This window comes from Micromys minutus, assembly GCF_963924665.1.
Source record: "Micromys minutus genome assembly, chromosome: 11".
NCBI lineage: Eukaryota > Metazoa > Chordata > Mammalia > Rodentia > Muridae > Micromys > Micromys minutus.
The window spans coordinates 52,491,187-52,613,082 of NC_137980.1; the positions used below are offsets into that span (position 1 = coordinate 52,491,187).

The window sequence follows — 121,896 nt, forward strand, 5'->3', positions numbered from 1 at the left end:
AGAACCTGCTCTGTGCCAAGCCCCAGGATAACTAAGCCCCAGCCCTCCCCTCTCTGGAAGAAACAATTATATAGTCGGTGTAATGTTTTGGGGGGATGTTGGGGGAGTTGAGTCAAATGGTTCTCAGGTTTCGGGTACATGTCCTTCAAAGATTCATTTGTTAAAGGCTTGGTCCCTGAGGTGTCACTACTGGAAGTGATAAAATCTTTAAGAGGTGGTCTTAGTGGGAGATTTGAAGTCACTGGGGCCATGAGGACATACATTTAGAGAACTCCAGCTTTCTCCTCTCTTTGTATCCTGCTGAGATAGGTGAGTGGCCACCCACATGCCACACATTCCTGTTGTGGTGGGGACTATATTGCCACAGCCCCAAACAATGGGGCCAATTTATCACCATTTAAACCTATAAAACTGTGAGCCAAAACAAATCTTTCTTTCTTGTAGGTTGACTTATCCAAGGCATTTGTTACAGTCACAGAAAGCTGACTGTCACACACTGTCAAAGTTTTTCTCTAGAAAATTCCAACGGTTTAAGTCTCAGGGATGAAGCTTACCAGCTATGAGGCGTATTCCCCCTGAGCCTCAATTCCATATCTGTGTAATGAAGGTGGCCCATGACCATTATGAAGAGTCATCAAGACTCGGTTGTTTGGGATTTGTTTGGCACAGTGATCCACACACAGTGAACTCCCATGACACTGTAATGTTCTCACTGTGTGTATAGTCAACTGAAGTTCAGGCCATCAGTCCTCCCTGTCAGTCCTCCCTGTCAGTCCTCCCTGGAAGAGGAACATACACTTAGACACCAACAACTATCGGTCTTCAAGTGACTACAGACCTTTAACATTCTGGGTTCCAGAGCCCCATGCCTGCTGCCTTGGACCGCCACAGGACCCTCAGCATCCATGGCTGTGAAGCTTCTGGTATTGATTGTAAGGCATGTCTGAGGGGACAGTCAGTATCCGCTCTAGCCTGCCTCTCTTCCTACTGGCCCTCTGCACTGATTTTCTCTGGCTTGAGGTGAATGATTAAAAGTGTGCACCTCACTTGATTTATGGGGTTCTGAGGATGGAGCCCAGGGCTAGGTTCTCACTTTACCAACTGACATCCAAAGAGGGCATCCAGATCACTCCACATGTATCAGTGAGGGTGCTGTAGAGGAACAAAACTTACAGAATGAATATATATAAACATGTAACAATAAACATATGTGTTCTACATGTATTCATATTCATTCTATATATTACATATATTCAAGTAGCATGTTACACATTATGGTCCAGTTAGTCTGACAATGGTTGTCTACCAACAGAAGGTCCAAGAATCTAGTGGTTGTTTAGTTCCTGAGACTGGATGTCTCAGCCTTCAGTATACACCAGAATTCCAAAGAAGTCGGCTCTAACGCAGGGAAGGAATGGGCTTGCCAGCAAGAGCAAAGGCAGGCAGGGGAAGAGAGTGCTTCCGTCTCCATTTCTTTTATATTTGTTGCCAGCAGAAGGTGGAACCCACATTAAAGGTGGATCTTCCCACCTCAAAAAATCTGGATTAAAAGTGTGTCTGCCTACTTCAGATGATTTCATTAAGAGCCAAAACAAACAAACAAACAAACAAAATCCCTCTCTGGTGTACGAGGCACCTTGGGTTTTAGTTAATTCCAGATGTAGCAAAGTTGACAATCAAGAATAGCCATCATAGGCTGGAGAGATGGCTCAGCGGTTAAGAGCACCGGCTGCTCTTCCAGAGGTCCTGAGTTCAAATCCCAGCAACCACATGGTGGCTCACAACCATCTGTAATAGGATCTGATGCCCTCTTCTGGTGTGTCTGAGGACAGCTACAGTGTACTTATATATAATAAAAAAAATAAATCTTTAAAAAAATTTTCACTGGATATTCTCTGTATTTATATTTCAAATGTTTTCCCTTTTCCTCCAACTTCCCTCCCTCTTCCCCCTCCACTTGTCTCCATGAAGGTGCTCCCTCTCCCAACCACCCTCTCCATCTCAGCGCCTTCGAATTCCCCCTGGGATAACACACCTTCACTGCATTTTATATATTATATATAACATTATATAATATAATATATAAAATAAATATAATACATAACATCATACCATAAATAAAGAAATCCTTTAAAAAGAAGAGTTATCACTCTGGCCACCATCTTACATGACCTGGAGGAGCAGGTACTCCTTGGCTGATGAGCTCATGTCTCTTCCCTGGCCTTCCAGGAGTCCAGGCAAACGCTAAGGGAAACAGATGGCTGCTGATCCTGAGAGCACTCATCCTCCAGGAACCTGGTGGGGATTAAAGGATGGAGATTAAACAGCAAGGAAAACCTGAGGGAGGGATGTGATCAATCCCTTCCTATAGGGACTCATCCGTGCTCTGGTTGGAACTCAAGAGTTCTACTTGAAAGCTAAATCATCATCATCATCATCATCATCATCATACACACACACACACACACACACACATATATATTAGACTCACAGATATATTGACATTTGGCAGTTTCTCAGAACCCCACAACTGCTAAACTAGATACCAAAACCAGGAGTCGATAAGAATCATCTATTTTTTTAAATTTTAGTCTGAGAAAAAAAGGTTCTAGAATTACTGCTAAAGAACTGGGCACGCAGCTCAGTCACAAAATACAGGAGGCCCTGAAATCCTTAGCACCATATTTAAGAAAAAAAAAAAAAATCTGGACATAGGGAGGCTCACGTAGGACTCTCACTTCCCATTGGTGCTATAGGCTGGGAGGGGAAGGGTGGGCCTGGCAGAAGAGAACAGAGACATCCAGTTCCTGTTAAAAGTCACACAGCAAATCAGGAACTTGGCCAGATCAAGGCCCCACACCAATGCTGTTGATACTTCTTCAGTTCCAATTTCACACAACCTGTGTTTTCCGCCTGAAAAACAAAACAACCATAATTTTTTTTAAAAAATTAATTCTACAGCAACTGACATTATTTTGGAAGGAGGAGGTTTCCTGCACAACACACTTCAGAAGCTCTCTGGCGTAAACTAACCCAAAGAGCAACAATTAGTTCTAAATTCAGGCGAGGTTTATGGAATGTGAACCAATTGGGTAATCAGGGGGGGCGGTGCCATGAAGTGGTAATTAATTTGTTTTTTTTTTTCCTTAAAATGTTTTACTTAATTAAGGGAGGCTTTGATTTATATACCCCCATCCCCTGGGGATGGCTGGTGAGGTGGGGCAACTTGACAGCCTCTCACCAGGACATTCAGGGGATTCTTTCACCGCACTCCTATCCGCTCTTGCAGCACAGGTTGTGACAGACCCAAAGTTATGGGGTCATAAATACTGAGGGGTGGGGGTGGGGAGGAGCTGGAATCGCACACTTAATGGGAAATGTTCTCATAATCAAAAGAATATTTCAAGCTGTGACAATGCAGGGCCAAGAGAGGGAGGCGGGGCGCTTTTTCTTCAAAGAACAGGGGTTGGCTGAAGTCAGCCAACCCTTGAAAGGCTGGCTCTGGGTTTGCAGATGGGAATGGGGCTGTAGGACCTCTGGGTCTTGGCCTGGCTCTGTCACAACTCTCTTTGAACTGAAAGCAGCTTGTTCTTATACACGCGCGCACTCACACACACACACACACTCACTCACACATGTACGTGCAAACATACACACACGAGGGTACTCACTCACACATATACACACACACACTCCTACATACACACACACACACACACACACACACACACTCACACACACTTGGGATGCAAATGCAACTCAGGCTTTTGTGCACAGAATGCTGAGCTACAGTCCCAGCCCCAACAATATTTTTGAGCACCTACTATGTTCCAGGTACTGTGCTGGGAGTTTAATGGTGAGCAACACAGGTTTGTTCCCAGCTTTAGGGACCTTAAGAGTCTAGTGAGAAATGCCTGTTGCTAAAATGCCTTCTCTAGGGAGATTTTAAAAACTATGGGCTCTTCTCCAAAGGTCCCAAGGACAAACTGAACTATGATCCCACCAAAGATCACCCTGGGGGAGCCAATGAAATTGTGAGCCTTACTTGCAGAGCACTGAGCAAGGCGCTATGTGTAGGAGCACAGGTGACTTTAGAGTAGCCACTCTGGGAGGTCAGCACACAGTAAGTGATGTGTTTTATAAAACCAAGGATATGTTTTATAGAGCACGGGATGGTGTGGTGGGAGGGAGTACCTCAGTGGGCCCATACTGAGACATCCCTCCCCCCACCCCCAGGTACCAGCCATACAGGTTTGTATAGAATAGTTTATTTGGGGGAATGGGAAGGGAGTTAAGAGTGGGTAGAGGCAGGGAGGGAGGGAGAAAGAGGGGGAGAGGAGAGGGAGGGGAGAGGGAGGGGGAAGGAGAAGGGAGAGGGGAGGGGAAGAGGGAGGGGAGAGGGAGAGGGAAAGGGAGGGGAGGGAGGAAGTGAGTGAAGGGGATCAGAGAGTCAGAGAGACCAAACAGTCCCTTTCATAGAAAGCCAGGCCTACCCCGCTGTTGCTAGGTAACTGTTGGGTGGAGCATAGAAGGAATGCCAACAGTAAGGATGGAAATCCCTACCCCCCACCCCATCCTTGCCCTCCAAGTCCTTAAGCCCTTCCCTGAAAACCTTGTGCTTTTAGAGCGAATTGTATTCACTTGGTTTCTATGGGTGAGTAGTATGCCCCACCCTCTCCTCTGGGGAAGGTGAACCATCTACAGGCCCAGTTGTGATAATCTCTTTGAGCAGGTCCAGCAGAACACCTCGGGATGGTGGAAGTTACGTCAGAAGATAGTCCTATTCACCATACTCTAAAGAGGTGAAAACCTTACTATCTAAGGCCCCTTTCCTAGACATGAATACACAGGATTGAGCAAGGGGAGTAAGTGCTTGCTCTTCCAAAGGACCAGAGGAGCTTTGTCTCCAGCACCCACAATCCGGCTGCTCACAGCTGATTGTAACTTCTGACCTTCACAAGCACCTGCACACATATGCCCCACCCCCACACAAATACACATAGTTAAAAAAAATAAACCCAAAGTGTTGGTGCATGCCCTTAATCCCAGCATTCAAGAGGCAAAGACAGTAGTCAGATCTCCGTGAGTTCAATAGTAGATCGGTCGACATAGGAAGTTCAAGGTGAGCTATGAGTAAAAGATGAGACCCTACCTGTCCCATTTAAAGGGGGGGGGTGAAAATAAATAAATAAATAAATAAATACGTGGGTGGATAATAACACCCTCTCCATTTCCTAAACTGCATTCACCAGTCATTGTTTCCTGAGCCAGAATAGATGAGACCTGGGTGGATAAGACACACACCCCCCAGCCCCTGTCACACTGCAGAGATCAGGGTGGATAAGACACACACCCCCAGCCCCTGTCACACTGCAGAGATCAGACTCAGAAGAACACAGAGTTGCAGCCAAAGGTGGGAATGAGGCTGGAGGTGTGAGGACAGAACTGATCACTTGACCAAAGCCAGAAAATTCATTGGTTAATCAATAACCAATTAGCAATTTTTTAAAAAATGGCAGTGTCTTAATTTAAGGTGATAAGTAAGTCATAAAATGATAGAGACTGGCAGAGACTGGCAGGTCATTGCTTCTGCCCATTGCTGTTGTGCAGAATAAAGACTTAGTGACTATGTTGGATTCTAGAAAATGCCTGAGCCATAAAGGAACACTGGGCTTTCGGAAGACACAGGACATTGGTTTCGGGTTCTGGAAGGCAGAGCTAGCTGGCGGACTGGGGGTTAGAGAGGTAATACAGTTTCTCTGTACCGCCCTGGCTGTCCAGGAACTCAAAGATCCGACTGTCTCTGCCATCCAATTACTAAGATTAGAGGTGTGAGCCTCCACCACTCAGCCGGGAGCTGGTCTGTGCTAAAGCCCTCAAGAGCTAGACAAGCAGTCTACGAACTGAGGTGAACCCTCCAGTCCCAAGGGTTTCCAATTAATACACGCATTTTTATGTGTGAGGGAATGGTGGCTTGGGGAGGTCAGTGATGTTTCCTGGGGGTTCTGTGACATGAAACAAAAGACTCAAGAACTCAAGCTGTTACTGACTACAAATTTAGCACATAACATCTCTTCCCACCTCCTGAGAGGACAGAAGGCCCCAAACACCTACAGGTAAATGGCTCCCAGCTCTGGCAGAACTCCGTATTTTTTATTAACCCCACCCCCACTCCATCTCAGCTGAAGGACAGCGGCAGTTGACAGCTGGGTGAGGTGATGATAAGACAAGGGTTGGCCACTCTAACTGTGCCTGGTCAACGCTAACCAAATTGGCCCCTAATCAAATTAGATTTCTTATTTCTGGTCATTAAAAAAAAAAAAAAAGCACCAAGAGATCAATAAAAATAAGAGCAGAGACATTCAGAGATGTGTCGCCATTCTAGAAAAATAAAGGGAGTTTCTGCCAACACAGCTGGGGCCCCTCGAAGGGCAGGGGCGTGAGCAAATGGGGGCCCTCGCTTTGTTTCCCAAATAGCCAGGGCTGAAGACAGGGGAAACCAGAAATGTACCAGATGGCTCTGTGGAGCCCAGTTGTCACCCAGGCCATCAAGTGTATGAAGTGATCACTAAGTATCTCTCGACAGAATATTTGAAGATTGGGTGTTTTTGTGGGCTGGTAAGAAACTTGAAGGAAATACTGGAATCTTTTACCAATCATTGGCCACCCACCTACGAGGTCTCTTTGTAGTTTCTTCTCTTTGAGTAGATTTAAATTAGATTGGAAATTGGGCATAGTAATACAATGCCCTTCCCAGAGACTATCCCACCAGCCCTCTAGGCAACAAGCGTTCCCGGATCTGACATATGGACAAGTGTCCACTTCTAACATTGGATGAAACCCACTGGGAAACAATAAGTGAAGAGAAATTCCAGGTAGAGCATGGGTCAGATGTCAGCTTCTCTGCTGACTTCCAGGTGAGCACCAGCAGCTTGGGTGGGGTTGGTGGGTGATCTCCTCCAGACCACAGGAGGATCCTCCAGAATGGGTTGACAGGGACAGGCATATGGCACCTGATGGGTTAGTCGCCTGGTACCCAGTCTCTGCCACTCAGAGAACTTGGAGATGGGGTGGCCGTGTTTCTTAGGTGGCCTGCCCCTTGATTGTCTGTCCACACCCCTCTAGGTTTCCCAGTGTTTGCCCTCTGTCTCAGTCAGACCCCTTTCCACCCTGTGGCCTTAGCTAGTACCTACACTCCAAGTCCTCCTGGGATGTTCTTCACCATTCTAGTCCCACCAGCTCTGATGGGTTCCGCAGGACAAACATATGACTGCCCATCACAGATGCCTAGGATGGACACCCCAAAACTCCACTCCACAGTCAAAAGTCCAGCCTGTCTAACGACACTCAGTAGACTATTCAACAGTCAGTTCAGAACCGGGCTTTGAGGTTTGATGGCCCAAGTTTGAAATCTGGTTCATAGCTGTGTGATTTGGGGCAAAACATTAACTCTTACTGCCTTGATGTTTTCATCTGCAAAGTGGGGCTATTCCATAGCTAATTGATTCTATGAAGCATAGTTTTTTACACTCCGAGATTGGCTTCTTATGGTAGGTGGTATGCCATATATATTTTTTTAATTGTGTCATTTGTTTATTGGGAGGTTTCGTCTCAGAATGGGTCTATGGAGATCAGAGGATAACCTGGAGAGTTTGCTCACTCCTTTAGTATGGGACCCAGGGATCAAACTCACACCCTCAGCATTTGACAGCAAGTGCCTTTACTTTGCCCACTGGGTTACCTCATTGGCTCTTGCACACCATATATTTAATCGGTAACTTTTCTTTTCTTGTCAGTGATAAAAACAATGATGCTTATTTGTTCTTGGCAAAGTTGGTAAAATATGGCAACAGTATCTATAAGACTCAAGAGCTAAAGCTAGGGCTGGCCCTCCATCCACATCCCTGCTGTGCATGTTGATCCTAGTGTGGTCGCTGCCTGCCATCCTTCCCTAATTCACTGACAGAGGTATGAAAATCCTACCCAATCCCACTGGGCAATAATGCTGGTCTCTCTGAAAGGCGCTCCACTTGCTGGGAGAGTCCTTCATTTGGGAATCCTTGTGTCTGCTCAAAAGAGGAAAAGACACAATACTTTCTGCTCCTCCCCTAATCTGGGGACCGCCAACTCCAGAAATTTATCTCTCCACCACTGACTGGGGTCTTGTTTCAGGGGCTGAAGGTCTGCTGATCTGGTCCAGCTGACCTTTAAGTCCTGAAGTATCCCTCTCTCCCATTTTGGTGACTACTTTTCTTCCGAGTTTTGGGGAGAAGGTGCTGGAATGGAACCCAAGATTTTGTGCGTATTAGACCACTGTGCCACAACCCCAGATCTAGTGATAATTACTTGTTTTGAGGCAGGATCTTGCTAAGTTATTCACGCTGGCCTTAAATTTACTCTCTAGCCCAGACAGGTCTTTAACTCACCATCTTCCTGCCTCAGCCTCCTGAGTGGTGGGATCCAGGCCTGCACTGCCAGGCAAACTTGAGGCAAGGCTTTTATTGCAACCCGAAGGCCTTCCATTGAAACAGTGACTCCGGTTGAGTGGTGGTGGTACATGCCCTTAGTTCCGAAGCTCCAGAGGCAGATGGATCTCTGTGAGTTCAAGGCTAGCCTGGTTTACAAAGCTAGTTCCAGGACAGCCAGGTTTACACTGAGAAACCTTGTCTCTAAGAAAAGTGGGGGGGGGGGGGGGGCATGAATTGGATCCGGCCAGGAAACTTGTAAAGGTTGAGCAGGTTCAGAGCGGGCTACCCAGGCACCCACTGAGATGGTAGGTGGCTCCCTGCTCCCTACCAGATTCCTGTCCTGGAGCACGTGCCACACCTCCCACATAGGAAATGTGACCTGTGGTCTGGTAGCCCAGAACAGAATTCTAAATGCTAATGAGGTATCTAGAGGCCCTAAGGGCTTAGCCAGTAAACTTCCCTTCCCAGACACTCCTCCCTGCAAAAGGCATTTAATCTCTGGTCCACCCTGAGGAATGGTATGCGCCATTTTCCACGATGAACAGTTTGGAACCAAGGACTGTCTCTTTCATCAAGAACCACCATGGGGAGCATAGAGAACTTTACCTACAAAACTATGCTGCCTAAGCCTCCCCCAGAAGACCCCTCTATACCCCCAGACAACCACCAAGCTACTGACTTGGACTTCCACCAGTGAGCTAAGAGGACTTTTGCTGATGATCTAAGCCAGACTCCCCCACCCCCACGCCTCAGGCTCATTCTCAGCCCGCAGGCACCTCTGTTCTCTGTTCCTCCCTGACCTCCAGCAGCATCTGGATGTCCAGGAGTCTGAAAACCCTGGGACCCAGACTCCTTGTCACAGGCCCATGAACTCTGTACTGGTTGGTTTTGTGTCAACTTGACAGAGAAAGAGCCTCAGTTGAGGAAATGCCTCCATGAGATCCAGCTGTAAAGCATTTTCTCAACTAGTGATCAAGGGGGGAGGGCTCAGCCCATCGTGGGTGGTGCCATCCCTGGGCTGGTAGACCTGGGTTCTATAAGAAAGCAGGCTGAGAAAGCCAGGAGGAGCAAACCAGTGAGTACCATCCCTCCATGGTCTCTGTATCAGCTCCTGCTTCCTGACCTGCTTGAGTTCCAGTCCTGACTTCCTTCAGTGATGAACAGCAATGTGGAAGTGTAAGCTGAATAAACCCTTTCCTCCCCAACTTGCTTCTTGGTCATGATGTTTGTGCAGGAATAGAAACCCTGACTAAGACATATACTTTCCAGTGGCAACTGGACACCCGGGACCTTGGGAACCCCAGCCGTGGGGGGTGGGGAGCCTCCACCTCCCCCACACAGGGATTACAAACATGTGCTACCACACCCAGTTGATTTGGTGTTGAGGATCAAACGTTGGTTATGGGAGCTAGGGGTGAGAAAGAGTGAGGGGTGAGGCTTTCGAGTCTTTGTTGCTGTTTGTACAGAGCTGGGATAGGACGGACAACATGGTCTGTCACTCAGCTATTTCTCCAGCTCCTTGGATTTGATCATAGAAACCTAAAGTTATATAACTCATCTGAGGGAGGGAAAAAAACATCGGTGGCAGAGCGGAGGACGGTGAGTGAGCTCCGAGGATGCATGGCTGTGGTGGCTGTTTCAGAACAAGGTGGGGCTTGTGTCCAGCTCTGAGGTTAATGACAGTCATAAAGCCCACTCAAGCATCTTACAGGCTGATACTTTGTGTCACTTAGTGGTATTCTGCATCCTGACCCAGGGATTTTCAGAAGACAAGACTACATTAGTACAAAAACCATTGTTTCATAAACCTTAAAACATGCGGGTCCTGACAAGAATAGCTCATCCCATTAATGAACTGACCCTAGACTGAACTCAGGTGTGAGGGGGGAGCAGTCAGAAGCCTAGAGCTCTGAGAACTTCCTCCAGGTGGAACTTCTTCTGATTAGTGGGCAAATAAATAAAAATTACCCTAAGCAGGCTGGAGAGATAGCTCTGACTGCTCTTCTGGAGGTCCTGAATTCAAATCTCAGCAACCACATGGTGGCTCACAACCATTTGTAATGGATTCTGATGTCCTCTTCTGGTGTGTCTGAAGACAGCTACAGTGTACTCACATGCATGAAATAAGTAGATCTTTTTTAAAAAAATGACCCTAGACAAAGAAGATCTCCACCTGGATGCCATGACCCAAGGGCAAGTGGACACAGCCAGTCCACTGCACAGATGTCATTAAGAGGACACAGAGACAGACGGCCAGAGTTTCCCTTCCTTCCCTCTTCCTTGCACATGTGAGTCAGACTCAATAGGAGAAAAGGCCAATACCCCAGAGCAGCATGAATACCAACAGGTGTTGACTAACCTCATCAAGAACCCCCTTCGCAGCAACCCCGACCTGAAATTGCTTGGGTCACCAGGCACTGTGATTGACCAGCATCAGACTCTGCTCCTCTGTCTACCACCACCCATGAGTGCCTTGCAGGTAGGTACACTACATTCAGCCTTCTCGTCTGTCAGATTGTCACCCTCGAACCCAGTGCCACCAGTAGGCAGCCTGGAAAAGCTTGTCACACCTTTAAACTAAACTTCCTCCATCTTCATTGTTGCTGGTGGCTACTGGGGGCCAGACATCTGACACTATTCTCCTTCAGTCATTTGACACATGATCAACAACCCTGGGAGAGGGCTGGGGAGATGGCCCAGTGGTTAAGAGCACCGGCTTCCCTTCCAGAGGTCCTGAGTTCACTTCCCAGCACCCACATGGTGGCTCACAACCGTCTGTGATAAGATCCAGTGCCCTCTTCTGGTGTGTCTGAAGACAGCCACAGTGTACTCACACACATAAAATAAATAAAATCTCAAAAACAAACAAAACCCTGGGAGAACCAGAGAGCAGAAGAAACTTGTTCAAAGATTCAAGGCTCTGGAACTGGAGATATGGTTTGGTGGGTAAAATGGTTGCTTGATCATCGTGGTGTTGTTTTTGTTGTTACTATTTTGTTTTGTTTTTGTTTTTTTAGTTTCTAAGATGGGTGTTTCTCTGTGTGGCTGTGGCTACCCTGAAACTTGCTCTGTAGACCAAATTGGTTTCAAACTCATAGATCTGCCTGTCTCTGCCCCCCAAGAGCTAAGGTTGAAAGTGTGCACCATCATCCGTGCCTGGAAACTACACAAGCAATGAGTCCAATTCCCAGAACCCATTTTAAAAAGTGTCACGCACTTGTTTTGTTGTTGCCTGGATCTTGTTTGCTTCCTTGCCTGTTGTAAATTTATTTATGTATTATTATATTTTATTTTGATTTTTTAAAATTTTTCTTTAAATTTAATGAGTTTACATTAAAAAATTAAGTAGTCACTTTACGTCTAAGGAATATAAACCATTTTTAAAAGTACAGAGTGGAAGTATTTTTAATTGCATTTGTACCTCTTTTGGCTACGGTTCCGAACAATTCATCCCCTTGTGTCTTACCGCAATGTGTGACTACATTTCACAGCGCCTGTGACAACCATCGAATTAACTCTTTTTTTTATTAGATATTCTCTGTATTTACATTTCAGATGTTATCCCCTTTCCCCCAATCCCATCCCCCCACCCCCTCCCATTGTCTCCATAAACATGCTCCCTCTCTCAACCACCCTCTCCACCTCAGCGCCTTGGCATTCACCTACTCTGGGAAAACATGCCTTCTCTGGACCAAAGGCCTCTCCTCCCACTGATGCCAGACAATGCTGTCATCTGCTACATATGCACCTGGGGCCATGGGTCTCTCCCTACAAACTCATTAGTTGGTGTTTTAGTCTCTGGGAGCTATGGTGGGTTTGGTTAGTTGATAATTTTGTTCTTCCCACGGGGTTGTACCTTTATCTCCTTCAGTCCTTTCTCTAGCTCCTTCACTGGGGTCCTTGTGTTCAGTCCGATGCTGCAATATCAAATTAACTCTTAATTGTCTACGCTGTCAACATCGCCTCAGAGGAAATTGGTATGCCTTCTATGGGAGCTCCACAGTATACCTCAGCATCACACAAGACTACCACCAATCACCCATCCACACAGGAATCTTCTATTTTTGTTGGAAATAAGTCCACATAAGAATTTAAGGGAGTCAGAGAGATGGCTCAGTGGTTAAGAACACTGACTGCTCTTCCAGAGGTGTCCTGAGTTCAAATCCCAGCAACCACAACCATCTGTAATGAGATCTGATGCCCTCTTCTGGTGTGTCTGAAGACAACTACAGTATACTTATGTATAATAAGTATTTTTTAAAAAGAATTTAATATTTTCACCAGTCAGAATGGCTAAGATCAAAAACTCAGGTGACAGCAGATGCTGGAGAGGATGTGGAGAGAGAGGAGCATTGCTCCATTGTTGGTGGGATTGCAGGTTGGTACAACCACTCTGGAAATCAGTCTGGTGGTTCCTCAGAAAATTGGACATAGTACTACCTGAGGACCCAGCTATACCACTCTTGGACATATACCCAAAGACACTCCAATATATAACAAGGACACATGTTCTACCATGTTCATAGCAGCCTTATTTATAATAGTCAGAAGCTGGAAAGAACCCAGATGTCCTTCAACAGAGGAATGGATACAGAAATTGTGGTATATTTACCCAACGGAGTACTACTCAGCTGTTAAAAACAATGGCTTCATGAAATTCCTAGGCGAATAGATGAAACTAGAAGCTATCATCCTGAGTGAGGTAACTAAGTCACAAAAGAATACACATGGTATGCACTCACTGATAAGTGGATACTAGCCCCAAAAGCTCAGAATACCAGAGAAGCCATCCACAGACTTTATGAAGCCCAAAAAGAAGGAGGGCCAGAATGTGGAGGCTTCAGTCCTTTTTAGAAGGGAGAACAAAACACTCATGGGAGATAATACAGGACAAATAGAGGAGCAGGGATTGAAGAAAAGATCAGAGACTGTCTCACCTGGGGATCCACCCCATATGCAGCTACCAAACTCAAGCACTATTGCTGATGCCATGAAGTGCTTATTGGCAGGAGCCAGATATGGATGCCCCTGCAGGGACTATGGGACTAGGGGGAAGGGGATAACATTTGAAATTTAAATACAGAGAATATCCAATTTAAAAAGAATTTAATATCTAAGGCTGGAGAGATGGCTCAGTGGTTAAGAGCACTGGTTGTTCTTCCAGAGGTTCTGAGTTCAATTCCCAGCAACCACATGGTGGCTCATAACCATCTGTAATGGGATCCAATGCCCTCTTCAGGTGTGTGTGAAGATAGCGCCAGTGTACTCATATACATGTAAATAAATAAATCTTTTTAAAAAATCCTTAAAAAAAGAATTTAATATCTAAAAGGTGAAATGTTCCTTGTATTAATGTTAACAAGACCTTTATTTTTTCATTACTAAGAAACAATTTAATAGTTTTAAGTAAATGCTGTTCAGATTCTAGGGAGCTAAGACATCCTCCTGAGGTCAAGTTTGCAGATAGTTAACAAAAGTAAGTACTTCTCAAAATATCCTCCCTCTCATCCCCAAATTTTGTACCATTTCTTACAAAACTTTGGTCAAGAGTAGAAATATATCCAGGCAGATGTATATGCCATACGATAGCAAGAACAGTAAAGCCCAACTAATGACCGTAGGTTTTAAAAATGGAAGGCAATTAAGATGTACTCAGAGTTACATTAGGAAAAGCTTTCACTGGATAATACTGAAACAGTCACAACGTTTAAGAAAATACTGATATCAGAGTACAAATGGCTACAATGTTAAAACAGATAAAAGCTACCTTATAAGAGCCTCTTTAAAAAAAAAAAAAGAACATAGCACATGAGTCAGGATGGTTTTTCCTGTTCTACTCATGAAGTTTAGTCTTTGTATTTATAAGGTTGGTTATGTTGACATCTGTAGAGCATCTCACATCTGGTGAGGCCTCATCCCAACTTCACAGGTGGCTCTTCCCCAGGAACCTCTGGATCCTGGTCACATCTTTGTCACTGTACAATTTCAAAGTTATGCAATATTGCCCCAATGTGCTGGCGCATGCATACGTAGCCGGTGCACGGCGCCATCCCCACAACAGAAACCAGCATCGAACCAAACACGGCCCGCTCCCAGGGCTTCAGCTTGTAGAGCGCAGAGAACCAGGACATCTGCTTCCACTCGTGTGCAAGCGCTGTGCCCACCATGTGCCTCCCGAGATGTAGCAGCATCAGGTGGGCCCTAGGCCCACTCACTATTTTAAAATTTTTTAACCTTTATTTTTATTTTATGTGTTCAGGTGTTTTGTCTGCATATGTATCTGTGTACCAACAGAGTTCAGGGCCTGAGGAGGCCAGAGGAGAGCATTGGATCCCCTGGGACTGGAGCAGCAGGTATCTGTGAACCACTGTGTGGGAGCTGGGAATTGAACTCGGGAAGAGCAGTCAGTGATCCTAACTGCTGATCCATCTCTCCAGCCTTCTATTGTTTTGTTTGTTTTTTGTTTTATTTTGTTTTGGCTTGGTTTTGGGATTTTTTTGGATAGGTGTTTATTTGGTTTGGTTTTTAAAGACAGGGTCTCTCTACATAGCCCTAGCTACCCTAGAACTCATCACATCCAGCAAACCTATGGTATTGTCTAAATATCAATGTTTTGTTTGTGTATGTGTATGTGCGTTTTGTGTGTGTGTGTGTGTGTGTGTGTGTGTGTCAGTGTGAATGAATGCTGGGGTGGAATACCCAGAAAAAGCAGAGAGGGTATTGGATCCCTTGGATCTGGAATCTCAGCTGTGAACTGTTTGATGTGGGTCTTGGAAACTAAACAGCATCTTCTGGAAGAGCAGGCAGCAAGTGCTGACTGTAGAACCATCACCTGGCAGTGAATTTGTAATCCCAGTTCTTGGACAGCCAAGAGGAAAAGATCCCTGGGGCTCTCTGGCCAGCCAGCCTGACCATATTAATCAACAAGTTATGGGCCAGTGAGAGACCCAGTCTCCAAAAGCAAGGTGAATAGAGTATTATCGAGTTTGAGACCACCAGGGAGAGATAACCAGACTCAATTCAGATTATAATTAGTCAAATTCATTAAAACTGCTAGTAGGGCCACAGTCTCTAGCCCAAATCAGAGACTCACTATGCAGAAGCAGACTCAGGAAGAGACTGTAAAGGGCAAAAGCTCCAAGAGCTGTTCTGTCTGCCAAGATTACAGGGTCAGGGTGACCTCAAAATGCTCCTTGAATGACTGCATAAGCAAATTACAGAAGCTGAAAAGCAGCTAGTCACATTATACATTATAACAGCCACAGCTGTACAATCCTGGGCAGGGGTCAAGAAGTTGAAGTTGCTGGGTGCTTATCTGCAGGGACTTCAGTCAGAGACAAACTGTTGGGTACCAAGACGAATGAAAAGTGCAAAATGGATTTGGTTTTGTTTTCCAAAACAGGGTGTTTCTGAGTAGCCCCTTCTGTCCTGGAACTAGCTCTGTAAACCATGCTGGCTTCAAACTTATAGAGATCTGCCTGCCTCTGCCTCCCAAGCACTGGGATTAAAGGTGTGTGCCACCAATGCCCAGCAAAAGTCGTTGGCCATTACAAGGCTGGTTGGTGAGCCTGGCAATTTCTTCAGGATCGAACTCCAGCTGCCTGGTGTCTGCCTGCCTAGAGGACTGGTCTGCAGCTGCTGATTCGGTGCTTGCTACAGGACTAAACTGCTACAAAGATCAAGCTTGCAAGATGACGTCTTTATGCAGAAAGGCAGGTACAAGATAAAACGGGGCTTGTCAGTGGACGAGAAGGAAGGGTGGGCAGGAACAAAGTTTTAGAAAGAGAGCAGAGCAGAGGAGCTGGAAACAACATGAGGCAGATGTAGATATTCTTCCCTATGCATCTCTGCATAGATACAGGTTGTTATGAATATTTTATAAGTATGGGTGTGTACAGGATGAGCTGTGCTGTCTGGACGGGCAAAACATCATATCAATTGGATTGAAGTTTATTGTGTGGTGTTTGCCTTCATGTGGCGACTTAATTGAGTTCAAGAGAAGGTGCAGTGGCCGGACGCACCAAGCCCACATGGAATTGGGATGTGTTTGCCTGGTGTGGTAACAATCCACCAAGGGAACTATGAGTGGGAGCATCGTGGTGAGGTGCCACCCTGAAATGGCTTGCGGGCCACCTTGGTCAGAGAGTACTTGGGGGTCAACATGGAGCCGCTGAGATAATTTAACCAAAGTTCCAGATGGCCCAATGGAGCCGGAACTATCAGGGAGTGATGGCCCAGGTCAGAGAGAATCTGGGACCCACATGAAAACGGTCACATGATTTTTTAAATATTTACCCCCCCCACACACACACAAAGAAGTGTTGCTAAACAGATCTATTTCCCTATATCCTAAGAACTTTTCTCTTCCACTGCCTCTGCTGGGTAGAGGGCTAACAGAGAGGTTAAACCCTTAGTAAAGGGTTGAAGTCAGAGCCCACACTGCCTCTCACAGCCTTGGAAAATAAGAAGATTCAGGGTTCTTTATGGTTTTGGCCAGGCCAGTGACGCTGCCTGCTTCTGAGGCTTGGGGTCTGGCTATGGAAATGCAATTGGGAAGGTGACATGGCATTAGTCCTCTCTCTGCTCCTTCCTCAGCCTGCTAACTGCAGGCCAGAGCTCCAGCAACAGGGCTGCCCAGAACTTCCCACTTAATTAAAAAATAAAATCAAGGAAAGACAACTTTTTATTACACTTCCTTAATAGTGGAAAATAGTTTCAGGCATAAAAAAAAGCATTCAGCTGGCTACTTCCCAGGCATCAAAAATTAACAGCCACTACATTTTATTCTGAGGAATTAATGGAAATTTTTACACGGTGGCGTAAAATGCAGGGGACAAAATGAAGGACATGATTCTTCAGTGCAGAGCTCGGCCCCTGGCTTATGGCTAGCTTTGGCTGGCTTTGGCTGGGTTTGGCTGGGTTTGGCTGGGTTTGGCTGGGTTTGGCTGGGTTTGGCTGGGTTTGGCTGGCTTTGGCTGGGTTTGGCTGGGTTTGGCTGGGTTTGGCTATCTGCCCCGAGCCGGCCTCTAGACTCCCAGGTGGGATGGGATCTGGAGGAAAGATCTGGGAGAGGATTGTGAGCAGCTTTGGGATGAGGGGGAGCACAGCGTTGGCCCCTCGAGCTAGCATCTTCCTTACACATCTTTTCTCTGGGGTAATAGCTGATAGTGGTGGCTTCTGGGTCCAGACCCCTGAGACCAGCTCCTGGTTCTGCAAATTGGAACAAGAAATCTAGCTGCTCCCAGGACCCTAATATCAAACTTGGTCATTGTCCTCAGTTGTGAATGCAAACAAGAACCTTAACTGAGTGGGCTTGCCCTTAGACAGCAGTTCAGACCCATGTCACCCTCACCTTAAGTATGTCATCTCCCGGACCTCCATTCCTACCTCTGTAAGGGACAGCTGCACAGCCCTCTAGGGTGACTTATTTAAAGCAGAGGTCAGTATGTCCTGTTTAGTTTTTCTGGCTCTGAGGCCTCTGGGTGTACTCCAGAATGCACACACCTAAGCCCCTCTCCCCCCAACCCCCTTCATTAGACTGGAGAGATGGCTCAGCAGTCTGCTCCTCCAGAGGTCCCAAGTGAGTTTGATTGCCAGCAACCACGTGGTGGCTCACGGCCGGCTATCCTGGGATTTGATGCCCTCTTCTGGCAGGTGTATATGCAGATGGAACACTTCTGTAAAAGGAAGAAAGAAAAGAAAAAGGAAGGAAGGGAGGGAGGGAGGGAGAGAGGAGAGAGAAACAAAGAAACAAAGAGAAAGAGACTTCATTCTCAGCTCAGTGATGAGCCATGGATACTGTACCCCGAATCCTCTGTGGGCCAAGGGAAGGTTAGAGACAGTTTATCACCCCAGCCAGCCATCAGAGCCCACTTTGAAGTCAATGCTACCACCCTCTCTGGAAATGGGACCTGCAGGGACAAGAGACTTTGTAACATACAAGTACCGGGGAGGGCCCTGCCAACTCCAATATTACATTTCTGTCTACGCTTTTTTCCTAAAATATGCTTTTGAACCTAAATTTTAGAAGTTTAATTCTATTTCTATCTTTTATTTATTTATTATTATTTGGAGGGGAGGCTGCAACTGTCATAGCACTCGTGGTGTCACTTTCTCCTGCCTCCTTTAAGTGGATTCGGACAGAGAATCAGATGCCCGTGTTTGTACACATAGCCACAGTGCCCTCTCTCCAGCTCCAGATTCTTACTTTTCAAGTATGGATAATTTTAACTATGTGACAATGAACTTGTCCGAGGGCCTATGCTGGAGCCCCATTCTCCCAGGACTTCATTCCACGTACAGCTTCAATGTCCCCTTGCTCCTCCCCTCCGAGGCCTCTGTCCGCTCAGACAGCCGTGGCGGATCCTTGCCAGACTGCTCCTGCTATTTTTGCAGCCCAGTCTTTCCCCAGACCACTGAGTCTGCAGCTTCTAAATTGCTCCCTGATGCCTTGTCTCTCACTGGACCTGACATCAACCATAGCTATTCCTGCCCCTGGCTGCCTCCAGCAGCCCAGAGGTCTATGGATCAGTGCCCCGCCCCTTCCACTCCTACCCCCTCCCCGCGCTTCTCTCACCTTGCTCAGGTCTGCCCCCTGCTGTCCAAGTCTGTCCTTTCCACCTTAATTCAGCCGTATGGAAGCCCTACTGGCCTGGTGCTCAGTATGTTGCAGAGGCTTCCTCCCAAGTGCTGAGATGGCTCCTGAGGAAGACACCTGACATTGTCCTTCACATACACAAGAGCAACCACATGAACACGCGCAAACACACACACACACACACACACACACAACGCATCCACACAAAGGTAATGAGGACCTAATTTGTGCTAGGGACTTACTGCTAAGTTTCCACAGCCCTCCTGATGTCCCCTCATGCCTTGTCCCAGCACGTGGCCCCCATCAATCTCCTCCAGGGTCTCACAACACCTTCCTGCTGGTCACTCACATCTTCCTGTCCAGGAACACAGGGTAGAGGCCAGGCAACTGCCTAAGAATCCCCACATGGCTCGATGCCCCCTGCCTTTCTAGACATCCCTATCTCTCTAAGTGGTCCCTCTGAAGACCCTCTCCTCTTGTAAAGGAATGAATAGTAAATGGTTCCCTCTCAGACGAGCTATGAACCCTCATGGTCTCTTGCTGCTTTATGCTGATGGAGCCAGGAAAGGTCATGCAGCGGTGTGTGGCTCTGCCTTTTGTTAGCCTAGCAGGCTGTGCCTGGCCACAATTTAACTGTGCTCTTTAGGATTGGGATAAGATGCATGCTCCTGGCCTCAGTCACCATTTCTGGGGCATCGTGACACTTCATACTGCTGGTAGCTATGAGAGGGAGGAGGAGAGGGAGAGGAAGGAAGAAGGAGAGAGAGAAAGGGAGGAAGGGGGAGGGAAGAAAGGGGAAAGGGGAAGAGGAGGGGAGGGGGAGAAGAGGGGAGGGGAAGAGGAGGGGAGGGAAAGGAGGGGAGGGGAGGGAAAGGAGGGGAGGGGAGGGAGGGGAAAAAAGCAGGGGGAGAGGGAGAAAGGAATGTTCATCATCTGACCAAAAATCTGGAAGTGAAAGACCAGGATAAAGCCTGACCCCCCTAACAGGTAAAGTAGAAGACCCCTAGCAGGTAGAGTAGAGCCAAAATGTAGGCTAGCCAGTTCTGCAATACTATCCTTCTATTCTAGGAACTGGCTGACCATAAAGAATTTATGGCCTTAAGGTCAGGGTGACTCTGTTTCAGAAACTGACTGACCATAAAAACATGAAAGTTAAATAACACATTATAAACAATCTTGAGAAACCGGATGTTTCCCTCGAGATTCTTCACTAGTAATTTTGGTATTCTCCAACGACATACTCCCCCTCCCCCAGGTTGTGGTTTGTTTTCCTTACAAACCCCTTCTCTCAGCCACTTGTGGTCAGACTGCTCTACCCCTTCATGGGATATGAGTCTCGACCCTAGTGCACTGGTTCATTAAAAAACCTCATGTAATTGCAGCAAGGACGGCCTCTCGTGAGTTCTTGGGGGGTCATGTTATCCCGAGACTTGACTGAGAGTCTCCCCTCTACAGGGGTCTTTCTTTCTTTCTTTTTTTTTTAATGTCTAAAATTTTTATTGTCCCCAAATTGTACTTGTGATCAGGGTCTTGTTTCTGGAGCTAGGAAACTGAGGTCTCATTCGTCAGCCTGCTGTACGGTTCCCTTCTCAGACACATAGATGCCATCCAAAAACTTTCTGATATCCTTGTTTTTAACTGTTGTGGCTTGCTGAATCAGAGCCACTAAATTTGAAACAAGTTCAATATCATTTCCTTCAAGAATTAATTCATCCTTCTGGGCTTGAGAGACCAAACAAGCAACACCTGTCCTCATCTGAACCCTGTGGATGTTTTTTCACCCAAGAAATTTCAGATTTCACCCAAAGACCCATTCTCCCGAATAACGACGTTGATGGGGAAGTGAGCATACACAGACCTCATCTTGTAACGGATGTCCAGTGTTACACCCTTGATCGTGTTCTGAACATGACTGCAGATGGTTCTGACAGTGGCCAGCTCCTTTCTGTTGCCCCACCATTTGTCAACACGGAGCCTCTTCTTTTTCTTCCCAAGAAGACTCAGCTATACATTGATGTGATTGAAGTCCCTCCGCAGAGTTCCCCTGGGGCCCTTCACAATGACTGTGCGCCCCTTCAGAGTGATTTCAACATTATCTGGAATGTCGACCGTTTGATTGCTGAGAATGGTCTTCATTCTCGAAGTAGATGGGGGCAAAAAGCACGGGGGTCTTTCATTAGCAGCCCTGGTGGCTGACAGTGGAGGAAGTCTTGAACCCTAAAAAAGAGGCATACATCTGTAACCCTAGCACTCAGGGAGGCAGAGGCAGGCAAATCTCTGGGAGGACAGTTTGTTTACATAGTAAGCTCAAGGCCAGGACTACAGAGTGAGATCCTGTTTCCTAAAACAAAACAACCTCACCCCAATAAAAAGAATCAGGACACATCTGATTGTGCATAATTATACCCCAGTCCCTAAAGTAGTACCTAGCACACAGTAGGTACTCAGGAAACACAGCAGAAGGAAGGATGAGGGGCAAGGAAGGAGAAAGAAAGAAAAACTTTTGAGTGGCTCTTCCAGAACTGCAGGAAGTAACCCGGGTTCCATTCAGCAGAGCTGGAGAAGATGCATGGGGGAGGGGCAGGGGAGGCTGCTCATTTCAGTCCTTCCATCAAGTGACGTCAGAATTCAATTCCATCCTGAGCGGGTTTCTCTTCTCATTTTCATCCCCTACCATCTTTTAACACTCTCTGTTGAATTTTGTGTTTGGAAAGGCTGATTGAATTGTGGCTCCAGGGACTTGCGACAGTCACTTTAGATACTTAAAAGTTCCAATCATGCTGCCACCACCCAGCCTCCCACCACCTGAATGTTAGAGAAGCCATCTCTTATGAGAGCTGATTATGTCTTTACAGCCCGGAACATCAAATTCTGAAATGGGGGGCTGTAAAAATCAGAATTCGCCATGACTAACACAAGTCATAGAAAAGGCACCAAAATGCCTATTTGATGAGAAACAGGCTGCTGGAGATTGTAGCTGATATCATTGGAGTCCTGGGTGGGTCCAAGGCTAGGGAGAGCTATGAGGTTGCTCCTGCATCATCAAACTGTCCAGTCTAGACTAGTGTCCAAGATTCTCCCTCCACAGCAGCTGAAGAAGTTGTGGGTTCACAGAGAAAGCATGCATACCGATTGAACGACTGTGCCAGGCACAGTCTTACGAAATCCTAAAGGTGTTCCCACCCTTTTCTGGGTTAGAGTGGCTTCTCACCGGGCTTCAAAGAATGAAGGGAGTAACAGGAAATGAAAAAGCCCGAAAAGGTGTTTCCTAAAATGGGAACAGCATATGTAAAGTCGAGAGACAATACATAGAAATCCGTAATTTGGAATTACTGCCACTTTAAATGCCAGTGGGGACAGGAGAGGGTGAGGTTGGAGATGACATAGGAAAATCCCAAAGAGTTTCACGGACCCTGCTACAAGCCAGAGCCAGGAGAGGGAAGAATCTGCTGTCACCAGGTTCCCAGAGACAGACAACAGTGCCTGAAGAGAAATACCCTGAGGGCAGGACTGAGTGACTGGCAAGATATCTCAGAGAGAAAGATGATGCTCCAAGTCCAGTCTCCAGGACAGTGGGACCTGCAGGGGGTACAGCTGTAAGGCACCAGCCTGGCAAGGGCTCCTAATGTCACAGGACTGGCAATGTGTCAGGACAACAGGCATCGGAGGCCTCAGGTGAGCAGCCCTAGTCTCCTCCCTATGCACAACTCAATTTGCCTGTATAAAATCTTTGAGCTCCTTTTCTGAGACGAAATGGAGAAACAGAAATGGAAAAGAAATGGGGTGGGGGAACAGGCAGGAGAGGAGGGAGGAGTGTGGTCAGGATGTATTGTATGAGAGCACAAAGAAAGAGAAAAGAAAAAAGTTATTTGAGCTCTCTAGCTTGTCTAAGGAAACATGAGCTGGAAAATCCCAGAATAGCCCTCTCTGGCTGGTCGCCAGTGGGACAGGATACGTGTTCTGAACCTGTCCTCATCGTCCCTGGATGCAGAGGCTTCGGGTCAGAGGTCACGCTGCTTGCCAGGATTTCTGTGGCTATGCCTCTATCAGCTTTCGGGAAACTCAGAGAGACACAATTACTTGTTTCATTCAAAACAGGGCAATATAGTTCTCTGCCAAGACAAGTCCTTGTAAGAGGCAATACAAGACCAGCCTAGGATCCAAAGCCTATGACAGGCTGTCTTCTGTCATTCCTGAGACCTGCTACTGGGGACTCCTAGCCTAAACAAAGAAAAGATGTCTTGGTTACTTTAGAATTGCTGTGACCAAACGCCATGACCAAGGCAATTTATGAAAGAAAGCATTTAATTTTGGGCTCATGGTTCCAGAGGGCTAGACTGTCAAGGGGTGGAGGGACATGGCAGCAGGCAGCACTGCATGGAGCAGTTCATATTAATATGGAGCTGAGGATTCACATCTTGATCCACAATCACAAGGCAGAGAAAGCTAAGTGGAAATGCCATAGCTGTCCCAGTGACACACCACCTCCAACAAGGCCACACCTCCCAAACCTTCCCAAAAGGTTCTACCAACTGGACCAAGCATTCAAATATATGAACCTATGGGGTCCACTCTCATTCCAACCATGATGAGAGAGAACACATGGAGAAGAGAGACAAGAGGACAGTGACAGGTGAGGTGGCCAGGGAGGGAACAGAGTTGTTCACTTGCTGTCAAGAAGTTAAATTGAGTAAGGTATGTGCATGTGTGTGTGTTGGGGTGTGTGACATATAAGCACCGTCTATGCCATGTGTGAATCCACACAGAGTAGTGTAGACATGTACACAGATAGGTGTGTACACATAATAGGCATACATGCAAGTCCACATATAATCCTGTATATTCATGCCCTTGCATGCACAGTAGTACATGTATGTGCAGGCAGAGAAGAGTGTATACAGGTGTGCCAATATGTGCACATAGACATGTGTATGTATATATATATATATATATATGTATGTATATGTATACACACACACACACACACACTTTTAAACATACATTTAGGCTAACTTATGATCCTGTGCACACTTGCTCTTTCATACACAGAGATATATATGTGCTCACTCAGAGAAGGCAGAAAGAAACACAGGGGTCTGCAAACATAAGTAGTCACATAAACACATGCACATGGACTCAGACTGACACACACAAGTGCACACAGCCCGTGGTCCCCACCTCTAGGGATCCCCGCTGAGACCTCATGAAACCCTGCCGGTAACAATCCAACAACTTGTAACCAAATAAGAATGATAAATACCCCTCCAGATGGCTCCACACACGCCCACTCCTCGAGCTGGAGGGATGGCGTACTCTGTGCCAATAAATCCTCCTGTTTGAAAACATTTGCCTTCTTAATTGGCCCGTTTATGAGTGAAATATGTCTGGGGAGAGTGCTTTGCCAGAGAGGGCCCCTGGGCCCAGGACTGCTGCACAGAATGAAAGCCTTCCTTATCCAGGGCCCAACCTGACCTCCGTCCTCACGTGTCAGCGGAGGGGGTGTCCTTGAAATGTCCTCTGGACTCACTTCAGCACAGCCTTGGGTAGGTGATCCCTCAGAGCATAAGTTCCCATCAGACCCTGTGACATTTCTGGATAAAGGCTCTTCGTAGATGGATCGGAGGGTTTAAGGTGACGTCATTCAGCATGTTACCTCTGATGCAATGACAAGTGTCTTTATAGAAACGAGAGAAGATAGTGGCGGCTCTGATGTGAAGACATGACAAGATAGAACTGGGGCCAGAGAGTCCCTAGGAAGGGCTCTACCCCAACACAGGGCCTCTTGGCCATGAAGGAATACCTCTCTATCACTTAAAGACAGTTTGAAGTGGAAGGCGCTGTTTCCTCTCTACTGCATTAAGCCGGTGTCTGTCTGGTGATGTTCAGGTAGCCTGAGAAAACAGACCCGTGCAAGTGTAAACTTATCTACCCGGAAAGGGGTTTGATGGCCTCCAGCCAGCTGGAAATTGCCTTTGCAAGGTAGCCTGGTACCTAGTCACTTCCTCGGGTGAGCTGAGTGGATGGTCTGTGTAGCTCAGAACAGCACAGCATAGCCACCACCAGGGATCTGCTCTGGAATCCACTGGGGAAGGACAGGAAAGAGTCCCCATAGGACTCTGTTTCCACTGTCCCATGGGCCCAGGATCAGAGCCGCCCAGATATGTGTATGCTGACATCAGTCCTTCCCTGGCTTGGCTGGAAAGTAAGGCCAGAAACCCATCTTCCTGCTGAAACCCCAGCTCCAGCCTGCCTGTGTTTGACCTGCACAGCCGTCCTGCCTCCAGGAGAGATAGGGTTGCTCCAAAGTTGTAAGACACACCCGGCCAGAGCATTGGCTCGGGTACTGGCTCTGCTTCTCCTAGTCCTATGGGCTGGCCTGTGGCCCTGACCCCAGGACACTCAAGTCAGGCAAGTGGGAAGTCTGCACTGCACATTGTTAAGTCTGACTATTCCTCACAGAGACTCTATTTTCTCATCAGAACAATGACAAACACCGTAAATGGTCCCTAGGTATCATGTGGGAAGGTACGCCGCATCATGCTGGGCACACAGGTATGGCCAGCACACTCTGCCTGCTGTTAGAGCTTAGAGGCCAGTAAAGGAGCTTGTATGGGACAATCGCAGTGTGACAGCAGACTGTCTGATAGATGGACTGAGCCCTGCACTGGGCTCTCCATAGGACACCAAATCCTCTACGTGACTCGGCCTGGCCACTGTCCTCAAAGCCCATGGTGACCAAGGATGATCTGCATACAGACGTTCGTGGAGGGTGAGGGATCAGGGCTGACATCGGGATTTGTAACCAACGTGATAGCTGAAGTGACAAATCTGCCTCATTAATACAGCCAGGGGCAAGGGCTAAGGCCAAATATCTTGGTGACAGTGATGTGTGTGTGTGTGTGTGTGTGTGTGTGTGTGTCCATGTTCCAATGTACACACATGCATTTAAAGGTTAGAGGTCAGCTTTGAGTGTCATTCCTCAGGAGCCTTCCACGGTAATTTTGGATATAGGGTCTCTCTGGAATCTGGTGCTGAGTGAGCACAGAACTCCCCCTGTCTCAGACACGTTTTACATGGGTGTTGGGGATCAAACGCAGGTCTTCAGGCTTGCATGTCATGTGTGTCAAGCACTTTACTGACCGAGCTGTCTCCCCAGTTCTGTAGGAGCCTGTAATGATGAGTGTCAGATGGAAAAGTGACAAGACCTGGACTAGATGCTAAAACGCAGGGAAGGGTTAGGAAGATAGCAGGAAGGAGGTGGAGGGCGTGGAGGGCGTGGCTGGCAAAGATGGTGATCAGGTGGACTAGGTTAAGTACCACAGTTGCTCAGTCCTTGCAGACACACAGAGCCTTTACTCTGAGTGGTGGTTTGTATATGCTGGGCACTATTAGGAGGTGTGACCTTGTTGGGGTAGGTGTGTCACTGTGGGTGTGGGCTTTAAAACCCAGCTGCCTGGAAGCCAGTCTTTTCCTAGAGGCCTTCAGATGAAATGTAGAACTCTTAGCTCCTCCTACATCATGCCTGCCTGGACACTGCCATGCTCCCTCCTTGATGATAATGGACTGAACCTCTGAACCTGTAAGCCAGCCCCAATTAAGTGTTGTCCTTATAAGAGTTGCCTTGGTCATGGTGTCTGTTCACAGCAGTAAAATTTAAACTAAGGGGCTGGAGAGATGGCTCAGTGGTTAAGAGCACTGGCTGCTCTTCCAGAGGTCCTGAGTTCAAATTCCAGCAACCACATGGTGGCTCATAACCATCTGTAAGAGATCAGATGCCCTCTTCTGGTGTGTCCGAAGACAGCTACAGCGTACTCACATAAAATAAATAAATCTAAAACAAAGCAAAAACAAAAAACAAACAGAAAAACCCAATTCAAACTAAGACACTATGCAACACCCACTTCTAGTTAAGACTCCCTGTCTTGAGATTCTTGTTTTGGTTTAGTTTTTCTTTTGTCTTTGGTAGATCATGGGACTCTTAATCCCAGAGTCCTGGGTTTGAGCTCCACGTTGGGCACCAGATGTAGGGTTTTGGACCCCGAGTCCGCTGCGCCACAGGGCATGGCCACTTGGGGAGGCAGAACTCTGAGAGCACTTATCCCATGCCTCACTGGACACTACCCCTGGTGAGAAAGCATGGTGTGAGGCGCGGGACAGCCACCTGAGACAAGGCTGGGACCATCTGTGATCAGGCTCCTGGACATCCAGGCACTGCTGGGGGCCACTGAAGATCTGAGAATAGAGTTGGGGCCTGCAGGCTGGGTCTAGCCTGGGGCTGAGGGAAAAAGTGGGAAAGCTCTAGCTGGTCCCACAGGGAGAATCCTTGGCTTGACTGCAGCACAGTTGGCTTGGTGGCAGTTGTGGCTAAGGGTACAGAGAGGTCTTCTATAGGAGATTAGACAACAGCTCTGTAGGCAAAGGCCTCCGTGACTCCCCATGGGGGATCCTGATGAAAAGCGATAGTCTGTGGTTCTGAATCCTTTACTGCCATGATGGAAAGTGGATGCATAAAACCCCACTTCTCGGGGTGGGCCTGAGATTAAATACCTTTTGCAGGGAGGAGTGTCTGGGAAGGGAATCTTATTGGCAATGTCCTCTGGACCTTTAGGTACCTCATTAGCATGGAGCTCTGACTTGAGCCTATGTGACCACAGGTCATGTCCATTTTCTTATTGTCTTGGTCTGAGATGTTAAGGATGCCTCATCTACATGTGGGGGGCTTGGGCTGTTACCCTTACGAGACTGATGGCCACAAATCTATGGGAGGCTATAGATTGTCTTGAAGCTGTTGTTATTTTATTGTTAATTCCACTTCCCCAAGAAGGGCTGCCTAGTCATATGACTCCAACTGAACCTTCCCATTTTCATTAGTAAAATAAAGGAAAGCCAGTGACAGGGCAGGGGAGGTAGAGAGGGCTGAGAGTTCTGAGGAGGTCAGAGGAGGTTGTGGTAACATGGAGTTTCCCAAGGACCAGCTGGACCCAGGTGAAAATGATTGGCATTAAATAGCTATGAACATTAAGAATTTTATAGGTCTAGCATCTTATATGAAGGGCAGTTTGTATCTTTGTCTATTTGATGCAATGTTGTTGTGTAGAGGGTTTGTGGATTGAGAGTTGAACATATAAACCTGTATGAAAAGCTATCGGGCTGTAGAGTTGTGTTTGTGTGGGATTTTGGGGTACAGAAATACCCCGGGACAGAGGCGGAGAACAGGCGGTAGTAAACCACCAAGGGAAGGGAGTTGCCCGGATGAGTTGGGCTGTGGTGGCTTGGACTGGGCTCCAGAGGTGCGTGAGGTTCCGTATCAGGGTCGGGCCTGAGGAGTGAGACCTCAGGGCCGGTAAAGAGATAAACCAATTTTTATTTCTTAATATTTACTGCAACAGGAGGCTGTAGCTAGGGGCCTGGTGCCTGGGAGCAGGTGAGGCTCCTACCATCCCTTCAGGGTCTGCAGGGCTTCTACCCTTAGCTCAGCTGAGGACCAGGTTACCTCTCATAGTTTACTTCCCCACAGTATCTAAGACCTGGAACTCAAATTTGTTATGTTTCTGAGGTCAGCCTTGAACTTCTAACCTTCTTGCCTCCACCTTCCACCATGCCCAGCTTCACGCAACACCAGGCTGAACCCATGGTTTGATGCACGCTAGGCAAGCACTTTTCAACTGAGCCCTTTTGTATATTATGTGTGTGTTTGGTTTTCCTTTGCTTGATTTGCTTTGTTTATTGAGACAGGGTCTCAGGTAGCCCAAGCTGGCCTCGAACTTGCTATGTAACTGAAGATGATCCTACCAAGCATGGACCACCACCTAGATTGTTTTGTTTTATTGAGGCAGGGTCTTACATTGTCTGTAGCCCAAGCAGGCAAAACGTTCTGGGTAATGCCAGCAGCCCTTGGGGTGGGCTTTTCTTTGCCTATAAAATGGGCCAGGGAAAGTAAATTCTCTGACTGTCTCAATGACCCACTGGTCCCTCTGAGGTCTTCATACCTGGCTGCCTCTGGCAGAAGGAGAGCATCCTTCCGACTGTTGGCGACATCTCTCTGACAGCAGGTAATGGTCAGGTCAGTGAGTATGTGAGGGCGGTGAGATTCCTCTAGGAGTGCAAAGAGATGACTCTCAGTGACACTCCTCCCATGAACGGCCTGCAGCCAGCGCAGGAGGAACCGGTGTTACTTCACTGCCTGGGAGATGGCGCCACCTGCAGGCCTCCAGGAGCGCTGCTGCCCTCACGCCCGATGCCCCTCTGAGTAGCCAAGTTCCTTTCCTGTCCACATCCATTGGGTTCTGGTGACTCCCAAAAGGTCTGCGGATCTAGGAGTTTGGAAATGTTCATTGCATGTGCTCAGTGTACATCCGTCCCAAGTCTGACTTGAGTTAACCCTAAACTGGGAAAGGTGTGTGTGTCTGTCTGTCTGTCTGTCTGTGTCAGAGGAGGAGGAGTGGGGAAGGGAGACAGAGACACAAAGAGAGGTGGACTCAGCCTGAAGTGTGGAAGCTGACTATGACCAAGGAAGTTTTCGAGAGAGAATGACAGCTTTCTCTCTCTCTCTCTCTCTCTCTCTCTCTCTCTCTCTCTCTCTCTCTCTGTGTGTGTGTGTGTGTGTGTGTGTGTGTGTGTTTCTCTCTCTCTTCATGCTGGCCTGAAACACACGTCTCAGACTTCTGTTTCCAGGTACTGGGGTTACAGGTAAAAGCCTGAACAAGGTAAAAGTCTGAGCATGATAGGCAAGGTGGGCAGCAGGAAGACCAGTGAGGCAGCTAGAGAAGTTTCCAGGGAGAAAAGAAATAATGATGCCCCCAGTGGGCCAGAGAAGACCACAGGGTGAGGGAAAGTGGCAGATTTCAGAGGCAAATTCTTTCCTTTCTTTGGAACACAGGAAGATGCCACCACAAGTCTTTAGTATACACGTTTCTTATATGTCTGCCTTGAAAAACTTCAAGCAACTGTGTGTACATTGCTATACAATCTAGCACACTGGCACATATAGAATTTATAAATGCAGACTATGGTACAGAGTCAAAAACAATCTTTTACTATAGGCTCAGAGGCCAGATGAATTAATTTGTACCTGGAATATACTGACCACTATGTAAACTGTCAGAGCTGGTCTCTAATTCCTCATCTCCCGAACGCAGGTGAGTTTACATGCCAGTGTTCCTAAGTATCCTCCAAGGCTGGGTCACAAGTGTGCTGTTCACTCCCGGGCAGGGACAGTCACTCAGAGCTCTGTGCTCCTCCCAACAGTTCCAGCAAGTCCCAGTGAAGATGCAGGAACCTGCAGCCTGGTCCTGGCTTCTGTGTAGATGGATAGAATACATCAGTCGGGGCCTTCTGAATTCTGACCCTCAGGCCTGGTATAACAGTGGCTGCTTCTCACAACCCAAGCTTCAGGCTCTGTAGATAAGTGCTTGCGACACAAGTGTGAAAACCTGGATCTGAATTCCCAGAACCCAGGTAAAAAGTCAGGCACGGCACCACACCCAGTGCTACTACTGGGAGATGAGAAGTTGAGGCAGGAGAATCCCCAGAAGCTCATGGGCCAGCTAGCCTGGTCTACACAACAAATAACAAAGACTCCTCTCAAATAACATGGGAGGCCAGGATCGGCACTCAAAGTCATCCTGACCTCCAGACGTGAATCACGAACAATAGCAAGTATGCACCGTATGCACACGCACGCGCACACACACACACACACACATGTGCACACACCTTTCCAGTGCCTTTTCTTTTTTTTGCATTAATAAAGAAGATCAGCTTCTTATATACCCTGGGGGCTTTGTCCACTCCTCTTGTGAAGGAGCTGAGTGCCCCCAGAGAGCCATCCAAGGTGAGGGGGAGAAGAGAGAAAGGGTCTCAGGTTGGGAGACCTCCCAGCATTCTCTTCGGAAGGACACTGGAGCCCAGTCACTGCACAGCTGATCCCACTGCTCCACTGCATGGCTCTCAAGATCAACAGTTGTAACCTTCCCTTTAAAACCATGTCTCATGTTGTGGTGACCCCCAAACCACAAGATTATTTCACTGCTACTTCATAATAGTAATTTTGCTGGTATGAATCATAATGTAATTATCTGATGTGCAGGATAGTTGATATGGGACTCCTTTGAGAGGGTTGTTTGACCCATAGGTTGATAACCTTTTTTGGCTCTCAGCAGCAAGCAAAAATAGGAGGCAGCCTTCTCTTTGGACCTAGCACTTGGTCACATTCAGGGTTGGCACCTTCTATATGCTTCTGTGAATGTTCCTCTGCCTCACCATGGTGACGAGGAAGAGTATGAGGAGAGAGGTGTTGGTTCTGGTGCCTACTTGCTGGATGCTCCACCTTAGACAAATCTCTTTCACCCTTATGTGCCTGGGCTCCTCCCCCTGTCAAACAAGCAACAGTTCTGCCCCAGGTGGTCAGTGTTCTGAGCTCAAGGCTCCTTTGGAGCTGCTGTTCCTACTGAAAACCAAACAAGACATTTCTGCTGGAAAGAGAACCAGCAAGGCCAGTATGCAACTTGGCAGGAAGGAAAAAAGCCATTTTTGTTAGGTGGATACAGAAGGCATACCAAATGAGGCCTGGGCAGGCAGAAAGACACCTGGCCGAGACTGAAAACGCCCTGGTGCCTGTTTCTTTATAATTCATTTCATAATAATTTGATGCAGGTATATTGACTATCATCGCTCAGAAACAGGGCAGGACCAGACCTCTGCTCACACTTCAAGGTGGGCTTCCTGTCCTCAACTTCACACTCCCCCAGACCTCCTCACCCCTCCACTCTGGTTGATGGTGCTCCTTCCCACCAGTGTGTTTGACCACACTAGAAGGAAAGGGATGGAAACCACCTTCCTCAACTTCCTATCAAACTATGGTTTCATGGGGATGGCATGGGGGCCATACCTAAACATAAGAGAAAATACAGTTAGACCAGTTTCCAAAGTCCCCATAGTCTATAGCAGTCTCAACAAAGTTAAAAGTCCAAATTTCAAGGTCTCTTCTGAGATTCTTCTAGTCACTTTACTGTAATCTCTAAAGCAAGACAGGAAACCAGCTGGGCAAACTCCAAACTCTGCATCTCCATGGCTGATGTCAAAGCAGTCTTCAGATCTCCAACTCCTTTTTCATCTTTGTTGACTGCAACACACTTCTTTCTCTTAGACTGGTTCCACCCCCTGTTAGCAGCATTCCTTAGCAGATAGCCCCAGGCTCTGGCATCAAACATCTTGGGGTCTCCAAGGCAAGTTCAATGTTACAGCTTCTTGTTTCAATGTCTGGGATCCACACATGATCTTCTGGGCTCCTCCAAAGGGCTGGTGTCACTTCTCCAGCTCTGCCCTCTGCAGCACTCTAAGCTCAGGTTGATCCACTCCACTGTTGCTGCTGTTCCTAGTGATCATCCTATGGTACTGGCATCTCCAATACACTGGGATCTTGTAGGTTGATGTGTATATGCAGGTGAGGGCTGACACTTAGGTCAAGGCAATACATGATTGGACAGTAGAGAGTGGGGCAGGGACAATGTTCTGGTAAGGCTGAGAAGCTGGAGACTCAAGGGAGCTGGAGAAAGCGAAGGAGCTGGAAACCAATATGGCTGCGGATACAAATATTCTCAGTACATAAATAAAGGTTGTTATGTTCACTAATGTGGTGACTTGAGTTCAAAAGAAAGTGTAGTGGTGGGACGCACAAAATTGGTATGTGTCTGTGCCAGGTGTAGTAACAATCCACCAAGGGAAAGTAAGTAAAAACAGCACGCTGGGATGGCCGTGTATCATCTAGGTTAGAAGGGCAGGTGGAACAGATCGCCTCGGTCAAAGGAAGCCGGGCTCTGAGAGTACTTGGGGGCAGCATGGAGCTGCTGAGATAAAGATACCTCACAGTGCCATGTGGCCCTAATGGTGCCGGCACTAGTGTGGGAGAGACTGCCCAGGTCAGAGAGCTGGGTGGTAGAGCAGGAACCAGTCTAGCCTTTTTTAAATTTACAGCAACAGGATCTTCTTCTGCAACTAGTTTTCACCAATAGCTTCTCATAGGCTTCTTCATGGTGCCAAGCCTCAAATCCTTTGCATGACCCCTTCAGTCCTGGGCCATCAACTACAACTGAGGCTGCACCTTCAACGGCCCACAGTGCCAAGCCTCAGCTGTTCTCCATGACTCCTCCATACCTTCAAAATCAGTACCGCCTGGGTCACTCTTACACATTACCAAGCCCAGCCACAGCAGCAGGTACAACCTTGGCTATCTCTGGAACACAGCCTCTTTGTGCTCTCAGAAAACACTTCCCAGAAGATTTCACCTCAGTGATGCTGGTCTCTCTCTCTCTCTCAGATCTATTTATTTATTTTAATATATGTGTGTACACTGTCACTGTCTTCAGACACACCAGAAGAGGGCATTGGATTCATTACAGATGGTTGTGAGCCACCATGTGGTTACTGGAAATTGAACTCAGGACCTCTGGAAGAACAGTCAGTGTTTCTAACCACTGAGCCATCTCTCCAGCCCACTGGTCTCTTCCTAATCACCACTAATTTCTTAGCTCCAGATGACCAGCACCAATTGTCCCAGTAGTCCCTTCTATTTTTCACTCTAAAGCCAGAGCCACATGGCTGAAGCTGTTGAGTTCTGCTGCTTGCAAGAGCTGGAACACGACCCCCTTGTTTATTACATTATTACCAGCTTTCTGTTTTCCAGCTCCTTCACTGCTGCCTAAGCTTGGCTGTCCTAGATCTTGCCCTGTAGACTGGCCTTGAACTCGGAGATCTGCATGGCTGTCTCCTGTAATGCTGGGATCAAAGGCATGTAACAAACAGGAGGCTTGGTACAGCAGGAAGTGAGTTTTATATCTTCATGTGCAGGCCTCTAGGACTCATTCCAGGCAGCTAGGGCTAGCGTATTAATGCCCATGCCCTCAGTGACACACCTCCTAACAGTGCCACTCCCTAGCCCAAGCATATGTAAACCATCACAGACCCTCTAAGATGGGAAGGCCCATCTCCAGTCCTAGCAGGAAATCCTAATAGACTCCTTTGTATACATCCCATCTCCCAGACTCCCTTAAAGTAGGATGAGCAGCATAACAGTCATGGCCCATGAGACACAGAAATAACTGTGTGTAATCTTATGGGATCTGCTAATACAGGCAGATGTGAAATCGAGGCCAGATGTCGATTTCATTGTTTACTCTGGGAGAAGAGTGAGACCCAGGGTAGCTTATGGAGCAGAGGCAGCAATCTAAGAAAAAGGCCCATGTGCCTAGGCAAAGCATTTTTTTGTTTTGTTTTTTTGTTTTGAAGCAGGGTCTCTCTATACAGCCTTGGCTCTCCTGAAACTCATAGAGATCCTCTTCCCTCTACTTCCTGGTGTTGGGATTAAAGGCATGGGCTACACCAGGCTGTTCTGGTTGTATTTCAGACACAAGCTAGCCTTGAACTTGTGGTCCCGCTGCTAGCATTAGTAACACAAACGCCACACTGGCACTTTGTTCTTGAGAACACAGCTGAGCCACTGACCCTAACACTTCCATCAAGACTTCCTGTCCTTAGATCAACCTGCAAGGCATCTCAAGGGCAGGCACTGTGACATGTAAACCCAAGTTCCTACACAGAGTAGGTGCTCAAAAACACCACCTGAATAAAGTAAGCTTTCGTCTTGTGTGTCTGTCTTCTGTCGCTTGTCCCCAAAGTATCTGGTATGGTGACATCTCTTCAGGCCTGAGAACTTCCTAAGCGCAAAAAAAAAAACCCCAAACAAACACTTCTAGATACTGGTGAGCACTACAGACCCAGGCACAAGGTATATGTGTTCTAGAAATAAACACCTTTTTCATGGAGGGAGCCCAGACCCTGCCCTGGACTAGTCTCTGTGTCCGTCAGAGCTGAGGGGGATCTAGAAGCTCTACCCATTCAGACCTAGGGAGAGAACCTAGGCAGCTGGAGAGACTCAAAAGGCTGCTCTGGCTTTCCCACATCAAAGGATGCTTGGGACCCATAGTCCTGTTGGCAGAGAGACCCTGGCAAGTAGAGCTTGAAGCATTAGCCAAAAACAACCTCTCCCAAACCAGGAAATTTCAACTCAGCCACCAAGTCTGAATTCTGAGTGTGGCCGTCAGGAAGGTAAGCAGGGTATGAGCTACTTCATACAAAAAACGTAAGACCTAGGGGTCTGTGGGGTTTGGATGAGAACGCCTCCTATCAGCTCATGTTTGAATTCTTCGTCCCTACTTGGAAGAACTGTCTGGGGAAAGATTAGGAGATGCAGCCTTGTTGGAGGAGGTATTCCACTGGGGGTGGGCTCTGAGGTCTCTCTGCCTCTAAACTGTAAATTAGATGTAAGTTCCCAGCTACTGCTCTAGCCCCATGCCTGCCATGCTCCCCACCATGATAGTCATGTACTCAAGTTCTGAAACTGTAAGCAAGCCCCCAACCAAATGTTTAAAAAGTTGCCTTGTGTCTCTTCAAAGCAAGTAGACAGTAGACACTAAGTCAGGAGAGTGGGTAGCTTGATCTGAGCACACTGAAAAGAACAATATTCCATTGTGATCTCAGATGGGTTTTAATCTTAGGAAGCTGAGAAGCTAGGGGAGTGGGGGTGACTTCTCAATCCTAAATTGAGGAGGAGGAGCATCCACTTGACTGAAGGACATCCAAAGCATCCCTCCGTTTCTCAAGAGGGCACAGAATGAAGACAAATGCCGGGTGGAAGGGTTGGGCCAAAGACTCACAGTGACTCAGCAGACCCATTGGAGAGAGCATCTGTGTTCCTGGTCCTCGGTCACTGACCAACACACTTCCCTGCTATGGGAACACGCCACCTGACCGGGCCGTATCTCAATGACACCATGGTCTCCACCAGACAGAGGCTTCCACAGGCATGGCCCTAGATGCTGGCAGACAAGGAGGGAAGACTCTGGGACTATACAAGAAAGTGAACCTAGACAGTTCCAGGCTAAGTGTGACCACAGTTCTGTGGCCTCCAGGATCTTGAGGTTTCTAGAAGAAAGATCTGCCTTTCACAAGCCCTTCAGGTTTTCCCAGATGACCCTGGACTAATGCTGGTCTGGAAAGAGTCAGCTCCCAAGGAAGGTGAGAGATTGACTGAACACAACAGCAATATGAAAATTAAATCGAGATATTTAATAGACAGTGCAAACCATAAATTCATCTGAATATAAATGTATGCACATGTTTCCAATGAGTTATGTATCAATTATCACAAACAGCAATGAGGACCTCAGAGCTATGTTAGAAAACTGGACAGCTGAAATTTATTCTAACAATCTTATTGGCTCACAACAGAACACATCCATTTCAGATCCGTGTCACAAACTCCAAAAGACCAGGGGAGCAGGAGTGACAAAGGCCAGGGTGGTGGACACAGGGTCAGTACACAGGTGACAGAAACACAGCTCTTGAAGGAACTAAAACCAGGTATGTTATTACAGCTAAGAACAAGGAAAAGCCCATCTATGGCTTTTAAAGAAACTTTTCTGCCAGTACCGTGCACATCTACAGAGAGATGCGAGACAAGCCAGCTGACTGAAAGAACACAGCTACACTTCTGGATCGTCTCACCGGCAAATGGCCGACCCTCTCCACAGAGCACTCAAAGTGGGGTTAGCGCAGTCCAGAAGCTCAGTGTTGGATTTGCAAATACAGTTTATTTTACAGAAATTCAACATTATAAACAGCAGGCACCTCCCCCCGCCCGCCCCTCCCCCCACCCGCCCCGGGCACAGACCGTGCTACGCAAGAGCGAGCAGTGACTCAGCCGCTGCTTTGGGTGAGAGCTCAGCGATGGAGGACGCCTGCACGAGTGCTGCCTGCCCTGCGCACACACACGCCAGCCCAATGCACAGGCCACCAGAGTCCGCCTGGGCCCAGCCTCGGCTGGGACAGTTACATGGATCCGGCCCAGTTCTCCAATTCCTTCATGTCGTCGTCTTCCTCTTCCTTCTTCTTGGCTGTTGACACAGAAAAGATGCTTTTTGAAGCCTTGCTTGGAGCTGGAGGCATGCTCCACTATGAACACACACACACACACACACACACACACACACACACACACACAGACACACACACACACACAGACACACACACACACACACAGAGCCCTGTCTTGTAGCCAGCTAAGGCCTACATGTTGCTATGCAAATTCAGTAAACCAGCACACCTTCCACACAACTCCCTTCAGCCCTCAGCAGGGGTCACTCAGCTCTAAAGCACCCAGGGTTGGGGAGACAGACAGGAGCATCCCTCCCAAGAGATGCAATCCCCCGCCAAGACAATTTCACTTGGAGTTGCTCAAGCCAGGCTTTGCTAGACTGCCTTGACAGAGGAACAGTCGCTGTCAACTCTCCCACCGGGGGTGGGGGACACGCCCCCTCACGCCCCGCTCATAGCCTGCAGGACCCCCCCCCCCATTGTCAGTTTTGACTTCTGGGAGCTTTGTGTGGAACATCTCTGTGAGGGAAGAGGAGGAAATGCAGGCAAGGAAGTGATGGTTTTACACAACCAGCTAGAGCGGGTTCCTTCCCTGAGAGCAAACAGCATGGGGTCGGCTGGGGCAAGACTTAAGTTCTCAGAGCACATGCCCAGAACACTCCTGGAAAAACCATTCCAGAACAGAGGCTTTTTTTTTTCCTTTTTCAATCTTTTTAAAATTAAAAAACAATTACATCGGTTCCCCTGTCTCTCCTCTCTCTAATCCTTTTCACTTCCCTCACTGGAATGGAGGCTCTTAGTTCCCACTCCAGACTCCACACGGGACATGTAGCAATGCCTGCAGACACTGCAGCCAGTGCACCTGGGTGGCAGTGGCCACTGCTGGCAGTGAGTGGGGTTATGCTACACAGCAACCACACTGCTACCCACAGAACTATCTGGCTATGTTACAGTGCTGAGGTTAGGAATCCTGTTCTGGAGAAAACCAGGGAAAGACACACAACACTGGCACGGTGGCCATCACAGCCAGGCTCTTTGGCTTAGAACCCAAACCAAGTCAACTGACCATGAGATCACTCCCGTCACATGGCACCACGGTGTGTCCTGACTCTGGGCATACTCACCGGGTTTGGATGGTAGGGCTACAGAGGGGACATTTGGTAGAGGGACTGTTTCAGGTCCACTGATCTCCAACAAATTCTTGTCTAGCTCCTCTTGTTCAAGTTCCTCCAACTCTGCCATGAGCTCATCCTGCAAAAGAAAGTGTGCTGAGACTCCCCCTGCAGCCACGCCTCCCCTTGATGCCCAGTAAACCTGAGGGGATCATTGGTGTGCATACACATCTGGGGTCCTGTCTGTAAGCTTCTTGGGAGGATGGACTGTATCTTTTCTTTCACTCCTTTTCAAGAGAAATTCAGGTGCTAAACCCAGGACCACGCATATGCCAGGTACATGTTTCACCACTGAGCTATGTGCTGAGGCTTGTTTACTTTTGAACACTCTGAGACAGATTCTGTAAACTGCCCCAGCCAGCCTCACGCTGCTCTGTGGTTCGGGCGGCTTACTGTCCTCCTGCCCCAGACTCCTGAGGTGCTAGATTAGAAGCCGGATCTGATAAACCATCAGCTCAGCACCGCTCCTTTCTTGTTTGTCTTTGAGATTTTAAGTGTCTAGGTGCTTTGCTGGCATTTGTGTCTGTGCACCATGTGTGTGCAATGCCTCGAACAGACGGCATCAGATCCCCAGGCCTGGAGCTACAGTGAGTTGCTGGCCACCAAGTGGGCACTCACACCCTCTTCTAGCCTCCAGGAAAACCGGGCATGCAAACTGTACAGATACACACGCAGGCTAAACAGCCATAAACATAAAATAAGAAATACCTGGTCCCCCCCCCTTAAAGACAGGCCTCAGTGTCATTGTGAATGCCCTGGAACTCTCTGTGTAGACCACTTTGGCCTCTGCTTCCTGAGTGCTAGGATTATGTGGCACCATGCCGAGCATAAAATACATCAATAACGTTTTTGTTTTAAAATTCAGATTCAGGCCTGGTGGTGGTGGCATATGCCTTGGGAGGCAGAGGCAGGCATATGTCTATAAGTTAGAGGTCAACCTGGTCAAGAGTGAATTCCAGGACAGCCAGAGCTACACAAAGAAACCTTGGATCAAAAAACCTAAACAAACAAATCCAGAACCCAAGGATGTACATACTGTGCCCTGTTGGTACCTGAGCCCAAAATCTGTCACCCAGAGACACAGGTGACCTTCCTGGAGCCACTCACCTCGTCAAACTCTTCTCCAAAGCCCACAGGTTTGGAGATAGCTGTGGAAATCTCCTCTGCAAGTTCTTGCTGGTCAGCAATGTCCTGCATTAACTCATCCACTTTATCAATGTCCCTTAAAACAAAAGGAACAAGTTATCATATTACCTAGGACTGGTCTGAGCCCAGAGCAAACCCCATTGCATACCATCTGCTTCTCAGCACACAGTCTCTAGGAAACTGCCCGTTATTACTGCCTTCCTCCTTCCCTCTAAAACTGGGACTCAAGAGCTGGTGAGAGAACTCAGCCAGTTATGTGTCTGCCATGCAAACCTGGTGACCGGTTCTTACTCCAGAGCCCACATACAGGTGGAAGGAAAGAACTGACTCTACAGCGTTGTCCTCTGACCCCCTACCCCACATCCACAAAGGTGTGGGCATACACACTCAAAATATGTAACACTGAGAATCAAAGACTCAAGCAGATAAAAGTGTCCTTGGCCATACTTAGTCCAACACCTAAGGAAGCCAGGCTTAGCAGCCCAGTAGAGTCAAAGACACCCCCCCCACACACACCAGGATTTGTAAACATCAAGTAAGACCACAGGACTTTTAACTACTTCACCAAGACCTCGTCTTCAACTCCCAAAGCAACTCTGAACAGGAGTGCAAACCAGAAAACACAGTCGAGTCACCTGAACAGCACCTCTATTAGGTCCCAAAGGCAAGGCAAACGTGAAGTTTTATACACTGTGCCACACACAGTTATTCAGGGTGGTCTGTTTACTTCAAAACATACTCACTCTTACTATTGGTGTTAAATGTCTGAGAAAACAGAACTAAGCAGCACATCCCACGCCTCACTTCTGGGGGCAGTGCTCCTACACCTCCTGTTTCTAGAGCAAATAGCATTTTAGCATGGTTCACAGTGACTGTTAACACTCACACACTCACTCTGCTGTGGAGCAGAGCAGCTCCAGGAAGCATGTAAACCAAGGGCAATGGCCACAGGTCAGCCGGAGGCTGCATTCTGTAGATCCCTGTACCAGAGCAGGGCTGAGCAGCCAAAGCAGCAAGTGCTCCTCTGTGCCAGCTGAAGTGTCAAAAAAAAACTTAAAATAAGTGCAGTTTTTCAAAGAAAGACCCTGCCATTTACCACCAGAGCCAGGCTGGGTGGCTAGTTCTCAGGCCAGCTGCATGAGGAGCAACTGTCCACAGGGAAGGAAGAACTGTGGAGTGCAGGAGCAAAGCACAGCCACAGCCCAGGAGTCGGGAGAGGCAAAAAACCATCCTCAGAGCAGACTAAGAACAGAGACAAAGCCCTGGGAGGAAGCACACACGCCAGGGCCCAGTCCTGTCCACACTCAGAACACAGCACAGGTGGCTTCCCTCTCTGCTCTGATGAACAGAGGTGGCTGAGAAGACCTCTAAGGACATTCCCAACTTGAAACTGCCTATCACAATAACCTAGAACCAGGTGAAACAAGACAACTCCCCTTTCCTTTCCCAAACTCTGTATGGAAATAAAGATGGCAGACACAGTCCACTCAAGCTCCAAAGAGGATGACAACTACAACATGGCCTAAGCAACAATCCCCTCCAGACACCTCTCCCCAGCAGTGGCACATACATGTTGTCGTGGGCAGCCTTCATGGCCTTGGCGGCATAGCCCATGTTCTTGAGCACCTCTGTGTTGGTGTTGGCATTCTCTAGGGCCTCCCGCTGGAACTCAATGGTTGACAGGGTGCCATCAATCTGTGCTAGCTGCTTCTCATATCTCTTCTTGCGCTTCAGAGCCTGCAGGGCCGCTAGAGGGAAGAAGCAGACTTGAGTGCATGGTGCGGCATGATGTTAGAGAGGAAGCGGAGCCCTGCACACACCTCAGCCGTAGCCTCCTCTGTAAGATGGCTAATGACATCTACCCAGAAGCACATCCAATTTTCTAAGAAACTGCACAAAGTTCACACACCTCACAACACAGACGAGAAAAAGCACACAAACACAAGTTTAAATTCTCTGGCAACCACATCAGCTGCAAAAATCAAAGTACGGACAGGTCCTCAGAATAAGACCATATTCTGGGGTCAAACTACAGCTCAAAGACAGAGACGAGAGGCTTAGCTTCCTGGCTACGTTCACTGTGAGGAGTGAACAGGCCTAGCACACAGAGCGGCCTAGCACATTAGTAAAGTAGGTATCGCATCCAAACAACCCTGCTAACTCTAATTATTATAAAACAACACTCCATAGCAACTAAATGACAAAAGTGACAAATGACAGTAGCAATGTAGATGAGTTTGGGTTAAAATGCTGTGCCATACAAAGGCCAGCAATTATGTAAATTGTCCATGCTCTGAGAGTCAGGTGCGACAGAGCACAGTACAAACACAGTGCGTTCTGTCTGGAAGTTAAATGAACAAAACCAGAAAGCCACATGCTTAGAGATGGCCAGACACCATTCTCTCTAACAGGAAACACATAAACACAACTGAAGATGGGGCCATGAACAAGTCTGGAGTCTGACCACTGGGTCAGATCGATGGTATCTGCTTCCTGAGCTCTCAACCTGTATAGAAATAGATCACTTTGTTAGGATAGATCCAGTCAGGACAAGCGACTCAATAATCTGTGGCAAAGCTAGAACCTCTGTATGTTACACAGGTTAACACATTCCTTCCGCTTCCAGGTGTGTACCTGACAGCCGGCAGGACACATGCTTCACAGGATAGCTATGGACACCACACAGAACTGTAAAGTTACTTGAAACACTGTAAGATTACTTTGTTTATTGGTAATGCAGTTGTTCATTTCTCCACTGAGAGCTTTGTGGATAACAGCATTGTGTCCTAATGGCTGAAGGTTGAAGACACGTGACTGTTAGCCTAGGCATCTGTCCTAAGAACACCTTGCCAAGAACAATGGTTTGGCCTCAGGAAAAAAAAATTTGTTTGTTTTGTTTTTGTTGTTGTTATTTTGTTTTTTGAGACTGTTTTTTTCTGTGTTGGCCTTGAACCCAAAAACCCAACTGCCTGTAAAAACCCAACTGCCTGTAACTCTGCCTCCTGCGTGCTGGGATTAAAAGTATGTGCTATCCTGCCCAGCATAATTAGGTCTTTGAACGAGAGGATTTAAATTAAGTCTGAGGACATAATCCAGTGGCAGAGCATGCACGAGACCCCGTGCTCAACCCCGAGACCTCAGAAAAGCCAACTCCCTCAGCAGAGAAATAGAACAGTGATTCTCAGTCACGTACCAGACACCCTGCATGTCAGACGTTACATTACAACTCATAACAGTAGCGAAAATTTGTTATGAAGCAGCTTCAAAATCATTTTCTGGTTGGGGGTCACCAAGCACAAGGAACTGAATTAGCGCCGCAGCATTAGGTAGGTTGCGAACCGCTACACTCAGAACTTGAAATAAACAAGAAGAGCAAACACACTGCCCCTCATTAAAGTCTGAAAAGCTACTGGATCTGCTCAGAGTAACTGAAAGGGCTGACCCAGCACTTGCTGAGCACTGTCACGTGTGTGCTCTGTAAGTGCCTCAAAACAACATGACAAAATTTCAGCAGATGAGGAAACTGAAGTTCAAAGCAGTTCTGCCCCTCAGCCCAGGATATCCAGGCAGAAATCCCCAGAAAGGTACTTATACAGAGTGTGGGGTCCAAAGCCAATGCTAGGCCACTCTATATCTCCCGCTTGATTTAAAACAACAGGCTCTTGCCCTGGAGGGAGTCACCCAACCCAGAAAGAACTGTCCAAGTTGAATAAATCCAACCACTTTTGCTTAAAAACTTCTATCTACCCTCAGGGTCCTGCCTAGGTAAGGGATGGATTTCCTCCATAAGTGTAGTCCTGGGAACCCTAGTATCTGGCTGGAACTGCCATCTTCAATAACCATACCAGCAAGAAGTTCCCGAGAGAGGTCCTTAAGCTATTATGACTAGCTAGGGATACTTCACTTGTGAGAGAAACCCCCACCCAGTCATCCAATGATGTCAAGTCTTCCTTCCGGCCTCAGGCCAAGCTTCACGTCTCACAGGGCTCCTTTCTCAGACCCTCCCTAGCGACCCCCAAACTCAGGGCTCAGATGAGAACAGAACTTATCTACAAAAGGGTCAGGAATGAAGCTCCATGTAGAGTACCTGTTTAATCTCTAGTACCAAGGGATAGACAAATGAGCACAGGGACAGATGGACAGAAGATGGACAGGAATGCAGGCACACGAAGTTACATAGCATCTTGTGGCTGCTTGTGTGGTAGTCATTTCCTTATGATACTCCCCCAGCACCCTGTCATGTTGTAGAAACTCCAGATCCCAGCCTAAAAGGAAGACTTGGGGGCCAAAAAGGGAAAACACTCTCCAGGGTCATCTTCTGTTATGTGCAGAGGGGACAGCTCAGCCACTCTGAACTCTTGCCTACTGTTTGCCAATACCCCAAACTCAAATATGACTTCAAATAACTTCCAGATGGTTCTAGCCATCTTTGCAGACCAACAACTAACACAAGGACTGGCATGCAGTTAGTTAATATATGCCAGGTTGAATCTTTAATTCCACGTATTTTATTGTGTTTTCATATACAATTGGCCCTTCCTAAAACATAATTCAAGGTGTACTAAATGCATTTTTTATAATGATACTGTCCACTTATAATGAGCTTATCAGTGTAACTGGAGGAACATATATATATGTTCTATGTAGGAATCTTCCAGTAAACTACACCTCTCCTGGTCTTCTTGGTTCATGCAACAGAATCTCTTGCAAGCCCCTCACTATAAGGTAAGCATGCAAACCTAAGGGAAGGTCCCCAGCAAACACCCTGGCCTCCAGGTCACCCTGCTTTTGCAGGCTTATACAGCTCAGCCCAGAAAGCAGTGGTTTCCCAGGCTGGTGGATGGCAGAAACTGTGGGGTTTTTTCTTCCTACCCCATCTAACTTCTATATTTTTCAATTACCTAACAGCTATGGAAAGAAGGGGTAGAAACACCAATTGTTTCGCAAATAAAGCAATCCATTTGGTTAGCACTGGCCCACAAGAACATGTGAGCACAGGTATCACACACACTTCACTTCCTAACTTCCTATACCTTACATGTGTGGGAAGCTGCAGTGGAGGAGAACCTGGGGGAACCTGGTGTTCCATGGGCCAAATGACACACTTCTTTCTGAACACTGTCCAAGTAAAACTTCCTTCATTCCAGCTGGATATCTACTGGAGGGAAGGAGTTTGAGACAATTTATACTATAGTTCAGGCTGGCTTGGAATTCACTCAATAATCCAGGTTGGTCCTGACTCTCAGCAATCACCCGTCTCAGCCTCTCAGGTGTTAGAATTGTAGGTATGAGCCACCATACCCAGTTCTAACCAGATTTCCAACCAGACTTGCTTTTCTAAGTAGCCAAAGTCCACAGAGCCAAACCCAGTATTTACATAAATAAATGCAAACTGGCTTGTAATGGCTTGCCAACCTCCCCAAATTCTGGATGGCTGGATTAAAGAAACAAGTTGTGGAGGCTAAGGAACAGCTGTTCATCAAAGCCAAGTCTTCAGAGAAGAAGCATCCAGAGAAGCCCATCTTCTGATATTGAACTCAGGGTCATATAAACACACTGGTTCTAATATCCTAAATCTAACCCTACTAACAGAAGTTTAAGAGGCTGCTTTTAGATGAGAAAAAAAGTCTGTGAAATCTCCATATTTAATTATGCCTTTGCCAGTTCCAAGAGAGTAATTACAGCAGCAATTACAGAATCTAATAACTAGCTTTATTGGCTCTGAAAGCTGAAGCAAAAGCAACTGCAACCATGTTGAAATAAACATTGGTCTCCAGACAGCTGCTTCATTAGACCCCTCTGACAGCTATTTAAAGACAGCATACAAGAGATACCCTAAGAAGCAGAGCTGGTGGAGAAACCTCTTCTACAAGGCGTTCGGTGGTGATAACGGTGGACCTGTTAGTTCAGTACAGCTAGAGGGGACTTCCTTTCTTCTAGGCCAAGGTCAACTAACTCCATACATCCTGCTGGGATGACTCCACAGCCCAAAGCATCAACAGATGAGGAGAAAGCATGCTTACACACGCCCTACGGGCTGAGAGCCTCAGCATGGAAAAGGAAGGTCATATAATAGACGAAGTGTCTGCAAAAGTCAGATCGACAGTACCCAGTGGACATAAGATGTGGTGGGGGAGGGGAGTATGCACTTCTTTCCCAATCAGCACGACCACAGAGAAAACACCAGCACACTCCAGAAGGTATTTCCCCAGAAATGCAGTGAGGCAAAACCAGCTAAGAAGGCTTGCTTCATCTACTCTAACCACCTTCCAATGGTCCCTGCCTCACTGAGCTGAGAAGGAAGATTTTCAGAGAACCAGAAGACCACAACTAGGTATCAAGCCACTGGCCATACTGAATGCAGGGCAGGGGCGCATCCATCATCTGTCCTATGTCTGAGAACAAGACAAGACACAAAAGTCAAAATCACTTCTATTAGCTATCAGAGGGTGTTGATCCCCTGGAGCTAGAGGTGCAGTGGTGTGATGCCCAGTGTGAGTCACTGCTGGGAACTGAGCTCTAGTTGGCTGCAAGAACAGCGCTCTAAACTGTGGGGACCATCCCCAGCTCCCCTCACCTCATTCCTAAATTTTGCCCTTTGCAAATCTTATTTAAGATTTCTGCTGATCCATGGAAGAACTGAAAACTGACACCGTTTGCTGTCCTCAGTCCTCAGTTAGAAGAAAGAGAGGCCAGTCATGGTGGCTTACAAATGTAATCCCAGGCTAGCCTGGGCAACAGAAAAGCCCCATTTTAAGAAAACAAATCAGAAAAAAAACAAAGAGTTCTCATTTGACCAAGGTCAAGGGTATTTTGTCTGAGTGGCTGCTTCAGTTCCGCCAGGCTGGATGTAGTGCACTTCTCACTCCTCCCCTGCATGAAGGCAGCAGGACCACCTTGGGCTGGGTCCAGTGAGAGGGAGATTGATCAGCAGGCAACAAGCCTGATGGTCTGAGTTAGATCCCTATGATCCACATGGTGGAAAGACAGAAATTCTTTCCTACAAGTTACCTCCCTCTCTCTGATAAGAGTAATAATAACCTTTTTTTTTTTTTAATTTCAGAAGTCAAAATGTACCTTTAAAGCCCAGACAGACTGCTTTGTTTCGGACTCACCTGCAGACTGCCAGTTTCACTCAACAGCCGTGGAATGATATCCTGATATCGCTGCATTTACTCCCACACAGCTGGGGAGTCCAGGCCAGAAGCACAGGCACATTTTTCCAAGCAGCCTCATTCTCATGATGTATCTCCCTGCTCCCCTAATTTGCTCTCCGTGGCCTGGAGCTAATGCACTCCATTTAGAGATGGTAAAATAAGTACTTGTGTATGACCAGGAAATGGGAGTCCAAACCCTGCTGACTTCACCAGCAAACACACAGGGAGTATAGTACTCTCTGCAAAGGAGATTCTAGAGGGAAAAAAGCCTCTTATCTGTTTAACACAGACAAAGAGGAAAGAAATAAGCCTCACAATTAACGACATTACAGAATGCTGAACCACCCAGAGGCACTGAAACAGCACATGGTGTGTTCTGTGTAAAACTGCATGAAACACCTGCATGGTCTAGCAAACAGGATCTGCAGGGTTACAGCATGGTCAAACAGTGGTTTAGGGAGTCCAGGTGGCCAGCTTCCTAATCCAGCTCCACCATTATCATACTGAGCCCACTGCTTAACCTCACTATCCTCCCGGGAACACCACCAATCTCGAGAGGTAAGTGTGCGGGTCAAAATTAGGTATATGTGTGACATGCTGAGCACAGAGTCTGACGTGCAGTAAGTGCTCAGAAAATGTCTGTCACTGGCATATGTAACTGCAGAATTTCTGGTCAGAGCCTATTTTAAAAGGAAAACATAACCATCAGCCCCAAGATTTAAAAAATCCAAACAGTGAACATGTACCACACAGATACACACATGTCAATATTTATAAAGCATAGCTTGGACCTGAGGAGTAGTAGTGCAGGTGTTTAACCACAGCTCCGGGGAGGCAACGGCAGGTGGATCTGAGTCCAAGGCTAGCCTGGTCTACAGAGTGAGTTCCAGGACAGCCAGGGCTACACAGAGAAACCTTGGTCTTGAAAAACAAAACACAGATAAATCTTATAGCTTGGGAAAAGACAAGTGCTTTCTGCATGAGTCGCTGGGCTCTGACCCCAGCAAGCACATAAAACACCAAGTAGGTGACCTGTGACCCTTGTGCTGGGGAGATGAAGGCAGGTGGTCTTTGGAGATCATGGCCAGGCAGCCTAGCTGAATCAGTGAGGACCCTGCCTCAAAAACTAAGGTAGAACTTAACTAAGGAAACCCAACACCGATCCCTGGCCTCCAAATACCTGTGCACACACACCAACACACATCTGCACCCACACATGTATCACATCAAAAGCATCTTATCACTCTTGCCAAGGTCTAAGCATTCCCAACCCCTGACTAAAGCCAATTAGCACTAGGTCATAAAAGATCATGGGGCTTACTACCAAAAGAATTCTGGCCCTGATGCTGAGCAAGAGGCAGGCAAAGTTACTACTAGAGCACTCTGAATGTGAGAGTGGTATTAATACTTCCATGGTCAGAGAGAAAGATACTCTCTTAAGAGAATGCTGGATGGATGGGGCATCCACTCCATACTGCTTACTTCTTTCTCCTCTTCTTTCCTTGCCTTGCCCAACACATTCTCCAGGATGACAGGTGTCATAATTAGCACTTTACATGTTTACTGACACTTTTGGGGAGTGGGGGAGGGGTTATTGGTCATCACCATCCTCTCATAGGTAGGCATTATTACTGCCTTACTTAACAGACTAGGATATTGAGGCACAAAGAGTTTATCACCTGTCCAAGGCACACACAGAGGCAGGAATACAGCTCACAGCCTAGTGTACACGATGTCCTGGGCTCTATCCCCAGAAACCAGGTGTAGTGGTGCAGACCTATAATCTGAGCCAGAGTCAGAAGGATTGGAAGTTCAAAGTCATCCTTGGCTACAGAGCTAGTCTGAGGCTTCCCGGGATACATGACACTTCATCTAAAAAAGATGGGCGGGGCTAGTGAGATGACTCAGCAGGTGAAGATGACAGAAGTTCAGCCTCTGAGACCCAGAGGGTAAAAGGAGACCCAATTCCTATACGTCGACCTCTGACCTCTACCAGCACATTGGCATGTGAGTGCCCATGTGCACAAACACAAAAATCAGTGTCATCTTAAAAAACAAAACAAAACAAAAGGTAGCGGACCAAAATCAGGCTGCCTGTCTCTCCATGGGAACAGCAGGCAGCTGGTCTGCTTCTGCCTGAGCCATCGCTTTGCCTTCTGCACCCAGACTCTGAAAGCTAGTTGTCTGGCACCAAGGCATCAGGGGAGGCTCTGTCTGCCCAGAAACTACCATCTGGCAACCCAAGACAGCAGGCAGTAAAATTCTCTGACTAGACAAAAAAAAAAAAAAAAGTACTTCTCAGTAGATTGGTTTAAAAAAAAATTGTATGCTAAAACCTAACACATTAGCATCTCCGAATAGGTTAGTGACCCTGAACCAGGCTAACAAGGAGCCTGGGGAAATGAAGGTGTCCTCCTGTGTGCCTCCGTATGCAGAGCCCACTTTTCTGTACAGCATGGAGGCAGTGGATGCTCAGCTAGGCTGGGTCTCATCTTTGTCTATCACTGTCCTCAGTTCTCTCACCCTTCCCAAGGGTCTAAACTGACCTCTGCTCTGGGAGGCCAAAGCTCTTGGGAAAAACTTTGTTCTCAAACTGCCACTTTTCCCCATGTCAGTTCTCACTGGGATTCCTTCAACTCTGAAGCCACAGACCCAGTGGTTTGTTAAGGGACAGTGGGTCCGGCCATCCTGTCTACGGGGAGGTAGCAAAGACAATAAATGGAGACTGCTCTAGACTGTGATAAGCAATGGCTAAAGACACAAGAAAGGAGAGGCTGAGGGAAATCACCCACCAAAGGAAAGGGTTCAGAGGCCAACGTGGTAGACACCTCCTACTCCTGGTAAGGTGGTTATTGTCTTTACATGGCTCTGCTACATCAGGGTTCTGTCTGGGCAGGAAGAAGTAGGGCTTTTTGTTGTTGTTTTTGTGTTTGGGGACATGCATGTGCTAGACAAGTACTCTCCACTGAACCACATCCCTGATCCAGACACAGCAGGCAACCCAGAAGTAGCCTTGATAATATCTAGGACAGGACAGAGGACAGGTCTTAGGAGAGAAAAAGCCCATCCCTGACTACTGAGAATCTATCTACCTAAAGCCAAGGGCTGCTCCTTTACCAGCCACACTGAACTCCACTTACACAACTCTTGGACGTTTAAACTGAGAACCTGTAGAGCCCACGCACAGGTCTCATCTGCTCCATGCCTTCATTAAAATGTGTCAAAGCCAGATGCAGTGATACAAAGCTGTTCTCTTACCACTCATGAGGCTGAGGGAGGAAGATTTTTGACTTGAAGGCCAGTGTGAACTTCAAAAGTGAAACCCATTCAGTCTAAGGAAGGAAAACAAATTCATAAAAGTAAACAGACAAATGCTTGCCAGGCAGCACACCCCTGTAAGCACTTGGGAGGGGAAGCAGTAAGACCAGAAGTTCAAGGTCACCTCCAACTACACAGGTTACATGAGTCCCTGTCTTTTAAAAAACAAAAATTATCTTTACATATTTTACCCCAAAATTCACATTTGGGGCTTCCTCTGCAAATATCTGGCAACATGGAGCCCACTCTGCAGCCTGGCACCAATCCATTAGAGCTCAGTAGCAGCCAGCATTTACTTTTCCAGCTATCCATCTCTGATTACTTTGTGACACGGCCTCACTACACATCAGTTTCCAGCCTTGAATTCTTGCCGCCCTTGCCTCAGAGCCCTTTGAACACTGGGATTAGCAGTGTGCACTCTCCGTGCCCAGGTTTGGAAGAGCCCTGCACTTCCCAGTTCATGATAGCTCATCGGCTTGCTGACAATTCCCAACATTTAGCTTTCCTCCTCCTATGTCCAACACCTTGCTAGAGGCTAGAGCATTAAAGGCGACAGACAAGCAGAATCTAGGTACAGTGTTCTGAGTAGACAACACTCTCTCTGATCCCTGAGGGACACTTGGCTCCCGACAGCACCTGCAACACACCCTGTGGTCCTGTATTTGGCATTTAGCGCCAATTGTGCCATCACCAAAATATGGCACTAGTAAGACCCCCCCCTCCCATCTCACAGCCTCCCCAGGAGAGGCACAGGAGTGGAGAACAGATTCTTCCTGAGTCTTCCTCAGACTTAGTGATTAGGAGTTCACAGAGTTTTGAGATTCTCCTGATAGATGTGCATCATCCTGAAATGTAATTAAAACCCACACACCCCACTTCCTGATTACATCTCATAATCCCATGGGAGGTGTTAGCAGCCTCTCCTCTTGACTGGCTTCACAACCTGTGTCTGGAAAGGTCAGAGACTCCAGCTGGCTAGAGGAAGTCAGCACACAGATGCCTCCTACTGACTCCTCACACTTCCAACAGGACCTCCCTAACCCCTCCCCTGCCCAGGGGGACTCTAGCCACCCCTTTCTTTGCTCTTTACTCTCCACGTGCTGGTAACTGAACCCAGTGCCTCATACAGAAATACATGTTCTAGCACCAAGCTTTATCTCCATTCCTAGCCATTTCTTTTTAACTTTAAGGAGTTTTCAAACAGCCTAGAACAACCTTGAACTCCCCTCCTGCTTAACCGGAGTGCTGGATTACAGCCAGACAAACTCCCACTGCGGGGTGTTCTAAGAAAAGCCCTCAACAGAGTTCAGGCGGCCTTCTTCTCAGACTCCTGAGTACTGGTATCACTCATATCTAACAGAACTTAAAAGGACAGACAGTTCCCAAGAAAAGACTTCTACAGGAATACAGAAATATAGTGTCCAACAAAGAAAAGTTTACACTCGTGCTTCAACCAAAAGTTTCTGGTTATGTACAAAAGATGGGCCATACACATAATGTAAAGAGAAAACTCAACAACTTAAAGAATGCAGCACACGCACAGACTCCAGGACTGGAGGGACTTTTGTTTTGAGGTTGGGTGTTTTTTATTTTTAATTATTTCTTTATTTTTACGTATTTGTGTGTGTGTGTGTGTTTGTGTGTGTGTGTGTGTGTGTGTGTGTGTGTGTGTGTGTTTGTGCATGTGCACCATGGCATGCAGGAGTCTGCAAAGGTCAGAAGGGGGCATCAGATCTCTTAGAATTAAAGTCACAGACAGGTATGACATGCCATATGGCTGCTGAGAACTGAACCTGGGTCCTAGGCCAAAGTGTCCTTGAATGCTGAGCCATCTCTCCAGCCTCTGGGTCTTAGAGAGCCCAGGCAACCTTCAAACTCACCATGTAGCTAAGGATGACCTTGAACTTGTGCTCTTCCTGCATCTACCTCCTGTGTGCTAACTAGGATTACAGGTGGATCATAGGCAGACCCACTATATCTAGTTTATGTATGTAATTCTGAGGAACTACCTCAGCCTTTCTGCATTTGAAGCAATCACCCTGACAACCAAGATATACCCACACCCAGGACACTAAGATAACCATCATAATCCAGTCTTACTTATAATCCTAGCACTTGGGAAGCTGAGACAGAAGGATTGCTTCCAGTTTAAGTAGACTATGCTATATCATTAAGTAGCAGGCCAGCAGACAGGGTTAGACAACAAGACCCTGTCTCAACAACCACAGACTGGTTACCTATGCTCTATGTTCAGACATTAGTGACAATGTATTTCTAACCAAACTGAGCTACTAGAGATTTAAACTATTAGACGGGACTACACGAGGATCCATACTGCAGGAGAGACTGGTAAACGTTAATACACAGCAGCAAAAAACCTGGTACTAGATAAAAACACTTTAAAAAAAGAATGATCTAAGCACACATGTGCACGCTCTCGAGCACACACACACACCTATCTCAAAGCATAAAAAATAAAAGTGCACAAAACAGAGATAAGAAAACAAAATCTTTAAAGCAGCCAGAAAAACAAACAAACACGACACAAATTCCTCACAGAAAACAAGTTACAGGTAAGAGGATCTAGAATAATCGTTGTCTTAGTTCCGACTGCAGAGAGAAAATACCACAACCACCACAGCAAGCAAAGCTAAGAGTCTGGTGGCTGAGCCAGGTAGCACACAACTTTAATCCCAGTACTTGGCAGGCAGAGCCAGCTGGAGCTCTGTGAGTTCAAGGCCAGCCTGGTTTATAGAGCAAGTTTCAGTACTGCCAGGAATACACAGAAAATCTCTCTCAGAAAATCTCAGAAAATAAGGAAGCCAGCAAGCATGGTGCTCTTTCCCTTACAAGTCAGCCCCAGGCTAGCCGTCCTGAGCCGGGTGACTAGCCTGGACTGGGACAGAAACAGGCCGTGGTTTCCGTTCTCAGGCTGAGATGTACTGTTTCTTTTCCAACTGGCTTTTCTTCCTCTGCTTCCAGCTGAATCCATGCCAACACAAGCCCCCTTCTGCCTGAGCAAGCATGAGAGCGCCCTGGAAACTGGGATAGCAACAGAGCAGAGCGCTGGAGGCTGGGGACTCTTGTGTGGAAGTAGGGAAAGAGGAAAATCAGCAGAAAACGCTTCTAGTCTGTCCAACTGTCAGAGGGGTGGAGCAAGAGACCAAACTAGCCTGTTCTTTCTGAGTCACCCAGTCATGGGAGAGGGGCTGCAGGGACAGACACATTCCTCTGTCGAAGTGCCAGGGAAAAGCAAGCGCTCAGAGACAAACACTCATGCATAGGAAGTTGAAGCCCTGGGCTTGGAGCTCAGAAGATCATGAGTGGTAACCACTGAAAGAGGGAGCCTAGGGCCGAACCCCGGTCTCCTGCTTTCCCTACATGCCCTGCTTAAGCTAGGAATGAACACCTGAGAAGGGCAATATGCTGGGCCAGGAAACAGGAGAGATGAGATGGACCAGTTTCCTAAGAGCATACCCCTTAAAGCCCGATCCTTTGCAAAAAGCTTCCCTATCACAGGGTGGGGTAGGCCTGTTACCCACAAACCTCACAAGCTCCGGTTTGTACTGACTGACTAGTCATAAACACATGACCCCAGCAGCCAATCAGAATCCTCTTTGAGTTTTCTAACTGTGACCGGAGGTTTAGGAGGTAGGAGGAATTTCCAGGAACAAAACTATAAACTATACTGGCCAGCTAGACAAAGACTAGACTTATAAAGGAGTCAAGAGAATGGTAGTAACTGGCAGAAGACCAGCCCCACCCTGCCCTCTCCCACAGTCCTGCGAGTCCGTAAACCCTTTGTTGCAGAGTGACCAATGCCACAACCAGTAGTAAGAGTAGCAGTGGCCCTGTTTGCAATCCCAGTACTCTGGAGAAGGAAGCAGAAGATTCTTGATTCAAGACCATCCTCGGGAAATTCCAAGTCGGCCCGAGTTATTGAGCTCCAATCTCAAGGGAAAACCAAAACAACTGCACTTAGCCAGAGATGGTGCCTGAACTCCAGCTCAGTTTCTCTGACTCCAGAACCTCCTACCACTGCATCCCATTTTGAGAAGTGTCTTAGGGTTTTACTGCTGTGAAGAGACACCATGATTAAGGCAAGTCTTATAAATGACAACATTTAATTGAGGCTGGCTTACAGGTTCAGAAGTCCAGTCCATTATCATCAAGACAAAAGCATAGCAGCATCCAGGCAGGCATGGTGCAGGAGGAGCTGTGAGTTCTACACCTTCATCCGAAGGAAGCCAGGAACAGACTGAGCATCCTCAGGCAGCTAGGAGGAGAGTCTCCAAGCCCATCCCCAGTGACACACTTCCTCCCACAATGCCACAGCTTCTAATAGTGCCACTCCCTGGACCAAGCATATGCAAACCATCACAAGAAGCAACTCATTTTAAAAACAGGAAGGCCAAACATAAGTAAGAGTAAACACAGGGGACTGGAGAGATGGCTCATCTTGCTAAAATCACCATTCTTCCAAAGGATCTGGGTTCAATTCTTAGCACCTACATGGTGGCTGACATCCACCTGTAATTCCAGTTCTACTAGACCTGACACGCTCTTCTGACCTGCCTGGCCACCAGGCATGCACATGGTACACACGCATGCACGAAGGCAAAGTATCCATATACATAAAATAAAGTAAAAAATTCCAAAAAAAAAAAAAAAAAAGAGAGAGAGAGAGAGAGAGAGCAAACACAGGGACTGGAGAGATGGTTCTGACTGCACTCCCAGAGGACCCAAATCCAATTCCCAGGACCCACAGCTCCAGCTGTCTGGAACTCCAGTTCTAGAGGACCTGACTACCCTTACACAGACACACATGCAGGCAAAATGCCACAGCACATAACAATTTAAAAAAAAAAAAAAAAAAAGAGTAGCTATTTCCCTGCTGTCGACAAGTTGCTCAAAGGCGGGTGTGTTCAAGGTTCAGCAACACCCGCAACCCATCGCCATGGCCAAGGAAGGCATGGCTGCCGGAGGTGTGACGGATGTCCTCATCCACGATGGCCTAGCACGTGGCATACGGGAAGCTGCCAAAGCCTTAGACAAGCACGTAGCCCATCTCTGTGTGCTTGAGTCCAACTGTGATGAGCCCATGTATGTCAAGCTGGTGGAAGCACTTTGTGCCCAGCACCAGATCAACCTGATAAAGGTTGATGACAAAAAACTAGGGGAATGGATAGGCCTCTGTAACCTGGATCCGGAGGGGAAACCCTGCAAAGTGGTTGGTTGCAGTTTAATGGTTAAGGACTACGACACAGAGTCTCAGGCCAAGGATGTCATCAAGGAGTACTTCAAATGCAAGAAATGAATAAATAAAAATTTGGCTCAAAAAAGAAAAAAGAATAAACAGAGCAGTTTAACAGTGTAAGTGCACCTAATGTCACAGAGCTGAACATTTATTTAGTTCTTGCTAAAATGATGAGTTTTATCTTTTATGTTTTATACATTTTTCCACATTAAAACACAGAGTTGGTGGCTGGAGATGTGGCTCAGTTGACAGATTATTTGCCTAGAATTTGCAAATCTCTGGGTCCCATCCCAGCACTTCAAAAATCAAATGTGCTGGCAAATGCTTATAACCCAAGCCCTTGGGAAAGTGGAGGATCAGAAGCTCGCGTCCCGTGTTAGCCACAGTCCACGTTTGAGGCTGGAAAGCACTTGACTGGCATGAGCAAAGCCCTATGTTCACTCTCCAGCACTAAACCCAACAGCAGACTGGTCCTGAGCCCAGGTGGTCATCCCTGGAGACACAGCAGGTAAGATATGTCTTGTATGTGACATAACAAACCTGGAGGACAGACATCAACATGCACAGATTTACCAAAACCTGACATATTAGATGAAAATAATCTCTACTCCCTTGTGATTAAGCCACAGTCCAGTGGACTACAGAAAGAATGCAGGGCAGGAAGCTGATCGTGCACAGTGCATTCATTGCCCCTGCAATCTCAGCTCTTAGGAGGCGAAGACAGGAGATCACCATGGGCTCTAGGCAGCATACAAACAGGAGTGCTGAAGATACCGCTGTTAGAGTGCTTGCTTAGCACAATCAAATACTGGGTTCTGGCTCCTGGACCACATAAACTGAGCATTGTCTCAAAAAAAAAGGGGGTAGGACACGAGATGGCGCTGTGAGTAAAGACTAGTAATCTAAGTTCAATTTCCCCAGACCTATACAACTGAAAACAGACTGACTCCAGAGTTGTCCTTTGACCTCCACATATGGAATGTGGTGTGTGGCTATGTACATACACACATACACAACAATTTAATTGTTAAAAAATTAGGGGACAGAATAAAGATTAAAGGCAAAAGGGTTGGCTCAGTGGATAAAGTACTTGCCAGAAGCACAAAAATGTGAGTTTCAATCCCTGGAACCAATTTTAAAAAGCAGAGGAGGGTGACAACATACTTATAATCCCAGAGAGAAGTGGGAAAAGGGACTCCCTAGAGTTCCACATATATATTAATACATGTGCACATGCACACACATGCACATGTGCCAAAGAAAAGAAGGAAGGAAGGAAGGAAGGAAAGCAGGTTGCCTGCAGAGAAAAACACTGCCCCCAACAAAGCAAGACCAAAATAGTTGATCAGAAGTAAAAATGAGTGCTATGGGCTGACCTGTGTCTCCCTGTTCACAAACTGAGGCCCTAATCTCTGGCATGGCAGTACTTGGAGATGGAGCCTTTAAGAGGTGAGCAATTAGGGAGGCTAGCAGTCAAAATCCATCCCCACCATACCACCCAGCACTTCCAATCTCCAGAACTGTAAGAAAGCCACCTTCTGCTAATGCAAGATGAACCATGAAAATCCTCCAGCCATTTACAGTTTAATCTCACATGGTATGTCCATGGCTCCCTGGGCCTGCCTCTCAAATAACTGACAGTCTAGGTGTCTTCTTTGTCTGCCTTACCTCCTTAGCACTTGGCTATTCCTAGCTCCAAATTCTGGGAGATGTTGTGGTTTGAGTAGTTTGGCCTAGGGAGTAACACTATTTGGAGGTGTAGCTTTGGAGTAGGTGTGCCACTGTGGGCGTAGGCTTTAAGACCCTCTTCCTAGCTGCCTGAAAGCCAGAGCTCCTGTTTGTTTTTGGATGAAGATGTAGAACTCTCAGCTCTTTCTGCACCATGCCTGCCTGGACACTGCTGTGCTCCCACCTTGATGATAATGGACTGAACCTCTGAACCCGTAAGCCAGCCCCAATTAAATGTTTTTATAAGACTTGCCTTGGTCATGGTGTCTGCTCACAGCAGTAAACCCTAACTAAGACACCTGCCATGCTACCCACCCTCCTCCTCAATACCACTCTCTCCCAACTCATGACTTGAAGTCTGGTTCTGGCCACAAGTCTTAGTTCTGTCTGTAAAATGGGATAGGGGGTAAACTTAGATCTAAGAGTCAAGCGACATCCAGCCATAGGAGCCATCACCCTCTATCTACTGCCTACACATGTGCCTAGATAAGGCTGCAGCTTTCAGACAGTCCAGGCTACTGCCTCCCCTGATGCCACCTCAGCCTTTTAAAAACTAGGTCACCAGGAATCTAGTTTGGACATAGCCTTTACTCCCACCCTGTCAGCAGTTAAAACTTCCACTTACTTCAAAAAACTGAATCAGAAAAGTTGCTCTTGCCCCCCCCCCCCTTAAGAAAACTTTGTTTTAAATTATCCAAAGAAAGCAGAGACATTCAAGCCAAAATTATCTCAGATGTGTGGTCTCAGAGTCTGAAGACCCAGAGGAAAAAGAAGTCAGCTTCTGAGAGCCTGGGGCCAAAAGAAAACAGGCTGAATGTTGTTGTGCCTGCCTATTTTCTGGGGAGGGGGTTGTTGGGGGAAATAGAAGGAAAGATGGGTGGAGAAACACTATAGCTCTGAGACAGAACCTGCCCCTCAGAGCACCAGAGTGCAAAGAACCAGCTGGCAGGGGACTGCATGCATTTGGCGCACAGGCGTACATGCAGGCAAATACTCATAACTGTAAAAACAAACTTATTTTTTTATTTAAGGGGAAAAAAGAACCAGCTGAAGAGGCTGACCAGTGAAAGTTATCTACGAATAATGATAAGACTTGGGGGTGGGGTAATACCCATGTCTATACAAATTCCTAACTTACTCCTCATCCAGCAAGAGGTAACCCTTCTTGTAGAATCTCTCAGCCCTTCTGGATTCCTCCCTTGGACTGTAGTCACACCCCACAGGCTAGAAGTCTAAGACAACAGCCATTAATCATTTCTGAGCTCCCTATGACACCTAGCACCTTGCACTACAAGAGTTTGAGAAGCACCTGTCTGTATCCTTTTCCAAGTCCTAAGTGGCTGGCTAGGTCAAGACAGCTTTTAGGGGGACAGAGGTTTACTCTTTGGACTAATCTGCTTTACTCTAAGTAATACACATTTCAATTATAACACACGCACACAGTTGGAGAGAAGGCTTATAGAGGACCTGGGTTCAAATTCACAGCACCCACATGGCAGCTCACAACTGTCTGGTAACTCCTGTTCCAGGGGATCCATGACCCTCATACAAACACACATGCTGGCAAAAATACCAATGAACGTAAAATTTAAAAATTGATCATTTCCATAAACTAAAAAAGAAAATGACTATATACTGCTGTGCCAACTTTTCTCTTAGATCTCTAAATCCTCCCAAGTCCTACGTGAATTAAAAGGGAAAATGAGTCTGATCCTTTTCGTGGGAAAGAGTTGTGACAGATAGAAATCCAGTGCCTTCTCTGCCTTGTCAGAGTAGAAAAGTAGCAGCAGCAGCCCCTGGGTTTGTGATCCTCCCTCCACCCAGGCTGTGCCAGTCCACCAAACCACCCACAGCCACTTACAACTCCAAAGAAAACAAACCCCCAATAGCAACTGTTCCTTCCATCTCTTCTGTCAGCTGGCTTTCTGCAGCAACTTTATTTTGAAAACCATCCTGACAGGGTAGGGAACACAGTGCCACAGTGCTAGTCAGTCACAAAACATCAAAGCAGGAGAACTCACTGGAACAAAAAGAGGCACCGTGGGTTCATTCCTAGCGTGTCTGCAGTCAGCCATCACTGTTAACAAATCCCGGAGCCTCTTTAGGCCTGGGATATCCTCTGGTATGACAAGAATTCAAGTTCTCTGACTTTCCAAAGCTTCTTAGAAGACAAGAGTGTACTGTTCAAGTTAATACAAAGAGAGCCACTAAATAGACACTACTTGGGACTTGAGGTTTTAGGGTCTTAATTTAGAAGCAGAGGGTAAATGTCTTCTATATTAAGAGGCTTAGCTGCTCATAGTGGGGCCAGGACGAACACTGAACGCTGAGCCTTGGGAGAAAAGCCTACATCTCTTCCTGACACTCCCAGCATCCCCAGTAGAGATAGTGTCTCAATCACCACTCTATATTACAGTAGATTTAATTTAAAACACTCAAGGTAGGCCAGCCTTTAATAACAGGTCCCTGTCTCTGTTAACAGGAGACAAATCCTCTATACCCGATGACCCCGTGGTGGGTCAGAGAGGAAGTAAAATCCTGTCAAGAGATTTGATTCGTCCTAGTGCTTAACTGATCACTGTTGGCTTTTTGTTCGGTAAGACCTGAGGCTACTCAAACCAAAAGGAAATCTGTGTTTGATTCACCAAATGGCTAGCCAAAGAAAGCTTGGGAGCCAGAGGAAATTCCCTCCCAATCTGTGCTGTTGACTGGATCCAGGCTCAGGGGAGCAGCCGGACGCTGTTATCCAGCTCTAGCCTCTGAACTAGGGAATCAAAAAACTGGTTCAGCACCCGCTGCAAACAGCCTGTGGCTGCACTCGACTTTACAATGTGCAGGACCCAATTGTCAGCCAACAAAATGAAGCCAAACTGCTTGGAGCAAGTCCTGGCTCCCTGGAGTTACACTACCATGGCTCTTGTTGGGTCTGAGAATGGCAGAGCATGAAGGAGCCCCAGCACTCAATCCATCTTCCTTCATTGCTGAGAAAGTAAAGGCCCAACGATACATGGTATTAGAGCCAGAACCTGAGTGTACAGCATCTTGAGGCTCCAAGGCCTTTGTGATCAATACAGGAAGCACTCAAGGGCTGAAAACATAGGCTAGGATCCCAGGATTTTTTTGTGAATGAGATAAAAGTCTGGACTGAATTGGAAGTGTATCGTTTCAGAAAAAGAGGTTATTTCATCTAAGAGAAACAACTACCTCTGTCTTGGATCAAAAATAAACATACAAAAAATGTAATTTTAAACGGTTAGAAAGATGGCTTGGGGCTGGAGATGGCTCAGTGGTCAAAGCACTGACTACTCTTCCAGAGGTCCTGAGTTCAATTCCCAGCAACCACATGGTGTCATAACCATCTGTAATGAGATCTGATGTCCTCTTCTGGTGTCTGAAGACAGCTACAATGTACTTATATATAGTAAATAAATAAATCTAAAAAAGAAAGGAAAGAAAGAAGGAAGAAGGAAGGAAGGAAGGAAGGAAGGAAAGAAAGAAAGAAAGAAAGAAAAAGAAAGAAAGAAAAAGAAAAGAAAGAAAGAAAGAAAAAAAGAGAGGCAGAGAGACGGCTTAATAGCTAAGAGTACTTGCTGCTCCTACAAAGGACCAGACTCAGTTCTCAGCACCCACAAAGCAGGTCACACCCACCTGCAACACCAATTCCAGAGGATACAACACCTTGTTGGCCTCCATGACCACCAGGCATACACACAGTCCACACAGTTACATATATACATGTAGACAAGAACATATATGCGAAATAAGATGCGTGCTTTTTTTCATTTCTCCATATAGCCCTGGCTGTCCTGCTGTCCTGTCCTGACTTGCTCTATAGGCCAGGCCAGCCTCAAGCTCAAAGATCCACCTACCTCTGTCTCCCTGTTGGAATTAAAGGTGTCATCAGCCACTATCCTTTTTTTTTTTTTTTTTAAATTTACTTATTTATTTAGAGACAGGACTTCTCCATGTATTCTGGCTACCTAGAACTTCCTATGTAAATCAGGCTGGACTCAAAATCACAGATCTGCCTGCCTCTGCTTCTCAAGTGTTGAGACTAAAGGCATATACCGGCACACCTGGCTTTATTTTTACTATTTTTATTTATGTGTGTGTGTGTTATGTGTACACAGATACAGGTGAAGGAAATATTAGATTCCCCTGGAGATGAAGTTCAAGGAGGTTGTGAGCTGCCAAGTATTGGGAACTAGGTCTGGATTATCTTGAACAACAAACACTAAGTGCTCTTAAACCATAAGTGATTTCGCTGGTGGTAGTGCATAACCTTTAATGCCTGTGCTCAGGAGGCAGAAGCTAGTGATCTCTGAGTTTGAGGTCAGTCTGTTCTACAGATTTCTAGGACAGCTACACAGAGAAACAACAACAACCAAACCAAATAACAACAGCCAAACCAAACCACTAAGTGATTTCTAAGCCCTGAATTAAATAATTCTGAAGATCACAATGAACTGGATTAATGATCCAGGTAGGCTGAAAGTGAGCCACACAACACATACCTGGAAGCCATGAACCTGCTAGTTAAATGAAGTGTGCGTCAAGGCAGTGTAAGCAGCAAGGATTAGCCTGCTTACTTTGCGGTGTCACCAGAAATAACTTTAGAGTGGGGAAAAAGCTATTCTGCCTCTGTTCAGCTCTCTAGGATGTGCTGGGCACAAAACCAGGGCAAAGTCATGGGGAGTGGTAATGGCTGGGACTTCCCTTACAAGAAAACAAGCAGCTCCCACCCTATGCTCACAGGCAGTGATGGATAAAAAGCTACAGAGAGATAACTGCTGGCCCCCACACACTCTCTGGGTATAGAAAGTCCCTTCAGGGGCGCTGGAGAGTTGGCTCAGTGGTTAAGAACACTGACTGCTCTCCCAAAGGTCCTGAGTTCAATTCCCAGCAACCACATGGTGGCTCACAACTATCTGTAATGAGATCTGATGCCCTCTTCAGTCTGTCTGAAAACAGTGTACTCACATGAAATAAATTAAAAAATCAAAATAAATAAAAAAAAGAAAGTCCCTTCAGTATGTACCTCAACACAACACAAACCCAACACAATTCAAATCCCTGACTTATCACCTAGAACTTTCTGAGGCAGACTGTAGCCTGCCTTTCCAGGCTGTAACTCTTGTCACTCTCGCAGACATCTTCCATGGGACACATGGCAGGCATACGCTCATCCCTGCACTCTGGCTTCCACAAGCTATCATCTCTACCTGGAATGGTCCTACTCTTTAGCTTCTTCTACGCCCCATTCATCTACCAAGACCCAGCTCAGAAACACCCCTCAAATGCTTACTCCCTGGCATCCTCTGACTCCCAGTTTGAAGTCTTCCTTTTCCAGCCACACTGTGACTGACTGAATGCCAATGGCAGCGTGCCCTATTTGAGAGATAGCTGGACGCTTCTAGAGAATAACAACTGGGTCCCAGATGGCCCCATGCAGACAGTTTCACAGTGTGCTCAAAATGTTTGCAGACCTGGGTGGAACCTTAAACTACCAGCCTCTTTTCTTTGCCATCATCATCTAACAGAAACAAACAGCCCACCCTGGGATGCCATCCAGGAGCCCCAGCTCCTAGTGTTGTGAATGGCTGGCTCTTTTTCTGGGATGATTTATGTGACCTGGCCTCTCTGCTTCTTACCTCTGAACTAAGAATAATGGTTCTTGTCAGAGAAGCTGAGTGTTTTGAGATGAGCAGCCCTATAAACATTCTCAAGTTCAAGGCCATTATTTCAAACCCCCTTTAGACTCATATACCATTTACCAACTAATGCTAGGAACTTGAAGCCTATTTCCAGCCAAAGGCCTCTTTGATCACAAACACCCTAGTGTACAGCAGTTGAGAGAGCTGCACTGAGGACTCTTGGGTAGCCTGTTGAGTTTATATTCCAGAGTGTAGGGATTTCCATTTCAAGTGTGAAGACAGCTCATGGTTTCAGGCCCGCTGTGCTCTCAAGGCAGAGCCCACAGGGTTGGTTCAGTCAGCACTCCAGTGATCTCACTGTGCTCACAACAACTGCCTACACACTGATAACTGAGTCAACCTTTGTATGATCATCTGCCTGCCCACTCCCCACTGTTAGGTCAGATACATTCCAAGAGATGCTTAGTGGATACTGGATGGAAAATTATGTACCTGCATTTATTTAGTATCTATTGGTACTAAAAGTACAACTATTATCACTTGGCTATTCCTGATCATTTTAATTTCTAATTTAGAAATGGGTCATCCAACTTTTTAGAAGGGTCCCAGCTGGGGTTGAAAAGGTGGCTTGATAGTTAAGAGCATTGCCTGAGACAGTTTCTTCTTCTTCTGCACAATCAGGTTAGAAATCACAGCCTAGGATGGGCATATGGTGTGTATCGCAGTACTCAGGAGCAGATCTCTGTGAGTTCAAGGCTAGCCTGGTCTACATAGCAGTTTCAAGCTACCCCAGTGATATTGTACAGTGAGACTCTCTCTCAATAAATAGATACAGATGACAGATAAATACAAATCACAACCTGGTGGCAGTAGTGCAGCATTTGCCTAGCATGTGCAGAGCCCTGGGTTCAGTACCCCGGGTTTGAACTGTTCTATTTACCTTATATATATGACAGTACTCTGGATGCCACAAAAACCTAGTAGTTGCTTGTAGATGCTCACACAATGTGAAGAAAATATAAAAATCCATTCCCAATTATAATGATAATTTATGAGTTGTCCAAGGAGATAAAGTTCTACTCTTATGAAAACATCAAAGACACCAGAGCCAATGGGATAAAGTCCAGAATGCCCAAGCCAGGCCTGAGTCAGCAGTAGTTTATTCTGAACAGAGTTAAACATTGATCCATTCTTACATCATCACTGGAACATCTGATTCAGACACAGCTTTTTAAAAGCACAATATATACTTCCATGTCTGTCTTTAAAAAAAAAAAAGAATTATTTCATTTTATGTATGAGTACACTGTTCTCTCTTCAGACACTCCATTACAGATGGATGTGAGCCACTATGTGGTTGCTGGGAACTGAATTCAGGACCTCTGGAAGAGCAGTCAGTGTTCTTAACTGCTGAGCCATCTCTCCAGCCCCATGTCTGTCTGTCTGTCTTTCTTTCTTTCTTTTAAATATTTATTTAGTGCATGTGAGTACACTGTTGCTGTCTTCAGAAACACCAGAAGAAGGCATCAGATCTCATTACAGATGGTGTGAACCACCATGTGGTTGCTGGGAATTGAACTCAGGACCTCTGGAAGAGCAGTCAGTGTTCTTAACTGCTGAGCCATCTCTCCAGCCCCATGTCTTTCTTTGTAAAACAATTTTTTACCTGGATTACAGAGATGACCCAGTAATTGAGTATGCTTGTTGCAGAGGACCTAGGTTCAGTTCCCAGTACCCACATTAACGGCTCACAGCCATATGAAACTCTGGTTCTAGAGGATCTAATAGCCTCTTCTAGCCTCCATGGGCACTGTACACATACACAGACATATATGCAGTCAAAACATCCAGACATATAAAATAAAAATAAGCTTTTAAAGTATATATAATAAAATTCTATCAATTCAAAGATAATTTCCTTTCTGACTAAAATTCCATCAGTCTCTATAACTATTTAATAAAACATAAATTAGAAGTTTTCTCCCCGCCCTTCTAGCTCCTATCCCTGTAAACCAAGTACTTCTGAAGATGCTTCTAGAACAGAGCCCTGGCTTTATCTGTTTATCACTTCAAGGAGACTTCAAGCTTCAGGAGCCATGTGACCTGCTGTTGTTTGCAATCTACCTAGCAACTAAGACAGTACCTAACACACCTCTCCAACTAAAACAGGCTTATTCATCAGTTATAGAGATGGAGCCAGTTCCAGGCTACTTTCTTTTTAATGAACACTTAAATAGAACCTAGTGGTGCAGACCTGTAATCCCAGGGAATCTGAGGCAGAAGAATCACAACCTTAAGCTCAACCTAGACAATGATGTGAAACCCTATTTTAAGGAGCCGATAAGGTTGGGGGTGTAGCTCAGAGACTCAAATCACCTACCACATGAGACTCCCAAGTTTAGTGCAAAGCACTGACAGGAGAAAACAAAGAGGGCTGGAGAGGTGGCTCAGCGTTGAGATCTGAGATCAGCTACAGTGTGCTCATATACATAAAATAAATAAATAATTACAAAAAGGAAGGAAGGGAGGGAAGAAGGAAGGAAAGAAAAAAGACTGACCTTTTTGGACTAGTTGGTAGAGTGCTTGTATAATGTACAAAGAAGGCCCAGGGTTTGATCCTCATTGCCCATAAAACAGGTGTATGTCATTCCAACACCCCAGAAACAAAGGCAGAAAGACCAAGAGTTCAAAAACCAACAGGGCTAAGGCTCAGGGGTGGGGTGCTTGGCTAACATACATAGGGTATGAGAATCAGTTGTTAGTACTTAAAATAGACAGAGCCACTGAAATTAAACACAATGTCTAGCTATGAAGTATTCAGAGCAAAACGATTTGGAGTTTCACTGGGCATGGTGGTACATGCCTGTAATCCTGGCGTCTGGGAAGCAGAAGCAAAGCCGAGGCATTCAGGGTCAGCAGGAGCTGCAAAAGTCGTCTCAAAAGGAAATGGCAGCACCAAAGTCCTCCAGATGTATCATCTCCAAATTGGTTCTGAAACCCCTCAAACTTTCCAGACACGGTGGCACAAATCAGTAAACCCCACACTTGGGAGGCTAAGGCAGAAGAATTTCCAATTTAAGGTCAGCCTGTGTTACAAAATGAGACCCTCTCTCAAAAAACAACAAACATACACAAGTAAGCAAGATAGTTCATAAGTAAGATGTGCTTACCAGGCAAATCCAGCAACTTCAGTTCCAATCCCTAGCACTCACAAAAAAAGCCAGATGTGTTAGTAAACATCTGTAATCTCTTAGCATGTGAAGACAACACAGTAGCCAAAAACTCACAAGCCTGCAGTATGCAAGTCCCCAGAGCAGCACAGAAACAGAGACCGGGGCTCAGTGAGGAGAGAAAGAGATGACTCCCCAAAGCTGTTCTCTAACCTCCACCCAAGCACCATAGGGCACACATGTGCGCACCTCAAACTTCAAGGAGCTTATAAACTACACAGGAAGGTAGCCTTCAAGTCTACATTTCTAACAGTCTCCCAGATGTTCCCATAAAGTACATCAAATACCAAGAATGTATAGAAATACTGTATTCTAAATTTTACAGTTGAAGAAGCCAACATTCATAAAGATAAAATTTGGGCAGGATCCCAGACTACTAAAAGGCAGAGGCAGACTAACTAGTGAACTCAGGTCTTCTGACCCAAAACCCAACACCTTTGCCCACTAACCCACATCACTAATCTTTTGATCTAAGCATCACTACCAAAGAGATGTACAGCTTTCCTTTGCCCTGTGAGGAAGAGGGAGGAGGTAGAGCTGGAAACTCCAGCTACAAAGGTGTCAAGCCAGTCAGGTGTGTATGTTAATTTCAGTCCTACAGCTAAGACTCCTTAAAGGCTGCAAGGTGCTGAGGGATTTAGCTCAACATATGCTCAGCACACACCACCCTGGGTTCTAGTGTGTGTACATTCTCTCCCTCTCTCTTCCCCTCCTCCCTTCTCTCTCTCTCTCTCTCTCTCTCTCTCTCTCTCTCTCTCTCTCTCTCTCTCTCTCTCTTCAGAAATGCACACACACACACACACACACACACACACGAACACGCACACAAGGAGATAAACAAACATAATTGAGAGAAGGAAGACTTGGCTTGGTGATAAGGGAATTATCTGACCCAAGAGGCTCTGGGCTATGCTGCTCAGCACTGTACTGGGAAATTCAGTAAACTGTCCACAGAAGGAACAGACACGTGTGTCTGTTCTAGAGAAGTGCAGACTTGAAACATAAACATCACCATTCTCCATCAGCCATGGAACAGAGATCAGACCTGCCCTCTGTGGCCCAAGGATGGCCAACCTGCACCAGTTTTCCAGTCCAGAGTTGTCTAGTACTAGACCCCAAGCTTTATGACTTCAGCCCAGGCTGCTTCCTTCCCTACAGGAGGATCATCCAACCTGATCCAACAGTAATGGCCCTGCAGGAAGACAGCTCTCTCCCAGGCAGAGTTACCCAAGATAGACTAAGCCATACTGCAGGCCAACGCTCCTATCACAAATCCTGTTAACAGAAGGTTAACCACTTGGCAGGAGTACCACAAAAGGAGTCTGGGCACTGGTTGGGTGGATGGGTGAAATGAACCAGTCAAGCCCAGAGAAGACTCTCTTCTGCTGCTTTCCTCTAAGATTTCATCCCTATACTTACTATGGTTCGCCTTTCACCATGGTTTCTTGTAGCCGAGCCCATTGCCCTTGCCCAGCTATGAATCCCCACAAGAGGAAGAAGGCAGAACCCATGAAAGGGAACACATCCCTTCCATGTACTGGCCCTTCTGCTAAGAACTGCATACAGGCTGACTTACTTCTAGGAAGAGCCCTGTGAAGGAAGCCACGGCATCCCCTTTTACAAAGGGAAATGACACTCGGGTAAGCATCAAGGCACTGCTGGTCAGAGGAGGCTGCAGATGGAACTGTCCACCTAGACCACTATGCCGACTTCCTCCTGTATAAGGAGCTGACTAGAGCACACTACCTTAGAGGCTGACCAGTGCCATACCAGCTAAGATTGCTGCTTCCTCTTGCTATGCTCAGATCTCCCTTCCAAATATAATCGCCCATCCTCAATGACTAACCTATACAATCATTCATCCTCAATGACTACCCGAAAGCAGCTGCTGATTTTGGTTTTGGTTCTTGAGGACAGGACTTTACTATGTAGTCATCCAGGATGGTCTGGAACTATGTAGCCCAGGTTGGCTTTAAACTCATGGTAATCCTCCTGTTTCAGTCTCCTGAGTGCTGGGATCAAACGCATGTAGTAGCATGCATGGGCACGCACACACACACATATACACACACACACACACATATAGAGCACTACAGTTGCTTATGAATATTCTCTCTAGTTTTTGTTTTTTAGAGTCTCACTAAGGTTAGTTGGGAACTTCTGACTTCACCTCCCATGTGCTAGAATTACAGGTAGAGGCCATTACACTCCACTCTTCCCTCTTCTTACACAAAGCACAGTGGCACACACCTATAGCAGCACTCGGGAGGCAGAGGAGATGGCTGTCTTAGGTTGAGCTCCTAAGTCCACCTCAGGCTGGAAAGATCATGCATGAGGACCTGACGTAAATTCCCAGCACCATCACATGCAAAGTTGGGAGTGAAGTTTATTTGTAATCCATCACTGGAGAGGTGGAAGAGAAGTACCCTTGAGGTTCACAGGCCATCCAGGCCAGATCCAAGTGAAAGACCCTGTCTCATGAAACCAAGTAAACAGCTCCTGAGGAATGACATTCCAAGTTGACCTCTGGCCTCCACATATACAAATATATATATATATATATATATATATATACACACACATATGCACATAATCTTACCAAAAAGAGATTTTTGTCATTTGAGTCAAAGACACAGTATGTTTCAACAGTCAACGCAGGGTCTCTCTGACACGCCATCTGTCTTAAGAAATAAAACTGTCTTCAAACAAGAAGCTAAAGTGTCACTAAGGGAAATTCCCACCGCTCAGTTCCTTGGGTGGGTTCCAAGTTTTCCACTGAAGGAGCTCTGAGACAAACAGTTCCAGGGTACACTCACTATTAAGATACTGTTGCTTTCAACCTAATATCACAATATCAAGAACCAAATGGCCACATTCACTATCCAATTAATTTAGTTAGTAAGACGCCTTCCCATATACTAATCATCTAGAGTGACTTGAAACGTGAGGGTGCTACCTTTGTCTCAGCAATGAGCAGAACTTAATGAAGATATATTTCTCATAAGCTCCTCTGCATCAGTCACACATTCTCAGCAGAACTTACCAATAAATGATTTGCTTCCATGAATCTACAGAAAGGTATCAACACAGGGTGTAAACCACCAATCTGCACTGTTTTATCTTACATAACTGCATGTAACTAAAATAAGGCCTTTTCTTCTTTATTAGAATAAGAAAAAGAAATTCTGAATGACCTAAGGTAGATGCTTCCTTAATTAGCTCCCATGCCATAAAAACAAACTGGGTCAGTAAGATGGCTCAAAAGGTAAAATGAAAATGCCTAGAAGCCTGATGACCTGAGTTCAATCCCCCAACCCTCAGCCCCAACTCACATGGTGGAAGGAGAGAACCAACTCTATCAAGCTGTCTTTTGGTTTGCATGTATGTGTGTGCGCACACACACACGCAAACACACACATGCCACATATACACACACACTAAAAACCAAAGATGTGGCAGTGCACATCTGTAACTCAGAATCCCTGCACTCAGGAGGCTGAGGCAGGTGGTCACAAGTTCAAGGGTAGCCTGGGCTATACATCACAAGTTCAAGGGTAGCCTGGGCTATTCATAGTAAGGCCCGCCCTTGCACTGCTCATACTTACCCTTAAAAAAATTAAACACGGGGCTGGAGAGATGGCTCAGTGGTTAGAGCACTGACTGCTCTTCCAGAGGTCCTGAGTTCAATTCCCAGCAACCACACGGTGGCTCACAACCATCTGTAATGGGATCTGATGCCCTCTTCTGGTGTGTCTGAAGATAACTACAGTGTACTCATATACATTAAATAAATCTTTAAAATAAGTAAATAAAACAGGGAGGTATTAAGATGGCTCAGCAGGCAAGGAACTTGCTACACAAGGCTGATGACCTGAGTTTGAGCCCCAGAACCCACAAAAGAGTAGAGGCAGAGAGCCAACTCCTAAGGTGATCTTCTGACCTCTTACATATATGCTGTGCCATGAGTGTCCCAATAATAATAATAGTAATAACAATAAATAATAATAATAATAATAATAAAATAATGAAAATTTTAAATGAAGAGGTTAGAAAGATAACTCAGTGGTTAGCAGTGCTTGTTGCTCTTACAGAGGACCTACGTACGGTTCCTAACACCCACATTAGACAGCTCACAACTGCCTGGAACTCCAAGTTCCAAGTGATCTAGTGCTCTCCCAGTCTTCCAGAGCACATGCACACATGTGGTGCACATAAACACACAGAGGCACTCATATGCACATAAATAATAAGTAAATATCTTTCTGCTGGAGGGTTGGGAAGAGGACAAGAGCAGAGAACCATAGACATCTGGTCATCTTTCTTAGGAGACTAACAGAGTGCTCAAAAGTTAGTTGTTACATTACTAACCAACCAAACCCTGCAAAACTGCCATGGAGTAAAACACCAACCTCTGTGCGCTTTGAGAGACCTATTGATCCAGTTGCGTATGTAGCTGAAGATAGCAGTGTCTGGCATCAATGTGAGAAGAGGCTTTTGGTCCAGGGAGGGCACGTTTTCCCAATGTAGGGGAATGACAAGGCAAAGGGGTGGAGAGGGGGATCAGGAGGGAGTGCACCTTTGTAAAGGTAAATGGAGGGGGAGGGGATGGGAGTGGGGCTGGGTAAAGGGATAACATCTCACATGTAAATACAGAGGATCTAATACTAATAAAAGTTAGTTGTCATCCATAGGCCTAGCCTCCGAGGCTGGTTCCTATTAACAATGAAAGAATATAAATGTGATCAGTGGCAACTTTATCAGACAAGTGCCATGTGTCCTGCTCTGTCATGCATACCATACGTAATCCTCACCTCAGCCATCTCAAATGAGGTCCATATCCTGGTGATGTCTGTATTCTTTGCTCTGAGCAGGGGACTATGGCCAGAGAACATGAGAGTGAATATATAGCTTACAGGCAACAGAACCTGGAAAAACATGTGACCCTACTTTTGCTCTCCTCATCTAACAGGAGCTTCTACCTGGGACACACTGCAAACAATCCAATCTGGCGTCCACGTTTTCCTTTCAAAGGGCAGTGTGCCATCTTTGTAATGTGTGTTCCACCAAGATAGCTTCTGAATTCAGATACATATTCTGATTCTATTTTTCCCTTCTCAACCCCACATCTTGCATACGTGGGGTATATCCTGAGTAGAGGGACGATTCCAGCCATGATGATGCCCACGGCAATCACAGAAGGAAACCCATTTTACTCAGTGGCTTCATCTACCTTCGTCTACACTGGGATAAACAGATATACCTAACAGATCCTTTTTGTGCATGCCTGTGTGTAGTTGTATGAATACATATATGCACATGTATATAAATGCTAGGTCAAGGTTGAAAGGTCAAAGTTGGATAGCTTCTATTGATCACCTTATTTTTGGAGACAGGATCAATCACTGAACCTGGAGCTCTAAAACTCAGAAAAGCTGACCTGCCATTAAGCAAAGGGATCTCTGCCTTAACCCTGCTGGTGACAGCTGGGCTCACTGCTGGAGATCTGAACTCAGGTCCTCACGCTTGTGTGGCAGTTCTTTACCAACTGAGCCATCTCTCCAGCCCAAGATGGGTTTTAGTCATACAATACCCATACAATACCCATCCGTATCTAAACACCAACTGAGCATTAACTGTAATACAGACGCTGTTGGGGATATAGCCGTGAACATGTCTGTAAAATCATGGAGCCAAAGTTGCTTTGGATGCTGTAATACTCATGAGAAAGCAGTTTACAAACTTCAAAGGATTATACTAGTATGACATGCAGACTTGATCCGTGTGTCATCATAACCAGCTGCCCCAGCTAAAAGCCTAGAAATCTTCCTCCTGTCTCTGTCCTGCTCACTCCAATAACCCAAGAAATCACCAAGTCTTTTCTAATGCTCCTTTAGAAGTCTTGGGTATGTATTTCTTTGTCCATTTCCCATGTGTCTGTGTTATTCCCACTTGAATAACTACTAGTACCTGTGTAATAATAATGTCAAGCAAGTCCTGATCCTTTACCATATGGCAAGCTTTGTGCTAAGAACTCTGCTTGCAGAGTCGCACATTATCCTGTACTGCTAGGACTTAGAGGGGAGCGAAAGGCACAGAATAATCTGCCCAAGCACAAAGTCAGTCAGTAAGGAAGCTACAGCTGAAGCCCTGGCCTCTAAGATTCTGACTTTATGTTACTAGAGTCCTGCCCGTTCCTCCCTAGTCGGTTTACACACCTTTGTTTATACTGCTGCTGGGATGTTCTTTCAACCCAAATAGATAAGATCTTCTACTATAAAAGAAGCACCAGAGGCTCTTCAACACATCCAGGTAAGATCTGAAGGTTGCACAGCCATGTATAGCCTGTCCTGTCCCAGACTCCAGCTGGGAGGCACTGAGCTGCTCCGGAAGACACTAAACCCTCTATAACCCACCTCAATCTCCTTCCTCCCCTCCAAACAAGAATACCCTCCCCCCATAACCTCAACCATCTAAACACACTTCACCACTGACTTCTAAAATTACTCCTGGCCCTTCCCACCCCGACATTTCTAATCCTGACTTCTCCCAGAAGACAAGCAGTGTTTTCTCATCTCTGACACTCAGAGTCCCAGACAGCAGTAGGTCAGGAATAAATGGTGAGCATGTGGTGGTGGTAAAACCTCATAGTCCCGTCTGAGGAAGTGGTTAGGTCCTAGACAAGAATACAATGATTAGACCTCAGGACAAGACAAAGAAGGGAGCCTGCAGCAGCTCCTGTCCTCACAGGCAAACTGAAAAGGACACTTTGCACAAAGATCTTACAACCGAGTTGCTTCTCCACGGTATATCCGCTGTCTCTCTACAAGTGTCTGGAAGGCCAGGTCGGGCACCTCTAAGCTGGCCTGCACACAGAGACCAGAGTTATTGATCTCTTACTGTATGGCAGGCAGTGTGCTCAGAGTCTGTGAGGCAAGAGGATGTACAGTTACCCTTCTCCTCCACTCCACGGTGAAGAAACAAGCTTCCAACATGCAGACTGCCAAAAACCATGACTCTAATTACCTCTGGTGAAAAGAGGGTCCTGATTAAGGCAGAGTTACAGCCCATCTCCACAGCTCTACCTGGTGTCCAGTCCACAGAGGGATGCCTGCAACTTCCCTGCATGCCCCCTCCTCCGACTCTCCCAAAAGCAGCCAGATGCTTAAACTCTTACCAATAATTAGGACTTGCTTCAAAACACCCTTCAAAAGCTTTCCATCCGCTTAGAAGCCAAACTCTGTTAGCAATTCAAGGCCCACCCCTCCCTTCACTTCCCCCACCCTCCCTTCAACCACTAGAAAGATACAGAAATCTTTCAATCTCTTAAATCTTGCCAACTTTCTAGCCATTCCTAGGCTATTCTCCCAACCAAGAAAAAGCCCCAAAGCTGTGTCTTCAAAAGGCCTCAGTTCAAACTTGAACTTTTCAAAGGTTACCCCTGACCATCCTACCAAAATAGCGCTGCTCGCTACCAACATCTTCAAAATGGTTAGTTTCTTCACTTAGGGCCTCAACTGCCCCCACCAACTCTCTTTTTGAGACTGTGTCTCTCTCCTGAGCCAGGTTGGCCTTGAAATTTTTCTGTAAACAAGGATGACCTTCACTCTCCTGCCTCTACCTCCCAGGTCTGGGCTTACAGGTCTTGAGGGACATGCACAGCTAGTGTTTTCATTAAAATGGACACTGTTTGGTGTCCCTCTATGAATAAGACTGGATGTCCTGGGAACTCAGAATTTCCAGAATGCTTTCTATTATGTTGGTAGAGAACCATCTCTCAAGATAGGCTATATCATATTAAGAGATAAAATCAAGCAAATGTTTACCATGTGAGTTAACCCCAACTGTACTGGATATTATAAACACTCTCAGGAGGGTAAATCCACTAGAGGTCACAATCCCGGAACAAATTTCCCTGGTAACCTTCCAGGTTAAATACTTGTTCATGTGATTCTTAAACCCCTCTCTCTCACCTTTGGCCCACTCTCAAGGGAAGAACTGTCATGCTATGATTCATGCTCACATTGCTGTGACAAAAAACACACAGAGCATCTGACTTTCTTTACAACTATTCAAACCTTTGCACATTCATCTCACTTAAGAAAACTACAAGACACTTCCTAGATAGCCTCGAAACAGGAAGCAAAGCAGCCTTCAAGTACCAATCAACAACAATCAACAACAGGACAGGGCCAATGGAGGCAGAGTCCTCCTTGGTTCAGGTTCGGGAGGAACGGGAAGTGGTGAGTCACAAGTGGGGGAAGGCTTACAACACGGAAGCTGAGAATCACAGGGCTATCTTAGGTCTCACAGAGGCTAAATCCTAGCTGGTGAATGTGGAATTCAAACTTGTTCAAGTACACTCAACAAGTGAACAGAGCGAGCGGGGACCAGAGGGTCTCAGCACTCCCCAGTTCTTTTCTCTCCATAAAGGAGGCTTTTCAAGAAGACTCCTAAGTCAGAGGCAGAAGGCGTCACCAGACTCAGGAGAGGGCAGAGGTGGACCAAGAAGCACATAAATGATAGGGTGGGGCAAAGAAATGAAACCAAGGTGGGGGCAGAGGCAGTGGCTGGGAAGATGGGTGAGGTCAAAGAGAAAAGAATACAATAGAATAGAGTGGAACAGACTGAGCACAGAGTTAAAGTGCTGTGAGATCTGGGTCAGAAGAGGCCTGACAGGGTAGGGAGAGTTTGAAGGGAGTCTGGTGATGGAAGTGAACCGGCTCAAGGAGACAGAGAAGGAGTCAGATGGAAAGGGATCCCGGGCAACGAAAGAAGTCTGGCCGGAGAGTTCCAGAGTCGAAAGGGACCCCGAAACGAGTTAGACAAAGTGAAGTCCGGGCCTGGGAAGCCTTAGAAGAGCCAGTGAAGAGTCTGATGGGGCCCGGGCCGCCTCACCGCGCTTATTTTTGGTGCCGTGCTTCTTGGCGGCCGTCAGCTCCTGTTCGATCTTCTTCTCCAGGAACTCCTGCTTCTTGCTTAGCATCTCCTCCGTGTCCCGAAGCCGCTGTATGGCCTCCTGGGGGGTCGGGCCGCCCTTGCCCGCCTTACCCCCTCCAGCCCCGAACAGCTTCCCGAACACCGACATGGTTGCTACTCGCCGCGCCGGCCTCCGGCGCCCACTCCGGCTCGGCTCGGCTCGGCTCCCGCGCCTACTCCAGGCCTGCCGCTCCCCGCAGCCGCAGGCCTCGCCTCCACCTCCGCCCCGCAGCTGGGCCCGGCCGCGCCACCTCCCACAGGCCCCCACGCCCGGGCCGGGCCGGCGTCAGGGCAACGCGCCGCTGACTACAGCTCCCAGAGCACCACGCGCCCGCAGCCCCTCGAGTCTAAGGGAGAATCGCGCAGTGCATGCCGGGAGTCTGAGTTTTCGGGCTCCTGGCGTACGGTGGCGCATCTTTTTAGTCTCGCCGAGGTCAAAGAGCGATGTGGCATGCTGGAAAATGTAGTCTCTTTGCAAAGTGTTCTGTAGACGCAAAAGAACAGGAGAAGAAATAACTATTACAAAAGGAGGGATTCGTTGTGCTGCTCCACGATAGAGCCCCGGACCTAATTCCCAGCACCTGAAGCAACATCGCTCTTATTCTATGATCTCTAGAACATAATGCTTTACATGTATAATCACATTTGTTCTCATAAGCAGTTTATGACAAATAATTCTGTTCCTATGTTGTGTGTCTATTTTGGAGCCAGACTTTCATGTAGCCTAAGCTAGCCTTGAACTTCCTAAGGAGCAGAGGCTGACCTGTCTCTACTTCTGAAGTATTGGATTTGTGATATTCCTATTTTATATGTAAGTGAATCAAGCCCTAGAAACTGCCTGTCTAGCCCAGCCCAGTCGCTCCTCTCCACTTAGATGAGCTGGCATTCTCTTTAGTCACCTAAGAGGCCTTTTGAAATTAAGGTAGACTAACCACCTTGGCAGTGGAATTCAACAGCAAGGGTTTAAAATCAGCCTTGAATGTTCACTTGGGCAATTACTTCCTCTTACCTCCCAAGGCTGCAGATTTAAAATTGTCACAGGTCCTCTTAAAAGGACCTGTGGGTGAAATAGGAAATATGAAGCGTGGGTGCCCAGCTGGCCACAGGAGCTCAAAGATGTGTATTTTAAACAGGGCTTTGCAATTCATGCCTATAATCTCAGATCTTGAGAGACTGAGATAAAGAGGACTGTCATGAGTTCAAGTCATACCTGGGCCACAGAGTGAGTTTCAGGTCAGCTTGGGCTAGGCATTAGCCACTGGGACAAAGAAAATCACTCATAAACACTTTTAGAAGGACCTATGACAATTTCTGTTTTGTTGTAAGATGAGGTCTTCTTATGTAGACAGCCCTGACTAGCCAAAAACAATTCTCTTACAGAATACTTACACAAACATAATACAGACAGAATGCTCTTTCAGGACTATTCTGCACTGTGTGTTCCAGGCATTCTGACCGTCATCAATTGTCACTGAACTAGAAGGAGGCCCTAGCACTCTGAAAGTCAGCAGACACATGCCTGTATTCTCACCACTTTGAAGCAGAGGCAAGAGGTCTGGAGCCCAAAACCAAGGTCTGCTTCATAACAGAACCCAATCCTCTGCTACATAAGACGTTCAAAGCTAAGCTGGGACCTATGAAACCTAAACTTTGGCTGAGGGGCTATGTGTACAGCATCATGAATCATAAGTCACATTTATATCTGTTCTCTAATGGAGAATGTGTAATGTTTTATCAAAGTTTTAAGAAAATATAGAACCCATCTGTGAGGTATCATGATGGTACAGCCATGTGGATCTAAGCAGTCTGCCCTTCACCACTTAACCTGAGTCATGCTGCTCTCTGGCACTCAGAGCATAACATTTGCCAGTTTTGAGCCATGGTTCTCAAAACCTATGAACAGGCAGGAAGATGCTACAGGCCTCGCTGCCAGTCTAGCACTGCTGGCAAGCTAAACTGGCTGACAGCAGAGTCCCTGTGTCCTAGCAAGTTAGGGTCACATGAGAGGAGAGAGCATTAGCTGAGAAAAGCCCTCCATAAGATCCAGATGCAGACAAGTCTTCTTAACTAGTAATCAGTGAGGAAGAGCCCAGCCCAATGTGGTTGAGGCCACCCCTGGGGTGGTCGCCCTGGGGGTCTGTAACAAAGCAGGTTTAGCAAGTCAGGAGGAAGCAAGACAGTAATCTGCACCCACCTCCAGGTTTCTGCCTGTGTGATTCCTGTCCTGGCCTCCTTTCATGATGAACAATGATATGTAAACCATTTCCTCCCCAAATTGCTTTTGGTCATGGTGCTTCATCACAACAACAGTGACCATCACAGTAATGGTAAGACACTCTAGGAATCTAGAAAGTCACCTTGGGAGCATTATAGCAGAAAACTCAAATTTAACCTGAGTACTCTTTTCACACAATTGGCATCTGTCTCTGGGGAAGAATTTGAACCTACACTGGGACCTTTGTTTTTAAAAAGGGTACTAAAAGCCAAGTCTGTCTATAGTAGATGACACAGGAGACCACAGGTTCCAGGTTAGTGTAGCCTTCATAGCAAAATTCTGTCTCAGTCTCAAAAAGAAGATGAAGGAAGAAGAAGAGGAGGAGAAAAACTTCGACATTTATGATGTCTGCCTAGGATATGGAACACATCACACTGACACAGGGAGCGCTGCCATCTTGCCTGAGGATTTATCTGCCATGGCAAGACTCAGTACATTGGTTAAGTACTAGAAAGGTTGGACTCCATTGTTTTGACCTTTGGGTCAAGTGCAGGTCCTTTTGAAACTTTTTCTTGGGCTGGAGAGATGGCTCAGTTCTTCCAGAGGTCCTGAGTTCAATTCCCAGCAACCACATGGTGGCTCGCAACCGTATATAATGAGATCTGGTGCCCTCTGGTGTGCAAGCATACATGCAAACAGAACATTGTATACATAATAAATAAATCTTTAAAGGAAGAAAGAAAATCTTTCTTAGCTACTAACACCTCCGTAAAAGCCGTGAGAAAAACAGGGCTGGAGCTCTGGCTGTTCCCCCAGGCTCAGTTCCCAACACCGGTGCTTACAACTGCAGCCCCAGCCCCTGGAGGTCCAACACCCTCTTCTGACCTCCTCAGACACCAGATGCACATGTAGTACAAATACATACATGCATGGAAAACACCCATACAATAAAAAGAATCCTTTTCACTTAAAGCCACGTTAAAACAGTGAGCACAACATGGGTCACCCCGAAGGAAAGAACCCGGACACAAAAACAGCAATCTTTCCGCCTTCACCTCTCAAGTGCTGGAATTATAGATATGAACCACCATGCCCAGCTGGATAGCTTTTTTCTTTATTATTTTATTTTATATTATTTACTCAGTTCCAGGGATTGAACCCGAGGCCTTCCCTATGCTGGGAAAGCATTATCCATCCCACTAAGCTAAATCCCCAATCCCTACAAAACGTTTTATTTCCCATCCATAATAATTTGTTTATGCCAGGTATGCTGGTTTACATCCTTAATCCCGGCACTCAGGAGTCAGAGGCAGTTGGTTCTCTGTGATTATGAGGCTATCCTAGTCTACAGAGTGAGTTCTAGGTCTTACGGGCTACATAGAGAGACCTTATCTCAAAGGGTGGTGGTGGAAATGACCTCCCTTGGAGAGTTGGGATGGGGACAGGACAGACCTGGCCCAGCAGTACCTGAAGGGGGGAGAAGGAGATGTGTGTTGGAGGGGACCTCTTCTTGAAGCAATGGTAGGTTCAACTGAGTCTCTATAAACCAATCTGACAGCACACTAGATGGGCCTACAGGCTTCCGTAGATGACCTTTGCCTAGAGACAGCCATAGCCTCCTCTCTACACGCCAGAGATAGAAGGAAAGCTCCATATTCAACCCCTTGTGGGCTCAACCCTCCAAGCAATCCAGAACCCCACCGCTTGTTCAGTTCTTCACTGCTGTCACTCTAGGCCAGGTCACCACCATCTCCTGCTTGGACTGTTGCAGCAACCCCATGAAGGGTGTCCCACAATAACTTTCCAAAGATACCTATCTCCAGATTATCGCCAGAAGACTCTGAAAGGAACAGCATTCTGGTTTATCCAGTTAGACACCCGTGTGATTACAAGGAGGACTGGAATGCAGGATGCTCCTCTTGACTTGGAAGATGGAGCCAGGCCACCAAGAAATGCTGACTTTAAGAACCCAGAATAGCTTTCGGCCTCGGAAGCCATCTTCCAATTAACTCGCCAACATGACGAACACAAAGGGAAAGAGGAGAGGCACTCGGTCTATGTTCTCCAGGCCTTTTAGGAAACATGGAGTTGCTCCTTTGGCTACATACATGCAAATCTACAAGAAGGGTGATACTGTAGACATCAAGGAAATGGGTACTGTTCAGAAAGGAATGCCCCGAAAGTGTTACCATGGAGAAACCGGAAGAGTCTACAGTATCACCCAGCATGCCGTGGGCATCATTGTAAACAAGCAAGTTAAGGGCAAGATTCTGGCCAAGAGGATCAATGTGTGGATTGAGCACATCAAGCACTCGAAGAGCAGAGACGGCTTCCTGAAGCGGGTGAAGGAGAGGATCAGAAGAGAAAGGAAGCCAAAGAGGAGGGCACCTGGGTTCAGCTGAAGTGCCAGCCTGCACCGCCCAGAGAAGCCCACTTTGTGAGGACTAAGGGAAGAGAGCATGAGCTGCTGGAACCCATTCCCTATGAATTCATGGCCTAATGTGCAAAGAGAAGTAAAGGACCCGGACTGCAAAGTGTTTTCCGTTCAAAAAAAAAAAAAAAAAAAAAAGAACCCAGAATAAACCAGGTTGGTGGTGACAATGTCTTTGCTCCCAGCACTCAGGAGGCAGAGGCAGGCAGATTCCTGCGAGTTCAAGGCTAGCCTGGTCTACAGAGTGAGATCCAGGACAGCCAAGACTACACAGAGAAACCCTGTCATGAAAATCTAAAACCAAACCAAACAAACAAACAAAAAAAACAAAACAAAACGAATGAACAAACAAAAACAAACAAACATGTTATTCAGAGATGTGATAACTCAGTAGGTAAAGGCAGCATTTGCAGCTAAGCCAGAGAACCTGAGTTCATATCCACACACATAAATAAAATACAATTTTTGTTTTTAAGACAGAAAATCAATAAATAGATTTGCCCTTCTCTCAAGTCCCTGGTATTATCACAGCCCTTGACTTTAGCAAGAGCATTATGAGCTTCTGACCTCCAAAACTATTATATATATAAAATATTATATTCCTGAAGCCACTATGATTATTGTCACTTGTTAAGGTACCACTGTGTACCTGGTAACCAAAGCAGGCTTAAAAAGAAAATCAAAACAAAAAACAAGCAGAATGATGTACAACTCCAATCCCAGCACTCAGAAGGCCAAGGCAGGAGGATCAGAAATTCAAACCCACTCTTGTCCATACATTGAGTTCAAGGCCAGCCTGGGCTACATGAGACCCCCATCTCAAAACCAAATCACTTTTGAGGTTGGGGTGTAGCTCGGTGGCAGAATCATTGCCTAACATGAACAATATTGAATTGTAGTTGAAACCCCAAGAGAGTAAAAACTCCTAAAAGGGGCTGGAGAGATGGCTCAGAGGGTAGAACAGCCACTGTCCTTTCAAACTTTCCTACTGAGTTCTATCCACTGGGATGCTGGCTTGGATAGCTTGGTAGTCCCTCCCTGTACCTTCCCAATGGACAACTCAATGTTTCAAAATGTGTCACCAGGCTCCCCACTAGGATGTCTCCTGAAAAATTTCAAATCTCTAACACTGACACCTCAGCTAAAGACATCTAAATTGATACACCTCTGCAAAAATGTTTGGACTCAGTATCCACTATATAATGACTCAAAATGGCACCCTAGACTCATTAATTTTATGAGACCTTCATTCATACTGCCAACAATCTGGTAAATGGAAAGAAGTTCCCTATGTACAGGCATTTATCTATCTCTGCTCTAATGCTTCTGTGTTCTTCTTGTAAACCCACCCACCTCCTTTTAGCAATGAGACAATAAGGCAGATGATACCACAGCTCTGATCCAGCCAATGAGCCATCCTCTCTCCGCTGCAAAATCCAGACCACTACCTCAGCTTCTACTCATGTTACTCTAAGCTTTTCAAAACTCTCCCCTCCACGACTAGACTCACATGTGGACGTGGGCATTCCACCCGGCCTCAAGCACTGCTGCCGATGCCCCTTACCTCCCTATCTTGTCCTCTTCTGCGCCACAATCTTATAGTCTGATGTTCTATGCTTTACATATGATTCTCACTAATAATTTACTTCCTGAGGAAAGCCAGCAAGTTTGGGAGCAGAAAAAAATGCATGCAGACGAGATTCATCAAACAGATAGACACTAACTTAGACCCTGAAAACCCAGAAGGTAAACAACTTCTAATGACCTATTTCTTTTCCCAGAGCTACCCCCACACAAGTGACTAGCTTAAAAGCTTGAGAGGGGAACCCTAACTCCACAGGCAGAAGTCTTGGTGCTGGCCTTTAAAGTGTACCATGGGAAAAGTTAAAAGGCTCACAAACAAATACCATATGCTGGCAAAGGCTTCCCGACCAGCCCCAGCCACTGCTACACCACTGGGCCCCTGCTACAGATGTGGTCAATAGGTCATTGGGCAAAAGCTTGCTCCAGCCCTCACAAGCCAAGGGGCCATGTCCTAAGTATGATCCAGAGGAACATTGGGCTGTTGATTGCCCTGTGTCACGCAGGACAGAGGGACATCACTCCCAAATAACCCTCCAGCCTTCTAGGCTTGGCTATGGACAACTGAAGAGACCCAGGCTCCCTTGACCTGACCACTGCCATCACGAACAGGGAGCCATGGGTAGCCATCATGGTATGTGAGCAGCCCATCTCCTTCCTCTTGGACACTGGGGCCACTTACTTGGTCCTGACGGAGTTTTGGGGACCTACTTTTTCCCATTTTCCTATTGTCGGGTAAGAGGACACCTTACCTTCTTCACCAGATCCCAGCACTTACTTACATTTTTAGGGGTGTACCTGTCAGTCATTCCTTTTTGTTCAGTTCAGTTGGGAGTCTCTTATTTCCTTTGCTCCCCCCCCCCATTTACCTGAACCCAAGCTCACTAGCAACCCCTCTGCTTCTTCTATCCAGTCAACCTACTAACACAAACATGTTCCCTTTACCAGCTTCTCAGGTAGACCCCCGAGACTGTTGCTAAACACTCTTCTGTTGTCATCCAATTACTAGACCCTACCAGGACCCTTTTAAGGTGATTCTTGAGACACCTACAGCTCTTTGTCCACATACAAGATCCATGAGATCCCAGGTGGGAGACAGAAGTTGTTGGTAAGCTCTACTGTAAAAAAATCAACCAGGGTCCTTAGTAAGTACTATCAACATTCAGCTGGCCTGAGTCAGACGTTGCCATGACTCCACACCTTTCCCCTATCCCTCTTCATGGCATGGCAAACTGTTCTAAGACATCGAGACACATTCTGTAGTAATTTGCTCCAAATCTTATCAATCCTCTGTCTACCTCAATGATAGACACAGAAACTTTCTAACCAACCTATTAATTAGTTCCTGTTACAGGATTACCAGCCACTGTCCATAGAGGAGCCTGATGTGAACATTTGCCAGGCGAATCCTGGTGAAAGCCAGCTGCACCCCCTTACGATGCCCCAAGACAGCAGGAAGTAGCCGATGAGACTCAACGCCCCTATTCCCCTGTCACCATCGGCCTCCCCCTCCCTTTTTTCTCCTTTTTATGATAAGCAAAGGGGAGGAATGGCAGCATTAGGACTGCTCCTGAAAAATCTTTCTTTCTTCCAAACCAAATGTACTTAATCTCTACCTATAATGTATACATATGTGTGTTCCAGCATCTTGTCAATCTATTACATCTAGAACAGCTCCAGAGAAGCAACCTACAGATGCTTCAGCCTTCTCTTGAAGACACAGACGCTTCCACTGGACCTGTACCTTCTGACCTGTCCTCAGATGGTTCCACAGACCCTGGACAACAAGGAAACAGCCAACTCTTAAGACTGGACAAACATCCCTACCCCCACTTTTATGGACTCTCTAGAAACATCGCCCCAAACAGGCGTGAAGTAGTCAAGAGATCACAACGACCCTATTCCTGGTCCACCATCACCTCTAATTTTTCTTTTTTAATTAAACCAAAATGGGGGAATGTTGGGATTCTGTAAACCCTACCCCTCAATTACCTGGCAGTAGCCAGGTATGCTCTGCCCCAGTGACTTGACACTATAAAAGGGGCTGCTTGCCCCCTCTTCTCTCTCTTGGCCTCTCTTGCCTCCTGGCTCTCTTGCTCTCCCAACCCTACCCCTCCTCTTCCCCTTCCCTTCCCCCCCTCTCCCTTCATGTGCTCATGGCCGGCCTCTACTCCTCTACTCTCTCTCTCTCTCTCTCTCTCTCTCTCTCTCTCTCTCTCTCTGCCTCTACTCTTAACTCTCCCATGACCTGAATAAACTCTATTCTGTACTATACCGTTGTGTGGCTGGTACCTCAGGGGGAAGGGATTCCCAACATGGGCCCCTCAGAGGCATCTCCCTTGCCCCCAGGCCTCGCTGCATCTCCATGGGCCATATGCCCCCCCACTCTCTTCATCCTTCCCCTAACACTCCTCCTTTTATTCCTTCTACTTTACAACAAACCACATAATTGATGTACTTGCTGTGCTCCTCTTTTATCTCCACCAAGGGTCATACAGATCTGTGTGTTTGCGACCTAGCTTTAACCCTAGGAAAACACGTGTTAACTGGGTTAATGAAGGGAGAGAGGCAACAATGATTGGGGGCCTGACCCAGTAAGACCTTGGAAGAGCCCCCCCCTTCCTCTCTGTGACTGTACAAAGAACAGGGGCTCTTAAATGTACCCCAAACACCTCCAGAGAATGTCAGACCCTCAACTTTGGGTGCAGACCCTACCACCCTTCATCAATAATCTTGAGATGGTGGGGGTTGAGAGCACCTGTATTGGAGGCCTTCACTCCTTCCCTGGGAGGGGGCAGGGAGGAGGCAAAACTGGTGTAACCTGTTCTCCTAGGCCACCCAGACCAGCTGTAACTGAGACTTGTTATTGCTTCATTTTCCCAGACAATTTCTGCTCCACCTTCCCTCCCTCCCTCCCTCCCTCCCTCCCTCCCTCCCTCCCTCCCTTTCTCTCTCTCTCTCTCTCTCTCTCTCTCTCTCTCTCTCTCTCTCTCTCTCTCTCTCTCTCTCTCGGACCGTGTCTAAGCACAGTCTACCTGAGGGAAGTCACTCTTTGCTGCCCTGTGGAGGGAGCCGAAGACAGGCGGCCTGGCTCTTGTTCTTTTAAAGTGTGTTATTCATCCCACGGATATTGACTGAAGGATTTCTGGGCAGCTCTAGGCACTGTAGATATGTCTATAAACAAGTCTTTGCCTTTTGTTAGAGGAGGATTGATGGTGGATGTTGTGTTTCATTAAACAAACAAGCAGGAAAAAAGCCAGGATATGTTTTGCAGAGCACCGTAAGGGGAGGTGGGAGGGTGTCTTGATGGGCCCATGATGAGGCGTCCCTGAGGTAAAGGGGGAGAGAGTAGAATAGTTTATTTAGGGACATGGGAAGAGGAGTTGAGAGGAAGTAGAGAGGGATTGAGAGAGAGAGAGAGAGAGAGAGAGAGAGAGAAGGAAAGAGGCAGGACAGGAACACATGGGGGGGGGGGGGTCAGGGAGAAAGAGCAAGGAGGGGCCAAAACACTCCCTTTCATAGCAAGTTAGGCCTACCTGGCTGTTGCCAGGTAACTGTTGGGTGGAGGCTAGTAGGAATGCTAACAGAAGAGACATAGAAACAAAACAGACCAAACTCTACACAAAATTGTTCTTTAGTCAGAACTGACGCAATAGCGTGAGTTTGAGGCCAGCCTGGTCTACACAGTGAGATCCAGCAGAGCGATGCAGAGAGACCCTGTCTCTAAACAACAGCAAAAAGTGTCTGAATGTGTGTATGTGCACCACGTGTGTGCCTGGTGCTCACAGACACCACGAGAGAGGGTGTTGGATCCCCAGGACTGGAATCTCCTAGAATCGGATAGTTGTGATAGATGTAGGTGCTGGGAACCAAGGTGAAGTTCTCTGCTAGAGCAGTCGTACTGGTTGACCTTGTTTGGTTTTGGACCTTGACAAGGTGGTGAGGTGCATATTTTACATACCAAAGCAGACCTGGCCTCCAGGTTCTCCCAACATCCCTCCCTACCTGGTATACCCTGCCCCCAACCCTGAACTTCCAGCCCAGGGGCTGGATTGCCCTTCCTCCAGAGGCTCCTCCCCACATAATCCAGACTTTTTGGTCTCCCTCGAACTCTTTTCTTATCTCTACACGCACAGTCTCTCTCTTACCCCTCTCCTCTCTCCTTCCCATGGTGACTTCCCTGGTTCTTGAGCAGGTGAACCCACCCAAGAGCAGCTTCCCAATAAACCCACACTTAATATAATCTAGCTTCAATTGGTTCACTGCACAGGAGAGAGAAATAGTTTACCAGACTTGACACAAGCTCGTGCAGTCAGAGAGGAAGGAGTCTCAGCTGAGAAAAATGTCTACAGAGATACAGCTGTAAGGCATTTTCTCAATTAGTTATCAATGGGGAGGGCTCAGCCCATTGTGGGTGGTACTATACCTAGGCTTCAGGTCCTGGGTTCTGTAAGAAAGCAGGCTGAGCTAGGTGAGGTGGGGCATACTTTTAATCACAATACTCTATAGGAAGAGGCAGATGGATCTCTGAGTTTGAGGCCACTCTAGTGATTCCAGGACAGTTAGGGCTACACAGAAAACCCTGTCTTGAAAACAAACAAACAAGCAGCAGAGTAAGTCTCCAGGAGCAAGCCAATAGGCAGGCAGCACCTCCCAGCCCCTCTGCATCAGCTTCTGCCTCCAGGTTCCTGCCCTGCTTGAGTTCCAGTCCTGACCATCTTCGGAGATCAACAGCAATGTGGAAATGTAAGCAAAATAAACTCTTTTCTCCCCAACTTGCTTTTGGTCTTGGTGCTTCCTGGCTGAGACCCTAAGACAAGCAGCAAATGCTCTTAACCACTAATCTGTTTTGTCAGCCTCCGAAATAAAAAAGTCTTGTAGGAAAAAAAATCCAGCACCATGTAAACAGGGTATAAAGCACATAACTTGGCACTAGATAGATGCTCAATCCCACCCTCTAAGTTTGCTGTGAAAGAAACCAAGGCCAGCGGGGTGTGGTGCTCATCTCTATAATCCTACCCTTGGGGAAACCGAGTCAGCAGGACCGCCGACAGTTCAAAGGGACCTGAAGGACTCTGAGTTCAGGGTGTTCCAGGCAGGAGGGGCAGGGAGCATAAAAGGAGAGGGAGGAAAAGAGAAAAGAAAAGAATTGAAAGGAAGCACAAAAAACTAGGGGCCATCCAGGTTGCTCAGTGGGTAAACCTAAGTGCTTACTGCTAAGCCTAAATTCTTATCTCTGGATCCCAGTGAAAAGAAAGAACTGACTCCCAGAAGTAGTCCTCTGACCTCCACACAGGGACCATGGCATGCACACACCCACATATCCACCCCATACATATGCACTTTAATAGTAAAACATCTGCGAGATAGTCTTACTATGTAGCCCTGGCTATCCTGGAACTCAGTGTGTAGACTGGGGTGACCTCAGACTCACAGGGATGGGGACGCACACTGCCTCTCAAATGCTGAACTAATATCTATGTTTTAAGAGAGTAAGTGTCCGAGGCCAGTTTAGAAGCTGAGGCTGACCAACAGCTGGAGGGGGGCGGGGACTGGTGATGGGCAAACTTATGGGTCCACACAGCAAAATAAATAATAAACTGAGCACAGAACCTCAAAAACGGGTGGGGCTGGGCGTGGTGTCTCCCACCATAATCCTAGCAGCACAGGCTGAGGCAGGAGAAGTCAAGTCAGATATCCTTGACTACCTGGTGAGCCTGAAGCCAGCCAAGGCTCCAGTAGACATTCTTGGGGGAGGGGCTCCAATGGCTCTTTCTGGCTCCCTTATTCTTTTTTTTATTGTGTCCCTTTGAGACATGGGAAACTTAGAAATACTTCTATGTTGTAAATCGAAGCCAAGGTTCCATTGGAATGCCAGGGACACCGCAGGGAACAGCGGAGTCAAGGGTCATTTTCATTTACATACCGACTCCTGAGACTGACTGGTACAGCTACACCTGCTGCCCCACTGTCAGATGACCCAGTTCCCCTACCCTAGAAACCCAGATTTTTAAGTAAAATGCCCACATTTAAATGTTATTATTTTGTTTGTTTGTTTGTTTTGAGACAGGGTTCCTCTGTGTAGCCAGAGCAGACTGGCCTGAAACTCACATCGATTGGAGCCTGCCTTGTGTATGAGCATGCACACAGGACTGCAAATGTGTGGTGGTCAGGAGGGGTTTCTTCCTTTCACCATGTGGTGAGCGCTTCGCCCTCTGAGCTCCCTCTGAGCCCCTTACACATCTCTTTTTCCTGCTGAATCGCTCTGTCCAGACCTCCAGGATCCTGCTGGAGCCAGGCTAACATGAATCCTTGTCTCATTCCTGGATAAAGGGCATCTACTGTGTTTTCCCATTGTCGTGCATTTTTACCTGCATTTTTTGTTTTATTCGCAGTTTATTCTAATTTCACAATTTTGACATTTATTATTTGGAGATGGGGTTTCATGTATCCCAGGCTGGCCTCAACTCCATGTATCCAAACCTCTGCCTCCGCCTACCAGATTGGGATTACACGTGAGCGCCACCACTTGGTTTAATGTGGTACTGGGGATTGAAGCAGAGCATTTCCCATGCTATGAAAGTACTCCCAGCAAGATCTCACAAATACAGCACTGTCTGGACTGGAACTCACTATGTAGACCAGGCTGGCCTTAAACCCACAAAGATTCATTTGCCTCTGCCTCCCAAGTGATGCACCCCCTGGGTGAGTATTTACTAATTATTTACCTTTCTTTGGCAGTGGTGAGGATTGAAGCCGGGACCCTATACACGTGAGACAACTGGTAACCCCGGAGCCACACCTCCTGTCTTTTTTCTCTTTTGCAAACAAGGTGAATGCCTGTTAACTGGATCCAACACACCACTCACCAATTTGTGCTCTCTGGTTTACCTACCTTATTCCCCTGAATTACAGCATCAACCTCATCAAGTAGGACACTGTTTTTTCCATTAACTGGGAATTAAGAAGCTAAGATTCAGAAGCATTCTCCACAGTCCAGAAGGGGCAGAGCCAGGATCCAGATACAGCCCCGTCTGATGACAGTCTGTGGTCTTTCTGGATTAGGGTGGGACCTGAATGCTCAGCCTCTTAACACTACATTGTCCGGCAACCTGGGGCTCTTCAAGCTGTTTTGGATCCCCTGTCACCAATTCTCTGTGACTCTCGAAGAAGGGCTTTCCATCCTCCGGAGCTCAGTCTCCTATCTGCTAACCAAGGAGTATGTGTGCCAGCCAGACTCCAACACTGCCCTGCTTCCCCTGACAGTCCTACCCCAAATTTGTCTTATTCTGTGACCTGCCTCTGCCCTCTATCTGCCACATGGCTTTGCCCTGATAACTCTGGATACCCCATTGCCCTCTCTCAGAGGCAAAACTGGATTAAGAGCAGTTCCTAATTGGAGTTCTCAGAACAAACACCAAGCTTATGGCAAGTACGCAACTTTCCACCCCACAAATATGTGCACAGGAGACTGCACTTCTGGTAGGAACAGAGCTCTAGTGGTGTGTGGATGCAGAAGTGTTAACATCTTCAATGTCCAAGCTTCGATCTAAAACCAGGTTTTCTGCCTCCCATGACTCTTTGATATGTAGAAAATGAAAGCCAAATTCCTTAATACCCAGGTTCTCTCTCATTCATCACCGACCTATACTTCGATAGCACATGTGGCTAGGAGCAGGTACAGACAGGCCGTGCTGGCTTGGCTCTCAGCTGTGCAACTCACTGGCTATGTGAACTTGGCAAAGAGCTCTGCCTTTGTGTGCCCCTGCTTCCTCAGCTGTGCACCCGTGAAAGTTCTAGCACTCACCTGACAGACTGAGACGACATGGCATGAGCAGCTTAGCAGGGTCCATCTCATGAAGGCTTATAGAACCAGCCACTGTCACCTTCCACAATCTTTAATCACCTTGGGCTATTCACCAGCCCGACTTCATTCATACCTGCCTCCTCAATCTCACACTTGGGAGGTTGAGACAGATGACTTTTAGGAGTTTGAAGCCAGGCTGGGATATATAGTGAGTTCCAGGCTAGCCTGAGATACAGAGTGAGGCCTTATCTAAGAAAGTCAGTCATCTATCCACCCATCCATCCACCCACCCATCCATCATCCATCCATCCATCATCCACCCATCATCCATCCATCATCCATCCATCCACCCATTATCCATCATCCATCTATCATCTGTCTATGCATCATCCATCCATCCATCTACTCACCATCTATCCATCATCCATCCATCCACTCATCATCCATCAATTTATCATCTAGCCATTATCTATCCATTCATCCATCCACATCATCTGTCCATCTATCTATCCATCAATCTATTCACCATCCATCCATCATCCATCTATCCACTCATCATCCATTATCCATCCATCATCCACCCACTCATCATCCATCCACTCATCATCTATCCATCAATCCATCCATCCATCCATCATCCGTCCATCATCCATCCATCCATTATCCATCTATCATCCACCCACTCATCATCTATCCATCTATCCATCCATCATCCACCCATCATCCATCCATTATCCATCTATCATCCACCCACTCATCATCTATCCATCCATCATCTGTCCATCATCCATCCATCATCCATCCATCCAGCTATCTAGCCAGTCAATGAAGTAAACCAAAACAAACCCCCAGCTCCAATGTCCTCTCCTTCAAGAATTCTTGTCCCCACCAGTTCTCTGGCTCTTTTGCAAACAGGGACACATTGGCTTTGTCCCTCTCACCATCCCCTACCCTCTTAAGCATTTGGGAAGTCAGGCATGGCTCCAAGCTCCAGCCTTGGGACTTAACACAGAGGTCTGAGATCATGCCAGACTTTTAGGAAACTCAGCCATCAAATAGTCAACTCTACTGTGCCCTGCCCTGGTCCTTCTGGGCCTCAGTTTCTCTTTCTATAACAGAAACAATGCGGCTCAGAGGATGGCTGTGAAGAGAAATGGGAAAACATGAACTTAGGAGCCTTTTCTCCTCCTGCCTCTCAACTGGCCTGGTTTGCCTCCCACCTGAACTAGCTGTGACTGGAGAGGACCACTGGAGGTAGGGACACGGGGATTGGGAATTCTATCTAGAGAATTCACAGCATGGGGAAAGACCCAGGATTCTGAAGTTCCCAGGACATTTGCACAGACTGTGCTATCTATGTGATGTGGGAAGCATCTGAGGAGCTCCAGGCCTGCACGCTGGGAACGACAGGGTCAGCAGCCTATAATCCAGGCTGACCCGAGACTCAAAATCTTCCTGCCTCAGCTTCCTGAGTGCTGCAGACTGCTGGAGTGATCAGGGCAAGCCTGCTGAGTCTCCTTGGTCAGCATGACAGCTACAAGGCATCTTAACCTGTGCTTTATAGGGGGTGGCGCCACCTCAGGGCTAAAAAAGGAACCTCAGGCTCAGGACTCGTGGTTTGGACTCGTGTCATTGGTAAAAACATTTATTGAGAGTTATTGAGCCCTTTCCAGGCCATGGGTACTGTGCCCAGCCCTCTGCACATTTTAGCATACTATGTCCTCGGGATACTCTAGGAGGTAGTGCTATATGAAGTCCTGCTGTACAGCTGAGGAACATGGAGCAGAAAGAGGTGACGTGCCTTGCTTAGGTCACACTGGTGAATCTGAAGCAAGGGCTGGGCTGGTAGCTACAGTCTAAGCCCCAGGCTAAGTGCCTCTTACATACTCACCTCATACAGTTGTCTGGGGGCTCGCTCATCATGAAGTGTTCTAGTAAGGCTTCCACACACAAGGACTCCTGCCACAGCCAACTAGCATCCCAACTGCCACCCCAGGTAACCTGGATAGGTGGGTGGGATCACCCTACCTTTTCTTGGTCGGTGCCCAAGTACCAGCCTCCATCAACCCCCCTGGGCACTTCATGCTCTGGTCATCTTACCACCGCTATGCCCTGAAGCTACAATGCTCGCCTCAGACCCTGTGAGTGCTACAGGTTTCTCTAGATAATCGAGGGGCATAGGACAGCAGTGGGACAAGGTTGACACGGTAACTTCCAAAAGGGATTGTGCCAGTGCACCCTCCCCGCCCCCCCCCACACCTCCGGGAAGTCCAGCCGGGTTACTCAGAGGCCTGGATGTAGACCGGGACAGCGAGCATGGCACACCCTCCCTCAGTTCCAGCCTGCAGCTCAGCAAGGGCCAGGTTGGAGCCCAGACCCTCAGTGTGCCCAGGCACCACCAGCTCCGGGTCCCCGCCCACCACAATAGACAACACAGCGTCCTGCTCAAAGGGTGGCTTGCCAGGGGCAGCCTCAGGAGAGGGCCCTGCCGCCTTCAGCTCCTCCAGCCCCAGCGGGTCCGGCAAGGGGTTCTCCTCCTTATGCACGCTGGAGATGCTGCCAGCACCACGAGCTGTTGTCCTCCTCCGGGGAGGTCGCCGGGTTTGCAGGTCCTTGTCCTTCGTGGGGCCCAGGCGGCAGCGGTGATCCTTGAGGTATTTGTGTCGTGAGAAGCCCTTGGCACAGCCTGCACAGCGGAACTTGTAGTTGCCTGTGTGCGCGCGTTGGTGCTCTGCTAGGTGGGCTCGGCGGCTGAAGGACTTGCTGCACAGCCCACACTTGTGGAGCTTCAGGCCTGGGGAATGAGGGGCCATCAGGGAGAGGCTCGACCCCTCACCCTGCATGTGTCCGTGGGGCTGGGCCTCAGCTGGCTCCGCTGTTGCCTCTCACCTTTCCCCTGCCACTCACTTCTCCGCTCGGCTGCTCCCTGCCCCTGGGCCTTTGTACTTTGCTGTTCCCCAGGTCTGAGGCTATGAGTAACCAGCCAAATCCCCAGGCCTTGGTGAACTCCGCAGGTCACACCTTGATGACCAGGCACAGCCACCTCTTGTAGGCGTCAGGCCTCACCTATGCCCCTCAGACCATCACCAGTGGAGAGAGATGCCTTCGTAAGATGCTGCCTAAACCCTGCCCTGAGGTCTCCTTTTCTACAGAGGACACAGTGTGCCCAGCCCCTCCTCAACCCTTCGCCCAGTGCTTAGGCCCCTCCCTCTGGTCTTTCCTTACCCAAGGGGCCTGTACTTGCTGTTCTCTCTGCCTGGGAGCATTCGGTACATGCTTCCTCAGGCTGGGGTCAAAAGGGGCAGCCAATTGCCTGACACCTACCCAGCAGGTAGCTACCAGCTTCCTGACTCGAGAGATGTCATGTAGCTCAAGATGGCTTTTTTGTTTTGAGACAGGGTTCCACCCTTGTAACCCTGGCTGTCCTGGAACTCGCTCTATAGACCAGGCTGGCCTCCAACTCAGAGATCCAACCCCACTGCTCCCAAGCACTGGGATTAAAGGTGAGCCACTCAGCTTCAGGCTGACTTTGAACTTGAACTCCTGATCGTTTGCTTCTATCTCCCAAGTGCTGGAACATGGTTGCTACCATGCTTAGTTTGTGTGTTGTTGGAGATCAAACCAAGGCTTTATGGATGCTAAGCTAAGCAAGTGCTCTACCCACTGAGCTACATTCCCAGTTTACTCTCCCATCTTCAAGCTTTTAACAGGAGCAACTTCATCTTCAAGGTAACTTTTGGAGACATTTTGTTACTCTATAGAGAAGATGCTACACTGATTTACCATAGATGTGGGGGTGGGGATGAACAGTGGTGTGGGGGTGGGGATGGACAGTGGTGTGGGGGTGGGGGTGGGCAGTGGTGTGGGGGTGGGGATGGACAGTGGGGGTGGGGATGGACAGTGGTGTGGGGGTGGGGATGGACAGTGGGGGTGGGATGGACAGTGGTGTGGGGGTGGGGATGGACAGTGGTGTGGGGATGGACAGTGGGGGTGGGGATGGACAGTGGTGTGGGGGTGGGGATGGACAGTGGTGTGGGGGTGGGGATGGACAGTGGGGGTGGGGATGGACAGTGGTGTGGGGGTGGGGATGGACAGTGGGGGTGGGATGGACAGTGGTGTGGGGGTGGGGTTGGACAGTGGTGTGGGGATGGACAGTGGGGGTGGGGATGGACAGTGGTGTGGGGGTGGGGATGGACAGTGGTGTGGGGGTGGGATGGACAGTGGTGTGGGGTGGGATGGACAGTGGTGTGGGGTGGGGTGGACAGTGGTGTGGGGGTGGACAGTGGTGTGGGGGTGGGGTGGACAGTGGGGGTGGGATGGACAGTGGTGTGGGGATGGACAGTGGTGTGGGGATGGACAGTGGTGTGGTGTGGGGGTGGGGTGGACAGTGGGGGTGGGATGGACAGTGGTGTGGGGATGGGATGGACAGTGGTGTGGGGATGGACAGTGGTGTGGGGGTGGGATGGACAGTGGTGTGGGGATGGGATGGACAGTGGTGTGGGGGTGGGATGGACAGTGGTGTGGGGATGGGATGGACAGTGGTGTGGGGATGGACAGTGGGGGTGGGGGTGGGGATGGACAGTGGTGTGGGGATGGACAGTGGTGTGGGGATGGACAGTGGTGTGGGGGTGGGCTGGACAGTGGTGTGGGGGTGGGATGGACAGTGGTGTGGGGGTGGGATGGACAGTGGTGTGGGGGTGGGATGGACAGTGGTGTGGGGGTGGGATGGACAGTGGTGTGGGGGTGGACAGTGGTGTGGAGGTGGACAGTGGTGTGGAGGTGGACAGTGGTGTGGGGGTGGTATTGACTGTGGGTGTGGTTGGGTGTGGACAAAGGATATGGAGGTGAGCATAGGCAGATGAGATGCTGATAAATAGTTTCCCCTGGGAAGGTGGCTACATCTTGGACGGCACGCACACACACCTCTATGTCACTGCACATAATCCAGTTCAGCCGCCTGTTCTCACAACTACTCTCTCTGGGACTGGGTTGTGTCTAAATTACCTCTGCCACCCCAGGGTCCCCAACACAGATCTGGCTGTAGCTCTCGGGAGCTGATGAGAAGAAAGAAACCCAGAATATGTCTCACACAGGTGTCCGCTTTTCCTTCTGAAGGCTCTATCTCAGAGAACCATCTTAGCCCATCCCTAAGCCTCTTACCGGCGTGGGAGAGGATGTGAGCTTTCAGCTTGTCCTGCCGGTTGAACTCTTTACTGCAGCCTGTGTGCATCCTGGAACCCAAAGCCATCGGTTATTGAGTGAGGAGCACCAATCCTCTCAGTGGCTCCTGCACCAGCCTGTCAATCAAAGGACTAAGCAGGGCGGGAGTGAGGTAGGCAGGGTCCTCAGCCCAGCCCTCCATATCGGCCCCTCTAAAGAATCTAACCTCAGCCCCATACATAAGGCACCTCTACTCACGAGAAGGGACATTTGTACTTCTTAAAGGGCTCATGGATCAGCATGTGTCTCTTCAGCTTGTCTTTGCGGTTGAATGCAGACTCGCACACCGAGCATTTGTAGGGCTTCTCACCTATAGAGACATGGGAACACCACATGGGTTCACTTAGGACCCAGCTCCACCCCCAATTGGCTTCTTATTCCTCCTGGTTCCGCACAGAGAATTTAGAGGGGTTTCTTTGGGGTTTCGCGACAAGTTTTCACTGTGTAGCCGATGCTGCACTGGAGTGCCCTCAGCCTTCCCACGTGCTAGGATACAGTGATATGTCACCACGTCACCATGGAACGCAAGGCTTGATGTTTGCCAGGAAAGCGCCACACCACAGTTGGGCAGCTCACATGTGTGCAGCGCCTTCTTCTGGTCTCACTGGGTACTGAATGCACATGGCATACACTCCCACAAACATGTTCATTTTTATATCTAAATCATCTTTTTTTCTACCTGTTAAACTAAAGTCACCCAATCTAGACAGTGACTGCAGTTACTAGGGAGAGAGCTGGGAGTACTTTATATGACCTGCCAGTCCTAGCTCGCAGGGATTTATTTCTGTCTATTTATTGTGTTGAGAGACTATTTCTATTGCCCAGCCTTATCTCAAACCCCTGGGTCCTCCCAGCTCCCTGAGTAGCCAGGATTGCAGGTGTACACCACACCCAGCCAGTACTTATTTTAAAGATAAAATTCAATTATGGGATAGGCAGGTTTACACAGGTGTGAGGACCTGAGTGCAAATCTCCAGAACTCCCAAAAAGCAGGGAGGGGTACATCGATCATCCTGTACTGCTAAAGGGAGAAGAGAGGAGGAGGCAGGAGAATCGCTGGGCAAAAAAGGGTCAAAGCAGGCCTAGCATACACAGCAGCGCAATGTACACACACACACACACACACACACACACACACACAAAACAAAAAACAAAAACTGAATCCTGTGGCACAAACCCATAACCCTAGCACTTGAGTTAGAGAGAGGCCGGAAGATCAGGAATGCAAGGTGAGCCTTGGCTATGTTTCATACGCCTGTCCTTCCTCCAAGAACGTTCAGTCATTAAAACAACTGCTTACTATACCTCAAGCTGGAAACCTAGGAAAGGGGTGGGAATTTGCAGGACGGTCAGTCACCCTACACCTATGAGGTCATCCAGCAGGGCTGGCACCCAGAGAGCAGAGCCAAAGTCTTCCCACTTGTCTCTGGGACTCACCTCTATTCTCAAGGTGGTGGGAACCCCGTGTCCACAGGGGAGGTGGTGGGAACCCCGTGCCCACAGGGGAGGTGGTGGGAACCCCGTGCCCACAGGGGAGGTGGTGGGAACCCCGTGCCCACAGGGGAGGTGGTGGGAACCCCGTGCCCACAGGGGAGGTGGTGGGAACCCCGTGCCCACAGGGGAGGTGGTGGGAACCCCGTGCCCACAGGGGAGGTGGTGGGAACCCCGTGCCCACAGGGGAGGTGGTGGGAACCCCGTGCCCACAGGGGAGGTGGTGGGAACCCCGTGCCCACAGGGGAGGTGGTGGGAACCCCGTGCCCACAGGGGAGGTGGTGGGAACCCCGTGCCCACAGGGGAGGTGGTGGGAACCCCGTGTCCACAGGGGAGGGCAGGGGAGTGGCAATCAGTGTGGAGAGCAGAAAGAGGGATCAAGGGAAGAGGCAGGAGGATGGAAAAGCAACAGAGGGGCAGTCCGGACTGGGGAGGAGTGGGCGGGGCACCCACCTGAGTGGATGTGGGCGTGCAGCTTGAGGTAGTGCTCCTTCCGGAAGAACTTCTTACAGATCTGGCACCTGAACCGGCCACCGCTGCCATGGGTTGGTAAGTGACGCCGCAGGTAGCGTTCACAAGGGAAGACCTAGAGGAAGACCTTGGTAGATCAGCTCCAGAACCCCCTTCCCAGACCGTCTACCCTCTGGGTCCCTGGTTTCTAGCTTCTTGGAAACTGTCAGACCTAACCGTCCAGAGCACTCAGCTCTCTAAACACTGGTGAGTCCAGTCAAAGCACGTTCCCTCCGTGTTACCACCCAGGCTGTTCCACACAAAGAACTTTTTTTTTCTTGGTCATAAACTCCTATTCATCCCTCAAGACCCAAGTCATATGCCAACGCCTCTGTGAAGGGTTCTTTACCACCTGGTGACATGCTAGACTAAGTCAGTCCATTGTCCCTCCTAGGGCCTCCTCTGAGGGAAATGCTGTGACACCTACCTTCTGGCAGTGTGGGCAGGGGAAGCTATGAGTGGCCGTCTGTACATGGTGCTCCAAGGCCTCAGGAGTAGAGTATTTGTTGACACACTTGGCACACCTAAGTGGGAAAGAAGAGAGAGGAGCGCTGGCAAGTTCCCCCTGCTTCCCCAAAACCAACTTAAAGAGGCAAAGTCCCCTGTACCGCTCATTCTCAATGTGCCCACTATCGGCTGAGCTGCTGAGACTTGTGGGAGCCCCTCTGGCTTCCCTGCCTCATTTTTACCCTGAAGTCCCTTATCCCCCGGCGAAGCCAGATGACACCTTTCCAAAGGAAAACCAGGGCTCAGTGATTAAGAGCACTGACTGCTCTCCCAGAGAACCTGGGTTCAATTTCTAGCATCTACAGTGGCAGCTCACAGCTTTCTGTGTCTCCGGTTGCAGGGGACACAGCGCCCTCTTCAGGTTTCCATTGATAAACAACAATAGCACTTTTTTTTTTTTTTTTTAATTTAAAGTAAAAAAAATCTTGGGGGACATGGGCCGTATTTATTATCCCAGTGGCACAGGGTAGAGACAGGAAGACCCGGCATTCAGGTTATCCTTGACTACATTCTCAAAAATTAAAAAAAATCCTCTGTATTTAACAAGAATGCCTTTTTGTAACTAGGGAGAACATACTATCTATCTATCTATCTATATATATTTATGTATATACATATATATATATATATATTTAGTAACCTCCAGTTACTAAATGCTGGGATTACATGTGCTGTGACACCAGGCAGTACATCATATTTTCAAAAGGGAAAAGAGGGAGGGGTCCCTGGTGTGATGTAGAACAGCACCTGGAAAACACATCAAGGGTTGCTGTGATTTAAGGCTAACCTCAGCTGCACACCAAGCTCCAGCCAGTCAGAGCCATGTAGCAACACCTCGACTCCAGTAAACAACAAAACAAAGACAAAACAAAACGAAAAGCAAAATTACAGTGAGTTGTAGGAGCTTCAATGGCTTGGGGACATTGCGTGGGCAGGCCAAGCAGATTAACCCTGAGGACGCACAGCGACCTCACAAACTTCCTTTACCTACCCAGAGGCATATCTTTCCACGAAGTTGTTGTCACTTTGTGTTTCTGAACAACACAGCAAAAGGACTGTAGCATCTCTTACTGAGCACCTGCTGTGTTCCAAGGACCATGCTTGATAGATTTCTCTCTTACTTGACCCTTACTAAGAGCCCAGGAGAAAGCTGGGCACAGTGGTCCTGGCCTAGAATCCCAGCTCTCTCCGGAAGCTGAGGTAACGGGGTCACTTCAAATGCAATGCTAGCTTCAGCTACATAGTGAGTTCAAGGCCTGCCTGGGTTACACTTGGAAAGCAAACCTGGAAGAGGAGGGGCGGGGTGTAACCGAACTGGTAGGATCTTGCCTAGCATCTAGGAGGCTCTTGGTTTGGTTCCCAACACTGCACAACTGAGGTGTGGTGGGACAGAAGTTACCCCAGCATCAGGAGGTAATGACAGGAAGATCAGAGGTCAGTGTCACCCTTAGCTACTTGGGGAGTTCGCGGCCAGCCTAAACTACATAAGAGAATTTGAGAGCAGTGAAGCAAGATCTTCAAAGGTCATCCTTGGTTATGCAGTGAAATCAGGTGGTGAGGAAGGGGAGACTCGTTCTAATAGGCTAAGCGCTATTAGCCTCCTTATCGCAGATAAGAAAATTAAGGTCCCCAAAGTCATACATCAGCCCCAGGCAGCTTGGGATCTGAGCTTTGGCAGGTGGCTCCAGAGTCCTTATCATTACCCTTGGGCACTTCTGAAGCAGCTGCATCCAAGCTGGTTCACACGCCTGTCCTCAGAGATCTCCATTTACTTATCTTCATTCCAGAAGCCTCGGGAAGAAGTTTCTGAGGTAAGAGAGACCACCTACCAGGTCCCTACAGGTGTAAGTTTGTTTAGAGATGCAAAAGCCATACCAACATGAAAACATTTAGTGGAAGGCGTCCCAGACAGATACCTGCCTTTACCTGTTCCCACAGACTCGGGACTGTTTGCAAAGCACACCTGCTTCTAACCAGCAGCCAGCAAATGGGCAGGAAAAACCCAAAGGGCAAAACTGTGATGGTAGGTGCCTGCAGGACGCACCCTCCCTAGTGATGGCCCAGAAAACACAGGGACATCCTCTAGGGAAGAGTGAAGACAAAACTGACAGCCTCAGGGACAAAGAGCTGAAAATCTACACGGCAATCTCATTTCTGACAACCCAGAAGACTGTTTTCTGTGTACCTGTGTGAGCTGGTATGCGTGCCTGCAGGAGCCCACAGAGACCAGAAGAGGGCACCAGATCCCTCTTCTGTTACAGGCAGTTCTGAACCACCATGTAGGCACTGGGAACTGAACCCAGGTCCTCTTTTTCTTTTTTCTATTTTGTTTTTAAGATTTATTTATTTTATATATGTGAGTACACTGTTGCTATCTTCATCCCATTAGAGATGGTTGTGAGCCACTACGTGGTTGCGGGGAATTTGAACTCAGGACCTCTAAAGAGCAGTCAATGCTCTTAACCACTGAGCCATCTCTCCAGCCCCCAGGTCCTCTTCAAATACTCTTACCCACCCACTGAACCATCTCTCTAGCCCTAAACATTTTTTCCCACTTCATTTGTATTTGTTTATTTATTTTGTGTGTATACTTGGCAGTGGGGGTGAGAGGACAGCTTTGTGGAAGTGAGTTCTTTCCCTCGGTCACGTTGGGTCATGGGGATCAAACCTAGACTGGGAAGCTTGGTAGCAAGCAGCTTTACTCCTGAACCATCTTTCTGGCCCCTAGTTACTCTTTTCTACGATAAAAGACTGGCAAACAAAGAATGATCTAAGAAGAGTCAGTTTCCTTTTTCTACTTGTACCAACACTCAGACACTCCAGGCAGGACCTCGGCTTTCAGCCTCAGACTCCCTTCAAAATGTGTGATTTAACCTGAGCGCGGAGCTCCCTGCCCTCTAGTCCAGCATGGTACATACTTGTAGACGGTGCTGTCCTTCCTGGGGCTGTTCTGGGGCAGGAGACTGTGGGAGTACTGGTGGACGCCCAGGTCATACAGTGAGGGGAAGTCCTTGCTACAGAGGTGACAGCGATAGCTCAGCTCCTCCTGGTGGCTTCGGATGTGCTCCAGAAAGGTGTCCAGCTTGGGGAACATCTGGGCACAGCTTTTGACCACACACTTGTACACCTGGAAGGGAGACAGTGGAAGGTGAGAACGGTGGGCATCGCCTCTACCACTGCCACAGCCATGCAGAAGATGAGGCTGCATACACTGCGTGGACAGCCTGCCAACCACAGATGAAAGCAGACGCTCCCAAGTGCTGGGCAAGCAGGCTAGTACTGAGGTCTGTCTCTTAGCTCTCTTCTTGGTTCTTACTTTGATACAAGTGCTCACTAAGTCTGCCCAGGCTGGCTTTGAACTCACTTCGTAGCTCAGTTAGGCCTTGAATTGACATTCTCCTGCATGAGCCTCCTCAGGATCACAGGGATGGCACTTGCTCAGTGCCTGGGTTCACTATAATTAGAGGGTTCTCTTCTTTTGGCCAGTCATCCTCCCATTACAGATGGTTGTGAGCCACCATGTGGATCCCGGGAATTGAACTCAGGACCTCTGAAAGAGCAGTCAGTGCTCTTAACTGCTGAGCCATGTCTCCAACCCTCCCTTAGTCTTTGTGAAGCTTGACTGCATCTATAAAATTTACCCAAGACCTGGAAATACAGCAAAGGGATAACATTATGCCCTTTTGATGTCACACAGGATCATGTCGTAACTCAGAACAAGGGGACATTGCTAGCTGAGACCAGTGGTACATACCTGTGACCCCAGCACTTGGGAAGAAAAGGTAAGAGGGTCTGGAGAGCCCAAGATCACGATCAGTAGGGGCTGGAGTGATGGCTCAGCCATTAGGAGCATTTGTTGCTCCTGCAGAGGACCCAGGTTCAATTCCCAGCTCCCACATAGTAGTTCATAACCACCCACAACTCCGATTGCAGGGGATTCAATGCTTTTTTCTGATTCCCAGAACACTGGGCATACATATACTCAAGCAAAACATTCATACACAAAAACAGAGTAAATAAGTCGTTAAACATTTTTTAAAAAATCATCTTTAGCTACATGGTGAGTTTGCAACTAGCCTGAGCTACATGAAACTGCATATCAAAAAAAGAAAAAGAAAAAAAATATCTGAGAGGCACCATTGCTAGGATCTCAAACCTGGCAGGGTGTTGATGGCCCAAACATCATCTCTGAGAATACTAGTCTGGGGACCATCTTTAAAACCACTACCCAACAAACTTCCCTAGAGTTCTCTTGCTCCTTGAGGACATGGCTATTTTTGACTATTTATTATTGACTTAGGATCAAGACTCTCAAGTTCAATGTTAATTTGTAAGTAATATATATTCTGATATAAATCATTTTTAAGATTAAACGTGTGATACTGCGTATGTAATTCAGGGTCTTGTTCATATCCCTAGTCCTAATGGGAGAACCTTTTTTTGGGAGGGTCAGGCTATGGATGAGACATTAATAGCATTTGCATCTAGCTTAGCAGTCTGATGTAGGACAGTCAAACGTAGAGACAGGTGTCATGTACTATGTGATACTATCCTTTCATGAACTATGTGACATTCTGACATGTCTGATGTTAAGTCTATGAACAAATATGCTTTTAGTATTTTGAAAGTTCTAGTAGCCATCCGTATTCCTCAGGTGTCCACACAACGTCAAGCTCTTTTTATTCTTAATCACATGGACTCCAATTTCCCCAGGGTAGCAACAGACTGGGTAAAACCCTTCACCCTCTTGACAGCCTTGTATCTAGTGCCAGTGGTGTGGCTCCTTCCCTGGCAACGATCTCTGGGGACATCGTTCCTCTCAAAACAAAACAGCAACAGCCTGCTGGCTAGAATCCCTTCTGCTTTTTTGCATTCGTCTTGACTGGCAGCCATATAAATGTGAGCCGGAGATACAGCAACTATTCTGCAGCTCTGAGGGTGAACGGCACAAGCCAAAGACTCTAGAGCAAGCCTGGCCCACGATGATACACCTAGCCTGCTAGCCAAGCCCCTTACTGCTCATTTCTGGCCTATTTTGATAGGAGAGAAATAAAGCCCTAACTTTTGGCTCATTTTCTATTACCATATGCAGATTAATAGTCTCCTACTTGATAAGAGTGGCGTCTTAATAGTGATAAGAGCAAAGGCTCTGGAGCCGGGGACGCTGCTCATTTTGCTTACCTACCATGCACAAAGCCCACTAACACCTCATAGATGGGCACACACACGATCTCAGTGCTTGGAAGATCAGTTCAAGGTTAGTCTCAGCACAGCACACACATGTGCATGCATATGCCAGTACAGTGCCCCCAGAGGCTAGAAGAGGTGCCATCCCTTGGAGCTAGGGTTGCAGGCAGTTGTGAGCCACCTGATACGGGTGCTGGGGACTGAACTCTGTGCACTTAACCACTAAGCCTTGGCTTTATTTTAAGAACATTTGTCTTTATTTATTTAAGAATTATTTATTTATTATATGTATATGAGTACACTGTAGCTGTCTTCAGACACACCAGAAGAGGGCATCACATCCCATTACAGATGGTTATGAGCCACCATGTGGGTGCTGGGAATTGAACTCAGGACCTCTGGAAGCGGTCAGTGCTCTTAACCATTGAGCCATCTCCAGCCCCAACCTTGAACTTTTAATCCTCCTTCACTACTTCCCTGCTCAGTTTACAACCTTTATCTTTAAACAAAAATAAAACAAATCTGTCTCTGATCCATAAGAGATGCAGAAAATTTTAGGACAGGTTTCCCCTGTTCATAAGAAATACTACGACCGGATATTCTATGAAGAATCACCCTGAGAGGGCAGCAGGTAAAGCACTGAACCTGACAACCTGACTTCAATTTCTGGAACCACCATGGTGGAAGGAGAGAACCAACTCCCATGAGTTGTCTTCTGATCTTCACATGCTCTCCGACACTTGTACAAGTGTGTGCTCATGAGAGCACACATATTAAATAAAGAAAGGTCAGGAACAGTGCGGGCATGGTGATGTTCTTTAATCTCAGCAGAAGCAAGGAGGCAGAAGCAAGCAGATCTTTGCAAATTGGAGTCTGGCCTGGTCTACATAGCCAGTTCCAGTCAGCCTGGGCTACACAGACATAACCTGTTACTTAAAAAAAAAAAAAAAGCCACACCCACTTTGATGCCAAGCAGAGGAATTAACCTGGCTCAGCCTCCAGGTGTCCGATAACAAAGTCCCTAACCATTTAAGCCAGCTAACTCAAAGGTCTCTAGGATCTAACCTAATTACCATTGCTCCCTTCTGCCAGGAACCTACCCTCAGGACAGAGCCAGGGAAAAGGCTGGGCTAACCCCTGTCCCTTCCCAGGCTGCAGGGGTGACCTCAGTGTCATCAGGTTCATAAGAGGAGAGCTGCGCCCACCCTCTGCTTTCACCCCCACCCACCTGCTCCTTCTTGTGCTGGATCATGTGGGACTTGAGCTGGAAGTAGGTGTTGAACTTGCCGGGGCAGAACTGACAGAGGTAGGAGCTGTCGATAAGAAGCACCTGCTTGGCCTCTGGCTTGTCACCTTCCTCCTCTCCCGCCATGGGCAGGGCCTGGGGCTGTGTGGTGCTGGGCAGGGACTGACCCAACCCTGTGCAGAAAAAGAAAAAAGTCACAGGGAAGGGCTTTGATGAGGCAGGACAAGAGCCACCGGACATGGGAAGGCTCCTGGGACATCCATCTCCTGCAGACTTGCTGCCAGACAAGGGTTCAAGGCTGCACTGGAACCCAGCATATGTGCTCCAGTACAGCCATATAGGAGGCTAAAATACTAACACACATTTGCTCCCCAGACAGGGTCTCATGGAGTCCAGACTGGCCTCAAATATGCTTTGTAGCTAAAAGTGACCTTGACCTTCTGTTTTTGTTCGCTCTTTAAAATGAATTTATTTATGTAAATTGATAATTTTTTTTAAAAAACTCTTTATTTACTTTAAGCATGCAAATACACTGTTGCTGTCCTCAGACACACCAGAAGAAGGCATCAGATCTCATTACAGATGGCTGTGAGCCACCATGTGGTTGCTGGGAATTGAACTCAGGACCTCTGGAAGAGCAGTCAGTGCTCTTAACCACTGAGCCATCTCTCCAGCCCCAACCTTGAACTTTTAATCCTCTTCCACTACTTCCCTGCTCAGTTTATATACCGTCAGGACCTGAGCCCAGGGCATCCTGTGTGGAGGCAAACACTCTAGCCTGAGCTACATCCACAGTCCTTGGTATAAATTCTGACTGAGACAGCTAATGACCTCTGTTCCTCTCCCTTTGCTTAGACACTGAAGACTCCTGTGCGTACTCACACTGCCTCCCAGGCCTTGCTAAGTAGGACACTTCCCTTTTCTAACTCCATCCTTTACTCTCCCTCACATCAGGAGCCTTGAACAGACGATGCCCTACATAGAACGGGTGAAGCAGCGCAGGTCTGTAACCAAAGCATTAGAAGGTGGAGACAGGAAGATCAGGCGTCCAAGGTCATTCTCAGCTATATAGCAGGTTCTAAGCCAGCCCAGGCTATGAGAGACTCAGGGGAGGGGAAGGATACAGGAAAGGAAGGAAGGAAGGAAGGATGGAAGGAAGGAAAGGATGGATATAGATTCTAATATGGGATTCAGACTCAGTCAGAAAGAAAGAGATAGTAACTGACTAGTGGGTGATATCTGCCCTGGACAGCATCAGCGTAATGGCGTCCCCCAGTGCTCTCTTTTTGAGACAGGCTGCTGTACAGCACAGATTGGATTCAGCATGTAGCAGAGACTGCGCCCACTCCTGCTCCTCCCATCTTAGCTTCACCAAGGCTGGGATGGTCCACCACACCCAGCTCACTAGCTCCCATTTCATAGATAAGGGGGGCTAAAGCCCAGGGAAGTCACAGAGGCCACCCGACTAGCGACAAAGCCTACGAGGCTGGGACTGAACCTGGAGAGCTCTGCTCTGGAACACAGGAGACCAGACAGCGCTCTGAAGCTTCAGAGGGGACGCGTGGCCCCTCCCAGTCCACTCACCTGTGTCTTCCTCTTCTTGCCTGTTGGGGTTCAAAGCCATGACTTGTACTGTCACAGAGTTTCGGGAAACCGTGCCACCACTTTTCCCTGGAGGCCACACCTTATGAGTTTGCATGTGCTTCTTAACATTAGACTTCTGGGCAAAGGCACGGCCGCATGCAATGCACTGAAAGGGCTTTTCCCCTGTGTGGCTGTAGGAACAAGGTTAGTCAGCATTCTTGTGTACAAACAGGGACATGGCCTCCACCCAGGAGCTCACAGTCATGAGGAGGGCCCAGAGATCTGTTCCCAGTTTGGCAGATAGACCAAAGGTAGAAAGACAGGCTCTTGAGCTCTCAATGAACAGACCCTCTTCGTGTGTGTGTGTGTGTGTGTGTGTGTGTGTGTGTGTGTGTGTGTGTGTAAAGATGTTCTCTGTTCAAGAGTGCTGTCCACACAGAGCTGCCAATCTTCCTGAGTACTGCTCAGGCCCCTGATCTGAGAAGAATGTGGAAACCCTCCTCTGTACTGCAGACCCACAGATGGGCAGAGGGCCTGAGAAGGGGCCTCACTTCCTGGCCCTGTGCTGGAGACAGCCTGTCCCCAGGGCTACCTTCGGATGTGCTGCTGAAGATCAAAGTTTTTGGTGAATGACTTGTCACAGTAGGAACACTTGAGTTTCTGAGCCTTTGGCTTCCCTGCAGCTGAAAGACAGTGAGAGGAATGGTTAGGCTGAGGGCCCAGCAGAGGGACCAGGGTACAGAGAGAACAGGAGCCTCCAACTGCTTGTCCCTGTCCCTGGGGTCAGACAGGGCTACCTTGGAGACATCTGTAGACAGTGTAAGAGGGAAAGTCCAAGCCTTGCTCTGAAGGGAACAGATAGAGCTCTCTCAAATGCTTCCTCTGCTCTGTGATGAAATTCACCCGCTCTGCCCTGGCCTTCAGCACCCCACATCCTCTGCCCCGCCAGCTTCTGCATCTCCTCCATCTTGCAATGGACTCCTTGCTACTGTGATGTCCGCACACATGATTACCTCAGGACCTTGTATCTGTTTGTTCCCCGCCTGGAAAGCTTGCCCCAGGTACCAACATGACTCCTTCCTTCCTCCTTTTCTAGCCTGCCTGTCTCCGTTAAACTGTGAGTGACACAGAGGAGTCTCTGGACCAGGGCCTTAACCCCCAGAGGGCAATGCACAGATGTTAATGCGCATTTGTGGAAAGAAGGGATAGGGAAAAGCTTGAAAGGGAAGCCCTTAAGAAATTCACCACATCCGCCCCCCCTCCCCCATTCTGCCTCCATTGCTCTGGTGCCACACTTTACGTGTAACTGATGGCCAGTTCCGTCTCCTCCTTCCAACATCCCCTATGTCAAAGGATAGTTAGGGTTCCTGGCTAAGTGAAATATTTCCTAACTTTCTTTGCAGCTATGCATGACCACATGGCTACATACAGAAAAGTACCATCTAGAACTTTGGGAAGCTGGGAGGTACCCTTGACCCTTCTCTTCCTTCTCTTTCTTCCTATCTAGAGCATGGAACTGATGACCGGCATCCTGGCAGCCTGCCTAGATGACAAGGTACCCTGATAAGCCATGTCCCTAGAAAACATGCTCTAGGGACAGAGAAACAGAACAACAAAAGTAACGTGGGTGCTTGGTGACAGTGCCGCAGACTTCCCAGACTTCCTGCTTTTGGTCTAAGGAAAGAAAACCCTAACTGTTCTGACGTCACTGTATTTCAGGTTTTCCAGTACGTGCCACCTAACTCAACCCTAACCATTTTAACAGCAAAGACCAGGACCAAGCAACTTGTGGAGAGGCCAATGCCAAGGAAAGATGCCCAGGTCAGGGGGTGGCCAACCTTCTGGGAGTCCACTGGCACCTTTAGCACGTCTGGTCTTCAGCGTTGGCGGGGAGTCAAAGGTGGCCACCGTGCTCCCAGTGGCACTGGTCATGGGGGCAGCGGCACTGGGTCCTTTGGGTTTGAATTCCTGCTTGCCCGGGCTGTACACTGCGGGTGTGGGGTACACTGGAGCCTCCACACACTGGGTTGGCACCTGGAAGGACAGCACTGTGACAGGGGAGAGCCTTTGAAGGGACAGGATAGCTCCCCAGCCACAGACCCTCACTGTGGCCCTAGCTGCTTTCAATCACCACCATTCCATCACTGCCAAAGCTTACCCCTGGCTCACACAAGCTCAGTATTCCCAAGACCCCTTAGGACTTCATGGGCCAGTAAGATGGCTCAGTGGGTAAACCCCTTTGCTGCCAAGACTCCTGACCCGGGTTCGAGCCCTAGGTCCCACAGGGTAGGAGAATGGACCCTCACAAGTTGTCCTCTGACCTCCACACACATGCCCCCATCCACTAAATAAAAGAAATAAAGGGGAGGAGGGACTTCATGAAGTAGCGTTGGCGCTGGGCTGTCTGGGTTTAAGCCCAGACTCAGCTACTCAGCCCTAAGTGGCCTCACACAGTTTGCATGTTCCAACTGTAGACTGCATGCTTTGATTACAGCCCTCCTTTTCCCAACCCAGGCAGTCATGAGAAGAGGGTTGGGTCTGCTTCTGTTCCCCATGATGACTGTGCCCAGTTCCTCTGACGGCCCCCACCACACCACTGCCCCCGCTCACCTCCAGGGGTGGGTATGGCTGCATCCCCAGGGCCTGAATCTCCACCGTTCCATTCCCCGACATGGGAGCAGCTGCATTGTATACCTCCACCACGCTGTTCCCAACAGGGTTGGAGCGCCCAGAAGGGCCCAGGGTCTGGGGTGGGGGAGGTGGAGGTTGGGGGGGTGGGGGTAGGGGTGGAGGGGGTGGAGGAGGGGGTGGAGGCTGGGTGAGGTAATTGGGCACAGGATGCATGTTCAAGCTGTTCTGCAATTGGAAGAGAAAATGGCAGCATTGAAGTGTCTCGTTCACCGGTTGAAAGGCTTTAGCCAGCTTGTGGAAGGGACACCAGCCCACTGGGTAGCTCAGAGGACAGTGCTGAGACAGGGAAGGAAACAAAGACCTGGAAGGATTTCAAAGGACATCAGCTGGGGGCTTCGATCCGTCTTCTCTATAGTTGGCTAGGCTAGCTTGCCTTGGGCATATGCAGGTCAACAGAGGGAGCCTAGCAAGGGTATTGCCAACAAAGAAAGGAAAACAAAAGTTCATAGAGCATGACTGGCTCTTGATTGTTACTCAAGACTGACTTTGGGACATTTCCCAAGACACTGACCACTGAACAGCTGCTTACTGGAATAGACCAGAAATGGGGCTTCTGAAAGCATGATCACCATATGCATTAGAAAACCTCCAGGAGACACTATGTTTTCTATTTTGTTTTAATGGATTCAGAATAAAAACAGAAGTTAAAGTAGCTGGAGAGGGCTGTCAGGGCTCCACTGCTCTGCGGGGCTGGCCAGAGAAGGCAGACAGTCCCTTCCATGTAGGGGCACTGGGGCGAAGGCCATTTTCTTCTGTGATATTCTGATATCTCAGACTTAGCTTTCAGGCCTGAAATTAAACTCTTGAGAAGCGTAGTAGGCCCTGGGGGGAATCACTCCCCACCATTTGCAAGAAGAAAAAAATAGAGCCCCATGAGAAAGCCCCACCTCCTTACCTGCACAGGTGGGGGTCCTTGAGGCATTGGCTGGTCCAGGGATGTGAAGGCTGACATGGCAGACATGAGCACATCATCACTCACCAGGATGTTCCCTTGCACCAGGGTCTGGATCAGTGGGGATGGGGGCACCGTGATGTATGTGGAGATCTAAGAAAGAGAGGAGGGGCATGTCTGTGGCTCTAGAACGAAGCTGGGGGGGGGGTAACATAAAAGGCCTAAATTTGACAGGCCACACCTTTAATCCCTGCTCTCAGAGGCAGAGGCAGGTGAGCCTCTGGGTTCGAGGCCAGCCTGGTCCACAGAGTGAGTTCCAGAATAGCCATTGTTACACAGAGAAACCCTACCTCAACAAAAACAAGAATAAAAGGAAGAAAAATAAACAAACCCTAAGTTCAAGCCACACATAAGGAGTCTACCTCTAAAACCCTAGTACCTGGAAGACCAAAGGCTAACTTTTTTTTCCCTCAAAGATTTTTATTTATTTTATACATATTTGTGCTCAATTTGTATATATGCCTGCACACCAGACGATCCCATTATAGATGGCTGTGAGCCACCATGTGGTTGCTAGGAATTGAACTCAGGACCTTGAGAAGAACATACAGTGCTCTTAACCGCTGAGCCATCTCTCCAGCTCCCAGAGGCTAACTTTTTACACAGTAAGTTTTAGAGCAGCCTGTGCTACAGCCTGTGACCAGACTGTCTCAAAAACTAAAGCAAGTTAAAAGCACTGACTGCTCTTGCAGAGGACCCAGGGTCAGTTCTCAGCACCCACATGGTGGTTTCCAACCATCTGTAACTCTAGCCTCAGGGGACATGATGTCCTCTTCTGTTCTCCAAGGGCATCGAGTATACATACATGCAGGCAAAACACTCACATATAAAGTACTATGAGTAAATCTAAAACACAAACAAACCAAAAATAACACCACCACCACCACCAACAACAAACAAACCCACGAACAACAGACAGTAAGAGAAAGACCCAGGTTCTGAAGTCTTCCTGCCTCTGCTGCTCCCTGTCACTTGACATGTGGCAACCACTGTACATCTTGGAGCCTCCAATTAGTCACTATCAGTGAGGAGGGGTCATGTCACATCTCTTGAAAAGGCACAGACTTTTGGTCCAGCAGTAACACTACTGGCTCCTGTCGTAGGGAAGCACAGCTCACAGAGCAGCCCGCATGGTAAAGTGTGGGTCTGTTTAGGTCCCTCTTCTCAAGACTCTCCAGTGGTTCCTCCGTCTAAGTAAACTCACGCAGCGTACATGATCTGATCTCCTAACTCGCTCAGCCCCATCCACGAGCCACAGATGCCACCCTTCCCTTAGAGCCTTTGCACCTGTGAACACTGGAACACCTGTCATATGTGTAAGCCTGTTTTCTCACCCCTTAATGTCCCACCCCATCTCAGCATCCAAGACACTAAGAAAAGCATAACTTACTTGTTTAGAAAATTCATTTTGGAAGCTCAAGGACAATTTAATAGTGTTTAAAAGAAAAACCCTCAGTGTGGTTGAAATTAAAAGAGGGCAGACACAAGGCCTGCCACTGGACGAGAAGGACGAGTAGGCAGGAATAAAGTTTTAGAAAGGAGAGAGAGGGGAGGCAAGATGGAGGAAGATGAGGATGATCCTCTCTGCATGTCTCTGCATAGCTACAGGTTGTTATGAATATTTTATAACGGATGGACTTGTACAGGATGATTTGTCTTGTCTAGATGGGAAAATTATATCATTTGGCTCTGAGTTTATAGTGTGGACGTTTTGTGGCGTGTAAAATTTACAGAGAAAATCTGAGATAAAGCCATTGTTAAATTACAAGTCTCTGGGGCTGGAGAGATGGCTCTGTGGTTAAGAGCACTGACTGTTCTTCCAGAGGACCAGAGTTCAAATCCCAGCAACCACATGGTGGCTCACAACCATCTGTAATGGGATCCGATGCCCTCTTCTGGTGTGTCTGAAGACAGCTAGTGTATTCACATACATAAAATAAATAATTCTTAAAAAAAAAATTACAAATCTCTGGAGTTTTGAATTTGTCGGGCTGGTTGGAGTGTCGGTAGAGTTCGTGGCTGGCCCTCAAGATAAATATATGTTAGTTCTATATGGCCCGCCAGAGCTAACGTGGAGAGACTGCCCGGGTCAGAGAGTGGTGACATGCTAGATCTGGTCACTGTCTTTTTAATATTTACCATAACACCTCAGGGCAGGCACATTGTAACTTTCAGCCATTGGCTAAAGGAAGAAAATAGAGGAAAGAAATGCAAAACAACATACACAATACATACCACTCACACCAGCACAGAGATCAGACACATGGCAGGCAAGGCCACACAGTGGAAAACTAAGCTTCAGAGCAAGAGTAAGGAACCGCAAGGTGTCGGTGTTAGAGAAAGTGTACTTAGGAAAGAGAGTGAATGAAGAAGACTGGTTATGCTGATCTGAATGATCTAGAAAAGTGGGCATACGTTGCTGCCACCTTGTAAGATACAGCCCAGTGCAGCCTTGAACTCTTGATTCTCCTGCTCCAGATTCCTCAGTGTTAGAATTACAGATATACATCAGTATGCCCAGCAAAGCATGTCTATCTTCATGCATTTGTGTCCTATCCATCCACCCAGCTCCACAACGATAGAGTCTTCACCTATCCTGCTCAATACTGTTCCTCTAAAGCTCAGTACAGCGTGTGAAAGAACCTGCTATAGGAATCACCAAGCAGAGGAAGGAATGACTGACTACCTGGCGGTTGGCAGGAGGCGGGGCCTGCTGGACGGCAGCAGGTGCTGCTGCCGGTGTATAGATGCTGTTGGTAGCCAAGGAGACCGTGGCCAGGGCGGGGGCGTTCCCCTGACACTGTTCACGCTTGTGGGTCATGAAGGCCGGCAGTGAGTTGAACTGCTTCTTACACTTCCCGCAGAGAAAGACATCCTCATCATCTGGGCCAGAGCAGTAGTTGAAGAGGCCACACATGAAGTGGAGTAACAAAAAAAGCAAGAGTGAGTCAGGGGGGAATCAGTGAAGAATGGGAAATCTCAACTCTCAGAGCAGCAAGTCTGAAAATGTTGTGTGGCTTGCTATACAGGGGTCGAGCATCAACCATGTGCTTCCCAGGAATATCCAGAGCCCAGCAGGTGCCTTCAGGAAGGGCCAGCTGTGTGCAGCCAGGTATCAGATAATTTAAAATAAGGAAACATACAGTGATCTCACTTCCAAGTTGACCAATAGTCTATTCTGACTGAATTGACTCTCCAATCCACCATGGAGCCACTTCCTCACACCTCTGCACCCACTATTCCCCTGCCTCAGTGGATCTCAGATCAACTCACTCTGCAAGGCTCATCAGCTTTAAGAAGCCTCCTTTATAAAGATTTATTTGTATCTTTTAAATTATGTGCATGTGTGTATTTGTGTCTGTGCATACAAGTGCAGTGCCCTCAGAGGCCAGAAGAGGGCACTAGATCTCCTGGAACTGAAGTTACAGGCCGTGATGAGTCATCTTAAGTGTATGCTGGGAATGGAACTCAGGTCCTCTGCAAAAACTCTTAACTGCCGAGTCATGTCCTGCACTCCCATGAAGTCTGCTTATAGCCAGAGTCACAATTCCTTATTCCACGCTGGCCTCACAAATAATTTTCTTACTACCACCAGCTTACATGTTCTCAGGGAAAGAAGCATGTTTTATTCATCAGCATGGCTGTGATAGGCACCCAAAAGGTCCTTAGAGGGTATGTGTGAATAAATAAATGAAAAACCACTCAAAGGATAAAGAGAGCTAACGACACAAACATACCATGTCTTAAAGCAAGCACATTGTAGCTCAAATGTCTAATTTATTACTCAATGTTTTATGTCTAGTATTGGTTATAAAATCCAAGGGCATTGAGATATAACCCAAAACCTGGCATAAATTTTCATTGTAGTCTTCTTACAGACTAGAACAGTGAGAAATATGACTTCCTATTTTTTTTTGCTTGCTTGGTTTTTATTGTTGTTGTTGTTTTTGGAGACAATATTTCTATGTGTATCCCTGGCTGTTCTGGAACTTGGTTTGTTCTAGAACAAGCTGTCTTCAAATTCAGAGATCCACCAGCCTCTGCCTCCTGAGTGCTGGGATTAGAGACATGTGTCACTGCCACCTGGCATGACTCCCTACTTTTAAAGTATGTATTTCCCAGTTTGCTTTGGGAATATCACATGACTATTTTCTGACCAATGGCATAAGAGAAATGTAACATTTATGCAAACTTCTCCTAAAAAGAAAAGCACAGCTGGATGTGGTGGCGCACACTGACAATCACATCTCCAGGAGGTTAAAGGCAGGAGGGTCTGGAGCTCTAGACCAGCCTGGGCTACATGTGAAACGCTAACCTCAAAACCCCATACAGACAAAATAAAACACAAATGGGAGGATGGCTTCCACTTCCTGTTTTCTCCCCCTTTGCATTGTCCAGAAGAAGGACATCACAGACAACGGAGCTGGGGAAGCCAATCTGGGTAACTGCATGAACACAAAGTCAGAACAGCATCTTTAAATAGCAAGTGAGACTCGGTCTCAAAAATATTAGAGGAAAAGGTTACAAATAAATTAATAAAGACTCGGATGAGATATCCAGAGAAGTCCTTTGCTCTCTCTAAGTGCCAGAGGCATAACTCATAAACTGAAAAAAATCTATGTTCTCTCTTCACAGAAGGGAAGCTGAGCCGTGACTTCCAAGGTAAAGGTTGAAAAGCATCAGGGTTCCTGGACGTTCCCAAATGATGCCCATGACACACATTCTCTAGGCAGTAGACAGAGGAAGGCATGAGCCGGAAGGTTCAGGCAGGAGGAAGGGAGAGAATTCAGATAGCAGAGGTCAGCCTGAGGTCACAGAGGCCGTCCCTCCATGCTCCGCTAACCCCTCCCATTCTGCATGAGGAGCCCCTTGTCCTCTTATGATGGACAGGGTAGGTACTCACCCAGTGGCTGGATGCCAGGCGGGGCACTTACGCTTTGCCCTGTTGGATCAGGGACCGCTCCTTGGCCATCCAACAAGGACTGGACGGCCAGAACAGTTTGATTGTCCATTCCTGAAACAGGAAATGCAGCCTGTGAGGCAGTGGGCTCAGCTTCCAACCTAACTTCGCCCTCCCAAGCCAGAGCTACCAAAATGATCCAAAATATGTTCTATTACACTGCACCAGGTTCCAGGATGTGAGTCTGGAAACATGGTCTCAGAGTAGATTACATTCCTAATCCTCTCACAGCTAGGAAGGAGCACATGCTGTCAAGGACAAGGAAAGTGTTGTCTAGAAGGTTCTCAAAACCGAGTACAATGGCGCACGCCTTGGATCTCAGTGCTCAGGAGGCAGAGGCAGGAGGATCCGAGTTTGAGGCCAGTATGGTCTACAGAGTACCAGGACAGTTAGGGTTAAAAAAATGGTTCACAACCTTCTAGTGCTTACAGGTCATTAATACAGTTCTTCATGTTGTGCTGACCCCCAACCATAAAAAGTTGCTTTTGTTGCTACTTCATAATTGTATTTTTGCTACTATTATGAGTTATACTGTAAATATCAATGTTTTCTGATGGTCTTAGGCAACCTTTATGAAAGGTCATTTGACACCTAAAGGAGTCATGACCCACAGGTTGAGAACTGCTGCGCTAAATAGAAAGATTCCGTCTCAAAAAATTAAAAAATAGTTTTTTAAAATGAAAGCTTTGGGCTAGAGAGATGGTGGCTCACAACCATCTGTAATGAGATGCCCTCTTCTGGTGTGTCTGAAGATAGCTATAGTGTACTCATACATACAAACAAATAAACATTTTTTAAATAAAATAAAAACTTCTTGCCGGGCAGTAACGTCATGTCTTTAGTCCCAGCACTCGAGAGGGAGAGGCGGAGACAAAGGCTGTGACTTCAAGCCTAGACTGGTCACAGAACAAGTTCCAGGACAGCCTGGGTTACACAGAGAAAAAAGAAAAACAACAAATAGCGGGGGGAAAAATTTTTTTTTGAGATAGGGTTTCACTCTAATAGCTCAAGCTGGCCTTGGAGTCATTATGAAGGATTAAGTTGGCTTTGAATTCATGGTGATCCTGCTGCCTCAGCCTTCAAAAGCTGGCTGGGATTACAGGTAAACATCCCCACAACTAGTTTTCCGTGGTGTTGGTGACTGAACCAGGGTTCTGTGCATGCCTGGAAGGATTCTACCACCTGAGCTGCATCCTCAAACCAAGAGATTTATTATGTCTCATGTGGAGATCAGAGGCAACTCTATCAAGTTTTTACCTTTATGTGGGTTCCTGAGATCCAATTTAGAGCCTAAGGGTGGCCTGGGTCTTTACCTGCTGAGCCATCTTGCTAGCCCCCAAGATGTCTTAGGAGCTGCCTATTACATACTGACTGTCTGTTTGTTTGAGACAGGGTTTCTCTGTGTATAGCTTTTGGTTGTCCTGGAACTCAATCTATAGATCAAGCTGGCCTCAGACTCAGAGATGTGTTTGCCGCTGCCTCTGGGATTAAAGGTGTGCACCACCACACCACTCAGGCCATAGTGCCCTTCTTTACAGCATCCTCAACTCTGCTTCCTAGAACAAGGACACGGAAGTCTACACATCACCCCTGATCATGAGGAGAAGCTCTAGGGATTAGAACACTAAAAACCTGGAAAGAGGGGCTGGGAGCACATCCCACTAACAGAGCACATGCTTAGTCTAGGCGTGTACAAAGGGCCAGTGACTACCCCAACCCTGAAAAAAATAAGTGAGAATTCTTTTGGAAGTGTGAAAAGCATGGACACAGCCAGTTCACCCCCCAGAACACCTTCGTTTGTACTTCTTTATAAACCAGCCATTTTGTAATGTCTCAGAGAGTTGCTAGATCCTAAGTCAGGGAGCCCTTTGAAAATCGTATGACCTGATCCACCCCACCCAGTCCCCTCGAGTCTCCCAAGAGTCGTTGCATTCTTTGTTCTCATCTCTGTCCACTTAGCAGCAAACATCTGCTGTCGGATCTTCAAAGTATCCGCCTACCATCTTCTTACTTACCTTCCGATGTTACTCTGTGTCCTCTAGCAAAACTTAACCAGAGACCATGTGACAGTGCACCCTTGGTGTACCCCTGCTTGCTGTCTCACCCCCTACCCACAAAGGTAGCTGTTTGGAAGAGTTCTTTCTGTCTGGATTCTACCTCCCACACTGTCCCCAGTGGTCTTATTCTCTTTCATCTAGTTCCCTATCTTGGGGGGACAGACCTGAGCAACTTCTGCAAACACTCTCCCATTCTTAGGCTTTGGATGGAGTTGGGTAGTTCAAGAGGACACTGACATGAACCTAAGTGGTTTCTTAGAATAATTATTAAAGTCATGGATAGACAGAGGGACAACTGGCTAGTGGGGGGCTCTGAGGAGACTTCAGGCACCAGAACAGAGACAGACAGCAAAGTATCCTGTCTGAAGAGACTCAAAGCCCATGTAGCAGAAATGGTGTCTTTTGAGGACAGGGGGAGGAAATGTACAGCAATTGCCTGAGCCAGGCTCTCTGATTCCCAGGCAGATGTCAGGGAAGAGGGTGAGGAATAAAAAGTGCCTAGTGCCAAAACCTTAACAACGATCAATACCCTGTGATGTTACCTCAGGTCTCAAGAGACAAAGCCTGTCTGCAATGTCGCAGTACCTATCAGTATTGGGGCGGGGTGGAGGGGAGTTGCTGCGAAGCTCTGGCTACATTTTTTTTTAAACTTTTAGTGTCAGTGTGTGTATGTGCGTTACTTGAGATCAGAGGAGTGTGTCAGCTCCTCCTGGAAGCTGGACTTAGAGGTATAAGCAAGTGTTCCAGAACAACCAAACTAGACCATTCCGTAGGTAGAAAAACAGTTTATTGGGGGACAGACTGCTGCACTGCACCAGAGAGCGGAGAGCTGCAGCCTGGTGGGAAAGCAAGTGAATTTTATGATACTCAGCAGGGTGGAGTCTTTGACCTGATGCAGACTGTTTGGGTTAAATGGGAACTGGAGGCACTTTGCCCCCATCAGTTGACCATCAGAGGCAGAGAGGGTAAGGAGTGGTTTTCCTGACAAACAAAAGCATAAGGAATACTGAGTTCAGAATTCTGTTTACCCAATAAGAATCCTTCTATTTACTCCAAATCCAGCCTGGGTTGGGCCCCAGACTATCATTTTAGGGCTCAGTCAGCAGCACTACCATTTTGGGGGCCTGCTTTGTGACCTCACAACAGGCAGTTGCAGCCTAACACGGGTGCTGAGAGTCAAACGAAGGTCCTTTGCAAAAACAATAAGCACTCTTAACTCCTGAGCATTTTCTCCTAGCCCCGCTGGCTAAGTTCTAACATTGCATCCTTATAGCCATCGAATATAAACCCATGTTCTTGTGTCTTGATGCAAATCTAGTACCTATAGTATTTGAACTCATAAAATTATTTTCAAGAGATTTGTGTCTTTTTATTTTGTATGTATGAGTATTTTGCTTGCTTGGGTATATGTGTACTGAGTGTGTACCCAGTTCTTTGGGAAGCCAGAAGAGGGTTCGGGATCTCTTTTAAAAACTATTGGTCAGCCACTGTGTGAGTGTTGTGAACCCGGGCCCTCCACAAGTGCTCCCAACCTCTGAGCCACTGCTCTAGCCCAGTGCTTTCATTCATCTGTGAAATGGGAAATAGGTTGGTAAAGCTGGGGACGTGACTCCGAGGTTGCCAAACTTGTGAGCATAAATAAAGCCCTGGGTGTGGTCTCAGTGCCACACACTGGATACCTGTCATTTCAGATCTCAGAAAGTGGAGGCAGGAGGATTAGAAGTTAAGGTTGTTCTTTCCTACATGGTGAGTTTGAGGCTAGCCTGGGATGCATAAGATGCTGTTTCAAACAAGAGGAGGAGGAGAAGAAAAAAAAAAGAACAGCTTAGAGAGCCTTCATGCGTGAAGGTTAAACAACTGGAGCATCCACATTGTCAGAACCTCAGCAATAAAAAGACCAAATGTTTGGAAAAGAAACAATTATATGCCCTAAGTCAATTTCACCTTTCTATCTTGTACTGGATGGCTTTGTGTCAACTTGACACAAGCTGGAGTCATCACAGAGAAAGGAGCCTCTGTTGAGAAAATGCCTCCATGAGATCCAGCTGTAAGGCATTTTCTCAACTAGTGATCAAGGGGGGAGGGCCCAGCCCATTGTGGGTGGAGCCATCCCAGGGCTGGTGGACCTGGGTTCTGTAAGAAAGCAGGCTGAGCAAGCCAGGGGAAGCAAGCCAGTAAGCAACATCCCTCCATGGCCTCTGCATCAGCTCCTGCTTCCTGACCTGCTTGAGTTCCAGTCCTGACTTCCTTTGGTGACAAACAGCGATGTGGAAGTGTAAGCTGAATAAACCCTTTCCTCCCCAGCTTGCTTCTTGGTCATGATGCTTTGTGCAGGAATAGAAACCCTGAGTAAGACATATCTGAAACTCATACATTAAAAAAAATAAATAAATAAAACAGATATTCAACTCTACAAAGGGATATTTTAGAAATAATATCAGGCATTATTTATGGTTGTAACAATGTTGGAGGTTGCTCCTTCTTTTTCATAGTATTTTAAAAGTTCACATACAATGTATTTTGATCATATTCTTTCCAATATAATTTTTACTAAGTTATTTACTTTGTATTCCTATTGCAGCTTCCCCTTCCCTCCTCCTCCATCCTTCCACATAGCCATTCCTCCCCCTCCCCCATCACTTAGAAAAGGGGATATCCCATGGATATCAACCAGCCTTGACATATCAAGTTTCAGTAAGACTAGGTGCATTTTCTTCTATCAAGGCAAAGACAAGAAAGCCCAGTTAGTGGAAAGGGATCCAAAGGCAGACAATGCAGTCAGAGACAGCCCCTGCTCCTGCTTTAGAAGTCACATGAAAACCCAGGTGCACAACTGGTACCTATGTGCAGAGGACCAAGGTCCGGTCCATGCATGCTCTCTGGTTGACAGGTATCTATGTGCCCTTATGTGCCAGTTGATTTTGTAGGTTTTCTTGTGCTGCCCTCGACCCCTCTGGCTCCTTCCTCCCCCTCTTCCACAGGATCCCCCAAGCTCCACTGAATGTCTGGCTGTGGTCTCTGCACCAGTTTCCATCAGCTGCTGGGTGAAGCCTCTCTGGTGAGGGTTATGCTAGGCTCCTGTCTGCAAGTATAGCAGAATGTTTCTAATACTGTCGGGGTGGGCCAGTCATTGGTTAACCCTTCCTTCAAATTCTGTTCCATCTTTAATCCCTGAACATCTTGTAGGCATAGAGAAACTGTGGGTTTTGTGGCTGGGTTGGTATCCGAATCCCTCCTTTGGAAGTCTTGACTGGCTACAGGTGATGGTTGCACCAGGCTCCACGTCCCATTGCTTAGAGTCTTAACTAGGGTCACCCTTATCACTTGCCTTGCCTAGGTTTCTAGTTCATTCCAGAGATTCCCCCCACCTCCAGTTGTCTCTCCCTGTACTGTCCCCCTCCATCCTCCCCCATTTCTTTTCCAGGCAAAATGAATACACTTAGTGAGGTAATGAATCATTAAACATGACTAACCTTATTGGATTAAGTCTTGGGTGTGCTACACCAAACTGACAATTCAAATCTAAAGAGGATTTGAATTGATCAGAATCCTGATGTCTAAAATCCTTAGGATGATGCAACCATTTGATTCACTGGATTATCTTTAGGTGGAGTCCTATCATTCTACACCTCATTACTCAATCGTGCGTTCCTTGGTATTCTATAGAGCCTAATGCCTTCATTATCATCTACTATATTTCCAAATTACACAGGCTACAAGATTGAGACTACTTGCTACATATTTGTCCATGACATCAAAATCACAAGTGAAAAGTTGGACCCATCTTCCTTGCCCAATTCCATTCACTTTCCCTTTGTAGTTCAGATCCGTAACTCGGTGCTTTCTTCAAACGTCTTCCCTTGCTCAATTGAGTGCTGGTGCCTTTCTCTGTGACTCAAAAAAAAAAAAAAAAAAAAAAAAAAAAAAAAAAAATTTTTTTTTTTCTACTGGTTAAGAGAGTGAGCAGATACCAGCACATAAAACCTAGAGACACCTTCAGGAAACTGATAGGTAAAATATTCGTAGGGCAAGATGCTCCAGTAGCCCTCCTTAACGTAACAGTCTTGCAGTGACATTTCATAGGTAAAGAATAGATAAGTCAGGAGTCAGAGAGGATGGGAGAAGGGAGGGATGAGGCTTGAAAAAGACCACAGCTGGGAGTGATAGAAGTCTTCTGACCTGTGGGGTAGTGAGACTCAGTAGTATAGAGAAAACAAACTGTTATCATCAGCAGAAACCGGGTTTTTGGGATCACTCGGTTTCTTAGAACTTCGGAGGAAAAAAAAAAACTTTTTTTTTTTCAAGATAAAATATTGGGCCTGTGAGATGGGTTTACCCCGTGGGTGAAGGCATTTGGCAAGTTGCCCTCTGACCTCCACATACATGCTGTGACCTAAGTACGCTCACATACATACCATACATATAAATAAAAGGAGAAAATAAAAAAATAAAGCCCCAAATTAAACGTTCCACCCTCTGCTCGGTTCCCTTCTGGTAATGACAAGTAGGCGTCAGGGTCAGGGCACACCACCTGTCCTTCGGATCAAGGCCCCTGGTGCGCTTCCAGAACCTTCCCTCACCCCACTGCTTCCTTCCTGACATTTCTAGACTTTTGGCAAGTCTAACCTAATCTGCCTCCCAAATATTCCTGAAATCCACTCTCTCCATCTCCTCAGCTGCCTAGCCTAGCTCCTCACCCACTCCCTGCTGCCCTTCAGCCCCCTCCAGTCATTCCCCAGGAGCCAGGGTGAACTTTATAAAACATACATCAGATGATGTGGCTCCCCTGATGAAAACCTTTTTTTAGCACCACACTGATCCCAAGATAAAGTTCAGACACTTCATCAGACCAGCGGAGGGCTTTTCTCTAGCATCTCCTCTACACTGAACTGGGAGTTGGGAAATTTTGTTCTCACCGGGGTTTTGCAAACCTGGTTTCCAGCACCTGGTCCCTCTGACGCCCTTCTATTTGGATCGCCACATACCTGCTGTTCTCTCAGCTATTTATTTTGTTCCTGGGGATCTTCCAAGGCCAGTGAAGCCACACTTCTTGAACTCTTTTTAATTTCTTTCTTCAGCTAATACACACAAGTATGCTTGTAGTAAACGTTTGAACAATGCAACACCCCACTGCCCTCCAAAAGGACAGTGGCCCTGACTGTCCAGAGTCACACCACCCCCGCTATTTTCTTTACAGAACACAACAGCTGGGTTCACCTTTGTAGTCTTCTTTTTGGGGGTTCTTGTTTTATGGGTTTTTTTTTTTTCTGTACAGCAATATTTCTATTATTTTTGAGATTATAATTTGATTACGACATTCCTCCCTTCACTCTCCTCCCTCAAAACCCTCTCATATCACCTCTCCACTCTCCTTAAAAGTCGTGGCCTTAGGGTAAAAAAAAGTTGTTATTGGGTACTTCTGTGTATGTACACGTATATTCCTATTTTTGAAAGTCTCATGGTGCCAAAGCTGGCCTCAAAATCCGTATGTAGGCAAGGCTAACGATTTTCCGGCCTGTCTTCCCACCGCTGGGATTATGGGCATGCACTGTCACACCTGGCTGAGATTTCCTTCTTTTACTGCTCTTTCCCACAGTTCTGACGCTGGGAGTGGGGTAGTTATATGGGGGGATGAGGACAACTGAATCTGGCTTAGTAAGAATCACTGAAACTGGACCCGGTGGATAGGAAGGAGTGCTCCATCGTGTCTGGGTGAGAGCTCACCCTCCACGAAGCTAGAGAACAAGCCTCGGCTTCCTTCTGCCGGTCGGGCCCACAAATTTTCACTCCGGCTGTTCACCCTCCACCCACAAGGCGACTACTGTGTCCAACTCCTCTCCTGTCTCCAAAGCCATTCTTTGTCGCTAAACTCCAGCAGGTGTACATGGTGGCGCTCAGAGCTCCCTTTCTCCGGAGCCAGAGGCCCATCCACCGCGGTGTTCTTGCAGATCACAGGATCCGATCCGATCCGATCGGAGACCAGCGTAGCCCAAGCAGGCACTCGCGGGCAGGGGTCAGGATCGGAGCACAGTGGGTGCCCTATGTTTACTGTTTGGGGACCGTGGTCTCTCCCAGACTCCACTGCGCACACAGACGGCGCCTCCTTCCCTGCTCTGGACTTAGTAGGACCACACCCCAGCCCGGAAAGCACAGTGGGTCTCGGGAAGTTCTAGGTGGTTAGGGCGCCCGATGGGGCTGCCAGGCCGCCCGACCCTCCCGCGACGCGGTCTCTCCAAGCCCCGGCCCCCGGCTGTTTCCTCCGCGCGCACTCTCCCGCGCCAGCGGCCTGGACTGCCGCGCTGTTCCGGTCCCGAGGCCCCCTCCCCGCAGAGCCGGCGCTCCCCGGCTGTTCCCGCCTCCTCCCGCCCCGCGGCTGTTCCGGCCCGGACGCCCTCCGCCCTCCGCCCCGCGGCCTCCGCGCGCCCTGGGCCCGGCGCTGCGAGGGCGCGGCGGGAGGGGGCGCCACGCGGAACAGCCGCTGCCCGGGCCCGGCGCGCTCACCCTCCAGGGCCTCGAAGATCGCCTGCGCCATCTTGGAGCTGCCGCCGCCCGGGGAGTCGGAGCGGGGCTACGCAAGCATTGTGAGAACCGCCGCGGGGTCGGGGCCGCCAGGGGGCGCCCAGGAGTCGGCGCCGAACTCCCTGCCCCGGAAACAGCTTTTCCCGCTGTCCGGCCCGAGACCCAGTCCCCTTGTAGTTCCAATTCTGCACAGACACATGTCCGGCGCTCGCACATCACCTCCCAACGCTGACACCGACCCCAGTTCTGCAACACACACCCCATTATGGCTGCACACAGTATTCTCCAACGTTGCAACATCAAC

At 47.5% G+C, this 121,896-nt stretch overlaps 2 protein-coding genes and 2 pseudogenes across 5 annotated transcripts; 1 reads left to right on the plus strand and 3 right to left on the minus strand.

Moving 5' to 3' along the window:
* Positions 1-20,576: 20,576 nt before the first annotated feature.
* On the minus strand, positions 20,577-21,207 carry LOC308426775 (large ribosomal subunit protein uL6-like; annotated as a pseudogene). The gene has a single exon. The product of its transcript is annotated as a large ribosomal subunit protein uL6-like (transcript).
* Positions 21,208-36,779: 15,572 nt separating this feature from the next.
* On the minus strand, positions 36,780-74,899 carry CHMP4B (charged multivesicular body protein 4B). Its single transcript, XM_080925501.1, has 5 exons — positions 74,554-74,899; positions 40,885-41,062; positions 39,276-39,390; positions 38,121-38,247; positions 36,780-37,016 (listed from the first exon to the last, which is right to left on the minus strand). The coding sequence occupies exons 1-5, from the start codon at positions 74,741-74,743 to the stop codon at positions 36,952-36,954; spliced, it is 675 nt and encodes a 224-aa protein (XP_080781627.1). The 5' UTR covers positions 74,744-74,899; the 3' UTR covers positions 36,780-36,951.
* A 3,968-nt stretch (positions 74,900-78,867) lies between these two features.
* Positions 78,868-79,349, plus strand: LOC308427197 (large ribosomal subunit protein eL21-like; annotated as a pseudogene). Its single transcript has one exon. The product of its transcript is annotated as a large ribosomal subunit protein eL21-like (transcript).
* An 11,476-nt stretch (positions 79,350-90,825) lies between these two features.
* ZNF341 (zinc finger protein 341) lies at positions 90,826-121,618 on the minus strand. Of its 2 annotated transcripts, none has more exons than XM_080925033.1 (15): positions 121,575-121,618; positions 112,960-113,070; positions 110,743-110,939; positions 108,000-108,149; positions 107,024-107,269; positions 106,273-106,447; positions 105,006-105,096; positions 104,414-104,604; positions 102,812-103,002; positions 99,315-99,523; positions 96,317-96,413; positions 95,833-95,965; positions 94,087-94,198; positions 93,829-93,899; positions 90,826-91,462 (listed from the first exon to the last, which is right to left on the minus strand). In XM_080925033.1, exons 1-15 carry the CDS (start codon positions 121,603-121,605, stop codon positions 90,948-90,950), a joined length of 2,520 nt encoding a protein of 839 aa, XP_080781159.1. In that variant the 5' UTR covers positions 121,606-121,618; the 3' UTR covers positions 90,826-90,947. The 2 variants fall into 2 exon arrangements, with proteins under 2 accessions (XP_080781159.1, XP_080781158.1); XM_080925032.1 differs by having other exon boundaries at positions 106,252-106,447.
* Positions 121,619-121,896: the final 278 nt, after the last annotated feature.

What these genes read in the sequence shown, in the direction of transcription:
- ZNF341 (XM_080925032.1), bottom strand. Translation starts at nt 121,605, where the DNA reads ATGGCGCAGGCGATCTTCGAGGCCCTGGAGG. An exon ending in GCAAGAAGAGGAAGACACAG is followed by an intron (nt 103,003 to 104,413) that starts GTGAGTGGACTG and finishes TTTTCTGCACAG; the next exon opens with GGTTGGGTCAGTCCCTGCCC. An exon ending in TCCAGCACAAGAAGGAGCAG is followed by an intron (nt 99,524 to 102,811) that starts GTGGGTGGGGGT and finishes TCTCCCTTCCAG; the next exon opens with GTGTACAAGTGTGTGGTCAA.
- CHMP4B (XM_080925501.1), bottom strand. Translation starts at nt 74,743, where the DNA reads ATGTCGGTGTTCGGGAAGCTGTTCGGGGCTGGAGGGGGTAAGGCGGGC. An exon ending in AAGGCTGCCCACGACAACAT is followed by an intron (nt 39,391 to 40,884) that starts GTATGTGCCACT and finishes TTTTGTTTTAAG; the next exon opens with GGACATTGATAAAGTGGATG. An exon ending in AGCCCTACCATCCAAACCCG is followed by an intron (nt 37,017 to 38,120) that starts GTGAGTATGCCC and finishes CTGTGTCAACAG; the next exon opens with CCAAGAAGAAGGAAGAGGAA.